Raw genomic sequence first — 144,179 nt, 5'->3', positions numbered from 1 at the left:
ACCAATTGAGGGCAAGAATACAAACATGATAGTACATCAATAAGTGGACATATTTATACAAGCACATACAATAGTTTAAAAGGAAGAACACCTTTTCAACAGCAAAAGTTTTGATAAAAAAAAAACTTTGGTTATCTTCCTTTGAAAAGTAACTTAGTCAAATTTTCATATAATAAGTAGCATTACATGTACAAAATGTATATTATGATAAACAAATAACATGATGTTATAATTAGAACCAAGCTATGGCTTTCGTTTTTGGTGGTGTCCATCAAATTTCCATTTTGTTAGTTCTTCGTCTTTGACTTTTCTACCTTCTTATTTTTGTGTCAGCTCACCATAAAACTTTATTTCAAAATCAAAATTCTCGTTGAGCTAAATCTGTTTTCTGTTAGTCCTTTTGACTGCAATTATCTAATCATTGCTTTTATTTCTCATTTCATATTCCTATATTCAAGCTGGTATAATTTTTGTCTGAATTTGAAAAAAAAATGAATATTTGACCTTATGATTCAAAAAGCATGCACAATGGAAATTTCTTACTTCTTAATCAGCTGTTACAGTAAAAATAAATCTGCAGATATTTTTTTCAATATCTCAGAGACTTCTACCCCCTTTAATTTGTTGTTCAAGTTTTAAGCGTGGTTAACTGTTATATTTCTATTTTGTAAGTATTCTACACACCCATTGGGTAAGGTAATCTTGGAACAGTTTATTCTTGGAAATTTCAAACTGCAGTTTTTAGCATATCATGGACAGTTCATAAATATCATAATCATTTATATTTTCATTATAAAATTTTTACATAAATTTAGATTTTCTGACATACCACTTAAAAGGTACATGGCACTAGGTACCACCATTGATGTACGTTCAGAACAATTACAAATACACCAATTATTCAATTATAATAATTACTTCCTCATTGTAATTGACCTTTAAAATGACAGGAATAAAGAAAAAAGAGAATATATGGAACAAAATAAATACGAAACAGACCAGGAAATGGTTAGTGAAACTTGTACACGCAAAATACATCCGAAATTCAAACCGACAGACACGCATAATATCATACCAGTACATGATATCTGTACCCCGATTTCGACAATTTTAAAAACCAGAAATACCGCGGTACCAACACACATATATATAGTTATGATGACACACATTGTTGTATAGATTTCTCATTTCTCTTTTTCTTTTAAATGAGGATGAAATCAATGTAAAACCTTTTATCCCACAAGTGGATGATACAATTCAAAGGCAACTTTATTTGAAAAACAGAAACTTAACGAGCATCTATCCTGCAATAAAAAAATGAATGGGTAGTAATATATTTTTTACATTCAACTCAAAACATTATAAAGCCACGTTCACGTCCACACATTTGCATATGAACGCAAATATACTCGCGTATACATATTGTCGAGGAGAGCTAATTTGCACGACAGAACCCCTTGATGCAAAAGTAAAATTGCACAAACTCAAATTTGCCGCGTTGTGTATTTTGTGCACATGAACGTAAATACAAAAATATAAAAAATACTATGTTGATTTTAAACACCAAGACATATTGTAAATGATGGATGCCAACAGTTTTTAAAGTGATTAAAAAGTTAATACCATGCATGCCTTATATGCATGAAAATTTTTAACATTCATTTATTTAAATATTAAGATAAATAATTCTTAAATCGCTTTTTTTTAAACATAGACTTTTGAAAGTCTCTCTGATAGTGCTGGCAACTCAAATAGATACAATGAATTGTGTTCAAGTAGCGTTTAAAGATGACCGTGGCTTTCGTCCTGAGTGTTCTGTATGAAAAAAACACATTCCTGAGTGTTCTGTATGCAAAAAACACATAGGGGTGGCTGGGTTGACAAACAAACTAAAAAAACTTATAACTTAACATGATCTCAGCGTGAATGTGATTTGAAATTAAATCAACATTTACTATACTACATATCGCCATTGCACACCCTTTTGGATTCTTTATATTTTATCATTATTTAGTGACGGCATGAGTTTTGAGAATCAATGACAGCCACCCTCTCCCTTATTTCAAGGGTTTCTGGTAAATATTTTTAGCTTTTATTTTATTTCTAACATCTATAATGTACTATTTTCAATAAGCTCTTAATCGTCATGAGTCTAATAAGGAATATTATTTTTTTATAGATCTGCCACAACACCAAATTCACAAAAAAAAAAAAGATATGACAAAGGCAACCTCTCATAAATTTACTGGCATGAGACAGACATGTGATTAAGTTGCGGTATTAAACTAGTATCATTTTTTTTAGATCTGAATCCTTCTCCTTTATATTCCGATCAGTTTACAAACATAAGGTACATAAAAGCGCATACAATAACAAACAATGCAAGAAATATATATAGATCTGAAATAGCGATTTTTTTTTAAATAGCTAACAAAAACAAGTACGAACAAAAAATAATGCTTAACATTGTATCGCATAGAAAAATGCTCATAGTTACTGAAAGCAATGTTGTTGATTGAATTCATGCCCTCCTAAACTCTATATTTGATAGAAGATTCCATAGATCAACGTCTAAAACAGCACAGGGGAGAGGGGGTGAAATGACAAGAAAAATCTGGACAAAATTTTAATGTATAAAACAAAAACAAACATTGTAGAATTGCTTAAAACTACAATTTATCGACTTATATTCCAAAATATTCGAGTCACATTGACTAAATGACAACGGTATGATTATAACCTTTTTCAATAAATATATTAAGCGAAAGAGAAAGATTGGAATGACAATTCCTGAACTTGTTAGCTTTGTGAATAGTACTAGTGAAAAGATGTATGTGAAATAACAATTTTTAATTATATTTCTTTGAAAGGAATCCTACATCCACAATAATTCTATTTTTTTTTCAATGGAATTTGTAAAAGTTTTGACCGATTTATGCTCATAAGAATCGAACGGAGACATCAACATCAAGAAAAGTAAATCAACAATAGGAAAGAGAAGTCTACCTGATTTTCAAAAATATGTGTATGACGATAATCATGAGAAGTGTTCCGTTTATCACAAATTTTTGTATAAAGATTACCATGAGAAAATGACAAAGGCAACCACTCATAAAGTTCTGGAATTTTTCGACTTATGAGATTGAATATCCGTTTTGGTATCTAGTAAAGATGGTGAGTTTTGTTTTCGTGTTATGAAATAAATTCAGGTGAAATTGGCAGGGTTGGCAAAAACCCGGGTTTTATGAGTATTGCCCAGCCCAGTGGGAAATACTGGGAAACCCGGGTTTTACTGGGTTTTACCGGGTAATACTGGCAATACTGGGTAATATGAAATACTGGCCAGAGTTTTAAAGAGGATTCAGTGATTTATCACAAATGCAATACATTAAAGATATTTATAAAAATAAAACATAGTATTTTAATTTATAAGTTCACTTGTTTGAAACTTTTTTTATATAAAGTGTATAAATATGAGAAAGTATTGTTCCAGAAACTCTAAGACAAGTGTACACGAAGACACATAAGACAAATGTGAAAAGCTTTTCTCAATAATCCTCCTAAAAATCTATATAATAATCTATATTAAGTCTAGATTGGTCAAGCTGTTAACATAATGTCCAAGAATTCAATTTGTTTTTTTTTTAAATATATATAACTAACATTAAGAATTAATAATTATATCACGTGACAAAGTGGACAGTTGTGTTTACGTCCAGAGAGAAAAAAATGATAGTTATAGTAGTTTTATAGTGATTAGTTACTGATTCAATCCATTTTCTACATTTGAAAATGCCTGTACCAAGTCAGGAATATGACATTTGTTGTCCATTCGTTTGATGTGTTTTGTCATTTGATTTTGCCATGTGATTAGGGACTTTCCGATTGAATTTTCCTCGGAGTTCAGTATTTTTGTGATTTTACTTTTTGAACTCTTCAATTTGGAGGTAAAACACGGTAGCGTCTAGATTCTACACACTTGGTAAAGCAGGAAACGAAAACATACGTCGACAGTCATGCATTTGTGCAAGAAACATACACAGGAACTTCTATTAGTTGATTAAAAACATTCAAATTGTCACTAAATATAGTCGTATGTTTAGGGATGTAAAGACTTGTTGCACAATAAGCACGTGGCAATTGTTTACATCCACTTTCTACATTTACACGTGATCATGTTATAGGCGCTTTTTGATTGGATGCAGCGAATTTTGACTGCAACCAATGAAAATCATTACCTTGTGTCTCCGAAATTCTATCTCAATCCGCCTAGGGTGGAGAGGAGGGAAGTGGATCGTAACCCTTGGCTTGCGAAGATGAATCTGTGTGTGAAGCCATATGCATGGTCTTTGTATAATCACTTTCTAGGTCCATAGCAGTCTGACTAGTTGATATAGTTTACAGTGCTATTATTCAATTTACCACCCACCGTCCCCTTCCTAACACCTTCAATAATGTTTCATGAAAAGGGAAACATTTTAGCAATTTTACTAGTGATATATATTATTTTTCTTTTCATATTATATTTCCTTGATTGAATTTTATCACTGGTCATTTCTAAAATTTCATTCATCCTCAAGCATTTCGGGGACAAATTTTATCAAATTTATTCCAGCGCCAGTTTGATAGACCACTACTACTCTACAGCACATGGGCTATCCCCTGATGCAGACCTTACACACCCCGGCTGCAGATGAGATGTCTAGTCTCATCCCCTCTGTGGAGACCCCTCGCGCCACTTCCCCGGCAGGCGCATTGTCGGGCAGGCAGGTTTCTTCCTCACACTGAAGGTTGCAAGCTGACTTGCTCAGACAGGAACTCAAAATTTTATGAGGCCATAACTCAAGGGCCAAAACTGATTTGATTGTTTATAATAACATTATTATTCTAACATATCTTCCTACTTTAAGCCAGTATGACTTGCAAAGATTATGTTTTGGTTAACACACAGATATCCCTTATGTTAAATTTGGTTTAGTTTTGTTTGGAGCTGGTAACTGGTGTACAATGCTCAATTATGTGGGTTGCTGTATTGACTTTAATTGAGATTTGCTTTATAAGGAGAGTTTACTTGAACTAAATTTTGGACTTCAGGACTTCTCATCAATACATACAGAAATAATGTACCTAAATTACAGCTATAAAATATAGGTTGATGTGATCATTAAACTTTAATTTCACCAATGGAAGGCTTACATTATGAAACTTTGGTCTTTTGGATAGGTAAATAAAATATAACTCAAAAGATTTCGTAAGCCTGCCGTTGTTGACCTAGAATGTTTTGCTCACTGACACTAGACATTTATAAAAGGAGTTTTTGCATAGAACTCGACAATAACAAAATAATAAACAACCACCTTCTTAAACTACAGGAATTATTTACACTTATGAGATTGCAGAAAAGATTTCATATAATATACAAGAGACTACAAGGAAATTACAATATGAGACAATTACAGACTGACTACATACACCAAGTTTGTATAAAAAATATTCAAAGTTTAAGTAAGTGTGTGAAAAATTATTATGCATATAAGGTTACACAGCTTCTTAATGTTCCAACAAGTTTTTTTTAGATCTTTTTTTGAATGAACTTGTACTTGAGGTCGATTTTTTCAGGGATATTGGTAAGTCATTCCATAAAACAGATCCTGAATATATAAAAGATTTCTTATACAGCTCTGTTTTGGCTTTTGGAACTTGCAATTGTTTGTAAGACGTATTCATCAAAGAATATTGGTTTATTTCTGGCATTTCTTTAAATTTTTCAGTTAAATATACAGGGGCTTCATTTTTAAGACATTTGTGCATCAAAACTGATTTATGTTATGAAATTCTGTTCTCTACTGTCATCCACCCAAGCTGTTTAAACAGTGGTGCTACTGCTGAAAGTGGATCAGCATTTAAAACTATTCTTGCAGCCATGAATATAAATATAAATATATAGAGAGCACGTGCAATTGGATTTTTCTAGGTCTGTTTGATTTCATGTTATAGGTTAAAAAAATATGTAAACCATCGTTTTTACCTGTATAAGAATGATTTTTGTGGATCGAATCAGTCAACCAAATGGTTCACCTTATTTCACCTTCAATGTTAATTACATTTTTTTCCTTTAAGTAGCTGCATGAACACGCCTATTACATGCGTAACCCATCTCCACCTAAGGGGTTAAATTGAAGGTCACATGAATACGGATTCATTTCAATTAGGTTAAATTATTGACTTGTAAGTCAATAATACATCAGCGATGTTTTTGAGCTTATTTTGACAAATTTTGGCCAAACTGACTGCTTATAACGAAATATTATTTCAAAATACAGCATTTATTGATACTTAAAACAAAAAGAATCGTATTTTAAAATGTTGTCTAAATCTTAGCTAATGCCCCTCTCATTATATTTCAGTGACAAGGCGACATTATCAAATCGCAACGAAAAACATGTATATTTGTAGTTTTTGTAATTTTACATGTTGGTATAAATGCAACCCAGAGTAAACCACTTTCGTCAATATCAACACAACACGGTAGAGTCAAGCCAATCTTAGTTGTGTCAATCATTTGTAAAAGTGCTCCATTTTTTCCAAGTATGTATATAAGATTGTTCCGTATGTCGGCTACAACCAAACTATCGACTTTCGTTTTCACAAAATCCGATGGAGTAAACGGATGTCTCTTTTCCACCTGTCCATCAAACTTCCATTTTAGTTGCCCGTCTTTTTTGGTAATTGCCACTATTCTACCCTCTAGGTTTTCTGGCAAAGCATCAACAAGATAAATGCTATCAGAATCGTCAGCTATACGCGTGACACACACAAAACATTCCTTGATATGTCCATTTTTATAATGCTTTATTTCTTTTCTATCCCTGCTGTCGAGGGTAACTATTTTACTATGTCTTGTATTCATCTCATATTCGTTTAAGCTAATATGAATTTCACCTTCCAAATTAACGAATATTGCTATTGGAAATAAAGGTGCAAACGACTTTAGTTTTCTTGTCCCGTCCTTAGTCGCTTTATACAAACATGTATCGTTAGAACAAGTAAACAGTAAGTCTCCTGATGGTGTAATTGACATGTCATATACTTTTTTTTCACTTATATCTTGTTCGAGTTTTAGATCTGGTAGAATGCAATATTTTTCAATTTTCTGAGCAGCATTACAAACTATCCATAGATATATAGTTTCGGTGTATTTGCTAATTTTCATTCGAGTAACACTGGGAAGACTCAAACTGAATGATTTATTGAATGATATGGACAATTCCGAGATTGAGTTTTGGAAACCAAAAATTTTGGAAACGACCTTTTTGTTCAAATTCATAGACTCAAAAATCGGAAGCATTGGCAAGTTTGTTTGCTCACTGGGACGCGACAACATTTCTGCAGATAACCATTTCATGATGTCTTTAGTCTCCCTCTGCAGATAATCGACATCGACGTCACCTGGTTCTTGCAATGTATTGTCAATAAACATTTTCGTTTGTCGCATTTTATCAATATTATTCGTAAAAGTATTCTTTTTCTGCAAAAGGATGTCTTTGATTTTAGTCTCTTCCAGATGCACTTTAGTTAGCAAAAACTCTTTGTGGAGCTTAATTTGTACACTCAATATTTCTTCTTGCCGCTTTATTGAACTAATGATGCTCTGGAATCGATAATGTTCTTCTGACTGGAGTTGACGAATTTTACTCAATGTATCCTTGCATATTGGTTTTACATCATTTTGAATTTGTTCTACAAAGGATTTAATCCGTGTAATAGATTTTATTACGATTCCCTCAACCTCTGTTAAACTATGTTGTGAATGGTTTCTGACAAACATGTTGGACAAACTAACTGGTCACAACTTTGACAAAATATACAATATAATTGATTTCGATGAATATGGCAATGATTGGGGTTAAGTCGTTCGTGAAAACTTGTAAGTGAAATTATTTTGTGTGTCTCCGCGAGTTTAAATTTTGTATGAATATTTTCTGTACACAACTGGCACATCGATAACTTACAATCTGTACATTTCCATTTTAAAAAACTGTTCCTTTCACAAACCTCGCAATATTTCATATTTTTATCAGCTGTGTCGGTCATTTTTGCAGTATAATTCTTCTGTGTTCACACAGTCTATTTCTGTTGAATGATTTAATTGACATATCAATTGACTTGTGGACCCAAAATTCAATTGTAAATTTCCGTGTTATAAGGAAGCAATCAATATGAATTTTCGAAAATAGACATTTTAGTCAAAATTTAGTTGAATATAAAAATATCCCTTTGAATTCCTACACCACTCAAGCTCTTCCTTCCTTCTATTCAAAAACAGGGAAAGGGAAAACTCGGCATTATACACACAAAAAAGACTGATAAACAGGAAGAAAATGACTGATGCAAAATTACAAAGTGAAGCTCAAACTTTAATAATTTGTCAATTATGCGAAAGTAACAGTACCGTTAGATGGAAATGCATTGCATGCGATTTATTAATGTGTGACACCTGTACAGATAAAATACATCCGAAATTTAAATTGGCGGAGACGCACAGCATCATACCATTGAAGGATATTGGTACAATGATTTTTCCTGTAATGAAACTCAAACGAATTCCATGTAGAATTCACGACAACCAGACCTACTGCATATTTTGTCAAAGTTGTGACCAACTAGTATGTCCAGTATGTTTGTCTCAGTCACACCAAAAACATCAATTCTTACAACTAGAAGAAATCCTCAAGAAAAAAATCGAAAAGATAAAAACATTTGACGCACAGATCGAATATTTCATATTACCGTTTTACCAGAAAGAATCGGAGAAAATAGAAAAATACTTTATGGAAGTTACAGAACATTTCAAGGATATAAAATTTAAAATTGCCACACAAGAAGAAAAACTTATCACAGAAATAAAAATCCAGAAGTTAGGAATGACTGAAGAACTGGAAGGAAGGATGGCATTAATTGATAATTTCATCACCGAGAAAAGAAATAACATTGCAAAAATCATCGAAAACTCGTCAGTAAAACGGGAATGTTTAAGTGATATATTAAAGAAAGCTCGAGATGTAGAGCTATTGCATGAAACGATGAAAGAAACTGAAAAATGGCTCTCAACTGTCAATGATGATACCCAAATAAGGATGGAGGATTTTCCCAGACTTCCTTCTTTTGAATTCGCTACCATCAAAAACGAAACAATCGCAAAGCTATTTGGGTTTCTGCAGTGTGGTGTACAAATATCTACAAAGATAAAAAAAACTTTGTCAATAGGCATCTCTCGTATTTCTAAACTAACTGTTAACAGTAGACGCGAAGATATCTGGCTCAGCAGCGGTTACTCATTCGAGACACGTAAATACGCCATACATACCGATTTAAAGCTTTTACAAAAAGTAGAGGATAAAAGGGAATATAACATTTACGACATGGCGCCGACTGTCAATGGGGATCTTCTTTTCACGATTATAGAACTTGACTGCTACACGTATATAGCAACAAAGGATGGAATTGAACAGTTTCGTTCCTTTTCGCCATTATTTCCAAGAGCTGTACATATTAGTACGAAAGGTGTTATCTATGTAAGTTTGCGAGATAATGGGCCTATCTTCAAAACGAACGACAAAGGTGCTCGTAAAATAGTCATTGTCAACTTTAATGACAAAATTGAAATTAAAAGATTTGGAGATAAAAAAATGTTGACAGATGTAACAAGAATAAAAAGTGACAAAAACGGTTGCGTTTACTTTATCGACCTTTCCTCGAAAAAATCAGACGGAAGAATTATTGCAATGTCCCCCGATGGTCTTACTAAGTGGATTTATGAAGGAAAGATTGACACGGATAACAGCTTTACTCCAACAGATTTAGTAGTCACCAAAGAGGGCAAGTTGATAGTGTCAGACATGCACAACTTCATGCTTCATATAATTGACAGTAAGGGGGAGTTTATTCAAAAGCTCTCTTTAAAAACAATTGGTATTTTAAACTCTCTCTGTATTGATATTGATAATAATGATGACTTGTACATTGGATGTGCGAGTGACAAGAAAAGCCCAGAAACATCAAAGCTGTATGTTATAAGTGTTACTATGTCTTAACAATCAAGAGGTTGCTTTAAACGAATATCAACATTTTTGCTACTTCTTTTTTATTTTGTGTTTGCCATTTGAAGGAGGAAGGTTTTATTTCAAAATGTTTTCCCCCAGAGAGGGACTATCGTTTAAGACCAAGGATTCTTATAGTACGTTTTACAATTAGACTGCTTAAAAAGAAAACGTCAAGAAATATTATTAAGAGTGTAAACAACTAGCTAGGTCATCCTGGGTTCCTGTCCATAGCATGGAATCAATTGATACTTACGAAATGGTTTTTCTTAAATGCTTTTCATTCTATTTGATTGTTTTTGTGGTATTACAGCCCTTGGAACTTTGAAAATTTTTTAAAAGTTGTACTCATCCCAATTTATTTGTAATGTCTGCAGATCTAGAGCAGATCTAATATACATCAATTAATAATGCACAAAAGAAATTAACTAAAAAATGATACCAGTTTTATTTCTGGAATAACTTTCATCTAGACCAAAAGTTTTAAGACAAGCACATGAAAGGGGTTAAGGATCATCAAAGATGATACAGGCCTAATCAGAACAGTCAAAACCATCCAAGATAAACTTTGCCTTATAGTATTGCAACCTTAGTGTTTGCACAATTATCTAGTTTAGAAAACTGAAAAATTATTTAGAAAGAACAGGGTTAACATGATAAAATGTCACTTCTACTTTGCTTTACTGATTATGATTGAATGTTATGTTAAAGGTTTAATAAAGATCAAGGTCTTAGTACAGGTATCGCATAAACTTGACATTACAAATGACCCAGGAAAATGAGATCAAAATCATGTACACTATACAATAAACACAAATAACACATTGCTTATAGCAGCAGAAAAACCGACCAAAAAATAAGGTCAAGTCAGATGAACCCTGTTAGACAAAAATAACCAAAATACATTAAGAAGGAAACATACAGCCTTCAACAATCTACAAGTGTCTATATAATATATCAAGGTCTACATCAGACGAGTCTATACAGGCTGATAGCCAGTTGAAATTAAACAAAAGAAATTACAATCTTGATCAGAAAAGGTAAAAATGGCACAGTTTGTATATTTCAATTGTTTACAACTGTTTCTTTGGGCTTTAAAAGTTGAATGTAGATGCAAAATTTCTGGACATTGTTCATCGGCCTTTATTTTTCATAAAAGATGCCTATTTGCAACATCATACGGATGTACGGAGTACTAAATGAAATACGATTGATTGATTGATTGATTGATTGATTGATTGATTGATTGATTGATTGATTGATTGATTGATTGATTGATTGATAACTGTTTGCTTAACGTTTTATGTATTCAGGAAGAGAAACATTCAAAAAACAATTAATGCAATAGTGATGAAGGGCGGATAATTTCGGACTGCCACTGAAATACAATGGATTCGGACAAATATTTCGCCCTGCAACAGGCCAAACAACCCCTTAAAGTGTTGTTGTAAGGGTTCCTGAATGTGGCACTCTCTTTACACGAAGCATCGGATTCAACGTCCGCATTCTAATCGGACATGGTTTCGAAGTTATAGATCCCTCATACCCGAAATGGTACTACGCAGATTAGCACTATTTATAGAGGTTACCTCTGTGCACCTTTCAGCGGAACCCGAACGGACACCCTACTTTGGCAAGGGATTTACTTTCGGTCGGAAGAACACCAAGGTGACAATTTTTCTGTAGCACTGTCACCAGTGGGGTGAAATAAAATAATATCAATGTCGCATATATATTCATAATGAGAAGTTCTTATGTATCTTATATTAAATTCAACGTACTAAGAACATGTAAAAATTAAAGAAGTCAAACGGATTATGGAATTAGTTGCTACCAGTCTTGACTATTCATCGACTATATTAGTATGGACTAAAGGAAATGTTGGATATACGTTTATGAGACAGAAATCCCGTAATAAAAAGCAGGTGGCCATCTAGGGGTCAATATGCGGTCTTTGGCAATCCTAGTATAAGGGTGCTTTACAATACGCCAAAATATAAATCGGTCAGAGTCCAACAAAATAAGTTTAACAATAACTATTAAAGATCTCAAGGAAGCGTTTTGATATTGATAAACTGGAGGATAGCAAGGTTAAAAGAGAATTTGCTATAAAGTTACAGAACAGATACCAGGTATTGGAAAACTCAGTAAGAGATGAAAATGAAACATTAGATGAGAAGTGGAATGAGATAGCAGATATATACACTAAATGTAGCGAGGAATGTATCGGCTATAAGCAAAAGACAAAGAAAAAAGATTGGATCACACCGGAAACATGGAACCAGATTAACATCAGAAGGCAGGCTAAAAAGAAAGTCAATGATACCAAATCACTAAGATTGAAAGACAAATACCAACAAGATTATAGTGACATACATCGCAATGTCAAAACCCAGGTTAGAGCTGATAAGAGAAGATTTATGGATAATTTAGCAGATCAGGCAGAAGAAGCGGCTAATAAAAGAGAGCAAGGCAACCTCTACAAAATTACCAAAATCATCTGTGGAAAAGGCAAGTCATCACCTAACATCCCAGTGAAAGACAAACAGGGTATTTACTAACATCTGAAAATGAACAAGAAAAAAGATGGGCAGAACACTTCAGTGAAATTTTGAACAGACCATCTCCAAAAGAACTACCTACTATTCCAGAGCCTAACATTGAACTGGAAATAAGTATTGAACCACCCACCATATCTGAAATTGTAACAGCAATCAAGACTCTAAAGAACGGAAAAGCTCCTGGTTCAGATAATCTAAATGCAGAACTGTTCAAAACTGATCCTATCTTAGCGGCCAATACCCTCCAACCAATTTTCCATTACATCTGGAAAGAAGTTAAAGTACCAACAGAATGGGATAAAGGTATCATCATCAGAATACCTAAAAAGGGTGCATTAAATGACTGCAATAACTGGCGTGGAATCACTCTTATATCTATTCCTAGCAAGATCATGGCCAAAATTATTATAAAAAGAATATCCGAATCAATCGACAGTTCATTAAGAAAGGAGCAAGCAGGATTCCGCAAGGGAAAAGGCTGCGTTGACCAGATTTTCATCCTGAGAAATATCATTGAACAATGCACAGAATGGCAGCGGCAACTCTACATCAATTTCATCGACTTCGAAAAAGCATTTGATAGTATTCATAAGGAAAGCCTTTGGAAAATCATACAACTTTATGGTATCCCACAACACCTGATCCATCTAATCAAGGCTTTTTATGAAAACTTCAAATGTACAGTCGGAAATGAACAACTTTATTTCCCAATTAAAACTGGAGTAAGACAAGGATGTGTAATGTCATCTACACTATTTATAATAGCCATCGACTGGGTGATGCGACAAACAACTGCAGATATCCCAAGAGGCATAAGATGGGGAACTTTCACCATTCTTGAAGATTTGGACTTTGCTGACGATATTGCTATGCTATCGCACACTCACCAACATATCCAGGAAAAGTCCAGTCGAATAGAAAAGTATGCAGGACAGATAGGTCTGAAAATAAACACAAAGAAAACTGAAGTAATGAGTTTAAACATTAACAACCCAGTACCAATTATAATAAACGGGAAACCATTACCACAGACCGATACCTTCACTTACCTAGGAAGTACTGTAAGATCAGACGGTGGAGCCAACACTGACATCAAACAAAGACTGTCAAAAGCTAGAGCTGCTTTTAATAACCTGCAGCCTGTATGGAAATCTGGTCAATACACCATCCGGACAAAGCTAAAACTATACAACAGTTGTATACTACCTATCCTGTTGTATGGTTCTGAATGTTGGCGAATGACAGAGGCAGACCAACAGAAGCTCTCTACATTCCATACCAAGAGTCTGAGGAGAATCCTGAGGATATTTTGGCCACAAAAAACCACCAACCAGGACCTCCTCAATAAATGCAAACAGGAAGAGATCAACTTACTCATTAGCAGGAGAAGATGGAAATGGATTGGCCATGTACTACGTAAGAGCCCTGAAGAACTTACAAAAGCAGCAATGTTCTGGACCCCAGAGGGAAAGAGGCGAAGAGGACGACCTAAGATAACATGGCGGCGCACAGTTGAGTCTGAGATGGCATACTTCCAACATACTTGGGGGAGCTTGAAGAAGATGGCACAAAACAGACAAATGTGGAGAAACTTCGTTGCTGCCCCACACGCCAATGAGCGTAATGGGCAGTAAGTAAGTAAGTATTAAAGATCTGCAATTAGTCCAAATGACAAAACATTAAGATATAAATAAAGAAATGCAGAAAAATACAAAAGGGCAGTCTGCGATTACATGGTTAATTTGATAGTTGAAATTCGACTTTGAACTAGCTTTGGAAACCGCGATTATACTCTTGGATCTGTTCCTATTGTCTTTTGTGTTTTTGTTATTTGTTTCTGTGCTGAGTGTCGACACCTTTAATTGTTCACGTCTTTATCCTTTAGAATTTGCTCGTTGTCTCGTTGATAACCATGTAACATCTTATTCTTAATAACAAGAAAAGTTATGTCTAGCTTTGAACTTTATATCATAATTTGACTGTTAAGATTTACAAATTTTTTTTCAAAATAAGTTTCAGACAACGGATGGTTTAGTTCCCCAAGAATGCAAAATAACCAAATCGTAATTAAGTTTCGAAAGCAACATTAATTCGATATTTTAAAATACAAACAAAATTCGATTTTTTTACTGGTTCTTGGGGGTAATCTGACACCCTATCAAGACCTACGGAGCCCTGTTGGTCTCACACAGATTATAAAGTGTCTTTTAAAGTCCTGCGCTGAAGATGTGTAAAGTCTAGCGCTGGAGATGTAAAGTCTAGCGCTAGAGATGTAAAGTCTAGCGCTGGAGATGTAAAGTCCAGCGCTGAAGATGTAAAGTCTAGCGCTGGAGATGTAAAGTCCAGCGCTGGAGATCTAAAGTCTAGCGCTGGAGATGTAAAGTCAAGCGCTGAAGATGTAAAGTCTAGCGCTGGGGATGTAAAGTCTAGCGCTGGAGATGTGTAAAATCTAGCGCTGGAGATATGCAAAGTCTAGCGCTGGAGATGTAAAGTCAAGCGCTGGAGATGTAAAATCAAGCGCTGGAGATGTAAAGTCTAGCGCTGAAGATGTAAAATCAAGCGCTGGAGATGTAAAGTCAAGCGCTGAAGATGTAAAGTCAAGCGCTGAAGATGTAAAGTCTAGCGCTGGAGATGTAAAGTCAAGCGCTGGAAATGTAAAGTCCAGCGCTGGAGATGTAAAGTCAAGCGCTGGAAATGTAAAGTACAGCGCTGGAGATGTAAAGTCAAGCGCTGGAGATGTAAAGTCTAGCGCTGGAGATGTAAAATCAATCGAATTATACGAATTCCAAACAAAAAGAAATTAGAAAATTCACCAAAGAGTCAGAAACTCACTAAAATAAGTAAGAAAATACCAAAACGAGAATAAAAAAATTTATAGACGGAAGAAGAAATGAAGCACACTATGACCAGCAAACAACCATTAGATAGCTGATAGTGGGGGCATAAAGAACCCTCAGATAGCTGATAGTGAGCATAAAGAACCCTCAGATAGCTGATAGTGGGCATAAAGAACCCTCAGATAGCTGATAGTGGGCATAAAGAACCCTCAGATAGCTGATAGTGGGAATAACGAACCCCTTGATAGCTAAAAGTGAGCATAACGAACCCTCACATAGCTGATAGTGGGCATAAGGAACCCTTAGCTAGCTGAAAATGGGCATAAAGAACCCTTAGATAGCTGAAAGTGGACATAAAAAACCCATAGATAGCTGATAGTGGGCATAACGAATCATTAGATAGCTGATAGTGAATAGAATAGAATAAAGGTTGGCGACGTTGGCGACGTTGGCGAACAGTATTGATTTCATAAAGGTTGGCGACGTTGGCGACGTTGGCGAACAGTAATGATTTCGTAAATGTTGGCGACGTTGGCGAATAGTAATGATTTCGTAAATGTTGGCGACGTTGGCGACGTTGGCGAACAGTAATGATTTTGTAAATGTTGGCGACGTTGGCGACGTTGGCGAACATTCACACAATCCTGTACCAGAATGCAGCTTTCTAAAGGTTCGTTATGCCAACTATCAGCTATCTAAGGGTTCGTTATGCCCACTATCAGCTATCTGAGGGTTCGCTTTGCCCACTACCAGCTATCTAAGGGTTCTTTATGCCCTCTATCAGCTATCTAAGGGTTCTTTATGCCCACTATCAGCTATCTGAGGGTTCGCTTTGCCCACTACCAGCTATCTAAGGGTTCTTTATGCCCACTATCAGCTATCTGAGGGTTCTTTATGCTCACTTTCAGCTATCTGAGGGTTCTTTATGCCCCCACTATCAGCTATCTAATGGTTGTTTGCTGGTCATAGTGTGCTTCATTTCTTCTTCCGTCTATAATTTTTTTTATTCTCGTTTTGGTATTTTCTTACTTATTTTAGTGAGTTTCTGACTCTTTGGTGAATTTTTAATTTCTTTTTGTTTGGAATTCGTATAATTCGATTGATTTTACATCTCCAGCGCTAGACTTTACATCTCCAGCGCTTGACTTTACATCTCCAGCGCTGGACTTTACATCTTCAGCGCTTGACTTTACATCTCCAGCGCTAGACTTTACATCTTCAGCGCTTGACTTTACATCTCCAGCGCCAGACTTTAGATCTCCAGCACTGGACTTTACATCTCCAGCGCTAGATTTTACATCTTCAGCGCTGGACTTTACATCTCCAGCGCTAGACTTTACATCTCTAGCGCTAGACTTTACATCTCCAGCGCTAGACTTTACACATCTTCAGCGCAGGACTTTAAAAGACACTTTATAATCTGTGTGAGACCAACAGGGCTCCGTAAAGACCATCTGGTGTGCATGAGTGTCGTGTTTGAAAATGATAGGTATACATATCTATTCAATCATCGATATTTATTTTGTGCAATAGTTACGATTAAGACCAACATACTCTGCATGGTACTGTCATACACATCGTTGAATGACCTTTGATGATGTGGTTCTTTTACTTTTTTGGTTTAATGACATGTTTTGGTGTTGTAATTGGCGGCTGTTATCGACAAACTGGTTAGTTTCATTTTTGAATATTCTTTTTACAACTATACATTTCGATGAATCGTTTATGGTCTTTATATGAGTTTATTGTTATGGAAAAGAAAGGTGTAAGTCGTTCGTGACACCAAACAAACCGTACACGCACTTGAAAAGCTTTTCACGTTTTGCTGTACCTGTAGAAAACTTATTTCAAACGGAATAGCACATCCTAAATTTTACGGTGATGCTGTTTACCGGTCCCGGAAATTAAGATACGATCCGGGTAAACTTATGAATCCTTTAAATTAACTTATTCTAAAAGGTTACTACCTATTCAACACTGTAATTAAATCTTTAAATATTGTTTTATTGGTATAAAAATTGATTTTGTTATCAGTAAATTAAAACCATACTAAATATTACACATATGTACTTTCACGGTACTACAATCTGTCGATACCTATATTTTGGCATTGCACAATGTCATGTTTTTCTCTGGCTGTTAATGACGTCTTTACACTAAATCCATTGGATGTCGGATGTGTACAGATTGATATTTTAGTCTTAGATACATGATTTATTTTATTAGTTTTTATTGGCTTTGAAACGGTTGCCTATAATTGCTTACATCCACTTTATTTGAACTTTGGAGGATAGTTGTCTCGTTGGCAATCATACCACATCTCCTTATTTTTAGTATTAAAGAAAAGGAATAGCAATTTTATTGCAGTAACTCATCTCAATGCCATAGTGAGGCCTTTAGTATGTAGAAAAATGCAATATGGCATAGGTTTGATCATCGTAATTATTTCATAAATATCCATAAGACTGAATCTGTGCAATTAGGAACAAAGCTCAGGAGTAATATCAACAAATTACAACAACGACGGGCGAAGACATCAACATATATTATTGTCCGATTATCTCATTTTAGAAAAAAAACTGCGGAAACATCACAAACATTTAGATAACAATGGGTGCAGCCAGATACTTTAGAAGACTTGACAGGAAATTAGGTATCGACAGGGCAACTATTACGAATGGACTTCCTAATAATTTTGTGAAATTTACATAACTAACAACCACGCTGAAGTACGTCCATTATTCATTTTTCATTATTCAAAATTCAATAATGAATAATGAAATAGTTCACTATTCACTATTCAACGTTAAGTGATGAATAATGAATAATGAAATAGTTTATGTTTCATTATTCAAGTTGAAGCGGTGAATAGTGAAATAAAAATTTAAAAATTGACTGTGACACTATAGCTATATCCCGTATTTATACATTAGTCTTTTTGGTGTTATCTAACAAATATTCAAATTGATATCAGAAAAAAAAAATAAAAACACTCTTTAAATTTTAATTTGATTTTTTTATCTGGTTCCTAGTTTCGGAAGATAAACTAGTGGGTTTTCCTAACTATTTTTAACAGAAATTCCTTGGTTCAATGTATGGACGACCTGAATACCAAAACATATATATATATATATCTATATATAAGTGCCTATAAATAGCAGCACATGACATACAAATCTATGGGAGTGTGGATTAATCAGTACAGAGATTAATTCAATTACACAAATAAAATTATAGATTGCCTAACAATGTAATTTTAACACACTATTTAGTATGTAAATATAAGAATGTTTAAAATATTTACAAAATGATGAAAATAAACGCAATATTTCGCTAGACTAACTAGCTTTATCAAGCGTGCATCTATCCAGGTGAAATCGGATGTAGATGATAAGAAACTTTTGCAGCTCAATGTATATGTTGCACTTGAATTTAGCTGCCTTGAAAATAATACATAATTTGGATGAAGTTCAAGATTTTTACAAAATTGGTAGTTGAAGTTAGCAACGTCCATTGGCCAATATTACAGGATAAAAAGGACGATGCTGTGTACTAAATTATTCTTTATCTTTCCTGTTTCTTTTCTCATCTTTTTCGTTAAGACCATCAGGTTCTAAAGTGTGGAGTTGGTGGATCCAAAAATTTTCTCTTCTCCTTCTCGCCGTGGTGTCCCACTCGGTGTTGACTTCTATGATTTGGAAGGTAACATTATCAAAAGAATGTTTCGTTGAACGAAGATGTCTTGTGAGAGGACAGTTTTTGTTGGTTTTGTACCATGAACGATGGTTATTGAGCCGAATATTAAATTTGTCCATTGTTTCTCCCACATACTGAATGCCACATGTGTCACATGTTAATATATAAATTGAGTTCTCCGTTTTACAGTTGGAATTTGAGTAGATGGTATAATTTTGTTTAGTAACGGAGCTGATGAAAGAACTGCTTGTATTGGCAGCTTTACAACACAAGCAGTTCCTTCGACCACATTGTTTGTAGCAACCGGGAGATGGAGTAGGCTGCTTTGCTAATACAGAAGTCACTAATTTGTCACGGATGTTTTTAGGTCTTCTGAAGGCCATGACTGGTGGTGAGGAAAATACTTTTTTAAGATTTGAATCATTTTCTATAATTTTCCAATGCTTCTGAACAAAAAAAGTGAAAAAGTATATTTTAACAAAACGCATTTGACTAACAGGTCGAACAACAAATGTTCTTAAACCCTGCTGACTGCCATTGGCGATTGTCAAATAAACGGATCACCGATGTAATAAATGGATCTTAATTAAAAATTTAATACTAAACAGAAAGTAATAAACTTGCGGAAAAGATGATATACCGCAAACAAAAGGTGCAAAGGTTTTAATTTTGTACACCATATCCGGATTTCGACAATTAATGTCTCTTCAGTAATGTTAGGAATCGAAACGGTATTTGGAAAGCCATACAATTTACCTCAATTTAGGATAGACTCTTGAATTTTGAGGAGTCAAAATAGGATGAACGGATCATATAAACCCGAAGGCAAATATAATACAAGCCCAAACGAAAAAATATAAACAAGTCTAAATTGAAAACAACGTTCAAACCTTTGATTGCGTTGGATAAAAACCGCAATTTTTATACGTGTGCATGCAAAACAAATTTCTTGTTAGAGGGGTCTAAATACAGCACAAACAACATTTTCCAAAAGACCAAAAAAGTGAAAAAGTATATTTTAACAAAACGCATTTGACTAACCTTTACCAGAAGCAGAAACTGTGTCTTCTTTCGATGCAGTCGGCAGTCGATAGGTCTAAGGGTCAATTAGCCCATATTTTATTTTGTGGTACATATATTGTACATGTCAACGAGTAAGCAATTTAATAAGTTGGCAAGTAAGCAAGTCTACAGGTCAATGAGTCAGCAAGTAGACAAGTAAACGGGTGGACAGGTCAACAAATTAATTAGCCAGTACTAGTATTTAACATTATGTCATGTTCTAGAGGTTAATTCGGCGAGTCAACAGGTCGACATATCAGTTCGTTTCATGTTTTACAAGTCTTCGGACAGACCGTCGACAGATCGACAGGTCAGCAGTTCAACAGGACACATATCAGTTAGTCTAGATGTCAAGTAGTTTTTGTACTAAGAGACTCCATTTCAACAGGTTGACGTGTCAGCATACCAACAGGTTAACAGGTCAGCTGGTTTTCACGACACAAATCAATTAGTCTGCATATCAGTTCATTTCGTGTTCTACTAGTCTTCAGGTTAGCAGGTCTACACGCCAACAAGTCGACAGGTCGACGGGTCAGCTAGACAGTAGGTTGACAGGTCAGCTGGTTTGCACGACACAAATCAATTAGTCTGCATATCAGTTCGTTTCGTGTTCTACAAGTCTTCAGGTAAGCAGGTTTACAGGCCACAGGTCGACAGGTCGACTGGTCAGCTAGACAGCAAGTTGACAGGTCAGCTGGTTTGCACGACACAAATCAATTAGTCTGCATATCAGTTCGTTTCGTGTTCTACAAGTCTTCAGGTTAGCAGGTCTGCAGGCCAACAAGTCGAAAGGTCGACGGGTCAGCTAGACAGCAAGTTGACAGGTCAGCTGTTTTGCACGACACAAACCAAATAGTCTGCATATCAGTTCGTTTCGTGTTCCACAAGTCTTCAGGTTAGCAGGTCTACAGGCCACCAAGTCGACAGGTCGACGGGTCAGCTAGACAGCAAGTTGACAGGTCAGCTGGTTTGCACGACACATATCAATTAGTCTGCATATCAGTTCGTTTCGTGTTCTACAAGTCTTCGGGTTAGAAGGTCTACAGGCCAACAAGTCGACAGGTCGACGGGTCAGCTAGACAGCAGGTTGACAGGTCAGCTGGTTTGCACGACACAAATCTATTAGTCTGCATATCAGTTCGTTTCGTGTTCTACAAGACTTCGGGTTAGCAGGTCTACAGGCCAGCTAGACAGCAGTTGACAGGTCAGCTGGTTGCAAGACACAAATAAATTATTATAGATATCAGTTTGTTTCATGTTCTGCAAGTTCCGGTTAGCAGGTCGACTGGCCAGATAGACAGCAGGTTGACAGGTCAGCTGGTTTGCATGACACAAAGAAATTAGACTTGATATCAGTTCTTCAAGATTTCGGTTCAACCGTACGATGGATCAGCAATTCGACAGGTTGACGGATTGACTGGTAAATTAAGACGACAGTAGTCAGTTACCGATGTTCAAATCTCGTAAATATTTTAAGAAGAGACAAATCAAGTTAACAAACGTGGCAGAAACCGATAGAATCGCATGAACTCCAAAAGAAGCGAGACCGGGTCTTTACAGAATTTTACTTTGATTCAAGACAAATGGAACAGAGTCGGATTTAGTGCCCCCTTATGGAGCTTCATATACGATAAATGCGTAGACTTTTTACAAGTATCACTCCAACCAGGGGCCCCTATTACAAAATCCTGGGTCCGAACCTGAGGAACTGTAATGAACAATAACAGATAATTGACTAAAAAAATGGTAGAAGTAGGGTTGGGGTGGACCTAAAGACAGAAAAACACCGAATACAATGCACCTCTTCCATTTTGAAACTTGAATATCGATGTCTTGCTCCCTCTCCTAACTTCTATATAAAACAATTTCGAATAGAAAGATGATTGTTTCGTTATCTTAGAGTCCAGTGATTTTCCTGTACTGGATTTTATCGCATGATATTTCATGCACGTTTTATAATGATCCATATTAAAAGGGGAAGGGTTGAGATCCAAAGAAAACTAGATTAATCCCGCCATATTTATATAGGCACTGGCTACAATTACCCTCAAAAAGTAACGATAAGAAATAATTATTGTTACTTCCGAGACTAATTGCCAAAATGTATTTCCGGACAGGGACCCGATTTCATACGGAAATTGCAGGTAACAATAATTTGTTACCTGCAGTTATTGTTACCCGCAAATTATATATGCAGACAGGCACTGATCTAAAAAATGTTTGATTTTCGAGCAATCTGTGAAATAAATTCAAACGTAAAATTGGTAACACGATTAAATTTCCAGGAGTTGGTTTCACAAAAAAACTTACGACTTAGATTGATCGTAAGTCATGAACAATTCAGTATACTTACGATCAGTCTTAGTTGCAAGTTTTTTCGTGAAACCGACTCCAGATGTATTAACCATTATCTTACCTCCTGTACATTTCTAGGAATATCATTGGTTAAAAGCGACCTCGTGGAGTCCGTGTATATTTCATATGGGGTTAGTATGGCGTGGTCTATTTTAATACACGGTTAGTAGTGGTATTACGTCCTTTTATAAAAAAAACAACACAGCGTTGAGGAAAAATCTGAACGTTTCACTCGGACAACAGATGAAACGTTTCACTCGGACAACAGATGAAGAAATTGGTGATGAACGATTGAAATGAATGAAGAAAACATATTAAAAGCTAACAAGTTGTTATTGTTGGCATTTGTTTTTGTATGGACCAATTGAAGCAGGATCTTTATATTGAAGACTTGATCATTTTGATAGTCCATTAGTCTAAATACCACATGTTAAGATAGTCGGTAAGATAAATGCGTAACACAGTGTGTTAGTGACCTAATACGATATATATGGGGTCAGTAAATTCCATATGGGGTGAGAGCTTTGCTTCCCTATGGGGTGAGAGCTTTGTTTCGCTCTCACCCCATATGGAATTTACTTACCCCATATATATCGTATTAGGTCACTAGCAAACTGTGTTACTGATAACATGACGTTCATTTTTGCCAGAGAGGTCGATTAAAACAACTCACTAAGTATGGATTCGAATAAACAAGATGTCCAATTTGTTGTCAGTGAAAAGTTATATACTTTCAAAATTTTAATGATAAACTTCAACGATTCCAAGATGCAATTTTTTTTTGCAGTTATATAGAAGAAGTTCTTGTAAAATAGGAGCACCGTCCAAAGCACAAAAAAAAGAAAGAGATCAGAATTAAAGATATAATTCATACTAAATTGAAATAAACATGCATTCATTAATTTGTTCAAATATGTGAAACAAGATATACGGGACAATGACACGAAGACAGTACAAGTTATCCCAATGCTACACACAAAAAAGAAATAATTTACAAATGTAAAATTTTGCGGGTAACAATAACTTCAGGTAACAATAAAAATTATATTATTGTTACCTGCAATTTCCGTATGAAATCGGGTCCCTGTCCAGAAATACAATTCGGCAATTAGTCTCGGAAGTAACAATAATTATTTCTTATTGTTACTTTTTGCAGGTAATCGTAGCCAGTGCCTATTTATATCTGTCTGTCCCAAGTCAGGAACCTCGTCAGTAGGTCATATCTTAATGTTTTTCGTTGTTTTGGATAATTGGTCGTTGATTGCACATCTCTGATTATTTCTGTTAAATCTGTTCAACTATTCACACATCTTTTATAGGCTTAGGACGATTCAGAGTTTGGCATAACGTATAAGCAACTGTCTATTTTTAAGGCTGTATGTTAACCTCTATGTCTTTTTGTTATTTTTGTCGTTGGGTTGCTTTGAAATTTACCTCACATTTCATTTATTCATTTGTATTTGTCACACTGTTATTTTAAAGATACACTAGACATGGTATTTCTGTACTTTATTGGTTAACCAAGCTTAGACTTCCTGAATACATTAAAGTGCTTTAATTTTAATAGTGAGGCAGTAAATTGCTAAATGACAAACATAACTAAAAGGCCAAATTCCTTTGGAATCGTACAGCAATATTTGGCGATTTATTCCATTTACTTTTAAAATATAATTAACTCTTTTTTTCCCCATGTGTTGACCGAAATTATATACATACATACTAAATTTCTGTTTTTATGAAGGTATACATTAGGATACATTTCCTAGCTGTTTTGTACATCAGTGCATGATCATGTTTTACAAACAGGTCATTGTAAACTTTAACCAAATGTTACCAGTACCAAACTTTATCTGAATGTTCTTGAGGGAATGTAGATTAAGAATTGTATCCGGGATCTTCAATCCATCATCAAATATGACCGCTGTTGTTAAAACCAAAATATAGGGGTAAACATAAAGTAGTTAGAGCAAGACTGACATGGGTAAAAATTATCAGCAGGTCAATGTTTACATCCCAGAAATTTTCAGAAAAATCAGACAATTCAATTTGGTGTTATTGCCCCTGAAATGTCTGTTTCAGCGAATTTTGCAGTTTTTGGCTTATATCTCAAGCAGGAAAGCTGTAAGAGCAAAACTGGTAGATTAAAGTAAGAAGCATTTCAAAGTCTATTTCAATGGAGTTTTCAAGCTACATGTTGTGAAAAAAATGACTTTTTGTATGGATTATACAGAGAAAAAAGGCATCATTATCATATGTGAATAGAAGGTAAATTCAATAAGAATTTTAAATAAATTATGAGGGATCTTAACAAATGCTTTCAGAATATCAAAAGAGAAAAATGATGTTTTTTCCTTCTATAACATAAAATAGAAACATTTTCTGTAGATTCTTTTATAAATTATACATTTTCCAAATTACCTACCCTTTATATGCTTTGTTAAACAAAATTAGAAAGCAATCAAAATATTTTTCTTTATAAAAAATATTAAAAGTATAATTGAAAATCACATATATTGATCAGTTCATTTAATAGAAAATTCTTATATTAACATTGAAATTTGGTGACTTGATTGAAAATGTAGACCTACATGTATTGTGTTCTGCTATTTTACAATCCAAGATGGCGAAGACTCCCATTCCACATTCAGGATGATTTTACAGATGTTTTGCATTTTTAGCAGAAACTAAAGCAGATTGAAAGAATTTTTTAGTAGTATAATAAATATTCAGAGGAAAATGTCAACTGACTCCTTATAAAGATATTACACTTGAAAGACAATTATTACCATTTTTTTTGTGTTTTTTGCAGGACTGTAGTGCTACCTTAAATAGAAATTGTTAATAGAAAAAATGTTTCCGTAAAATAAGAAGTACTAATAAGTCAACAATTATCAACTTACCCCTTATAGGAGCTATTGCCGATGATAGATGAATTTCATACATTTTTGCTTTTTTCCAAAATTATATTAGATACTAATTGTAAATAGCAAAAATATTCAGCAAAATAAGTTCTACAAATATGTTAACTTGGTCGAATTATCAATTGACCTCCTGTATTAGATAGATCTTTTTTTATTCAAAGTTTCTATCTATCTATAATCATAGTTTTCAAGATAGTAGGCAGGAAGGTGAAAAATTGGTTAAAAACATCATTGAAGGACAGTAACTCCAATAAGGAGTCGACTGGCGATTAAGGTCATATTGACTTACTTGTAGATCTTGTCTGTCTGATAAATTTTGCTTTTTAGTTTTTATCAATCTATTATATTTTTGAAGATAAGTCATATTGCAAACAATTGGTAAAAATCGTCACTAAAGGGCAATAACTACAATTAGGAGTGGACGGACTATTTCGGGATTGTCTTGCTGTTTTTTTTTGCTATCTAAAGTTTCTATTTATCTATCATAGTTTTCAAGCTCTAAGGCAAAAATGAAAAAGAAATGTTAAAATTTGTCATTGAAGGGCAATAACTCCTATAAGAAGTCATCTGACAGTTTTGATCAAAATCAACAGTGGTTGACCTAAACATTCCAAACATTATTGCCATGTTAGGTTTTTTTCTATCTAGTGATTTTCAAGATTATAGACAAAACTTGCAGTTTACTCATATGTTCTAATTTTAGCCATGTCTGTCATGTTAGTTGGCAGGATCATCGCACACATTCTATTCAACATGGTACCCCAGTGATGATTGTGGCCAAGTTTGATTCTTTTGGCCCAGTAGTTTCAGGAGAAGATTTTTGTAATAGTTAAAGGATGACAAAAACAAAGGATGGATGCCAAGTGATGGGAAAAGTTCGCACTAGCAATTTAAGCCAGAATAGCTAAAAATCATGTGATAAAAAACTAGTTTTAAAGCAGTCACTGGACCATAAAAATGAAGTCAAAGACAACACATATGAACAAAAGGAGATGTCAGGTTTATGCCTGTGAAAGAAAAAACCAATGAACAAAAATAACCAAAGGACATCTAGAGGGCAACATTCCTTCTTCAACAATAGACAGGTCTACATAACATAGCAAGCTCTAAATCAAATGAGACTATGTAAAAGTTATACATAAATAAAACAGAAAAAATATAAGATCTTAATTTATCATCAAATTCTTCAAATAATAAAAAACATTAAGATTTGACATAAAACAACTTCTGACAGGGTTCCTTGCTAAGGACAGAAAAAGGAAAATGTGGCTTGTAATTTGAGATCTCTTTCCTCCCCCATTTAAATCTCAATCAGAAGATAAACAAAAAAGGTATAAAAAAAAGAAACAAGCACACATATTCATAGGATACCATGCCCCGCTCGCACTATCTTATTTTGATGTTCAGCAAACCATGAAATTACTCAAAAACCTAATTTGGCTTATAAATTAAAGAGGTTATTTGATGATGAACTAAGATTCAAGTTGATGTGAAAACAAACTACCTTAAACCAAAAATTTTTGAATTACACATGTCGATGTTAAGTGAACAGGGATGGGCACGATTACTGACAAATGTAATAATCGATTACTTGAAGGATTTTTGTGTAATCGATTAATAATTGATTACTCTGATTTTTGTATGTAATCGATTGCAATCGATTACTTTAGCAAAAGTAATTACATTACTTTTCGATTACTGTCAATTACATGCTACAAAATTACAAATTAAATAAAGTAAGTTAAACACAAAGTCAATTATGTTGTTCAATGTATGTATAGTGGAAATTTTGAACTTTACAAAAATAGCATTTAAAGCAATGTTTCCAAATTTTATGTTGACAGTTGTTTTCTAGATGGAAGCTCTTACTGTCTAAGGATCCGAAATATTCAAAAATTCTAGAAATTTTGGTTTTCAATATGAATGATTGGTGATAAAGTTCTTGCAATGGCATCACATTGCATCAATCACTTCTTTATATTTTAGGTTATTACCTCCATATTTTTGCAAATTTTTGCTGTCATACTGACTAAAGTTAAGTTTTTTGTTTTTACTCATTATTAACAGCTATATTTGAATATAGTTCATTACAATGTTGAAAGTTTACTCTGAAAAAAAACTATAAAAAAGTAGAATAATTAATTAGTTCAGCTAATTTTAGAGATGAAAATTTATGATTTATAATTACATGCATGAATTAATCCTTTTGTTTTGACAACCTCCCTAATTACAGGCTATAATACTGCCAATGGAGTACAATTATAACCTGGGGCAATATAATGTAAATCTCCTCTTAATTAGACATAATTGAAATCAAAACAAAGTCTTCATCTTATTGATTAGAAGTCTTTGTTCATCTGATTCTGATTAGTAAAGACAAGAAGTTGTTGAGAATTTTGTATACTCATTTCAAAATTATAAACAATTTATATTTTTTGTGCAAAAATTGGATACATGTATCTCTATTTCTGAACAAGAATTTTAATGCATAGCCATTGGTTCATTGTCAAAAGGATTTCGTGTACTTTGTAATTTTTATGTCATAACATTATAATGAATCAAATGTTTATCTATTCTAAGCTAAAATTCCAACTATTATTGAAAATTATGCTTTAAGGAATTTTAATACAAATAAGCTTACTACTGCAATATAGTACAGATTTTAACTTAAGACTTATTTCTTATTTAAATCTATTTTCTTATTTTTATATAAAAGGTCTTAAATTATTGACCAGCAAGAAAAGTCATTTGTTTCAAAAGCTAGATATACAGTATAATTTGATAGATCTGGTTGAAGCAGCTGGAGCCAATAGATAGAAACAAGGCATTTGATAAACTCTTAAGTCATATCAATACATTTTATTTTTATCTGTACTATAAAGTGATGAATACATACATACTTTCAATTAAAATAGATTATATTTCATCAAGCTATTTTACCAAAGTAATCGAAATGTAATCGAAAATTAATCGATGATTACATCATAATTTTTGCTGTAATCGATTAAATTACGATTACATGTAATCGAAAATATTTTCGATTACAGATTACTGTCGATTACTGGAAAAAATGTAATCAATTACAATCGATTACGATTACCCCATCCCTGTAAGTGAATCATGAAATCTTGGTCAAAACCCTAATTTGGAAAATATATGAAATAGTTCACTTCATAATTAACATGTGTACTAAATTTCAAGTTGATGTGACAGCAAACACTTAACCAAAACTTTAACCTGATAAATGGACAGAAGTACAGATGCACAAATGGGAAAATATAATGCCCCACTCCTATCGTATATAGAGCATTAAAACAAATTACACTTAAAACTAACGAAAGCAAGCTCAAAGTTATTACTAGCCTGTCAACACTGAGGTTGTGAGTTCGAATCCAGCACTTGGTAGGTGCATTAGACTCCAATCTTAATTGAATAGGATTGTTAGTTTTCCTACCGAAGGTTGGTGGTTCTCTCTATGGACTCCGACTTCCTCCACCAATTAAAAATGACCGCCACAAAATCGCACAATAGTGTTGAAAGTGGTGTTAAACCTTAATCAATCAATCAATATTAAACTGCTGATTAAAAATTACAAAGCCCTGCACTGAATATGCAGCAACATCATACATTATAGAACAGTACAGTACATGCTTAATGTAAACTTCAGACCATATGGCAAACATGTCTACAAGATTTTGATTATCCAGCTCTTTTAGTCTGAAATGTAAAGCTTCATTCAAATAGTTGACATTCCTGTTTTGCATCTGGGATCAAAAATCCAAAATATGTTATTAACCGTAGAGCTTGACACCAAATGGTATCTTAAAAAGTGATAAATGGTAAAATTCAATAAATTCTAAATGCATTTACTAATTTTTAATGTATCTATTGTTATTATTCTACACATTATTAATGAAATATAACATCATAACTTCCTGTTATGATTTATCAGTAGAATTCAATCTCCTTCATTTATATCACATGCAATTTTACATTCAGTTAACAAAAAACATATAAATCATCCAACTAGTATCATATATAATTATCAAAATATGAGTCACATGCATACAAGTGATGCCAGCATTCCGTCTCCTTTTAGAACACTATCTCTACCACAAAGAAAAGATATTTAACACATGTATATCATTCATCCAATCTGTGATGGAACAAGAGGCCAGGCTGGGGGGATTTTACTGACTATCTGTTTCATTTGATTCTTTATCTTTATAAAGTGTCTTTTGAATTCTAATCCATCTCCCTGAAAGTATAAATTAAAATAAGTTTCAAACTGATTATAACGGTAAGAAGTGGAGTCAAATTATCAGATACAGACAAAAATATGCATGTAGCGACCACCTATGTATAGAAAACAATTCAATATGACCATAATTTTTTATTTTATTCAATGAAGCTTTACTGTCTCAATGGTTTCCAGTAGCATACTTGTGTGAGTGTGAGAGGTTGTGGGTTAAATTCCCAACCAGGTCAAATAAAATGTCATGATCCGGTAAACTTCAGCAACACACTCAAAAGTTAATTAGATTGTGATCAACAATCACTGAATGATATATTATTTGTTTTATAATACATTACAGATTCCTAATAAATGTAAAAAAACGTGCAAACAGGACTTAGTTTAGTATATATGGATGCACTGGTTCAATAATTTTGATAACATTATAATTACATAAAACTTGTTTCATATGACTTTAATTGACTGTGAATGTGTATTTTTCACTTTGGGCTCATAATTCTCCAATCATCTAAGCCATGCATTTGTCTGTGGTTAACATTGTAATAAATAGGAATTTCAGTCACAGTTGGTCTGGAATGCACCCTACGATCCTTAACTTGTATCAATTTTTCAATCGCGGATGAAGGAAAATTAACAAAAATTATAAATCAATTGTTTTAAAAACAATTGTTAAACGGTCTTTCCCCTACGAAAGATGATTAATTAATTTTTTGCTTGGTTGGTTGGTTGGTTGGTTGGTCGGTCGATTGATTGATTGATTGATTGATTGATTGATTGCTTGGCACTTTCTCTGTGCGACGCAGATAACTTAAATAACGCCTATATTCTGACCGAACGTGACTGCGTACTTATACATCTCGCACAGCCAAACGGACGCCTGAGATGTCCTCATAAAAATTGATCCTAGCATCATTCGTTTATAAATTTTCTCTAGTTTCTATGTAACCTCGGACTTCCATTTTTCATCCATTTGTTGTGTATGCATTTTGATTGAATTTGTAGGAAAACGGAGTAAATTTTATCTTGGAAGTTTTATTTTCCTTATTTGGATATGGAATGTTTTATTCTAAATTTAGGTCCGCGCGCGAGATGGTGTTGTGAAGTCACGTGACCCTCGAATATATATGTCTGGAGTTAGAATATTAATTTCTTTTCAGAGGAGACCGTTGAACAGAGCACATGTGTACTGATCAGACAAACATGATCACTATTGGTTTTATTATTTACAGGTCATTGATGACGGATCATGCATTCATCTTACGTACACATGTTTACGGGAGCACAGATTTGTATTTTAATGCATGATTAAAAAATTTGATTGTAGGATTTCAGCAATATTTACGAATTTGGGAGCAATTTTTTACGTCATTGAATTTTATTTCTCAATCAAGCGGACCGCGTCAAACAGGAACATGAATTGGAGCCGATTTTTGCAGGAATGAATTTCTATTTAAGAAGTTTGTACATCAGAAGAATTGCATTTTTACAGTAAAATGTACAGGACTGAACTTCAAGGCGAAATGGGATTCCTCAAAGTAGAAGAAAAAAAAATAAGAATAAAAAGGGAGGGGGGAGGGGGGGGATGGGGGAGGGGAGGGGAGGTGGAGGATGGTGGACCTTGGTTGATAAATTAAGATAAGATGCATGTATACATCATGATAGCTGCAAAGTTTGAGGCTATAATTAGTTCATTTTGTTCATTTTACTATTTCAGTGGCATGGAACCCCTAAAACAATGACGCGTACCATTTTGACAAAAACTTTCCAGTTATATCATGTCGCGACTAACATTTTGGTCAAATTTTTTTCATATCGCTTCGGTCAAAATAGGACAAATCATGCAAAGGATATAACGAGTAATTTTATAAAATAAATTTGTCGCTTTCTTTTACGGTTACGGAGGAGATGCAGTCACAAGGAAAACAGTGTTCGGGGAGATAACTCCTACAAACAAAATTGTTCGGCTAAGAATGGGTGAAAATAAAAAGCGTATAAAATGTATGATACTATATAAGAAATATCTAAGCGACATCTTGCGAAACAAAAATTTTACGCAAGAACAAAATTTGGCGGAAGAACATAATAATAATCAGAACAAATACAATAGGTCTTTCCACAGAAAAGTGGAAAGACCTAATAATAATCAGAACAAATACAATAGGTCTTTCCACAGAAAAGTGGAAAGACCTAATAAACAATCTTTGATGAGCGAGTTGGAAAGGAATATGATGTTTATAAAGTATCAAACATTAATTCATGGCCATTATAATATCTTTTTAATGAAGTGATACATTATTTTGTAGAATTGATTAATGTACTCAAGTTAAAAGTGTAGGAAGTGAAAAAATTACTTTGGATAAGTTGGCATAAACAGTTGTTCCTATGAAATATCATACGACCAGTCTACAAATTCAATGGGCTTAGTTCTTAATTCTATTTCACACAACTGGCACTTTAACGAGGAGTGTACTAACAGGCCATAATCGAATTTTGAAAATCGCTAAATCTCACCAGCTGACTGACTTCATGGCAAAGTCAAATCGCTATCAAAATCGGTAAAAGGGAGACAAGTCTCACAGGTAAAAAAAATGGCGGCTGACAAGGAAAATCAAGATTTTCGAAACGACCCAGGACTAATACTGTCAACGATCAAATTAAATAAATACAAAGGCGACTTTGAAAATCCTTGGATATAACTTTCAAAACTATTCAAACTGAAAACTGACCGTCTGTTTAAGTTATCATTTTACGATGATTTTCATCCGAGGATGTTGCGTAATCACTCAGCTGATTTGTTTTATTTTTATTAATTACACAAGTCGATTAATTTTACTATTCGGTAGGTAAAGGGTGGGAATTAACGGTAGATTTATTATATTGATTGACTAAAAATTGAAATATAAAAGGTAGAAAGACAGCTGATGGATAATGTGATTGCAAACGTACGACACTCGACCAGATTGTGATCAGCAGTGGAATTTTTCTCACGACCATTTCGTTGATATGAATGATATCTTTAAAAAATTCGTAAGGGTTCCGCGGAATCCAGTGTCTCGCCTACTTTTGCTGTTAATCGCAGGCTCAACAAAAATGAGGAAAAAAATAAATAAAAATATTCCTCTCTATACTATCTTTTGATTGTAAGTAGCTTCTGTCCAAGTTTGGTAAAAATCCAGGATAGTTTATGAATCTTATAAATGTTTTAAAAACTTAAACTGCAGACGGTATGTAATGTTAACTGGAAGAAAAACAAAGTCCATTTATAAGTAAAATCGAACAAAATTTTAACAAAGTTTCCTTCTAGATACTATGTTTTAATCATAAACAAGCTTCTGTCCAAGTTTGGTACAAATCCAGGATAGTTTAAGAAAGTTGTTAAAATTTTAAAAACTTTAACCACAGAGTGAATGTAATGTTAACTGGCAGAAAAACTAAGTCCATTTATAAGTAAAATACGGAAAAAATGGATTTTTTTTTACAAAATTTACTTCTGGATACTATCTTATGATCATAAACAAGCTTCTTTCCAAGTTTGGTAGAAATCCAGGATAGTTTAAGAAAGTAATTAAAATTTCAAAAACTATAACCACAGAGTGAATGTAATGTTTCTTGGCAGAAAAACTAAGTCCATTTATAAGTAAAATACAGAAAAAATGGATTTTTTTTTTACAAAATTTACTTTTGAATATTATCTTATGATCATAAACAAGCTTCTGTCCAAGTTTGGTCGAAATCCCGGATAGTTTAAGAAAGTTATTAAAATTTCAAAAACTTTAACCACAGAGTGAATATTTGTGGACGCCTCCGACAACAACGACGACGCCGACGGAATGTAGGATCGCTATGTCTCGCTTTTTCGACAAAAGTCAAAGGCTCGACAAAAATGATAGAAATTAGCTCTTTATCGGATAATTAATATGCGATTGAAAGATATTTTCATTTATAGGCTTACAATCTTTAACGATAATCTCAATTTACAACTAACATAATGTCCTGGACATTCAATAATGTTTTACAAAATAATGACAAGTGGTGATATATAAAATAAAATTCCCAGTCGTGTGAAATTCATCAGGTAAACAGGGAGTCATATTTTTTCTGGACTTTAAAAAATAAATTGAGGCAGATGCACATGAATTTAATGCATCATAATCTTGATAATATTACTAGGCTACTCCCTCATGTCCCAATCAACAAATTTTATTTAGAACACATTATGGTATCAATAAATAAATAACAACTATATATTGTCTAAACATTTTTATTAAGAACTTTCTATATATACGTTGTGTACAATAACATATGAAAAAACTGCAAGTATATCTTTTATTGCATATAAAACAATTTCCTTAGTGATAAGCATGCAAACCATTGCAAACCGAAACGGTAATGGAATCTCACTTCTCCAAGAAATTGACCACTTCTCCCTTCTCTCTCATGGAAGGAGTAGTCACTTCTCCCTCTTCAAAATCCTAGATTAGGCCCTGTACTAAAATAATCAAAGTTCAACTTGACGTTTTTAATTCATTTCAATATATATACCTTTGACAATCTGAAGTCCAGCAATAAGTTTTCTCCCATTTCCATCAGGCAAGCTTTAAACACCAAACTAACATTCCTTTTATCCATTGTAGAAACTGTAACCTGTTAAAATAAAACATTATCATCTTTATGTATTAGTGCCCAAATATTTTGTAGTCATGAATGTTTGCGTATTAAAATGAACCAGGGCTTGACAATAATGCTTGTCCTATTGTCCGGTACCAGAGGAAAAAAAAGTCGGACAAGTAAAAGCCATATCAAGCTTGTCCGACGGGACAAGTAAAATCATTCTGTAGAAAATAATTTAAATCAAACTATGATGATCAGAGTAATAAACAAAAAAACGAGAAAGATCAAGAAAAGAAGATAAAAACAAATATTAATTTGACAAGTTTACTTGCGATCGATAATTTAAAACTGGTTCTTCATGTTCTTTGTCAGATACTTTATTATAAAAGATAAAACGCAAACTATTCCCGGAATCCAGTCTTACTGATCGGAATCAGCATGTGCTTTGTAGATAAGGTGACAAGACAGTTCGGCACCGGCACGTTAACGAATCATGTGCCTCATGTGCAGAGTGAGACTTTGGCATTAATGAAAACTAGAACCTAAGTCCTGTGACATGACTAGATTCAGTTGTTCTCGACTCATATTTTTGAAAAGGATATCAAGAGATATAAATCAAATTCAAAAGGATATCAAGAGATATAAATCAAATTCTGTTCTATTGTTTTAGTTCATTTCGTTCATTGAATCAACTTAAAATGCAAAAAAGGTTAATATTAAGATTTTTTATGGACAAGTTACAAATCCATTCGGACAAGTAAGTTTTGGTATGTACTTGTCCTATTGGGCAAGTTGAAAAAAAAGTTAGTGTAGAGGCCTGTGAACACTAGGTGATTCAGTTAAAAACACTAATGGTGGTAATTTTGCAGAATAAATTGAGGTGTTTGTTTAACATCTCATTCTCTTTGTATTTTATATCTTTGTATAATAGTTATTATATGGGTATTATATATCAGGGTTGTTAAACATAATATTATTATCTTCAATCACCAGCAAACACCCATGTCCAACACCAGCATTGGTGATTTTTAATTATTACTCCTGTGTGTACTTGTGTACTGCAATTTGTATTAAATAAATTAAATCCTTAATTGATTTTTAAAATTTGTTTATGAACAAAAATGAACATTGCTAGTAAAAAATATAGAATATAATATAATTTTATCTTAAGCTCTGATTAATGTACATTTCAGAAAAATAAAACTACATGTCAGCAGTTCAAAACGTGATTGAAATTTCAGATTTGTTTTCAAAGTTTGGACAAGCGTAATAATGTTTCCCACCAAATTCAAATACAATATAATGCAATCAACAAATATGTGTCATCAGTTTCATTTAAAAAGGACAAAACATTTGTTTTTAACTTATTTGATGGGAGTTTTTATGCAATATTAAATTTTCAAATCTTTAGACCAGTAATTAGATTCCATAACCACTATGTCATCACAAAGAAAACAGTACATTGAAAATCATCGTGTTAAAATTTATCTCCCATGAAACTGTATCAACTCCCTTTAACAGGTTATTTCTAAGATATCAAAAGCTTTGTATTACCCATACCCTATAATATTAAATACAGAAACAAACAGAAGTCCAAAGTCATGTATCCATATACTGTAAACAAACTTATATTGGCGAGTGACTTATTTTCGTGGGAAGAAAAATAACACGAATATAAATAGCTGCAAATATGTCAATCTTAGATCTTCTCAATCAAAGCGAAATTGGCTGGAAAGGGCTAAACAAGAAAAAATGAACCTACGAAAATAAATAGGTTTACAGTATACATATCACACTTACCATTCCTGGTGAATTTTTCTTCCAGTTATAACCGAGCTGCTGTAGAACTTTATCTAATTCTTCATATGTCTCTTCTCTGTCAGTCTTCACAAAAAATCTTGTCATTCTTCTTACCAGTTTTTGCATTGGGGTCTACAAAAATTCAGATTCTGTATGTAATGCAAACTGACTTCAAAAGGGAATAGAACCTGAATAGTCATATTAGACTGACAGAGGACAAACCTCTCCTGTCCTGAAAATCATACTCTCCTTGGAATGAAATCCATGAATTCAATACTTGAATAAGTTAGAATAATATATAACCTTTTGCAAATCTATATTTCAAAACTAATTCTTTTCATAAGTGTTTATTGCTAATCATTTCTGAATTTTTTTAAAAGGTCTTCTTTTACTGATTGGAAATGTCAATTCAAAGTGATGTATGGAGTCTTGATATAAAAAATGTTGAAGGATTTCAAAACTTTTACATTTCATCGTATGATGCAAAAGTTTTTAATATACTCCTATACAAAAATAATATATGTTTAATCTACAGAAAAAACCTCTACCTGTGACGACCCAGGAGTACCCTGGAACTGTGATGATAACAACATATGATCTGGATGAACTGGCTGTGAGAAACTGAATATATGATTGGTATCATCTGTATTAGTAGGAGTTGTCTCCCCATGATAACCATGCTGGTTATATTCTGGCTGAGAACAGGATATCCGAGACAAGTCACTGTAAAAAGTAATATTGCAATAAAATAAAATCTACATTTTCTCCATTTAAACTTATTATTCTTGCTTTATTTCTTTTGAAAATTTCCTCATTTTTCTCTCCTCATTTCAAACACTATATACCCAACTTTGATGTGGAGGTATAAAAATTCATATGCAATCAGCTAGCGCTGTATCTTTCACATGTATGTTTTATTACACTTAACCAATCAAAAATCTTTCAGTAAATATATTCTAAAGGAGTCCTTAGTTCTTTTATACGTCATATGTGTTTATAGATGTGTACACTAGTCTTTTGTTGTTTTGTTATGTGTTGTTGGGTTGCTGTCTTATTGACAAATATAAATACACCACATTTTCTTTCTTTAATTTATTCATTATTCATTAACATAACCTCATACAGTAATTTGAGTAATAAGCAAGATTAATAAAATTAAAGGCTACACATTTAACAGCAATACCCATGTAACTCAACTCATTCAAAGAGTACATGTATCATCAATTTGTAAAAAAAGTACTATAAATTCAGACAATTATTGCAATGTTTTTATTAATGCAAAATGTGACAGTATCAGGTTTGCAATAATAAAAACTCTCATTCATAATTTCAGTAGTGATTTTCCTTCACAAATTTTTTTTTAATCGCATTACACAGATCACACAATTTTACTAGTAATCAGTGATTCGCAATAATAAATGCATGCATAAATTTCTGAATTTACAGTAATTAACATCAGCAAGTTAAGTACTTTGAGTTTGCTTTCAGTATTTGTGAGCACTCTTTGCTTTTCAGTACTGCTTCTCTTGCATGTTCTTTTATGTACGTTTTGCTAATCTATTGACTAAAAAGGGGAAGGGTTGAGATTTTAAATAACAAGTTAAACCCCACAACATTTTCATGTGCCTGTCCCAAGTCAGGAACATTGTCAGTCGTTGTTGTATGTCAAATGAGTTTTTCGAATTTGGAGAACATGTTTTAATGGCATATCTTTTATTGTTTCTGTTAAATTTCTTCTTTTACAACTTTTATAGACTTTGAGAGCCTGACATATTATATAGGCACCTGACTGTTGTTGAAAACTATATGTATTCCTTTAAATTATTTTTTTTGTTGGGTCAGGCCATAATCTTGCCGGCAAAATGACGATTTAAGTCGCCAAAGAATTTTGAAAATCGCTAAATCTCGCCGGCCGACTGACTTCATAGCGAAGTCAAATCGCTATCAAAATCGGTAAAAGGGAGACAACTTGTGATTGACAAGTCTCACAGGTAAAAAAAAATGGCGGCTGACAAGGAAAATTGAGATTTTCAAAACGACCCAGGACTAATACTGTAAACGATCAAATTAGATAAATACAACGGCGACTTTGAACATCCTCGGATATAACTTTCAAAACTGTTTAAACGGAATACTGACCGCCTGTTTAGTTATCGTTTAACGATGATTTTCATCTGAGGATGTTGCGTAATCACTCAGCTGATTTGTTTTATTTTTATTACCTACACGAGTCGATCAATTTTACTATTCGGTAGGTAAAGGGTGGGAACTAACGGTAGATTTATTATATTCATTGAATAAAATTGAAATATAAAAGGTAGAAAGACAGCTGATGGATAATGTGATTGCAAACGTACGACACTCGACCAGATTGTAATCGGCAGTGGATTTTTTCTCATGACCACTTCGTTGATATGGATGATATTTTTTAAAAAATGATAGAAATAAGCTCTTTATCGGATAATTATTTTGAGATTGAAAGATATTTTTATTTATAGACTTACAATCTTTAACGATAATCTTAATTTACAACTAACATAAATGTGCTGGACATTCAATAATGTTTTACAAAATAATGACAAGTGGTGATATAAATTAAATTCCCCGTCATGTGAAATTCATCAGGTAAACTGGGAGTCATATTTTTCTGGAGTTTTTAAAAATAAATTGAGGCAGATGCACATGAATTTAATGCATCATAATCTTGATAATATTACTAGGCTACTCCCTCGTGTCCCAATCAACAAATTTTATTTAGAACACATTATGGTATTAATAAATAAATAACAACTATATATTGTCTAAACCTTTTTATTAAGAACTTTCTATATATATATATACATTGTGTACAATAACATATGAAAAAACTGCAAGTATATCTTTTATTGAATATGAAACAATTTCCTTAGTGATACATGTGATAAGCATGAAAACACGATGCAACTGAAACGGTACTGGAATCTCACTTCTCTAAGAAGTTGACCACTTCTCCCTTCTCTCTCATGGAAGGAGAAGTCACTTCTCCCTCTTCAAAATCCTACATTAGGCCCTGTGGGTTGCTGTCTTATTGACATATATACTCCACATCTCCTTTTTACATATTGTTTACTATTTAATATGATCAGTAAAGTGGGGCCAACGATTTCATTCATGATAATAATTAAATGCTAGGACCAGAAAACCCAAGATCAAAGGTATTTTTAAATTAATAAGTATGCATAAATAAAGGGCAGAATTTTAAACAAAATGTTGAGAAACACATGAATTTGATTTGATTTGATTTTTGGTGTTTTAACGCCACTTTTAAGCATCGCTTTTTGGCTATTTCGTGGCGGCCAGTTTTTATTGGCGGAGGAAGCCGGAGTGCCTGGAGAAAACCACCTACCTTCCATAGGAAAACTGACAATCCTAGTCAATTAAGATTGGAGTCTAGTGCACCCGCATGAGCGGGGTTCGAACTCAAAACCTCAGTGTTGACTGGCTAGTGATTACAGTAGTAACTACTTAGACCACTCGGCCACCGAGGCCCCACACATGAATTTTAACATGATGTTGTGCAGAAGTTGATAAGGAACATTCGGAAATTTACATTGTAACGTCATTCTTTTATTCTTTTGCTTTTCTGCACCTCATTGTGGCTAACGTAATGCATGCATACATGTTACAACTTTTGTTTCCTTCAAAATGTTAATTTTACATGCCTTTTTTCTTAAGTTTGCATATTACCTATCAGTAGACTTAGGTGATAATTCATTCTTTGAGCAAACTTTCTTGAATGGCCCTGTACCACAAGGAGATCCTGATGGTGAACTTGAAGGCATTCTACTAAAGGGACCTGAAATACAATCATTTAACAGTATCTAAAGGCACTTACTATAGTACAACACACTTTATGACATTCACTTAGATCACAGTTACAACTCTCCCTTTATATTTCATACCTTTCTTGCATTTCCTAAGCAATACATTAAAACAAATTGCCTTACCATCCCATTACTTGTCATTATTCTTTAAGTTAACAGGTATGTAAATGGTCAATCTTGCAGATTTTTATGAAATTTTGCAGGAAACTAGAGTATGTGGAACTGCATATGAAAACCAGCAACAATATATAAATTACTTTAATACTTTTGGAGATATAGCATATATATTTAAGAGCATGTAAACGTCACCACAAATATATATTTATTTTACTTTAAATTGCCTTTTCTCAAAAATCTGTCATATATATCTTTTTTTTAAATCATATGTTATTGCCATCAAAATTTCCTTTTTATTGATATATAGGTGTCACCGATTTTGTTTTTGCTGTATAAACCATTGTAGTGTATATGTTATATATTAGTCAACTGATAGACTATAACTTACCATTTATACTCAAATTTTCCTTATTTGTAAACAGACCTTCCCCATAAGTTCACAGTATGTGTGAAACTTCTGTACTTTTGTAAAGATATTAATTGCATGAATCAGCCAAAATTTATGAAGAAGGGTGATACATCAAATGGTTGCATTTTTATGATGAAAGGACAAAAAACATATTTTTATTTCCTTAACATTGAATTTTATCATTTTCTAAAATATTCATACTTAGTGTCTTTTATATAAAACAAAATGTTGACACAGAGATATGTCTCACCCATGGTAGAAAATTCAGAAAAAAACAATCTGATGGACAGCAATATTTCTAATTAATTCAACTCAATGGACCATGACCTAGTGCTAGGGCCTCGAAATAGTCATCAAACTAATTTTTACTGGTAGTAATGCAACTTCATAGAATAGATCATTGATCTATCACAAGTAGTTCCTATCAAACTAACTTAAGCAGAAAACTTAACATTGAAAATTATTTATTAATTGAAAGTCGCTGGACCATGACCTCAATTTGTAGAAAAGTTTCAAATAAAAATAATAAATTAAATAACTCTGTTGAAATCATATATGTACTAAAAACATTACCAGTAACTTACTTTTGGCTTGTTTGTTGAAGTTTTTATTGAACCACTGATGAGATTTCACTTGTTGAATTGTATATCTTTTCTTAGGATTTTCTACCAGCAACTTTCTAAGTAATGCTGAAATTACATAAGTTCAAAAACTATTTTAAATGTAAGAAAAAACATTTTTTCCCACTTTAATGTGAGAGTTTAATTACAAATCAGTTTTCAGGCACATAGATACAGACGCTTACAACATTAATATAGTTTGTGCCAATATTTGGTTGACTGTTATGGAATATCTGTCACAGATGACCATGAATATGTCAAATTTTCAATTAATTCTATCAACTTTTCTGTGTTCACCATCAAACACAGACCAACCTCAATAAGTCACAGTCAAAGTCGAAAGGACCCGACAAAACAATAAGATTCATCTGCGGTTGCAAGTAACAGCATGGTGCTCAATTTCAAAATTGTACCCTGTATTGTTAATCTGGTATGTTAAGGTGGAAGACATATTATTTCTCCAATTCATTTGCATTGATAGCACATGTAGTATCAAAAAAACAAATTTAATTGTATCAAATATAGACAGAATAAACAGTTCATATCTGATTTTTTATATTCATAAAGATCGAAAAGGAAATATATACTTGTACACAACAACCTTAATAGTTCCACGGTAGCATGATAAACAATGTACAAAAGGTTATGGTTTTGATCCCCATCCATAGCAGGTCTCAATATATAACTTTGGGACAGAAGTCTTGCTAGGGTTTAACAAGATTGCACACGTTGAAATGTCTCACCTGCTTTACTGACCATTGATTTTATGTTGAAAGTCTTAAAGATTAAGGTTTTACTACACCTATCACATGAACTTAACATTTTTAGAGATCCATGAAAATGAGGTCAAGGTCAGATAAATCCTATCAAACAGACATGTACACCTTACATTTATTCCATACACCAAATATAGTTGACCTATTGCTCTATGGTAATTGAAAAACAGACCAAAACACAAAAACTTAACATTGACCAATAAACCATGATAATGAGGACGAGGTCAGATGATACCTGCCAGACACAAGTGTACACCTCACAATTATTCCATATACAAAGTTAAGTTGACCTATAGCTATAAGAATTTGGAAAACAGACCAAAACATAAAAACTTAACATTGACCAATGAAAAATGAAAATGAGGTCAAGGTCAGATGATACTAAGTAGACCGACATGCACATCTTACAATCATTCCATACACCAAATATAGTTGACCTATTGTTTATAGTACTTGGAAAAACAGACCATAACACAAAAACTTAACATTGACCAATAAACCATGAAAATGAGGTCAAGGTCAGATGAAACATTCCAGACTGACATGTACCCCTTACAATCATTCCATACACCACATATACTGCTTATTTTTTCTGAGAAAAGGACCTAATCACGTTACTTTAGCCTTGATCATTGATCCATGAAATGAGGTCGAGGTCAGGTGAACAATGTCTGAAGGACATGTAGATGTTGCAAGGACACCATATATCAAATATATTTATACTATTACTTATTATAAGTGAGAAATTCATAGGACAAAAACCTTTAATTTTTTTCAAGCAGTCACTGAACCATGAAAATGAGGTCAAGGACAATGGATTTTGACAAACAGAACATTGTAACATAAGATATCTGCGTATAAGGTATGAAGCATCCAGGTCTTCAACCCTGTGAAATATAAAACTTCATACAAATAGTTTACACCACTGCAGGATAGTAATCCCTATGTCTTGCATACTGCGACGAAAGTCGCAGGCGATACAAAAACCACCAGCATTAATATCTTGTTTTTTATAAATCCTGACCCATACATATAACTAATAGGATATTCATAACACATTTATATATTTCCAAGTTATCAGAAATACATTGTGTGTTAACTTATTTAGGTGAACCACATGGGACCCTTCATATTTTTAGATAAAAAAAATCAGTACAGTTTTTAAAGACTTATTAACAGGTGATTATTTACAAAATGTATGACCCATTAACATATAAATATTTATCCATTAGGTATATAACCTCTGTGAAATTTTTCACCCATTGATTTGACATTCCAAAAATGTTAACCCATACCAGCAGCACGTCTATATTGGAAGAGACCCCCCTCCTGTCCCTATCAGGCCATAATCTTGCCGGCGAAATGACGATTTAAGTCGCCAAAGAATTTTGAAAATCGCTAAATCTCGCTTGCCGACTGACTTCATAGCGAAGTCAAATCGCTATCAAAATCGGTAAAAGGGAGACAACTTGTGAATGACAAGTCTCACAGGTAAAAAAAATGGCGGCTGACAAGGAAAATCGAGATTTTCGAAACGACCCAGGACTAATACTGTCAACGATGAAATTAAATAAATACAACGGCGACTTTGAACATCCTCGGATATAACTTTCAAAACTGTTCTAACGGAAAACTGACCGTCTGTTTAAGTTATCATTTTACGATGATTTTCATCTGAGGATGTTGCGTAATCACTCAGCTGATTTGTTTTATTTCTATAACTTACACACGAGTCGATCAATTTTACTATTCGGTAGGTAAAAGGTGGGAATTGATGGTAGATTTATTATATTGATTGAATAAATATTGAAATATAAAAGGTAGAAAGACTGCTGATGGATAATGTGATTGCAAACGTATGACACTCGACCAGGTTTTGATCAGCAGTGGATTGTTTCTTGCGACCATTTCGTTGATATGGATGATATTTTTAAAAAATGATAGAAATTAGCTCGGATTGCGATTGAAAGATATTTTCATTTATAGACTTACAATCTTAAACGATAATCTCAATTTACAACTAACATAATGTCCTGGACATTCAATAATGTTTTACAAAATAATGACAAGTGGTGATATAAATTAAATTCCCAGTCATGTGAAATTCATCAGGTAAACTGGGGAGTTATATTTTTTCTGGACTTTTAAAAATAAATTGAGGCAGATGCACATGAATTTAATGCATCATAATCATGATAATATTACTAGCAGGCTACTCCCTCATGTCCCAATTAACAAATTTTATTTACTGGAACACCGTGAATGGTATCAATATGTCTCTGGTATCAATAAATAAATAACAACTATATATTGTCTAAACCTTTTTATTAAGAACTTTCTATATATACATTGTGTACAATAACATATGAAAAAACTGCAAGTATATCTTTTTATTGAATATAAAACAATTTCCTTAGTGATAAGCATGAAAACACGATGCAACCGAAACGGTAATGGAATCTCAATTCTCCAAGAAATTGACCACTTCTCCCTTCTCTCTCTTGGAAGGAGAAGTCACTTCTCCCTCTTCAAAATCCTAGATTAGGCCCTGGTCCCTATCATCATCAAACCAAAGATTTTAGAGTAATATTTGCTGCCTCTCTCACATGCATGAACAACAAGAATTAAGAGCAAAGACATGTCTGCTTGAATTCATAATTAAGAATTCAAGTGATCCCTTATAAGTATGTACTTTAAAAATATCATATTCAATTTTGTCTTATAAAAAAGCAAGGTATCTTCATATCACATAAAATAATACAATATTTGCTGCTGCATATCAAACAATGGATTACTTACATAAAGCTATTTAATTCATTACTTACATAAAGCTAAATTGTCCACTTTGTTCCAAGGAGACAAGGTTATTTTACAGTCTTTCCAATTACAGTATTCTTGACAGCCATAATTTGGTTCATCCCAGGGGAGTTCTATAATGAAGTATATTTTATTTCATGTATGTAATGTTTATGCATACATTTCAAAATGTTTTGACTTTAAAAAATAAACTGTTATCACAGAGATATGTCTCGCCTTATTGTAATTTTGATAATGCAAATGTTGAAATTAAAATAGCAATACTTTAACATGTAAGTTATGCAAATATTTAAAGTCGATGAACCATGACTGAAGGTACATGGCTAAACAATCTCCATAGAATGAGATGTGCCAATGCTAATACAACTGCATACCAAATACCATTGACTTATTATAAGTCGTTCCCTTTAAACAAACCTATTAACTTGTAAACTATGTAAAAGTTTCAAATTCAATGAACCATGATCAGGGGTGGGGCTATATAATCTCCATGGAAACAATACTTGCAAATGCCAATACATTTGCATACCAAATATCATTGACTTAACATTAGCAGTTCATCTTAAACTGATCTAATCACAAATTAATACATGTAAACTAAGCAAAAGTTTCAAAGTCAATAGACCATGACTGAGGGGACAGGGCCAAATATTCTCCATGGAAATGAGATGTGCTAATGCTAATACAACTGAACACCAATTAAGATTGGCCTACCACTAATGGTTCCCCTTGAACTGACCTAATCACAAACTAATACATGTTAACTTTTTCAAAGTCTACAGACCATGACTAAGGGTGCGGAATTAATTATCTCCATAGAAATGAGATATGCCAATGCTTATACAACTGCATACCAAATATCATTGACCTACCACTAGTGGTTCCCCATAAATTGACCTAATCACAAACTAATACATGTAAACTATGAAAAGTTTCAAAGTCAATAGACCTTGACTGAGGGGGCGGGGCCAAATAATCTCCATGTTAATGCGATGTGCCAATGCTAATACAACTGCATACCAAATATCATTGACCTACCACTAGTGGTTCACCATGAACTAGACCTAATCACAAACTAATACATTGTTGATGCCGCGGTCGCTGCCGCCGCAGGAAACATCATACCTATGTCTCGCTTTTTGACTCTGTCAAGGCGAGACAAAAACAGACATACAGTTGCCTATCTTTTATTTGAACTTTGGAGGATAGTTGTCTCATTGGCAATCATACCTCATCTCCTTATACATTTATGCAATGTTTATGCAAGTATATTTTCAGATTTGAATGCATTGTTTTCCAAAACAGATTTAGTATAAAGAAACTTTCAATTTGTTATCATACAACAAATTACACAATGGTATAAAATAGTATATAAAAGAACGCTCAAAAGCAAGGTTTCAAAATTCAAAGTATAAACATAATTATTGACATATTGGGAGCACAAATAGCCGAGATAGTTAAATTTTCAAAATTCCATGAACTTTCCCATTAGTAAACAAATTATGATTCAATAAATGAGTGGGTGAGTCTGTTTAGCTGCGAAAAAAGATGAAAGCTTTCATATTTACATCGTTGAAAAAAAATTATGAAGCCCTGCAATAGTCAGTATGTAATTATCTCATCAGCAACAGTAAACAAAATTTTTTACATATTTTTAAAATTATTTGTTTTTTTTATAAATATTCAAAATACTTCTGTATTATAAGTAGTAGTTATAACAATTACATCTGCCTTAAGAGGACAATTTTATTCTATATTTTTCTATGTTAAGCAGCACAATGAGAGAAAAACTCAAATACTATCAAAGATATCATGGTCTTCAAATTACTAGAAAACAAAAATATAGATTCAAAACCATAAATACCTCCAGCCAACATGGCTACCAGTATAATGGCACATGACCAAATATCAGCTGGTTCAGCATGATATGGTTGCCTTGACAGCACCTCCGGTGCAACATATGGAACTGTTCCACAACATTTCTCCAGCATTCTCTCCCTACCTTGGTATCGAAACACAGTGGCTAGACCAAAGTCAGATATCTTTAAATTGTCTAAAAATAAATTTTGCATATAATTAATGAGTAATGTTAAGAAAGAAATATATGGTCTACTTTTTCAATTTGTTTTTTTCCTCAAAAGGAAATGCACAATGCCATTTAGTCCTGAAGATACATGTATCTAGGATTTTTTAATCCATTCACCAGTTTATGAGTGGCACAGACGTCAAGTAAAAGTGCACGGCATCCATAAATTGCTGCATTGGGGCTTGAAATAAGACAGCATTTTGATACTAACAGACAAATGAGATTTTTTTCTTTGTCCATGAAATTCAACTTTAATGGCACCTATCACTTCTACCACCTTGTTTTATCAAAATAGATCTGCAGTGTCAGAATTAATGTTCATGTCTTTACATCAATACAAATCATTAATCATATGTTTTCATTCCTTCATCAATGATTTGTGCTACAACATGTACAAGTAGTAGTTTATCAACATTAATTTGTTGCTGACTTCACAATAGATTGCCTCCACTTTACATTTAATTCCAAAGAGTGCTATAACCTCTGCCTTTATTGTACATTTAATTCCAAAGAGTGCTATAACCTTTGCCTTTATTGTACATTTAATTCCAAAGAGTGCCATAACCTCTGCCTTTGTTGTACATTTAATTACAAAGAGTGCCATAACCTCTGCCTTTGTTGTACATTTAATTCCAAAGAGTGCCATAACATCTGCCTTTGTTGTACATTTAATTCCAAAGAGTGCCATAACCTCTGCCTTTGTTGTACATTTAATTCCAAAGAGTGCTATAACCTCTGCCTTTTTTTGTCAATTAAATTCTAAAGAGTGCTATAACCTCTGCCTTTTTTTGTCAATTTAATTCCAAAGAGTGCTATAACCTCTGCCTTTGTTGTACATTTAATTCCAAAGAGTGCTATAACCTCTACCTTTGTTGTACATTTAATTCCAGAGTGCTATAACCTCTACCTTTGTTGTACATTTAATTCCAAAGAGTGCTATAACCTCTGCCTTTGTTGTACATTTAATTCCAGAGTGCTGTAACCTCTGCCTTTGTTGTACATTTGATTCCAAAGAGTGCTATAACCTCTACCTTTGTTGTACATTTAATTCCAAAGAGTGCTATAACCTCTGCCTTTGTTGTACATTTAATTCCAGAGTGCTGTAACCTCTGCCTTTGTTGTACATTTAATTCCAAAGAGTGCTATAACCTCTTCTTTTTTTGTCAATTTAATTCCAAAGAGTGCTATAACCTCTACCTTTGTTGTACATTTAATTCCAAAGAGTGCTATAACCTCTACCTTTGTTGTACATTTAATTCCAAAGAGTGCTATAACCTCTGCCTTTGTTGTACATTTAATTCCAAAGAGTGCTATAACCTCTGCCTTTGTTGTACATTTAATTCCAAAGAGTGCTTTAAACTCTGCTTTTGTTGTACATTTAATTCCAGAGTGCTGTAACCTCTGCCTTTGTTGTACATTTAATTCCAAAGAGTGCTATAACCTCTGCCTTTGTTGTACATTTAATTCCAGAGTGCTGTAACCTCTGCCTTTGTTGTACATTTAATTCCAAAGAGTGCTTTAAACTCTGCCTTTGTTGTAAAGGTTATGCATGAATACCACAGAAATAAATTGCTACTTGCTTATATTTTTCTGTATTTAATTCATCATTTTGGTATTTCACAAGGTCATGCTTTTCTCTGACTTTATGACGTCTTTACACTAAAACCATTGGATGTTGGATGTGTGCTGATTGATTCTTTAGTCTTAGATAAATGATTGTTTTATTAGTTGTTATTGGCTTTGAACTAGCTGTCAGTCACTGCTATGACTCTCAGATCTGTACTTGGTGTCTTTTTTGTTGTACGGATGTAAAAATACTCTGCCACGTCTGGTCTGTGTTTTTGTTACTTGTTTTTCTGCTTTGTATAGATCTGATGAGTTAAGCCCTTTTCAACTGATTTTTATAGTTTGTTCAGATGTTGTACTGTTACACAACTGTCGCGGGTTAGGGGAGGGTTGGGCGCCAGCTAACATGTTTAACCCTGCCACATTCTGTATGTGCCTGTCCCAAGTCGGGATCCTGTTATTCAGTAGTTGTAGCTTGTTGCTTAATATCATATTTGTATTTCATTCATCATTTTTTTTTTCATAAATCAGGCCGTTAGTTTTCTTGTTTGAATTGTTTTACATTTGTCATTTCGGGGCCTTTTATAGCTGACTATGAGGTATCGGTTTTGCTCATTCCTGAAGGTCGTACAGTGACCTATAGTTGTTAACTTCTATGTCATTTGGTCTCTGATGGAGAGTTGTCTCATTGGCAATTATACCACATCTTCTTATCTTTATATAAAAGAAAACTGTAATTTTAATTCATACTCATTCATGCTTTTCTTGTTAACAGATGACTGAACTATGAAAGCTGCAATTTATAGGAACAAATATTTTGACGAACAGTTACCACAACTGAAGCAATTTTTAACTTTATGCATTTCTTTTTTAAAGACTATATATATGTATTCCTTTTTTAACATAAAAGCTGTTTTTGATAACTGAAAGGAAAAAATTTAAGCTTACCAAAGTCATCCAAAAGTAAATTTTCAGGCTTAAGGTCTCTGTGGGTCACCCCTTTCGTGTGCAAATACTCCTACAACATGAAAAAAGATAACATACTTTTTTAAACAATGTGGTTATTTTTGTTTTTGGGTATGTTATGAACAATGAAATTACCTATAGTCCTTTGGATTCTGAAAGGGCGAATTGTTTGACAGTGCTTTTACAAATACTAACAGAAACATCTAAAAAAGGTCTACAATTTAGTACATTCTCATTTCTGCAACATTTTGACATCTATAAACTATTTTTAATACATTTAGTAAGTAAATAATGAAGGATCAATATCACTTTCACAGCTAGAAACAAAGATGCTAGGCAATAAATGCATTGTGCACCAATTTAAGTGTCAGATAACAGTTATTTTTCCTGTTAATATAATGATGTAATTTTACTCCATTGAAGAAACTTGATTTTATTAATATAGTTTCTCTAAGTCAGTCAGTATACCTATACATTGACACTTTACATACAAACTTACAACTCCTGCTAACAACTGTTTAAAGAATTTGTTGGCTTCAATCTGTGGCATACCTGCATCTGGCTCTATATAAAAAATGGATAGAGATTTGTAATACATTAACTGTAAAAGATAGAATTAATGTAAATTATTGTACTCAATGACTAATTTCTTCATCAGTTCTTACATCTTCATACATTTATATATGTTGCTGTTTGTAAGTTAATATACATATGATTGATCTTTCTTCGTGTTTGTTTGTACAATGATGATTAATTTTGAAAAATAGATGTCACAATTCCTATTTTCAGTAAGAATGAGGGATTCTACATTTAATCTTCATATCTTGATCAGATCCATGATCTTCTTTTTGTTAACAAAACAAAAACAATGATATAATTTTTAATAACATTTTTAGTTTCAACCTTGTCGAAATACAATTGATAATTATGGGGAAGTGGAAGTTGTGTGTCCATGTTTGGAAATTCCATAAACATATATGAAACAAACAAACGAAACATATTATCCTGGGTGAAGGTAATATATATACTTAAGTTATGCAAGTCATTGTTGAAGGTCATATCATAACCTCTAGTTTATTTTAGGTTAAATTGTATTGGTTGGTTGCTGTCTCATTGATATTTATCCCATTTTCAATGTTTTTCACATCATAAATTATACCCTTTACAAATATCCTTCACTTACCGATTCTATCGAACAACTCTCCACCACTGGCATATTCAAGAAATAAATACTGGATCTTTTTATCTTTACGTGAACCATAATACTTGATAACTCTCTCATGGTTCAACATATTGTGGACACAAACCTAAAACAAATATTAATAGCAAATATAATTACTGCCTTAAATTACTTTAAACATAGGTTAGTGCTCATTTATAGTAAGCATCTGGTAAACTCAAGTGGCAGTTTTATTACTGGAAAAGCATTTCTAAACAAAAATTAGTGCAGTGAAAATTGGCGATTCAGAGACCTGATCTCAATGTAATGACCGAAATTATTTCTGTAAAAAAATAATTTTTGGATCTAAATACCAATTTGCCATTTCGGACATTGGCCTTTCAGTTTAGGTCGAAACTGGCAAATATGACTCTTTCTGGACCCTGGCCTTGAAATGGTAAAAAGCCAAACATGGGTAAAAGTAAATATCTCTGTAGTTTGAATATACAATTTTTTAAAATAAATATACATAAATGTATTTTTTTCTTACCTTTTCATTTTATTTTAGATATACATGTATATATAAAACTGAACACCAAAGAAAAAAGACAGTATTCGTAAAACTTTTAAACTTTGAACTATAAGATAAATGGACTGAAATTTTCTACTTTAATGATGGAGAAAGAAAATTGTCCTTGGGGTTAAAATCAGAGGGTTGATCAGATAACAGAAATGAAACTTTCTTCTTTTGATCTTAGTATATTATTCCCACTTCAAAGTCTTGGAGTTTAATTTATTATGACCTCTTTCCTGACATTTTCTGCTGCTGAGGCTGTTTTCTCTAGGTTTATTATTTTGACAGCTACAGCTTCCTGAGTATCTGTATTAACAGCAAGTTTCACTCTGTAATGACAAATAAAGATCATGTAGAAACAAAATTGCAATAATATCAAATGTGAAATGTTGTAAATTATCATATTCTTGTCTTGAACATGTTGAAGATATTCATACCTTTATAGAGTAGCCATTACATAAGGGGTGGGGTGATTTTTGTGCATTACAGAAGTTAAAGAGGCAACAAGTCAAAAAATTTATACTGCATAAGTCATAATTGATCAGTTTCCAATCATTCCATGTATGTTTTTCAATAAGCTAAATTAAAACAAGAGTGCACACGCTGAAATGTCTCGCCTTCTTTACTAATCATTGATATTATGTTGATAGTCCTAAATATAACGCTTTACTACAACTTTCACATAAACTTAACATGATCCAAGAAAATGAGATCAAGGCCATATAAACCTAACAAAAAGTACATGTACACCTTACAATCATTCAATACACTAAATATAGTTGACCTATTACTTATAGTTTCTAAGAAACAGATTTAACCAAGAAAACTAAACATTGACCAATGAACCATGAAAATAAGGTCAAGGTCAGATGAACCTTGCCAGGCAGACATGTACAGCTTATAATCCTTCCATACAACAAATATAGTTGACCTATTGCTTATAGTTTAAGAAAAACAGACCAAAACACAAAAACTTAACACTGAGCAATGAACCGTGAAAATGAGGCCAAGGTCAAATAAAACCTGCGAGACTGACATGTACATCATAAAATATTTCCATACACCAAATATAGTTGACCTATTGCATATAGTATTAGAAAAAAAGACCAAAACACAAAAACTTAACTTTGACCACTGAACCATGAAAATGAGGTCAAGTTCAGATGACACCTGCCAGCTAGACATGTACACCTTACAATCATTCCATACACCAAATATAGTAGACCTATTGCATACAGTATAAGAAAAACAGACCAAAACACAAAACTTAACTATAACCACTGAACCATGAAAATGAGGTCAAGGTCAGATGACACCTGCCAGTTGGACATGTACACCTTACAGACCTTCCATACACCGAATATACTAGACCTATTGCTTATAGTATCTGAGATATGGACTTGACCACCAAAACTTATCCTTGTTCACTGATCCATGAAATGAGGTCGAGGTCAAGTGAAAACTGTCTGACGGGCATGAGGATCTTGCAAGGTACGCACATACCAAATATAGTTATCCTAATACTCATAATAAGAGTGAAATTAACATAACAAAAAATCACAAATTTTTTTTTCAAGTAGTCACTGAACCATGAAAATGAGGTCAAGGACAATGGACATGTGACAGACGGAAACTTCGTAACATAAGGCATCTATATATAAAGTATAAAGCATCCAGGTTTTACACCTTCTAAAATATAAAGCTTTTAAGAAGTTAGCTAAAGCCGCCGCCGCCAGATCACTATCCCTATGTCAAGCTTTCTGCGACAAAAGTCGCAGGCTCGACAATAAAGTTAAAGATTGAAATGAATATGAACATGACAAATCATGTATTTTTCGTTTTAATTTCCAAATGAGTGGGAGACAGTTCTACATTAGTTATGGACTAAAAATAATTTAAACCTGAAAACTGAAACAGCATTTTCCTGTTATCTATATACTGTGGATTCATTTATTTTCATGAGTACTAATTTTCTTGGAATCAGAAAATTGTATTTTCACAGATTTCTTGGTTTTGCCAAAGTCTGCATACAACCCTAAATGTGTATTTTGTTGAATATTTAAATTTGTAGTTCACCTTTACCTACGAATAATAATGAATCCACAGTAGTTTATATTATCATACCCACTTCCTTATTGCCACTAACTTAGATCATTGTTCACCTATGCTGTAACAGATATTGTTTGCAAGTCTCCATTCGCAAAAGTTACAATACAGCATACATGGATAGAGAGTGACCAAATCTGTGAGAATTACATGGCAAATAGAGCTAAACACAGGAAAAAAAACCAACACCAAAATTGTGCTTCAAAATTCCCAAAATAGGAATCCTAAATGTATCCATGAGGATGTAGCATTCCAACAATAGTGGTATACATGCATGACATGATGATTGATGGAGGTAAACTTTTGTGTGAATTGTACTGTGGTTTAACTTTATTAAATTGACAAAAAACAATATTATTGCATGGCTGCAACTGTCTGTATGTTCTATAACAATATTGTTCTGTACATACTCTCCATAGGCTCCCTCTCCAAGTGTCTGGACAAAGTCCCAGCCTTCTACAAATGCTGTTATTCCTGTCATTGGATCATGACATTACAGGTATCTGTCTACAAAGTAAAAATATAACTTGTTTTGTTAAAGATGATAAACAGTTATCACTTGCAACCACCATCACTATCAATTACATTGTCAGGCACTGACAAAGTGAACTCACTAGTCACAACAGTGTTCTCGAAAACTGGTGGTCCTGTCCATATTGACCACCAAAACAAGGGTAGGTCTGCACAATTGGGGTGTAGTGGTGTTCCTAATGTTCAGCTAAAAGTTGTTGGTGGTTTTACCCTTTTTTCTTAGGTCATCTATTATTTAGGAATAGCTCCTAAATACAATCTATATCAATATTTGATGTGAAACCATAAAGTTGTTGTCTTTATCTTATTTATACCAACATGTAAGGAAATCATAATAATCAAAAACTAGATATGCAGTGCATTCATTAAGACCCGGTACCCGGTACTTTTACCCGCCTACGGAGGCGTCTGGTACCGGCAGAAAAAATAAAAATACAAAAAAAAAATGTGTAAAATTCTTTTGAAGATCGTTCAAATCTAATTTCTTTCATTCCTTGATAATCTCCGTTCTACGCCATTCATGTGTATGTTTAAAGGTGTCTTCGTCGAGGTCCGCGTTAAAGTATAGATCTATCTTCTGCCAATTTAGGCACACCTCCAAAGTAGGAGAAGTGATAATTATAAACCATGTGTCTGTATCTGTATCGTAAGAGCGCTTTAAAATGCGACGATTTAGCAGTATATTTTCAAGCGGCAAATTGTTGATGAATTTAAACAACAACAGCAATATTATGTCTAATAAAAGGAAAGCAGCTTGTATCACAGATTATTTTATGAATAAAAGGTTTAATAAAGGTGAACATTCTATGAAATTCAGAAAATCGTTAATCGTATCAAATCAGTTCGTTTCCCGTTGGACGTTGTCACTGATCTCCGTCTTCTCGATATGTGTTCTATGTTGTGATTGAATTTTTTAGTGTAAGACTTCGTGAAACAATCTGAACTAACATAACTGTTACGTTTACAAAATATAATATCTGACAAGATTTAAGACTTCTAAAATTGAAAAAAAAGACAGCTCTGAAGAAGTGAAAAAAAAAAACATTTTTACTTACTATAGTCAAGAATCCTATGATTAATTTGCCCCCCCCCCCCCCCCTTTTTCACAATCACCCCTTTTTATAAATATTAAAGTTAAGTGAAAGTTGAATACATGTTTTTTTTTCTGACAAGAACAACCATCACAACACTTAGCATATATCAAAAACGTTTGTTTGCTGTTTTGCATGAGAGCATGTTTATTGTTCATGTTGTTTAATTGTTTGCATGAGCATGACACTGTTAAATTACTTACACAAACAATTGACACAATTATGATTATAGCAAAGCAATAAAAAAAGTTACAACAAGTTTTATCATCATTTTTTTTAATAACAAGAGTGCACACGCTGAAATGTCTCGCCTTCTTTACTAATCATTGATATTATGTTGATAGTCCTAAATATAAAGCTTTATTACAACTGTCACATAAACTTAACATTAACCAAGTAAACTAAACATTGACCAATGAACCATGAAAATGAGGTCAAGGTCAGATGAACCATGCTAGGCAGGCATGTACAGCTAACAATTCTTCCATACAACAAATATAGTTGACCTATTGCTTATAGTTTAAGAAAAACAGACGAAAACACAAAAACTTAACACTGAGCAATGAACCTTGAAAATGAGGTCAAGGTCAAATAAAACCTGCGTGACTGACATATAGATCATAAAATATTTCCATACACCAAATATAGTTGAACTATTGCATATAGTATTAGAAAAAAAGACCAAAACTCAAAAACTTAACTTTGACCACTGAACCATGAAAATGAGGTCAAGGTAAGATGACACCTGCCAGCTAGACAAGTACACCTTACAATCATTCCATACACCAAATATAGCTGACCTATTGCATGCAGTATTAGAAAAAAAGACCAAAACTCAAAAACTTAACTTTGACCAATGAACCATGAAAATGAGGTTAAGGTCAGATGACACCTGCCAGCTAGACATGTACACCTTACAATCATTCCATACACCAAATATAGTAGACCTATTGCATACAGTATAAGAAAAACAGACCAAAACACAAAAACTTAACTATAACCACTGAACCATGAAAATGAGGTCAAGGTCAGATGACACCTGCCAGTTGGACATGTACACCTTACAGTCCTTCCATACACCGAATATACTAGACCTATTGCTTATAGTATCTGAGATATGGACTTGACCACGAAAACTTAACCTTGTTCACTGATCCATGAAATGAGGTCGAGGTCAAGTGAAAACTGTCTGACGGGCATGAGGACCTTGCAAGGTACGCACATACCAAATATAGTTATCCTACTACTTATAATAAGAGAGAATTTAACATTACAAAAAATCTGAACTTTTTTTTCAAGTAGTCACTGAACCATGAAAATGAGGTCAAGGACATTGGACATGTGACTGACGGAAACTTCGTAACATGAGGCATCCATATACAAAGTATGAAGCATCCAGGTCTTCCATCTTCTAAAATATAAAGCTTTTAAGAAGTTAGCTAACGCCGCCGCCGCCGCCGTAGCCGCCGCCGGATCGCTATCCCTATGTCGAGCTTTCTGCGACAAAAGTCGCAGGCTCGACAATAATAATATACTATGTAACTTATGAAATTTCATTCACAAAATTGAACAAATGCAAAACATTTAATAAAAGTATAAAATCAAACAAAACATTTATTGCGAACCCAATGAAAATTTTCCACAGTGCCATCTCTATCTTGACCAGGTATTTAAACTTTTGCAAGTTCACCTGTCCTATTGAATAAATACAATAGCTATTGTTCTCTGTGTAGTTTATTCTCTGGGACCTTTAAATTTCTTCTAAGAGAAATCTATCATTCATTGATAAAATTACCTTGAGTAAAAAAAAATTCTTATATATAGACAAAAATACTTTTTTTATACTCATTAACTGTGTGTGATGATGTAGTTATTCAATATTAATAATATATTTTCATTCAGTTTAATATAAACATTGATTCAATCATAAAAAGTTGATTTCTAACAAAAGTTTTATCAATGTTCCTATTGAAATTTGATTTTTTTTTGTTTAGTTATAGAATACGTTTAAGAAGATCTTAATTTGAAACATCATTATGTTCAAGTTCTTATTCATGTCAAACAAATTTTTTTTTAAAAGGAACAATGTTGAAAGTTTTGTCAGAAATCAACTTTTTATGATTGAATCAATGTTTATATTAAACTGAATGAAAATATATTATTAATATTGAATAACTACATCATCACACACAGTTAATGAGTATAAAAACAGTATTTTTGTCTATATATAAGAAATTTTTTTTACTCAGGTAATTTAATCAATGAATGATAGATTTCTCTTAGAAGAAATTTAAAGGTCCCAGAGAATAAACTACACAGAGAACAATAGCTATTGTATTTATTCAATAGGACAGGTGAACTTTCAAAAGTTTAAATACCTGGTCAAGATAGAGATGGCACTGTGGAAAACATTCATTGGGTTCGCAATAAACAACATTTCACATGAAACCCCTGCATTATAGGTCATACCATGGAAGTATTATATTGACAATAATATAATACTTCCATGGTCATACATATTTTATAACTGATTACAAAATAATTATAAGCAATGTATTTTCAGATGATTACTCTAGCATGTCTAGAAAAAAACCAATTCAATGTTAACTTACCCAAAATTGAAGCAAATATTACAGACTTTACCCTATTTTTTTTTAAGTAAAAAATTAAGGCTGAAATCCCTAAACATGCTAAAATCCATGAACTTCCGGGTGGCTTCGCCTTAAGCGGCCCCCAGACCCCTCGCCATTTAGGTTTGGTTCCCCCTATAATCTCAAAGGTACCTCCAGTCTAAAAAAATAATGAAACCCCTGGATATGGACAATGCCTCCCCCCGTTTCTGCTCTGCCATATGCATGCTTATAGTTCCACATATTTTAGATTTGACAAACAGTGATGTTGGCATACAACTTGAAATTATTACGCTGTTTGTAAGACACAAATGATGCCCCCACCTGACCAAAGGAAATTATAAATTTAACACTGTATGATATTGTAACTGTAGGAGGAGATAGCTGGACAAACCATGACATGATCTCTTTATGCAGCTACATGTAGTACCAAAAAAATGACTGTAGGATGAGATAGCCAGACAAACCATGATCTCTTTATGCAGCTAGTACCGAAAAAATGCATAAGGGTTCCGCAGAACCAAGTGTCTCGCCTAGTTTTGCTGTTATTCGCAGGCTAAACAAAAATGGGGAAAAAATTATTAAAAATTTTCCTCTAGACACTATCTTTTGATTGTAAGAAGCTTCAGTCCAAGTTTGGTAAAAATCCAGGATGGTTTATGAATTTAATAAATGTTTTAAAAACTTCAACTGCAGACTCACTCAGTTTGTAATGTTAACTGGAAGAAAAACTAAGTCCATTTATAAGTAATATATATGGAAAAACAGGAAAGAAATTTTTACAAAATTTTCTTCCAGATACTAGCTTTTGATCATAAACAAGCTTCTGTCCAAGTTTGGTACAAATCCAGGATAGTTTAAGAAAGTTATTGAAATTTTTAAAACTTTAACCACAGAGTGAATGTAATGTTAACTGGCAGAAAAACTAAGTCCATTTATAAGTAAAATACGGATAAACAGGATTTTTTTTTACAAAATTTACATCTGGATACTATCTTATGATCATAAACAAGCTTCTGTCCAAGTTTGGTAGAAATCCAGGATAGTTGAAGAAAGTTATTTAAATTTCAAAAACTTTAACCACAGAGTGAATATTTGTGGATGCTGACGACCACGACAACAGAATGTAGGATCGCTATGTCTCACTTTTGCGACAAAAGTCACAGGCTTGACAAAAAAGACTAAGTTTAACTACCTGTCATTTTCAGAATATTTGAAAAAGATCAAAATCCTGTGGCCATGCACACCTTCATTATGTGTATGAAAATCCTACAAAATATTGAAGTTGTACCTCCAAAACTGTAGGAGGAGATAGCCGGACAAACAATGTATCCTAATCCGGACAGACAGGGGTAAATTAATATGCCTCTCAACATTTTGTTGCGGGGCATAAAAATTCTCAAAGACAAGACCACCATATTTTCACTGGTACCACCAGGCTAAAAATATTTATAAGAAATAACATGGATAAAGGAATGTGTCATCATGAAATCACTAATTATAGCCAGAGAAGTACCATTGACTAATATGCAAATCCTTTCGGTTTATATTACGGATTCATCTATTAGATTTCTTTTTAAAAGCTCAAGATTTTACTGGCTATTGCAGTGAAACACTAAGAGTTAGTTATTTAGTATAATAATTAATAGTCTCAGGAATATCAACCAACATAAAAATGTATCTGGGGGCACTCCTGCCAATGATAAGGTAATAAATACTAAGGTAATTCACTGTACGATTGTACTCATTAACAAAATCAGGAAAGATTCTACATTACCATAAGTAAAACATAAGGTGCCAGATGTATTAGAATTACTTATAAACAGAGTAGACAGCCAAATTCTCATGTCACATTTTTCTGTTTTTGTTTTTACCGCCGATATGAATTCTAATTTTAGAGTCGTTTTTAGATTTTTATTCTTTTCCGGTAAAAGGAGGGTAATCTGAAAACCGAAATTACAAAATAGTGAAGAGTGCAAGAAAGAGCTATAATGATGACGGCTGTTAAGACAAAACGAGGTATTTGTTCAGGATAAAGATAGAAACCTGATTGATTTTGAAAATTGAAGCCACAAAAAACATAAAATGTCTTTTACACAATGTCCTTTTCAGCCTTGTATGTTATATTTCTGTATAATTTGACACAAAAAAAAAGTATTTTGTATTTATACTTGAGTTCATTGTAAGACCGCTGAACTTCGAAACAATTTGCAAAAAAACTGATGTAAAGTTACTAAAACTCTTTTAGAAAAGATAATTTGTAACTTGTGTCTTTCAGAAGTAGAAGAGGAATTTCATTTCACCCATAAATGTACAAAACTTAAATAAACTAGAGAACAATTACTTCAGTCTAAAATTATTGAAATAGTTTCCTCTTTTATAAATATTACCAATGAAGCTAGATTTAAATTTATGTATACTTGTGCTGAGAACTGACAGATAATTCAATAGTAGAAATCATGGTTGTAAAATTCATTAGTGATCTGTATACTTGGGACTATATCCAAAGATTTTTCTGATAATAAAATGAAATATATTGTAAATCCAACTACTAGTCAGCAAGTGAAAGCCTATGTAACTGAGGACAGGGGCCTCTTGGGGTCATTTGTTGTGTTGTGTGTTTAATATTTTGTTTTATTTTTATGTAAATGTCATCATTATATTGTTGTTTATATAAGTAATTGTTATTATGCCTTTGAACATCTTATGGATGTAATTTGTGCTTAATAAAGTATACTAATTATACTAATATAGTCCCAGGTATACTAACATTTCTTTATTGCATAATACTTGCATAACCACAAGTTACCGGGTCGATCGAGAACGTCTGTCGTAAAACTGTCACAAAATTTACGTATGATAAGAGGGTCGTAATGGGGATACCTTCATGACGAATCACGGTAAAAAAATCTTGCCAAATGACGTTAACGATAAATTTTGGAGCATGACGATAAAATGTACACGTTCTTTATGACGATAAAACAATCGACTGATTTAGACGAATCACGTTAATTTTTTTCCAAAAAATAAAGGTCACGGATAATTATATGAGACCTTTGACGAATCACGATAAGGATATTTTGACGAATCACGATAAAATTTTAACCAATTTGATGCTAACGGTAGCAAAAAATGACCGTTTGACGCCTGACGGTAAAGGGCATTCCTATCCTCATATAATAAAACCTGCATGCATGGTAAGTAAATTATTATCCTCTGCGACAAACAAACACAGCTGGTCTGCAAGGTATACCAATCCATCTTCTTGCCACTTTTAACCATTTAAGCAATATGTGCCATTGACATCCAAGACCACCAACAATAGTTGATGAAGTTCTTTATGATGCATACTTTTTCAACGTTAGCGATACAGGCTCATGTGAGCCTCAAGTTTTATTACAATGACGAGGAAGAATACATTATACAATTTATTATACGACCGCAATCATACGTGATTAAAGGAAATGATCGATATCATAGCCAATTGAAGCACTGTACATATCGATTTTAGGGTTACTATATCCATGGAAGTATTATATATAATAATTCCATGCTATATCAAAGGTCAGTATAATACTTCCATTGTTAAATTAAGCCAGTGAGAAGGGTCAAGATCTCAATGACTACAGACGTGCAAATAAAATTCGATTTTTTTTAATTATTTATCTTCTAGTAGAATATAATCTGCTTTGCCAGTCAAATTATTGGGGTGTCGGACCAATGGGATGTCCACCTATAGCTTGGTTATAAAAATAAGAAGATGAAGTCTCCACCAGAGACCAAATGACATAGAAGTTCACAACTACATGTCACCGTATGGCCTTCATCAATGAGCAAAACCCATACACATAGTAAGCTATAAAAGGCCCCGAAATGACAAATGTAAAACAATTCCAAAGAGAAAACGTACTAACGGCCTGACCTACGTACAAAACAATATACGAAAAAAAAACATGATATTCAGCAACAAACGACAACCACTGAATTACAGGCTCTTGACTTAGGACAGAAACATACTGAATGTGTCAGGGTTAAACATGTTTGATGGCGCCTAACCCTCCCCTAACCTGGGACAGCGGTATAACAGCACGATATAAGAACAAACTATCAAAATCAGTTAAAAAGGGCTTAACTCATAAAATCGAAGCACATAAAAACTCTAACATAACACAAAAGACACAAAGTACAGATCTGAGAGTACTTGAAAGCTAGTTCAAAGCCAATAACAACTAATAAAAAAATCATTTGTCTCAGATACCAATATCAATCAGTACACATCCAACATCCAATGGATATAGTTTATAGACGTCATTAACATTCAGAGAAAAACATGACCTTTGTGCAATGCCTAAATATAGGTATCGATGGATTGTAGAACCGTCAATGTACATATACATATATGTATAACAATAAAATTTATTTTGGTTTTAATTTACTGATAACAAAATCAATATTTATACCGATAAAAACAATATTAAAAAATCAAATACAGTGATAGTCGGAATAACTGCAAGTGTTAATGCCAAGGTGAAATATGGTACATGATTTTCTGCTATTACTCAGCTAAAAATGCAAGCATATGCCGATCCCCCTTTTTTTCTCATGCAATAGAGTGTGTACTGTCTCTACAATTTTAACTAAATCATAAAAAAATCAATGGTAGTTTTTTTAAACGCATTTGTCATTCACAAGAAATCGTCGATGGGTTTTAAAGATAATGTTATACATGAATACATAATTTCACATCAGTTCTATCGCATTTCACCATTAAAATTGTAACTTGAACAAAGCAAATAAACCGAGGAAAGTTAAACATATAAAAAAAAAGATTGAAAATACTACTCTTCGTTTAAAATGTGAAATACGAAAGTGTGCCGGAGCCATCAAAATCGCAGGCCAAGTAAAACAGACAATACCAAGGCCAAGTAAAACAGACAATACCTATTCCAGCATTAAATCATACATCATACCAAGGCCAAGGAGAAATACGACGAAAGGACAAACAGAAGTCCCAAGTCACAGAAACACGCCGTAACCCCACCAACAACCGGGGGTCAACTCAGGTTGTATGAAAGGTAGTCTGAGAATGCTCTGACGTCAGATGGCCTTAATAATAAATATATGACCTGTGGAGGCCTATACGAAAGGGTAAGCAGCTCCTACCACACAAGTCGAAGCAATGCATTATAAAGTGAGTGTACTTTAATGATAAACTTCTTTAGGATGCGCAAAGTGATACTAGTAAGTAATATTTCAGTATACTTTTTCCATTCGGAACTTATGTTATGAAGGAACTTCTATTTCGTGACACTACATGTAATGATTTTTTTTTAATTATGAGGTTATACAACTTACAATCTTAGCAAAAATACTTACCGGGGATATAACTATTATATTCTGGTATAGAAATCAAAAACTTTTATTTTTGTATTTGAATTAAGTCAGGTAATCATGGGCCCGTGGCTTTCCTACTAAATGATGTATATACCTCAATAGCCATTCGTTGGAAAGAAGAGCTTGTTTGAGATTTATTGGTAAGTTATGAGATAAACTTTGCGCTGTTCCTTTGCTATTTGCGTGTTGTTGTTTTTTTGTTTTTTTTTGCTGCATGTGCATGTACTGATTTTGTTTCATGGATGGAAACCCCATATCATTTGTCTTTCTATTTCTTATAAATTTCTGATTTATCTGATTTAAATAATTTAGCTGACATTTGGTCTTCTTCTTCTTCTTCTTCTTCTTCTTCTTCTTCTTCTTCTTCTTCTTCTTCTTCTTCTTCTTCTTCTTCGACTTCGACTTCTTCGACTTCGACTTCGACATTGCGGCCCCCTCGTTTCCTTTTTTATTTTTTTACAGATTTCTGCTCATATCTATACGACCTTACAATGGCATTGGTTGAATGACCACATATTCTTATAGATGGACATGCAATAGTAAACTTCACTACTGCCATTAACGGTAGAGCGAGGACACATTAAAAAGTAATGGCAGAAAATAAGATAAAATATTTAAGAAAATAAAAAAAATACTAAGCTAAAAGAAATATTAAAAGCAGAAATAAAAAAAAGAAGGAATGCTCCTAGCGACTACAGGGACATTAATAGTACCAAATATGTCTCTGGCGTCGGTGATGATATGAACTTAACCGTGATTCATGCCGAATGCTACTATGCTGGGACATAATATATTGTAAGTATAGTGTAAAATTCAAACAATTGGATTGCTACTAAATATATGAAATAACTCAAATAAACAATACAAATATGTAACATTTACATTTTTTTTTTAAATCTTAGAGAGAAATTATTATCAGACAAAATGACCAGAAATACATGATCAACAAGGCCACCCTTAACAAATTCTTTGCTTGCTGTTGCCTACCCATGCCTTACAGGGTTGGGTAGGTAGCGGTATGGATTTTTTTTTAAGGAGGGCCGCCGGGGTGGGCAACACCATAAGTTACAAGAAAACGACGTAAGAGCATGAAAAAAACTTTTACAAAAATTTGAAACGATTTTTGTCATAAAATTTTTTCGGGTAGGCTGCTTTTTAACTGGGTAGGTAGGCAACATCAAACAATCCGCCGTTTTAGAATCTCATGTATTCTGGTAAATAATCTCAATATGAATGGCTTACAAAGTTCAATCAACGACGTGACGTTATTTTCATTTTGGTGTACGAACAATGAGATTACCCAAAGTCCTTTAGATTCTAAAACGGCGAATTCTTATTTTTTTTGGTCCCAAAAGGTTCATTATACTATCCCAGAGACATATGTGTATATATTCCAATCAAGAGGGAAAGAAGATTGCGGTATATACCACTGATATAACAACTCTTTGAAACACTCTTGAAACTATACAACTTCCAGGATCTGTATTTTACAGTACTGATGTATCAATATTATTTGCTTATATAGTAGTATTGACTTTCTTTAAATAACTCCCGTAGGTGTTAGCATAATTTAGTTTATAGGTTTTCAGACATACCGGAAGTAAAAAATTCCGTGTTGTCCGATTTGAGTTCAAATTTAGAATGTACATTGTTATGACGACAGGCGCCAAACTAAACACATTTCTACACTGCCAACGTGAGCAATAGATTGCTGTTGATTCTTCAGTCATTTTTACAAGAAAAACATGGCAGTTCCATTTTCAAACACAAAACTTCGCGTTCCGAAAGGATTTCAAAATGTTTTAGAAGGTCTTGCACGTGAAGTTTTGAGAAATCAACCAGACAACATATATGAATTTGGTGCAAAATACTTCGAACAGATGCTGGCTGTTCGTGATGGTAAGATTTCTTGATGAAAACATTTATCCATTTTATAAAGTTGCAAAAGCATATACTATCAGCTGCTTTGAATGTCATATATTACTTACATTGTAGGTAGCCAATTAAGTATAATTTATATAGTATTAGTACTATTACAACTTTAGTACCCTGAAAATGATTGATATTACCCAAAAAGTCTATTTTATATGATTTATACAGCTTATATTGATAATAAAACTACATTTTAAGATATATACATGTATCACTTATATTTGTACAGTTTCACTTCAGGAATATGATTTATGTCTCATGTGTAGCCGGAGAGCATCATTCTTCTTACAAATTTTTTTGCGCAATTGGATACACCTTAAGAGCACCCTTTGCGCGGCGCAGAGGACTAGACTTTTAGGGCACTCTTTACATTGATATAAGGGTACTGTAATGGATAGGGATTTAATCGAATATACCATTGTTTCATATTTATTGGTAAGAAATAAAGATATGTGTATTAGGTTGTTAATTTAATTCCTTTTTGTAATGAAATTATCACTTCTAGACTAGGCTAATAGAATCTTGACCATGTTCATTGTGCAACCGTCTCATTTCAATCAATAACTCCAGTTATAAACTTTAATACTGGATCACTGAAACTAATTGTCTAAGGATTTGTTGTGAATGTGGACTTTGCATGACCAAGAGCATATGGCATGCAATGCATTGCTTTTTAGATGCACTAAACTTGTCAAAAGAAGTGCCAAATACCTTTTGGATCTCACATGTTTATATCAAGCAAAGCTATCTTGGCTCATAACTGTACAAATAGTTTTAGAATATTCAAGACTTGCTATACATATTCTTCTGCTTTTCATTTTTTTCCATCTGTGTTTTTTTTTTATTTATTGAAACGTTGTTGATTTTTGTAACTATTCAAAACTATATCAGCTATATTCTTAACTTTAATTTCATTTAGGTAACAACAGTATGAAAGCCGTTGTAAATTCACACCCAATCCAACGTCAAAACTGTGCAAACATTACGAAATTCATTAAAATGTCTGCCATTAAAATTTTGACTTTCGTTCCAAGGGAAATATCTCGAAATAGTCTTGCAAAAAGATGAATTACCGACCCGATATTAAATTACGGTGGAGTGTTCTAAAATACGATGGAAAAGGGGCAAGGCGCCAAAAATTTTTCCTAAAAAGGGCAGGGCGTCAAGGTGTAATACCACCATTGATTTTCCCCTATTAGTCTTTGTTAAATTTGCACTTACTTACTTAAAACTATATATTTATTAAAGTATTTCTTAGGAAAAATTTTCTGGTATAGCAGAATATAAGAAATAAGGAGAAAAAGCTCCCCAAAACTCTAAGTATGACTTGTTCTGTCAACTAATATTCATGGTAAAGTCCTATTTCAAGGAAATTTTCTCATAAAATGTGTTTTGGAGACTCAATCCACTCAGAATATTTCATTATTTGTAATATTTCACATAAATAGCAAGAAATTTTAACACATGAGAGTACTCTCCAGGTCAAAGGTGCATGTACAGCTTCCAATATTAGGTGTAATACCACCATTGATTTCCCCTATTAGTCTTTGTTAAATTTGCACTTTTCAAAAAATTGTGCAGAATTTATCTTTGTTTCAAATAAAGAAATACTTGGCATGAGTAAAGTTTTATCCTGTCCAGTACTATAGAAAAAAATTCACATAACATTTCATTGCATATAAGAAAATAACCATCACTGGAAGTTAACCAATCAAATTTTCCCCCTTTTTTAATCTGTGTACAAACTGAATGTGACTTTTTTCCTTTGTTATACTGGTTATTTCAAGCATTCCTGTCAAGTTTTGTCATAATCAGTTCATTAGTTTGAGAAAAATCTACTATAATGTAAGACGACATCTACAGCCATGACAGTGATTCGAGCAAAATTATCTACAGCCATGACAGCGATTCGAGCAAAATTTCTTCAAAAATCCTAAACCAAGCCGCATCATGATAGAATATAGTGTGGACCAAAAAATGATCAAATATTTATCTTATCTGCCTACAAACAGTTGAATATGATACAAAAGATGACTTAAGGATGATAAATACTACTAATGGACCTCTTTGTCTTCCTTATAAGGTCTCTTTTGGTCCATTTATACCTCTCATTTTCTCAAAATTTCTACTTTTTAGGCCAATAAATAAAAAAATTGGGGTAACTTTCACTCATTTATGATAGAAATGTTATAATAAATGATTAATTGAAGTATTCAAGCTGAATGAACTATCCGTATAAAAGTTTACTGTCTCCAAGGAGGTTTCAATAAGTCCTTACGTAAAACTTAAATTTACGCCACGTTCCAGAGAGGGACATACAAAGCTTCTCTTTTGGTGAATAATTTGTTGTTACTGTTTAAAAAATAATTTCATTTACTTAAAACTATATATTTATTAAAGTATTTCTTAGGAAAAATTTTCTGGTATAGCAGAATATAAGAAATAAGGAGAAAAAGCTCCCCAAAACTCTAAGTATGACTTGTTCTGTCAACTAATATTCATGGTAAAGTCCTATTTCAAGGAAATTTTCTCATAAAATGTGTTTTGGAGACTCAATCCACTCAGAATATTTCATTATTTGTAATATTTCACATAAATAGCAAGAAATTTTAACACATGAGAGTACTCTCCAGGTCAAAGGTGCATGTACAGCTTCCAATATTAGGTGTAATACCACCATTGATTTCCCCTATTAGTCTTTGTTAAATTTGCACTTTTCAAAAAATTGTGCAGAATTTATCTTTGTTTCAAATAAAGAAATACTTGGCATGAGTAAAGTTTTATCCTGTCCAGTACTATAGAAAAAAATTCACATAACATTTCATTGCATATAAGAAAATAACCATCACTGGAAGTTAACCAATCAAATTTTCCCCCCTTTTTTAATCTGTGTACAAGCTTTAGTAACCATGTAACCTCAAGTTTCCAAAATATTCTATAGAAACCCCAAATAAAAAAATAATGGTGCTTTGAAATACCGGAGATATATGTTTATGACCCAGAAATGTTTTACTGCAATGAAATGTAGGATCAATTACCTACAACTGTCAAATTCAAGGGAATATTTTTTTTCGACCTATTTCGTATGCAACCGGATGTGACGTACTATGATTTGGTGGTATTACACCTCAAGAAAACAAGGCAGGGCGCCATACCACGCAAAAACATCCTGCAGGAAACACTAACTTATGGCTGACTAAGTATCTATTGCATGTACTAAGAGAAGCAATCCTGTCGCACTTTAGTTGGGCGCCAAATGTAACCAGAGAGCATGATTTTAATCACAAAATCGCCTTGTCTCCTGCATGACTTGAACCCAGGACCTCTGTGTTACAAGGCAGTGCTTTAACTGACTGAGCTGAAGAAGTACTTCCTTAGCTGAACCGCTTACGGCTGACTAAGTATTTACTACAAGTACCAAGTAGCAATTCCATCACACTTCCCCTACCTGAAGAGTCATCATACCATTATGACTCAAACAACACATACCCTAGCTAGAAATCCTCTCTAACCACATTGGGTTTTTGTCGAGCCTGCGACTTTTGTCGCAGAAAGCTCGACATAGGGATAGTGATCCGGCAGCGCCTACGGCGGCGGCGGCGTTAGCTAACTTCTTAAAAGCTTTATATTTTAGAAGGTGAAAGATCTGGATGCTTCATACTTTGTATATGGATGCCTCATGTTACGAAGTTTCCGTCAGTCACATGTTCAATGTCCTTGACCTCATTTTCATGGTTCAGTGACTACTTGAAAAAAAAGTTAACTTTTTTTGTAATGTTAAATTCTCTCTTATTATAAGTAATAGAGTAACTATATTTGGTATGTGCGTACCTTGCAAGGTCCTCATGTCCATCAGATAGTTTTCACTTGACCTCGACCTCATTTCATGGATCAGTGAACAAGGTTAAGTTTTGGTGGTCAAGTCCATATCTCAGATACTATAAGCATTAGGTCTAGTATATTCAGTGTATGGAAGGTCTGTAAGGTGTACATGTCCAACTGGCAGGTGTCATCTGACCTTGACCTCATTTTCATGGTTCAGTGGTTATAGTTAAGTTTTTGTGTTTTGGTCTGTTTTTCTTATACTGTATGCAATAGGTCTACTATATTTGGTGTATGGAATGATTGTAAGGTGTACATGTCTAGCTGACAGATGTCATCTGACCTTGACCTCATTTTCATGGTTCAGTGGTCAAAGTTAATTTTTTTAGTTTTTGTCTTTTTTTCTAATACTATACATGCAATAGTTCAACTATATTTGGTGTATGGAAATATTTTATGATCTGTATGTCAGTCACACAGGTTTTATTTGACCTTGACCTCATTTTCAAGGTTCATTGCTCAGTGTTAAGTTTTTGTGTTTTGGTCTGTTTTTCTTAAACTATAAGCAATAGGTCAATTATATTTGTTGTATGGAAGAATTGTCAGCTGTACATGCCTGCCTAGCATGGTTCATCTGACCTTGACCTCATTTTCATGGTTCATTGGTCAATGTTTGGTTTACTTGGTTAATGTTAAGTTTATGTGACAGTTGTAATACATTTGTAAAGCTTTATATTTTAGGACTATCAACATAACATCAATGATTAGTAAAGAAGGCGACACATTTCAGCGTGTGCACTCTTGTTCAATTAGGCGCCAAATGTAACCGGAGAGCATTATTTTCATTACAAAATCACCTTCTCATCCACTTACGGCTGACTAAGTATTTTCTACAAGTACTAAGGAGAGCAATTCCGTCGCAGTTGTATGCAAGTTTCCTTGAATAGAAATATGATGGATGTAATTATTCAAAAGATGGATAGCTTTGTCTAAATAATTACATTTGCCATATCATTCTACAAGGAACTTGCATAACATAAGGAATATAAGTTCCTTCACAATATAATTTCTAAGAGGAAGAAATATTCTGTAATATTATTTCCACTGGCACAAATATAACAGTGTTTGTTCCTTACAGAATAAAGGGTATAGAATATGTGTTCCAACAGGAACAGATATAATATATGGCATTGTTTATAATAAAGTTTCCAGAACTTCTGTTAGGAGGAACAAATATACATGTACGTTGACATAGACACAGAGATTCAGAAGGTCTGTCAGACATTGACAAATAGTTATATTGGGACTGGTCCAGTAGTTTTCTGTTGCATCTTGGACCAGGTGTTCAATATAAATTGTTTAAATTAAATTATTTGAAATTCATCTGTAAGCAGTCTTTTTTTTTGTTGTATCATTAATTGGGTAGTGTACAAATTGTCCGACAGATGAGAACCCCCAAAAATACAGATATCATTCATCATGTCCCCTTACATGCCTTAGGGGGTGGTTAAACAATTTATCAATAGGTGATTATCCGGATCCTAACACCTTAAAAGCTGAATGATTGATTTCAGATGAAAGCCACGGTTGAAAATTGATTATTGTAAACATTGATATGAATAACGGAAAGACATGTAGGTAAACAATGCTTGGTCTGAAATTCCCGGAAACAGTAATAAAAGATTAAAAAATAGAAACTGAAAAGGAAAAAGATAAAAAAAAAAAAAAAACAGAAACCCTATGAGGAAAAATGCATAAATATTGTGAAAGATAGTTGAGGGAAATAGGATTTTTGAATTTAGTAGTGAATTAATATTATAAGCAAAAGTTGTTTTATTTATTTTGTTTATATGGTCCAGTTATATCTAAAATGTCCAGTAAATGTCATCAGACTTTGGTAACCACTGGACACTTTAATTGAGTAAAAGTGACATATATCTCAAATCTAAAGTCTTTATTATCAATATAAGCCATATTAAACTGTATAAAATATAGTTTCTGGTAATATCAATCAGTTTTCGGGTTTTTAACAAGTATTCAGTGTACCCTTATTAATAAGGCTTTCTTCACTACATATTTTTCAGAAAATCACATTGTAAAGTTCTAAGTAATCATGAAGAATATAGGTTGCTTTTCTCTAAATATAGACAAGGCAATTCCCCAATAGGAACTCCTTTTATGGTTTAAGCTGTCACTTTTACTTTGAAGTTTGGTAAAACATAATATCCTGGAATGGAAAGTTCATATACACTACTACATGTATTTATTGCAAAGGTCAAAGCATAGGGTTGTGTGGCATATTTTCAACATTATATGCCTTGAACATGTTGAACTTCTGAAAGTTTAAACTTGTACTAAAATTCTGTACTACCCTATCACTTTGAGTCTTCCTGAGAATTTAATTTGTACGCTATCCAAGAGTATTGATACTGGTAAAATTACCAAGTTTTGTCTCTATGAGATTAAACATATAGAGATTATATTTAGGAAACAGTAGGTAGACACAACACAATATCTATAAATATTAAATATCTCCCAAAAAGAGGCAGGGTTTGAAAATCAGCTGTATTTACAAAGTGCAACCTTTATCTATACCCATATCCTTATATTTTAGTATAATCTTATCAATAAAGCTATACCAGTATGGACATGTATATATATAAATATTAAAACAACAATAAAACTGAGCCTTCAGCCAAAAGAAATGGAACTCCTAGAAACTCTTATCTGTATAGAACAGCTTGGAGTATGAACACCACACATTATAAACATAACTTTAAAACCAACGATTCTGGATGTTTGTAACGGTTTCATTTAATGTAGACATACATTGTACATATATAATTTATTTAGAGTACCTAGACTGGAGTTTATTAGTACGCGACAGCTACTGGCACTCATCACTCTGCCTAAGTTAATGCATGTAGTTTGCGTAGTTTATAGACTTTAAAAAAAATTAAAAAGTAGGAACAGGTGCTTTTTGCATTTAATTCCGCTGTGAAATTTGTCTACTAAACACAGCATTCACACATCATGCACATAAAACCATTTAAAAATGTTTAGGCATTTTCAGGTTAAAAAAAATTTTCATTTAATGCAAAATTTTCTACAAATTGTATTTCATGTTTCAAAGTTGCATCCAAACAAAGATCCAACTATGGATAAACATGTTCGGTTTACGGTGATGCAGCCTATAATGCAGGACTCCAGCTACTTGGAAACTAGGGCAAATGAGTTGATTTTGTGGCCGCTATAAAAGCTATATCATGTCCTTTGGGTGTTCAAGCTGTCGCTCATGTCATTGGTAATTTCCATTTTGATCAAGAGTAAGAGCAATTTTCAAGTAAAAAGAGAAAAATATGCATTCAACTTACATCCTTTATATTTTATTAGATTCCCTTAGTTACAAATAAATACAATGTATATTTATGCAAATTTATTGTTTCAATTTATTGATTTACATGTAAGTAACTTAAATTGTAAAGATTATGCATTCTTTAATGAGAATCAATGAATATATTAAACACTATAGATTTCCTTATAGAATTTCAATTAATAAATGATTATTTCTTTTTCTTATTGAATTATTTTCTTTAAAGCTGCAACAGTCTTAGATACTTGATGATAGTACTGCATGACTAATGGAAAATATAATTGTGTAAAGTATAAAAAAACAATTTAAGACATGAACTGACACATTGATTTATGAGACAACTGAAATAGTATAGTCTCAGACATAAAATAAAACATTTGTTCAATGAAAAAAGAAATAAGTATAGATAGGATGCAAATGGCAAGATATCATTGTAAAAATCAAAACATTATTGCACTGCAAGGGAACAAGCACTTCAATTTTAAGTCTTACCAATTTACCTATCCACTTCAAAAAGAGAAGTCACTTCTCCCTATGATTCTTAAATAGTGTAACCTCTGGTATGCTCCTTGTTAATTGTAATACACCCTGAGAACAAATAAATTGACAATAATAAATGCAGTTTTAGCGAATCAGTTGTTACAATATATTTTAAATTACAGAACTGAACCAACTCTTTGAAAAAAAGTTTGATAATTTGAACTTTATTTTACCTGTCTATAAGCCAAATTTTAATAGAAATTCCCTCCCCCCTTTTTTTCATTGTAACACAAAAGCTTGAAAAATGGCATACATTTTTTTTCATGAAAAGGACATTTTATATGCAATATTGACCGACTCAATAAAATGATCATCTCTGACAAATCATATATTTGCAAAAAAATGAGTGTGTAAAGCTTTTTGGTTGTCTGATAGAACTTATTTTAATGAATGGTCATATTAGGGGAAATAACTCACATAGATTTTCCCAAGATTATTCTTCTTAGACTTTTCTAAGTTATATATGTTATGCAATTCATATCAAATAGCTGGAAAGTTTTAAAATATGATTTATAAAACAAAATTAAAGCCAGAACAGCATGGTAATCTCTACATATACTCTTACAAGGTCAATGAGCGGGCAAGGATTACCAGTCCCTTTGATTATGCAATCACCATTTAATTATTACACAATTATGTTAATCAAAACCTCAGCATTTATAGCATACAAATTAAAACCAGTTAGTCTGGAATAAACAAAAGAATTTGTGGTAATGGTTGAATCCATTTGACATGGTTGACAGTTTAAAAATTGTGTATAGTCAAATGATAGTACACGAAAAAGACACAATTAATGACCCTCTGACATTGCCAAGAAACAGGGCATGTCAACACAACATACAATGTTGCTTTAGTTGGAAGTTAAGAACACTATTAGATTTTCCGATATTGGCACTATTTAACAGATATTTGGGTGTTGACTTGAATCCTGATACAAGGCTCTGTTGAAATTTATTGATCCTGTCTGTCTGTCTTAAACATTTTGAGACACATTGTGGTATAATTATACAAATAATCATTCAAATGAAACCCTATTGTGCTCTTTATTTTGTACAAAATTAATAAGATGTCAATACTTACATTCACAAATTAAAAAAAATAGGTATGACTGCCATAGGCAGGCAAAGGTGATTCCAAATGTTTTAAAATGGATCCCCAAGCCCATGGCAAATAATTGGGAAATTTATCATACTTACACCATAAGACTTTCTGTTTTGAAAATACTTCAGTCATAATCTCAAGACTGTATTTGGTTTTGAAAAATAAATATTTGACGAAAACTTTTAATTGGTATCAGTTATGTACCGAGTCAATGACCAGAGATCTAAAGGAACATGTACAATTATACAGAAATAGAAAATACTTTTTAAGTCAATCAGGTGCATTAGGTTTGTTATGGTTTTCACAATTGTGTTTAAGGTTTTTGTAGATTTTGTCTGAATCACACATTTTATATTTTTCTTTGAAAAGAATCTATTGTCATGACTATTACATGTAAGACAGGTTGGGCTTCAATTAATACAACATCATGAAGATAACTAAAAAATCTAAGTTGATCCTTGTAATTTGGACTGGTCATGAAGATAACTATCTAAGCTGATCCTTGTAATTTGGACTGGTCATGAAGATAACTAGCTTAGTTGATCCTTGTAATTAGACCGTGTGGTCTTGAAGATAACTAGCATAGTTGATCCTTGTAATTTAGACTTTTCTTGAAGATAACTGGCTAATGAGTTGATCCATGTAATTTGGACTGGTCATGAAGATGACTAGTAAAGTTGATCCTTGTAGTTTGGACTGGTCATGAAGAGATCTAACTAAGTTGATCATTGTAATTTGGACTTGTCATGAAGAGATCTAGCTAAGTTGATCTTTGTAATTTGAACTGGTCATGAAGAGATCTAGCTAAGTTGATCCTTTTAAATTTGGACTTGTCATGAAAATAACTAGCTCACATGTGAGTTGATCCTTATAATTTTATAATTTGGACTAATCATGAATATATATTAATAGTCTGCACCAAGCCTGATAGTCCCTAATTTAATCATATTGTTTTCTTTTGCCTTAGCAAATTGTTTCTCATTGTCATTTGGTCTGGTCATGAACATATGTTTGTAACTAGCTATATTGTGTAAGTTTATATATTATCCTTGTATTTTGGTCTACTTTCAATTTTATTGTTGAATAAAAACTCGTGCTCCATATGTCAGAGATAATGATTGGTCAGATCCAAATCTCTGTTCACCGTCAGAGATAATGATTGGTCAGATCCAAATCTGTGTTCACCGTCATTTAAATTTTTGTATTATTAAATTTCGTTTGATTTGAATTTACATAACAATTGTCTAATTGCTGTTTTTTGAGGCAGGAACAGATTGAAGTAGTTGTTTATGATTGCTCCATTTTTCCTGTTTTATAGATCTCTGACATGTGATTGCTACGGATGATGAAACTCGCTATAGTTATCAATATAATTATTAATTCAGCAATTGAATTTGAATCTTTATTGATGTTATTGATTTTTATACATAATTGACATCGTTTATTCTGCCATTATTCCTTTCCATGTTTGTATAGACAAGCAACTCCCAAGAGAATCAAAGTGGTTCATGACTTACGATACTCTTGCTTCAAAATTTCTTTTAATATAGCTATTGGATACAGAAAGATGGAAAATGCTAAACTTGTATAAAAGCATTTTCTAAATTGTTTTTCACACTTTAAAGTTGTAGTGAATTACATTTGGACCATGATAAATGTGTGATATTATCAATATTTAATGAAGAGCAATAAATTTCTGTTTACTGGGCTGTATCTGAAAACAAAAAAAAGTTTTATTGATCAATAATTGTGTATATTGGCAAACCATAATGGGAGGTAAATTTTCGAGGTTGAAGAATTTTGTGGAATCAAAAAAAAGGAATTTAACAAGTGATGAGGATGATATAGCACATAAAAATGGAGGTATTTCTAATAAGAATTAATTATCTTTTTTTTTAATTATAGTTTAGAAATTGATTAGAAATCAAATTTACACAATTTTAAGTTCTTATAAAAATACATGAGTAAACAATTCTTTTTGTTTATAGATACTTTTTCTCCTTTAATATTTAAATTTTGTAATACTTAGGTAGATTAAAAAAAAGTGGGTAAGCCTACTTTCGTTCTTTGACTTTGGCTTCAAATGTGTCTGTATATTAATATTTTGCAATCAACTTCATGATGTCATATTGATAAATATAATGAGTTTCAACTTCCATAGCAATTACAGGTCAGTATTAAGGCTGGCTATTCACCTTGAATTCATCCTTTAAAAACCTGTGTAGAGTGTTTCCATAGTTTGTTTTTACCCTACTTGATAAAGTCTCCACATTCATCTACCACATTTCTTTTCAATTTTCATCATGTATAACAGTTCTTTTACTCTACATGAATGTTTATGTCGGAAAATGTGTTTTGAAGTGATGGATGATACTTAGTGAAAACCACCTCAGGCATTAATCAAAAGAAATAATGGTTACATTTGTACGAGTATTGATTATTGCATTTTCTGTGATGAAATTACGGGATCAGTTCCATTTAATATTATACAGAGGAACCTTGCATGTCAAATAATAGTTATAAGATTTTATCCTAGGGGTTAGTGATTAAGTTATTGTGTAACAGAGTACATTAAAAAGCCAGAAAACTGGTCAAAGCATTTTATTTGTCTGTGTTCAGGGAACTAATCAAATTTGGATGTTTATTGGTAAATTTTTTCTAGTCTGTTTGATGTTGTTTATTGATAAAAGTATATGTTTTAATCAAGCATTTTGTCTAGAGACGTAGTGTAGTCTGTCGTCCATCTTTTCTTGACGTAAGTTGATGCAATGAGACCATGAAAGGCGTTATTGAACAATTATCACTGTAAGAAAACTCAATTATCACATTCTTCATCCTCTGTTAGTATCCTTTTTTAAAACCACACATTGGATTTTTTATCTGTAGCAAAAGATGCATAAAAGTAAGAAGTTAATTTAAATTCTTAATAATAATTGGAATTCCAATAAGGTACTGTAAATTCAGAAATTATTGCGATGTTTTTATTATTGCGAAAAATGCGACAGGGTTATAATTGCAATAATTTAAACTCGCATTTTGAATTTTTTTATATGAATTAAACAGGATTTTTTCTCAATATCGCAAAAATTTAAATCGCATTTTAGTCTAAAATGAGAAAATCGCAATAATAAATGCACGCAATAATTTCTGAATTTACAGTAGTATTTATAAAAAGATAAATTTAACTTGCATGATTTGATCATTTGACAGTCATTAGTATCATTCAGTAAAAAACTGCCATTATGAAACATTTTTAGATTTGAATATTTTATTTTTGATGGATGGGAAAAATATTCCAGGAAGAGGAAAATGAAGCTCCAGCAAATTATGATATCTCAACCATTAGTATGTAACATGATCATTGATATAAATATGATTTCTCAAGGGTATAAGTTCCATTAATGAATGCTTTACTCGGTCTTGCTTTATATTGGAACTGCATAAATGTACTAAACTAATAAAAAGTATTGTTTTTCAGAAACTGGACATGACCCAGCTGTACATGGTGCTAGACTAGAAGATAGATTCTATAACAATGACTCGTTTAAGGTAAGATATAGTCTTAGAAATCAATTAAATGAAATCATAGATAAGTGTGATATCCCACTGGACCTTGTAATACCAGAAAATGAATTACCCAAGTCACATCTAATGATTTTAGATACCAATTATATTGATTTAATGGGAAGACTGAAGATAAATCTTTTTTCTAATTTCTCTTTGGTCAATAACATTGCTTGGAGGTTAAAACACTTTCATAAAGAAAACCAGTATTGTCATTATATCTAAAGTAGTTAATTTCCCAATTAGAAATGGCGATTGAATCATTTTTTTCCCCTTAGGACTGTTGTAGGGTGGTAGCTCCATATTTCCTTCTGAGAAAATGTTCTTTCTTGAAAATGTATACCCTTTACCAAATAGAAATATTGATATTCATCGGATATCTTTTCTTTTGTGGATTTGTGGGTAGGGTTAAACTACAAGTTTAAATACTCAAAGAAATACAATTTTTTTTTTGTGGATTTGTGGGTAGGGTTAAACTACAAGTTTAAATACTAAAAGACATGCAAATCTTAATTACAATTGATACTGTGGATTTTATTTTCGTGGGTACCAATTTTCGTTGATTGGGGAAATCTTGCATTTTCGTGGATATTTGATTTCGTGGTTCTGCCAAAGTCTGCATACATTCTTACTGAAAATTTGGAATTTGATTTTGTTGTACATTAAAATTTATGGTTCCCGGGTTGCCATGAAATCCATGAAAATTGGTATCCAATGAATGATAATGAATCCACAGTATGAGAAAATGATAAAAATAACAAGTATTATTACCATTATATGCAGTTAGATGACTTACAGTTTTGTTATTATCAGGATGCATTTGTTTTCCTTTTTAAATGGGCTCATCTGCGTCTTAAGGATGTTCGCTACTCTGTTTCAATATAACAGGCTTTTTAAAAGACTTTTATAAATTGATAGTATATAAATAAAGGAACTAAAAAAGCAGAAAAAAATTAAGGGTCCGTGTGCTTGTTTTCGAGATATAGGCCATTGAAAATTTGGCGGGAAATAATTCTCTCTAGACTTTTCATACATTTAACATTGGCATCCTTTTTCTTTAAAAAGATATGAAAAAATAACAAGGATTTTATAGCATTTTCAAATATGGCTATTTAAACCATATGTAATAAAATTATAAAAAGAAAAATAGGGGTTAGCAGGCAAATTTTTTATTGGCACTAACATGGATAAAACTAGAGGATTCCGAATATCTGACAAAAAGTCAGAAACAAGAGTAGCAAACATCCTTAACTATAAATAGATTTGTTGAGAGCTGTATTATCTTTTCTATTATTAGAGTCCTGTGGTTGATTCAGGTGATCCACAACAACAAGATGCTGCTCTAAAAATTCAAACAGAATTCCGTCGTCATGACGCCGTCAAAAAGGTTGAAACCATGCAGGAAGAAGAAGCTGCCTTAACAATACAATCAAGTTTCCGTGGTCACCAGGATAGAGAAAAAGTCAAACAAATGATGTAAATTTTATACTTTATTTCCAGAGTTTTGGGGCAAAATCTATTTTTTATTTGCACTGTAACTGGTATCTTATATTTTTGACATTTTTTATGTCTTTACGCTTTTACAGGAGATAAATTTTTAGAAAACAAGACAAACCAGGAAAATATGCAAAAATTAAATCTGTTAACAATAAAAAAAATAGAAAACAGAGATTATAGATGAAAAGATTCATCGGTTCTCCATAGATTGATCCTAACACTGAGAGAAAAAAGAATTAAGAATTTCTAATGAAGGAGGTGTAATTCGCATTATTTAGAATGATAGAACCTATATGTTTATTTCTGTTCGAAAATATTAATTCTTTCTGAATAGAATTGTTCCTTTAACTACTCCAATAACTGGTGTGTCAAAGTTCTACATGTTTGTCTCATACTGAAAATGGTCATACAGGAAAATAATCCAGAGAAAGTTAGACTCATTATTGATTCATTTGTTGCCATATAATGAAATAAGTTCAATTTTTTATGTACTTTTGCATTGTAAATGTAGTCTGTATGGCCAATTTAGACAGAGTATAATATATTTTACACAGTGTAGAAAAAGACCCAACACAACCAAAAGGAGAGGAGGAAGAAGTAGATATAGATTTAACAGATCCTGATGTAGAACAAGCAGCCATCAAAATACAGGCAGGATTTAAAGGCTTTAAAGCAAGAAAAGAAGTCCAAACAAAGGTAACATAGAAACTCGTGCAGTGCTGTTTGGGGGCAAAAGTGTGCAAATATTCTGTAATTGTTTGAAATGTGTTAAAATAGAATTGTTGTTCTATGTTTTTTCTGTACTAATACACCTATTGTTGAAGTGTGAATACTCTTACTACGGTATTAAAAGGCAGTGAAAAGTTTGAAAAAATGTTGGATGTAAATCTAATTATCTCTAAAAGTGAATCTTTTATGAAAAGGAAAGGTTAAAAAAGTCAAAGATGCACAAACCTTCAAAATATTCAAACGATAGCTTGTACTTGTTCTGTGACACCATCATGCAATCATATGTGCTGACATCTTTATTTCCCATAAAAACATAAAAATTCACATGATGAAGAAAAAATTGTCTGAAAATAATTGCAGAAAATTTTATGCTATTATAGTTGATATACTAAGCATTAAAGACATGTTCGAAATTAAAGTTGATATTTCTTGTTTGTTTGTAAGTAAGGAAATTTTCACAAAAAAATGAATTCCTGGAGATCTGAACATGCAGTAGCCTTTTTCCTTATATATATGATATCATATGGTTTAATTATTAGCTATTTTATGCTGACTGTTTCAAAGGTTTTATCAAATTTACCCCTATTAAATACTAGGACGGATCATCGACAGATATAGATTATCCTCATGATGAAAATGAGACACTTGTTTCTAATGTAAAAACTGAGGTAGGAGCCATAGGGGGAGCCACTGCAGAGGCCCCTAAGGTGGAGGAAGAGGAGGAGGTTGATATTGACTTAAATGACCCTGATGTTCAAAAAGCTACTGAACAAATTCAAGCAGGGTTTAAAAATTTCATGAAGAAAAAGAAATAAGTGATTCAACAATATGAGGGAAGTTCTCAAAACATGATCTTATTGTTTATTTTAAAATTGGTAAAAAGTAATGATTGCAGTATTGGATCACAAGAAAAAGGCCAGGCCATATGGATTTAACTCATTGTTTGTTTGAAATGTCACAATTTTGAGAACTAGAGATTATTTAACTGAAACAGGATCTGATCAATAAAATCATGTTTATAAACCTTGTTGATCTTTCTTGTTGGATTTTAAATTATTTGAAGTTTTGAATTGTTATATTGATATTTATTAAACATTTGACTATGTGATATGATTACACAAAAAATTAAAAAAATCTCAGATTATGATTAAGTTGCATATATTTTTTACACCCAGCCACATAGATACTTTTTAAAAGTTACAGAGTTCTGTAAGCTTTTTTGTGTGGTCAGTAGTTTGACAAAAGTGATTTACATGGAAGGTTTTCTGTAAGCTTATTTGTGTGGTCAGTAGTTAAGTGATTTACATGGAAGGTTTTCTGTAAGTTTGATTTTATGTGTTAAAGGCAAAATCAAAGGAACCAGAGGTTAAAGAACAAACTGAACTTGACAAAGCAGCAACCAAAATACAAGCAGGCTTCCGAGGCCATCAGGCCAGACAACATCACAAAAAACCAAAGGTTCATCTCGCACAATCTGTAGTCAGACCTTTAATCAAATTCTTTCATATTTATACTGTGTATTTTTTATACATTAACAATCTTTTGTACAATATGTAGTAAATGTATAATCCTATCACTAACAATATGACTTGATGTCATTATGTAGCTTTATATTTAGAGTTAACTAAGATACTCCCTTAATGCTATTAAAGAATACTAATCTGGTCATTAATGGTTGGTGTTGTGGAAAAATTTCTTTTTTCTTCCTTGAAGAAATCAATACAGTTTGCCCTCTTGATCAATGATATGGCCATATCAACTGTTTAAATGAGGAGTTTATGCACTGACTGTTTTATTGAGAGATAACTCATTATTTTAAAGTGTTTATAGCACAACAAAAGAGTTATCTTAAACTAACCAAAACTTTAAAAAAAAATCAGTAATCTCCCATATTTGCCTGTAAGGTAGTGGTGTATTGATGAAACTTTTAGTGTACAAAATTATTACCCTATATTTCACAGCTGAGATGATGTATTGATTTCAGATTAACACTTAGAAATGTATTTTTACGCATGCAATTGTATATTACTCAATCAGCTGTATTTGATCTCAAATTGTTAAGAAATCAACCACAACACTACCTACAACACCATAGATAACTCTCCCAACTAGGGTATATATAAATATAGCTTTAGTCAGAGGATGCTTTACTTATCTACTTTATCTATGGAGCTAACAAAGTACATGATGTAGAGTAGCATGAAGATGGTATATCTGTGCAGTTCATCTTTATTTCAAAATATTTTATATTGCAAATATGACAATGTTTTTTGTCATACAGTCACACTATTTTTTTTTAAAACCCTATTTATTTACGACAACTCTACAAGCTTTTACTTTGAAATATATTATTTTTTTTATTTCATCTTGAATTCAGCCCATCAATATTAGAAATAAATTTTTGCCCATTTAGCACTTTTATATTTGTAAGGGGAAAATGAAATTTAGCTAACTTGTACCTTTTTTTTTGTATCCCTCAAATCCAAAGAAATGAACATTTTATTGATTCTATCTGATTAAAGCATAGACCCTGTGTCCTTGCTTTCACTGCAATGATCTGACAATACCTGTTCTTGGTTTTGAAGACCTTTAAGTATCACAGGTTTTGTTGTAATGATACACTACTTCACAAAAATTTGGTATACGAACTTTCATTGGTTGACCTTATTATGACCAAAACAGAAAGTAGAATGGAGATTTGTAAGATCCTTGTAAATGAAGTGTGGACACAGGATTTGTATTTCATTAGTTGACCTTATAATGACCAGAACAGAAAGTAGAATGGAGAGTTGTTAGATCCTTGTAAATGAAGAGTGGACACAAATCTGTACCCTCAAGGAACTACTTCTAATTTTTAGTATCTCCGACAGAATTTTAAGGAAATTTTGAGTTACTGTTAAATTTTATTCTTACCATAGTTTAGACAAGAACATCAAGCTGTTTAGTATATAGCCCTCTTTTATGCTTTATTGGTAGAATTCTTCAGATTGTTTTATATCTGATGTGTAGATTAAATGGCTTTCTTTGTCCATTGTAGGATGTAAAATTTGTTATGTGGTATATTATATTAATATTATGCTAGACCCATTAGTAAAAAATAAATTTCATGGAAATTGCATATTTTCTAAAACTGAAAATCCTCATAACAAAATATATACAATAAGATTTTTAAGTCTTTGGTGCATCATTTTTCTTGGCCTCATTTCACTAATTATGCATATCTTGCATTTCTACTTGTGTTAGCTATAAATAGTTATCTCAAACTTTCATTGCATGTTTTTTTTAAATTTATTCATAACCTTATAAATATCATTATTAACACTTAACCTAATAGAAAAACAAAGGATATGGGGTATCCATAGTATGTTTCAGAATTTTCTATAGATTTCCTTTCACATATAAGTCATTTATATTAATTTGAGAAATATGTGAGTTAAATTTGTTTGCTTTAGGCCATATATTATGTTTCATAATTTTCATTTCACTGTTTTGGCCTTATTGATCATGTGACCTTTCACACTCCCACTTAGCATCCATTTGATTTTTATATCCATGGTAATTCTGTTCACATATTCCATAAACTGCCTTAAAAAAAAAGAGCCAAAGCTGGCAGGCACGTTTTTTGTTTACCACTTTCATTTAATTATAATTAGCTTTATGACCTAAAACCCAAAATTGTTTTTATCTTCAAAGTTCTGAACATTGATAGGTTACTTGAAAATTAAATGAATATGGCACTCAGTTTCTCCTTTGGTAAAGTACATGTATGATTCTAAATGTAATTACTACTAACCTAACCATTCAGTAAAGCTATCTTCTGCAAACTAAGGTAAATACATTGACATTTTTTTTTTTAAATACAGCCCAATCAATTTTAAACCAACCTCATTCCAAAATTTGGGGACATGTGGGATCTGATTAAAAAAAGACAGTTGTCTAATTTTGTTGCAGTGGTACTGACCTGCTAAGGAATGATTGATTTAAGGTGAGGAAGACTCAAAGTCTTTCAGGACAAATCTACTTGTTCCTTGGTCACCCTAGTAAAAATCATATAGTGTCAAGACTATGGCAAATACTTTGTTTCAATGAATACTATTTCTTAGCAAATACATAAAAACAGAATTATTGAAGCATGTGTAAAAATTTGTGAAATAGCTTGTTTATTTTTTATGGTTTGTTTGTTCTAGACAGTCAATGAAAGTTATTTTTAACTTGATTTTATATGTTTATTATGTCACTTGCTCTTTGTATTAGTTTGATTAGAAACCTGTATCTTTACACTTTACCAGAATGATTCTAATGATGAAATTGTAACTGTTATTGTTCCAATTAGAATTTCTAATAATTAAATAGAATTAGAAGTTAATAGATCATACGTTCAATGTCACAATTAGTCAATAGGCCATTTAAATAAAGGTTTAGAAAACTTTTCATAATTTGCTTTGCTAGAATAGGGGATTTAACTCTAAATGCATTTGTTTGAATGTCTCAATTTTTGTGTGTATGTGTGTTTTGTTAATAATTGCTAACTTTTGAGTTTTGTTTGTCTTTGTGTAACTCAAGTTTGATGTGTGATAACATTCCAGGAAAAACAGCCAGAAAGCAAGGAAGAAGAAGTAGATATTGACCTTAATGATCCAGAAGTGGAAAAAGCTGCCACAAAAATACAAGCAGGGTTCAGAGGTCACAAAACACGAAAAGAAATGCAAAGCAAAACTGATGTACAGGTGTGTGGATCAATTTGACCTTGAGTCCCACCTTAAGTGTTGTCACTTTCAGTATTTCCCAGAATTCATAATCCCATGATTTTTTGTTGGCCTTTTGAAAAACCTTGACCCTACCTTTTGTTGTAATGACTGTACTTATTTCCCAGAATTGAATAACCTTTGATAGTTTGCTTTAGATTGGCTACTTATGCTTTTGATTGAGCTATTTATAGTTTCTGGAATTAGAAAAAAAAATAATCCTTAAATCTTTGTTCTTGTTCTGTTCAACAAAGAAATGTCAAATTTTGTATGCACTTTTGTAATTCGTAACAGTTTCATACTTTCCTGACCTACTTTTTATATTTCATCACAAGTCATCTGCTTGGTTTAAATTAGTCAAAATTAAATATGATTTCAAAATTCATATCTTACTCTTCAGTTTGCTATTGTGATAGCATGAACAAATGCAACCATATCTGATGATGTCGCAAAGAACAGTTTATTTTTTTATCAAAAAGAATTTTAAACATGCAGAAATATTGTTTTCAAGGTCAAACAGAATAATGTAAATTTTCATTAGATACAACATATTTTCACTCTTGAAAAACGGCTCTGAATTTTGTCTTGCATGTAAAAAAGTTGAATCAAATTCTTTGGAGCAATGGAACCTTTTAATAAAGGTGAAAAAACTTCAGTGCATATAAGACTTAATATTTCTCCGTTAAATGAAGGCTTGAATGAGATTGTACTATGCTATATTCATATTTTCCACTGTAAAACAATTTGAAGCATTTAAAAGGAATAACACCCAATATTTGTATATAGTAATGTTTCAATTAATTTCACAAGTTACTTTGTTATCTCCCTTTTCATTTTGTGGACTGAAATAATCAAAATCAGATTTTACCATATTACAATGAAACCTGTCCAGTGCAGACTATACCCAGCATGAATTTTATATTTTATTTTCGTTTGCATTGTAATTTAATAACTGTTTTATAAAATATCGGTTCTTGTGAAGTGTATCCATTCCTTTTTGTGAAGCGTATCCATTCCTTTTTTATAAGTTATATATTCAATTGTTAGTAAAATAGTTTATTCTCTGCTATAAGATCAAGAACTGTCATCCAGTTGAAAAAAAAACTCATGTGTTTTCTCATATCATTGTGTGACAAATTAATATGCCTAATTTTTAGTGATGCTAAATTCTGTTTCTGATTATTTTTAATGAGCTTTTAAATATGTATATTATGGATTATTTTGATAACTGAAGGGGTAAAAAAAATATTCTATATTTTATAACACTAACCATTGGATTTTCCGATAAAATCGAAATAAATTCTATTTATTTGGGGGTTTAAACTTCAAAAAGTCCATAAAATACTGAATATTTTGATGAGTGTAATGGTTTGTGTGAGCAATATTAAATTCACAGTGTTCACATTAATTTTACATTGTGTCTTTTGATAGTTAATTAAACATTTAATTCCACACAAGTGTTTAATAGCAATATCAACTTTTTGCACTTCACAGTCTGAAACAAAAGTAGACCAAACTAAACAGTCTGAAACTGAGGAAATTGATATTGACCTCAATGACCCAGAAGTAGAAAAAGCAGCTACAAAAATACAGGCAGGGTTCAGAGGTCACAAAACACGAAAAGAAATGTCAAGCAAAACTGACGTACAAACAAACCAGGTTGGTAAATTGAACCAGGTATCTTTCTTCATTATATTCTACATCCTCAAATTTATATATTCAATTTTACAAGCTGTATTGTTAAGAATGAAAATTGTCACATCTCAAAGAAGTTTGCGAATTATTAATGATTCATTTGAACCATACACAAACTCCATTCATACACTTAGGTTGATATTATATACATGTGAGATTACATGTAGCTTTATCCTTTGTGGTGATAATTTGTGACGTCTTGTTTTCCTTGCTCTTTGCTTAGACAAATGCTAGACACCTTAAAATTTTAGAAACAATTAGTTCGACTTGATTTTTGTGCATTTTAAGATCTGAAAAGCTCTAGCACATGTATCTAAGTGTTTCGTTATTCCCTTCCTCTAGCTTCTCTTAGCATTTTTTATAATTGATTGAAACAGATGTAAATTTACCAAGAAAAAAGAAATAAACGAAAGAATTGATGCTATTTATTATAGTTTTGATTATTCCTCTTTCTTCACAAGTATTGCTTATATGCTCAAAGTAAGAGACTAGAGATATAAATATAATTTGCAAATTTTTTTAAATAAACCAATAAATTTATTGCATTTACAAAAAAAACCTTTCAAGGAGACACTTTTCTGACTAACATGTAGAGAGCAATTGGAGACTTTAAAAAATATTGTGTCATTTGATAGCTACGGTAATACCAGTAGATTCATTCATCGCAATAATATGTTTGATGTGATTATTTGTACCTAATTTAGTAAAATACAGTTGAGCAACTCCATTTTGATATAGGTCACAGTATTGCAATCATAACATTTGAACATTTGGCTAATTCCTTTGTTTAGTTTTATTAACTGTTTATCAAGTCAAGTTTTTATGGTATCATATCTCAGTCATTTTGTAGTATTGTGAATTATGTGTCATTATTATATAATTATAATATAACATAATCAGTAAGAATGAAGCATGACTTCATAAATGGTAATTGTGAAAAATTATGATTAAGTATGCATGAAGTATATTGTTAGTTTCAGATATCTTAAACCAGATTAGAATAAAAATTGTCAAAGAGGATAATTGGGATTCCTGCAGAAACTATTGATTCCGCAAATTTTATTGAATACTTGATATGTTTCTACACACATTTTTTTTCTCTCTCTGTAATTCTTGGTTGCATTTTAAATACAATTTGATAAAAAATACAAAATAAGTTTACAAGGTTTGAGGAAATGCTGCATATGAATTAATTCTTATTATAGTCAGAACATCTATGGAATGCCTGAGATATGAATAAAAAAAACTGTCTTACAAATGTGTTAAAGCAATAATTAATTGATTACTGTGGATTCATTTATGTTTGTGGATACCAATTTTTCAGGGATTGGGGAAAAATTGAATTTTCTTGAATATTTGATTTTTTGGTTCTGCCAAAGTCTGCATACAAACCTATGAATGGTTTTACACTAGTCATTTTTGGGCCCTTTATAGCTTGCTGTTCGGTGTGAGCCAAGACTCCATGTTGAAGGCCGTACTTTGACCTATAATGGTTTACTTTTACAAATTGTGACTTGGATGGAGAGTTGTCTCATTGGCACTCATACCACATCTTCTTATATCTGTAGTGAATTTGTCCTCCTTTGAACATTTAAAATTCATTGTTTACCTTTACTGATGAAATTTATGAAAATTGGTATTCCACGAATAATAATGAATCTACAGTATGCACTATTTGTGACCATCCTGCTACACTACTTAGCTTGCTACTTACATGTCTCATCGTTTGTTGTTTCACCCTCATTTACATACAGGAAACAGAACCACAGAAAGAGGAAGAAGTAGATATAGATTTAAATGACCCAGAAGTTGAAAAAGCTGCCATTAAAATTCAGGCAGGCTTTAAGGGTTTCCAAACTCGAAAAGAAATGCAAAGCAAGGTTTGATCCATATTCTATTTTTCATCATTACATAGTAGTTTTTAGTTAAGCATAATCCATGTCCACAAGTTTATAGCAAAGGAGTTATTCTTCGTGCGTGTTTATCACATTAGTTTTTAAATCATTTTCTTCATAATTTAGACATGTGTTCATACAAATTTATCACTACTCTGTGGATATTAAGGTTTGCACAATTATTTAGTTCATACAAATATCTCATTACTCTGAGATGATGGAGCACAAGTATTGTTTTTGGTTGAAAACAACACAAAAACAGAAATGGAATAGCTTTAAAATGTGTCATTTTATTTGTAGATTTTACAGATTCATGTATACGTCATAAATGGCCGTATGAATAATATAAAATTGATTTTACCAGGCTTATAGCAACTTAAAATGATTTTTCCAAACTTACAGGAACTTCTTCTGCTTAAATGGAATCTTACACTTTTATTGTTACTAAAATTAAGCATTATCTACTTTAAACAAATATAGTCTGAGGAGAAAGTACCAGAGAAAAAGGAAGAGGAGGAGGAAGAAGTAGATATTGATTTAAATGATCCTGATGTTGAAAAAGCTGCCATTAAAATTCAGGCAGGCTTTAAAGGTTTCCAAACTCGCAAAGAAATGCAATCGAAGGTTTGAGAATTTTTTTCCGTTTTATATCCATGCCTGCCTTGTCTATTTCAGTTTCTCTGTTTTATAATATTTTCGTAATACATATTTATCCTTGTAGTCTTATAGTTCCTTCATTAAACATACTAATAATTGTAGATATAATCCATAGCTTGAAAAACATAAAATGTAATTTCTTAATTTCAGCTGCAATTTTTCTATATATGTGTTTTTAACCTATTTTCCCTTTCGTTTGTCTGTATATATATATGCCTTTTTACTCCATATTTGTAAAACCTGAGTTGGTATATTATTCTTATATATGTATCACTGCCATATATATACATTTGTTCTAATAATCTATATTGATTAAAACATTTTTAACCCATTTTTATGCTTGTGCAACTTCAATAAAGTTGGGATTTATTAATAAGAAATATTATATGTTGCTGAAAGAACAATATTACTAGATAAATATACCAATCTCTTCAAAATGAATTTGGTTTTAGTGATAAATGAATAGGATTATATAATCTGCACAGTTTAATGAATTTAGGACAGAAATGTCAGTTGTGATGTCACTGTGATATCATAAACATCCTGAAATTGCAATATAATTCCTAAAAGTGGCCTTTCAAATATTGTTTTTGACAAAATATTATATGAGCTAAGGCTCCACACAAAAGATATATGTTATAAACATCTTTCTATAAGATATCTTTATAATTAGGCTTTTTCTCATAACTAAATATAAACACCAAGCCCTCAAAATGGGACTTTTTTTGACAGTTTTTGATAAACATAAGCAAGAAGAGTGATGCTCTAAAACAGAAAAATTCAAAATATAAATACATATATAATTTTTACAATTTAATTGAAATTTATACAGATTCTATGTCAATGCTTTGCTAACAATGATCTGACATGGCTCTATTCTACTTTCTGTTTTAAAGACCTATAGGGATCTTCTTGTTCTGTCATAATTATATAATGATACTCGTTTTCGAAATTTTGAATGTTGAAATTTCATTGGATGATGTAATATATGCCAAATCAGAGAGTAGAACAGAGTGTCACATCCCTGTTAGCAAAGTGTGGATACAGGATCAGTATTTTATTCAGATTGTAATATTTCAAGGATAACCTATCAGTTTTCTTTCGGAAAGAATTTGATAAAAAAATATAGAAAAAAATTTTCCTGTGATTTCTTATTTCTGTAATTATGTCTAAAAAACATTGGAATCGAAGAAATAACCTGTTAAAGTTGAACATGGGAGACTAGTGACATTAAAATTGTATGAAATAAGGAAAAGAGATTAATATAAAATAATTTGATCAGGTTATTTGTTGAAAACTAGGCATTTCTTTTTCCTACTTGCATTCAATTTTTATAACATATATAAAATCTATTCTTTATTTTCTTGGCCATCTTAGATTGAGAATGCTTTTATAATACATGTATGCATATTCAAGTTGAAATTTTGAATAATTTTTCAAGTACTTATTACCATTTAATTACTAACAAACTCATATTAGATTGTTTTTATCTTATTGTTTATAAAATGTTATAGATATTCTAGTTATGAAAGTCAAGATGTAGACAACTATCATTCTCCTTATTGAATCATTCAGTTTTCATGTGAAAATAGTCTGTTCTTCATTGATAAAGTTAAAGTATATATTTATATCTGAGTAAAGTTTTACTTATTTAATGAGGCATCCATAGTAGAGGAATACCAAACATTTTTCATTTGATCGATAGGATGATAAATCTGACTTTAATTATGGGTTGCCTTATAATTATCCACATTATACACTGACAAATAATCTTTAGATAAGGACATATGAGATTACTCTTTATTTTTGGTGTATACCATAATTGTGCAGTTGTTCATTTTGAAGTATGTTCATTTCTTTACATTTCAGTGTATAAGTACATGTATGTAGAATGTTTGCAGTTTTGTTTAAAGTTATTTTTATGTTCCTATAAAGATCCAGATAATTATACATTAGATACAACATACTATTACAGAATGCTTTATACTTGTGGGGGATTTGTTTGTCTTAAGGAGTAGTTATTCTGCTGTCATTTTGATGAGACAATTTTTGCTGGAGTTATGGGACTTTGACCTTTATTTTTACATTGTAACACAATGATATCTTGTGAAAGCAACTCTTCTGAGAGTGTTTCCAAGAAAGTTTTCATACTTGGTAGGATTGTTTGTTGTAATGCATAGCTGAGCATTCTGTACCGTCATTTTGATTTAACAATTTCTGCATGAGAAATGGACCTTTGACCTTTTCTTTTCAATTGTAATGCAATGACACATTGAGAATGGACTCTACTTGGACTGTTTGCCAGAAATCTTTCATACATGGTAGGGTTATGTGTCATTTTGTTTAGGTGTCAAGCTTTACCATCATTTGGATAAGACAATTCTTGCATGTGTCGTTTGACTTTGAATGTTTTTTTTATCTATTGTAACAATGAAACTTTGTGAACACAACTCTTCTGAGACTTTTGTCCACTATTTTACTGATTTGGCAATTCTTGCTGGAGTTGATGGACATTGACCATTTTTGGGGCAATATTTTAACACAATGACATCTTGTTGATGGAATTCCTCATACATCATATGCCAGAAAGCTTTCATACTTGTGTAGTTGACCAAACTGTATATTATCTTTTGACATTATCTGATAGTGTTATTGGACTTTGATTATCTTGGACTATTTCAGCATGCCTTGTGACTCTATTTGACACTACACGGTGGCAAGGGACATTTTTACAGCTTATCAATCATGTTTGAATAAGAGGCATTTGCTGTACAAAGTTTAATTTATTGAAGTATATTTATTATTATATGTATTCATGCAAGTGTTTCGTTTAGACTGGTGTTTGTTTTCTCAAGGATATGGTTAAAGCAGACATTACTGTACATAACAATAGATAAATAATGTAAAAAATAATTACAAAAGTCATGAATCAAATGTAAAATTTGATCATTTCTTTGCATTATACTCTGTTATGTTTAATTCATCAAAGATTTATTGTCAGGAGAGTTTTGAGTTACAATATACTTTAAACATTCTGTATATATTAGCACTGAGGTTTTCAGTCAACAGAAGAATGCATATTTTTTTATCAGTGTTTGAGTTTGATATTAATTAGATTTCATAAATGGTTCATGCTTATTTGTGTTTAAACTATCATTCATATTTGCTTGTTGAAATCTTTGCTTTGCCTCTAGTTGATAATCAGTTCATGGATATATTCAGCAAAGTTTATTTATTATATCTTATTTAATAGTCTTCAGATTTTGATTTACTTGATTGTCTTCGGGACTTTAATTTTTCATCTTGGGTTAAAGTCTGAGAAAATAATTGAATCATTCTTTTTCAGAAATCTGAAACTGAAGTAAAGACAGAAGAAAAGAAAGAAGAGAAACAAGAGGAAGAAGTTGATATTGATTTAAATGATCCAGAGACTGCTAATGCAGCACTTAAAATTCAAGCTGGATTTAGAGGCTATAAAACACGAAAAGAATTACAAGGACAAGTAGAGGAGGGTAAAACGAAAGAATCAGAATCAAATACTGAATCTAAGGAGGAAACAAAAACTGATTCCAAAGAGGAAGGAACAAAAACTGATTCCAAAGAGGAAGGAACAAAAACTGATTCCAAAGAGGAAGAAACAAAAACTGATTCAAAAGAAGAGGAAGTTGATATTGACTTAAATGATCCAGAAGTGGAAAAAGCGGCAACGAAAATTCAAGCAGGATTCAAAGGATATAAAACACGAAAAGAAATGCAGGAAAAAAAGAGTGATACATCTGTTGAAAAGAAAGAGGAAGAAAAAACAGAGGAAGGAGAAAAGAAGACTGAAGGTGAGAAATCGGGTCAAGGTCAAGAGGAAGAAATAGATATTGATTTGAAAGACCCTGATGTTGAGAAAGCAGCTGTAAAAATACAGGCAACTTTTAAAGGTCTTAAAGCAAGAAAAAATCGTAAAAAAGATGAAAAAGAATAGATTAATTAATATCAATGAATTTCCAATGATCTATTCATTAATCGAAAGCCACATCCTTTAAAAAATTACCTCCCATTTGATGTTTGATTTATCTCAGTCATTCCCAAGGTCGCTGGACAGTGGGCAAGGTCCAGTAAAAATTGGTTTTGTCCAGTTAAGTGATATGCATTACTGGACCAAATGACCAGTAAAATTTTTAATTTTGTCCAAATCATATGTGTAAATGTCCTGTAAAAAAGGGTCTGGTCCAGTAACTCAATTAAGAAGAATGGTTAACTGGACAAAATGTCCAAATGTCCAGTTTAATTCTCAAAGCCTTGGGAACCACTGTTATCGTAGCCATTAGGAAATTTCTGTGAAATTAGGATGTTATTTCTGTATTTAAATCAGACTAAATGCATATTTTTATGCTCCCCCAAAAAAAAAGTTTCAACAGCTTATAGAAATCTCTTTGTCTGTCTGTCCTTTTTTACTCCTTTGTATGAAACAAATTGTTTCTGGATGATAACGAGTACCCCTTGCTGGATTGGAAACAAACTTATACAGATAAAAGAAATAAGAAATGGGGAGGAGCCTATTGATTTGGGGTCAAAGGTCAAGGTCACTAAAAAAAAAAAGTGGGGGGACTTGTTTCCAGGTGGTAACTTGAGTTTCCATTGCTTGATTGGAATGGTCAAGGTCACTATTATTAAAAAAAATTGGGGGGGGATTGATCCCAAATGGAAACTTGAGTTTCCTATGATTGAATGAAACTTGTATACAGATGAAAGATAATCGAAAGGGGAAGAAGCCTATGGATTTTAGGGTCAATAGATCAAGGTCAATGTAATCAAAATAGAAAAAAAATGAAAAAATTGTTGCTACAGAGTTACTTGAGTAATCTTTGTTTGCTTGTAATGAAATTTATACAGAAAGAAGATATAGTAAAGAGGAAGAAGCCTATTGATTTTTGCATCAATGGGTCAAATGTCAAGGTCTCTGTTACAAAAACTTAAGTTTCCAGATGGTAATTTGAGTTTCCCTTGCTTATTTGAAACGTTCAAGGTCACTAAAAAAATATAAGAAAATTGAAAAAAATGGTTTTTGTGGAGCCTGCGACAGCTAGACATAGGGATAGTGATCCGGCGGCGGCGGCGTTAGCTAACTTCTTAAAAGCTTTATATTTTAGAAGGTGGAAGATCTGGATGCTTCATACTTTGTATATGGATGCCTCATGTTCCAAAGTTTCCGTCAGTCACATGTCCAATGTCCTTGACCTCATTTTCTTGGTTCAGTGACTACTTGAAAAAAAAGTTAACATTTTTTGTAATGTTAAATTCTCTCTTAATATAAGTAATAGGATAACTATATTTGGTATGTGCGTACCTTGCAAGGTCCTCATGTCCGTCAGACAGTTTTCACTTGACCTCAACCTCATTTCATGGATCAGTGAACAAGGTTAAGTTTTGGTGGTCAAGTCCATATCTCAGATACTATAAGCAATAGGTCTAGTGTATTTGGTGTATGGAAGGACTGTAAGGTGTACATGTCCAACTGGCAGTTGTCATCTGACCTTGACCTCATTTTCATGGTTCAGTGGTTATAGTTAAGTTTTTGTTTTTTGGTCTGCTTTTCTTATACTGCATGCAATAGGTCTACTATATTTGGTGTATGGAATGATTGTAAGGTGTACATGTCTAGCTGGCAGGTGTCATCTGACCTTGACCTCATTTTAATGGTTCAGTGGTCAAAGTTAAGTTTTTGAGTTTTGGTCTTATTTTCTAATACTATATGCAATAGTTCAACTATATTTGGTGTATGGAAATATGATGTACATGTCAGTCACGCAGGTTTTATTTGACCTTGACCTCATTTTCAAGGTTCATTGCTCAGTGTTAAGTTTTTGTGTTTTGGTCTGTTTTTCTCAAACTATAAGCAATAGGTCAACTATATTTGTTGTATGGAAGAATTGTTAGCTGTACATGCCTGCCTAGCATGGTTCATCTGACCTTGACCTCATTTTCATGGTTCATTGTTCAATGTTTAGTTTACTTGGTTAATGTTAAGTTTATGTGACAGTTGTAATAAAGCTTTATATTTAGGACTATCAACATAATATCAATGATTAGTAATGAAGGCGAGACATTTCAGCGTGTGCACTCTTGTTGGATGGTAGCTTTAATGATTTTACCTTGCTATTGTCAATTGAAAGTTTCAAGTACTCTGTTTATATATTCAGTCCTATGGTTGTAATATTTATTCATTCATCAAGAAATCCTTATTCATCCATAATATAAATTGTTAAAGGAGATTTGTCGTTCACTCATTTTTCAGTAATGATCATGATCAGTATCTATAAATAACTATATCTATCTTTTGCAGACTGAAATTTCTGAGATTATTATCAAACTTGACAATAAATATACAAAGGTACAGGGCAATTTAATGCTTTTTTATGGAAGTGGCAGCTAATGTGATTGAAAGTGAAATAAAGCAAACATATATCAGGCATTCATATGAATTTTAAAATGATTTAAACTATTGGAAGCTATACTAGGAACTTGAAATACATATCCAAAATATTATTTTATTTTTGGATGTTGAAATCTTTATAAAGTCTCATCTACTTTCAAACTCAGTGATAATGCAAGTTAAAAAAATGCTGTTTTTTCCCTCATTACAGTGTGTGAAACCTCTGCTTGCCAACTCGAGTCAGAAACGTATATGGCAAGCTCTTGTACTTGGGAACTGACCAATTTTATATATTTTTTTTTTTAAAACTTGGAAATGAAAGTTTTTAGGGCTAAATAATTTAGAAACGAAAGGAACTAAAAAGGAAAGGAAAACCACAAACTGAGCAAAAAAATGCTTTATGATCCAATCCTTGTACATACAGTGTAATTCTTCATGTTTATAATTTTTAAACATGTTATAATTTCAGTAGAAACTGCTCAACAACTCAAGCTTCTGTATATCCATCAATTTATATTATAGAAATAATGAAGTCTGTTCATAACATAAATAAAAAATTTTCAGTTTTTACTTGTGGAAAAAATCTATTTGATATCCCCACCTCAGGTAATCAAAAGATAAAATTAATTGTTCCAAATAAATAGTAATTGTCAAGTTACCAGTTATGGAATTAACCACATAAGATAAATTAGAAAACTTATATATGAAATAATATACATAGATTTTGTTGGTAAACTTAGAATGATATCTATGTGTTGCATACAATATTCATGTACATGTATGAAAAGAGGGAAAGTCCCATTAATAAGTCACTTGCCAAGAGCTAGTGAAATTGAATTTGGCAAGTTGAAATGAAAAACTGCTTGACAACATGGTGAGTAAGAGAAAAAAAGTTTTCACACACTGCTTCAAATTTATCAATTGTTTCCTTCAAGTAAAATACCATGAAATATTCTAAAAATTTTGACACTTTTTTTTAATATTTAAATTTTTTGTAAAGTTTTCATTATTGCATAAAACATTAACTAATTAAAACTTGATTTAGATTATGAGTGAAATATCTGTGTTCAGCATTTCAGAAAAACACTTTGTAAAAATTATCAACAATCAAAACAATTAAGGTTTGCAATAATTTCTGAGTTTAAAGTAGTTCATCTCATAAAAAATATGTTTTGGAACAATTCTGCCCTGCTATCTGTTTGCTTCATTGGTGGTTTTGCTACAGTTTGCTAGATCTTCTAAAAATATACTAACTCCTGTTCTTTCACTCTTACTTATATATGTATATATATGAAACAAAACATAATATGCACAGTTGGTTTGTGTTGCTTTTTCAGCATTTTTTTTTATACTAATATGCCTACAATAGATATTGATTGTTTCATACATTTAATGAAGAATTGCAATTGATAAAACAGTCAGTATTTTATGTGTAATTTAATTTAGAAGTGGATTGTCATACCACATTTCTCTCTGTGTGCATTCCTGTATAGTTTGTTACATAACTGAATAAGGACCTAGGGAGGTTAAGGGAGATAAATCTGAAAATCATTAATGTGTTTGTAATAGTCCCTTGCATCAATATTGCTTTTTAAGCATATATTCTGACACAGAAGTAAAATAATCTGTGTTATTTAAAAACTTTGAATAATTTGTATTAAAATGGTTGAAACAAACATATCAGTGATTTTAAGAGTTATGTCCTTTACCTTAGGTCTAGATACTTAAATATACATGTTAAGGACTCCATACTATAATCAGTTGATAATTCACCACAAGGATGTTCGCTACTCTTGTATCTGACTTTTTGTCTAGTTTTATCCATGTTTTGCCAATAAAAATTTCACCCCCAAACCTCTACTTTTCTTGTCATAATTTTATTACATATAGTTTAAAATTTCATTTTTTTCCTAGTTTTTGAAAGAAAAAAGGGCCAATGTTATATGCATGAAAAATCTAGAGACAATCATTTCCCGCCAAATTTTCAATTGACACTGACCTTAAATTTTTTTTCTGCTTTTCAAGTTCCTTTATTTATATTTATTATAAATGTATAACAATATTTTAAAAAGCTTGTTATTTTGAATCAGAGGTGTGAACATCCTTAAAATATTTCTCAAAAATATTTTGAAACACCACATGAGAGATATTTTGTAATGTTACCATCAATATAGTACGGATACCTTAACATATCTTAAAACTGTCATGACAGATGAACTTGGTTACTATATAATATTGTGATTAGTAACCATACAGAAAAAACCAACACTTTCAATCTTTACATGTACAAATACTTGTGGTTAGGAATACGCTGCTTTAGGACACTACAAAAAATAGCAATAAAACATCACTTATATCTTCGAAAACTTTACACATGCTATTGTGAAAGTCTGCTTGTCAACAAAATTTGTTCAAATCTTTTCATATAGTTAGTGAAATTAAAGTAAAGCATGCAAGACATTTATAAAACTATTGTAAAATTACCTCATTTTGGCTGTTTTCCTAAACAATTGTGTTTGCAACAAGAATGTGTACTTTATTTATATCTCTCACAGCAAAATTATCAAAAAAACTGACTGGTTCTAAGAAAATACATCTAAGATCCAATAAATTTACCATTGAAAGTGTTGGTATATGTTCATCAAGTATGATGTCCTGTTTTTAGCTAGCTAGCAACTCTTCTTTGCTTTCTATTGAACATTTACATTCGTCATCCTATGATACTCTTACAAGTTGTCCTTGCTTTTATTTTTTGCCCTTAGTTATATTGAAAAATGTATAATTTAAGATGCAGAATAAAAGGGATCAATAGGACCCAAATCCCCTCCTTGTGGCTTAAATTTGTGAAAGTCCTGAATCTTACTTATCATTGTAAATACCATTAGATAGAAGATCAGATGCTATTCATTCACCTCTCATATGGAAATTTTTAAAAACATATTGGATTAAACATACACCTGATGCAGATTTATACGTAATCAATATTTATAAAAATGTTTTTGTTATGAAAAACATATCTAAATTTACAAATTTTTGTATTAAAACTGTTTCAGAATATATGCATTGAAACTTGACAATCTTAACGTATATGGTCATGTGGTGATGCATGTATCTATTTTATAAAAAGATAACTTTATCCAATAGCAATTATAATTTACATGGACTGTTTAGTTCAAAGGAATGCCTTTAAAAAATTACACAAAGTGTATAATTTATTGTCACCATAGATATTGTCCTGGCTTATTGGGTGCTATTATATTTTGCTAATTTTTTGGTCAACTCGTGTAACCTTAAGGATATGACAGTTTACATTAAAAGTGACATAAGTTGAGACTTACAGAAATAAAATATTCAGCATTTTTGTCAACTCTGAGTTTACTTCGAAAAAAAGATACTTAGTTCTTCTTAAAAAAATGGTTTTGCTGAAATATATTAATAAAAAGTCCTCTGAAGATGCAATTTTTTATGTCTTTAATTGTGTGACCTGCCCAAAAAGTAAGCTTCCCTTCCCTTTGAATGGGAAGTAACTCATTTCTAAAAATAAAAAGGCATGTAAGATCCTGTTTCTTACTTTTACTAATGAAATTTTTTGTTGATGTGTGTAGCACAGAGTTATATATATATTTTGTTTCTAGTGTTTGATAAAGATATCTTTAGTATAGCATTTTTAGATAGGTACACATGATTGAGATCTGAGCTTTCCACACATCTTATTTTAAATACATTTTGGATACATGTAGTTTAAATATGGTTTTGATACATTAGGATTGGCAATAAAATTTACCAATTAATAATTTTTTTAAATTTATTGTAAAAGTTTAAAAAAAGATATGCTTTTTATTTAGAAATAAATGTATCCAATTTTGTCTTCTTTTTCGAAAGAAATGAAAAGTTCAATAGTCAATTTTATAACACAGTGTTAATTCTGTCCATGGTTCACTTATTTTTATTTTATAATTTTTTGTAGAAGCAGCAGCAGAGAACAGCTAAGATGACCGTAGATTATATTGTTAAATATTTTATTTATATGCAGAACAATATTTTTACCTATGTTATTTTGATAAGTATTCAATGTTTGTTAAAAGCAGATTGTGATATTAAATCAACATTGTATAAGGAAAGTTCAGACAAATTATATACACATGTTTTTCTGGCCATAAAACACTAGAAGGGAATAATTGGTTTAGCCACCCGAATAGGTATTAACACTGATGGAAATAGTTTATGTAATATATAATAAATTGAAAAAATTAATTTGACTGATATTTTAGCTTATCGAATGAAATTATATTTGTTGGAAGTTTTTTCAGATAGCTTAAACATGAATTTTTACTCTGTATAATTGACTGTAAAAGAAGAAATTTGTTAAGATTTAACAATTTTGTTCATATAGATTGATTGAGATTGAAATATCCTCAGTTCATTCTAAGCTTAATTCGTGTTATTTTAAACTATTTCAATTAGTGTTTGTACCTAATTGACCAGGCAGACCTCTCTTTGGTCTACTAGGGAGCTTTATGTGTGCAGTTTTATAATTGGGTAACAATTGTTTTCTATCAACATAGTGGAAGTTTTTAAAGTCTTAACACAAATTAAGCTAATGTTTAGCTATCTTTCACTCTATAATTTGGAAGTTTTACCTTTTTGACTTTTGGAATTAAACCATTATAAATATCAAGTTACCAAGCTCCTATGCTGAATTGTCATCTGTCGAGCAGAGCAATAGTTTTGTAGAATTGGAAAATTCCAATATCAAATATAGGGGAATTTTTACAGATCTGAAAAGGCAAAAATTTCTCATAATACTTATTACTGGCATCAACCAATTTTAATGAGAAAAAGCATAAAGGCAGGTGATAAAACTTTTCAGTGAAAAACTTCTACAAAATTATTGAAATTAAATGATTAATGTCTATTTAGCAGTAAACAGTAGATTTAATATGTGTCATCTAACTTGATAACAATTGGAATATATTAACTGCACACTAATTTATACTTGCTTGTCTGTACTTTCTTTGTAGATGATAGATCTGTTCACTTTTATAAGAAAATAAAATTTTTAAATATGATTTCTCTTTCTTTGTACATGGAAAACACATTAGCTACACTGCAAGGTTATAAATTTTGAAGGCCATTAAATGGAATTGTACATATATGTACTGTGGTGTGAACTTAGCTCTAGAAAATTCTATGTCTAATGGTTGTAAAAAATTCACAATAAATGGTAACTGCTGGGATTGTTAATGCAGAGAACAACTTTAATAGTACTAACATATGAGGAACTTATTTCCTTGGTTTAATGGTTGCTTGTTGAAGTAATTAAGTTCAAGTTACAGTAAATTGGTCATGTCACAGATTTTTATAAGATTTTGCATACAACTGTGGTAGGTTAAACTTGAACTAAGAATGGAAAAAAGAATGTATTTATCACTTTCATTTAATGAAATACTATAACACAAATTCTTTCCAAATAGATGAACATTTGTATAGAATGCAAATAAAATTGGTAAAAAATGCTCTTAATCTCATCTTTAAATCATCAGAACTAGACAAAAACAAAATTAAATCCTAAAAATTTATGGTTGAATGCCATCTGAATTTATGTTTGATTTATTTCATATAATCATGATGTTAACAACTTATTTTTGATGTATAAATCAATTTGTAACCATATTTTTAGTGGTATTTATCGTCTAGAACACAATTTTCCCTACATATCCAAAAAACTAAATCAGTGACCCTAGAATGATTTACATCATTAAAATGGAAACTTATCTTGCAACAACATATCAGCTTGGTTCTGACATGATTCATAACAAAGCTTTCTTGAATTGTCCATTTATAAATTTATAGATTATTAAGAAACTAAGGTTTCAACTTACTCTGAAAAAGTTGACCTCCGATGGATTTGGCTATTATATTAAGGTCCTTTTTGGTCATATGGCTCAGAAAAGGGCTTTAAAATGTATAAAGTGTTGTTTTCATTTTTTAAAGAAAAATCGATGTACTGGGTGGAGAGAAAGGAGTTTTTAAAGATAAGTTTGGCAAAGTTTTTGATAGATTTTTTATAAATACTTTGCAAAGGCTGACATATTTCAAGGACTCCCATTTAATAAAGTTTCATTAAGTATATTCAGTTAAATATTTTTTTTCTTCCAATTTTCAGTTTAAGTTGAAAAAGTGCAAAAGTTGTATGCCTAATTTTCCGAAAATCTGTTACGCAAACCATTTACTGTGCCTTGATTTTAATGGTACAAAGTCTGCAAAAAATATGATTCTTAAAGTATAACTGACTGTGTTTGGTTATTTGAATATAGAAAATTAGCTCCAAACATACAGAAACGAACAAGAAAACAAATGTAACCTGATACAGATACATTTGTGTAGTAATAATTATAGAAACTAGACGGTATACCCTCAATAGTATTATGTGTGAAATGTATTAAAGAGCGTGTAAATGATGAATTAATTCACTGCTATCAACAGTTAGGGGAAAAATATGGTTTTGAATCTTAAACTTGACCTAGTCACTTTAGCCTAAAATGATGGTCTGGTGATTCGAATACAGTTGGATAGTATTTCAATATATAATTGAAAAGTTAATGTGGATATCATCAAATACACCCCAGTTTATTTCTGAGGCATAAAGCCAAAATTTAGTCATTAGAGCCATAATTCAGTCCTTATCATTGGTACAACATACTTAACACAAAACTTAACTAAAAAAGAAGTATGATGTCCAGCCTCTTATAGTTTGCTATATATGCGGTATGGGTTTTGATTTTTGTTGAAGGATGTACAGTGACCTAAATGTCATTTGGTCTCTGGTGGATAGTTGTCTCATTGGCAATCAGACCACATCACTCTATTTAATGTACTTGTACATGTATTTTCTAACCAAATTCATAGTGGAGCATACACATTCACTAATGCACGAAGCATGTCTTTACAATATAGCAACCTAATTGAGCTCACATATAATACCGACACTTCTGCTGTTTGGATATAAGCAGTAATGTTATTGACGACGCACACCAAAGGGAGATGATCTATTTAATACTGCTTTTGACAAGTAATTAAATTTGCAATATATGTATTTTGTACTCTTTGGGATTATTATTACGCCTTGGAAGTTTTAGACTGCACTTGCAAGTACACAAAGTATATTAGGTATATTTATAGTACTTGAGTTATTAATAGCCTTATTGACCAGCATTAGCCTTAATTGTAGATCTAATGAACCTGTCAGTGATATTTTAAACTGTTCATAAAAGGGCATTAGCTGTCATTCATGTTCACCGATCTGACTCAAATTCTCATATTTGATTTAACGTACTAAAACGTATATCCAAATCATAAAAAGTCTAAAATAAACAATTTACGATACATGTATTCGATAATATGTATCAGCATTTCGTGTGTATTTTAGTCTAGACGTCATTAAATTAACCATTGAGTTGACCTCCGGACTTGCAAATGAATAATTCATCAGCAATGTTTCTTAGCTTATTTTGACAAAATTGAACCAAACTGGCTGCTAAAAGCGAATTATTATTTCACTTTTTCACTTTCATTATTGATTGAACAAAAAAAAAATCGTATTTTAATTAATTATTATTTTTATATCTCATAGCTAATGCCCCTTTTAAGGCTTAGCCTACAAAATTTGAACAATTTGACAGTGGTGATAATGACACCTTCTTTACCTAAATTTGTTTTATTTATCTGGATAATTTCATGGTTGAGTTATCTCTGATTTTATTGTCTCACCTTGACGGAGTCAAAAAGTGAGACATAGCCATGCTGTTTCCGGCGTCGGCAACGACGGCGGCGGCGGCGTCAACAATGTATTAGTTTGTGATTAGTTCTAGTTTATGGTGAACCACTAATGGCAGGTCAATGATATTTGGTATGCAGTTGTATTAGCATTGGCACATCTCATTACCATGCAGATTATTTGGCCCTGCCCCCTCAGTCATGGTCTACTGACTTTTAAACTTTGCTTAGCTTAGTTTATGGGGAATCACTAGTGGTAGGTCAATGATATTTGGTATGCAGCTGTATAAGCATTGGCATATCTCATTTCCATGGAGATTATTTGGCCCCGCCCCCTCAGTCATAGTTTATTGACTTTGAAACTTTTGCTTAGTTTTCATGTATTAGTTTGTGATTAGGTCAGTTTAAGGGGGACCGTTAGTGGTAGGCCAATGTTAATTGGTATGCAGTTGTATAAGCTTTAGCACATCTTATTTCCATGGAGAATATTTGGCGGCCTGCCCCCTCAGTCATGGTCTATTGACTTTGAAACTTTTGCTTAGTTTACATATGTATTAGTTTGTGTGATTAGGTCCGTTTAAGATGAACCACTAATGTTAAGTCAATGATATTTTGTATGCAAATGTATTGGCATTTGCAAGTTTCATTTCCATGGAGATTATATAACCCCACCCCCTCATTATGGTTCATATCTCTGTGATAACAGTTTATGTCTAATGTTTTCCTTTTATTGTAGCATATATCTTTTTTTGTTGGTTTTTGTTCAATTTCGTAATTTCGTCAAATCAGAGTAATGATAAGTGACATCATGCATGCCGTTACCATATTTCAGCATTTTAGGTCACACACCAAAATAATAACTGACTGCGTCAGTATAAACTAATAGTAGATAAACAAAAAATGGAAACAGTCTTGATGATTAGTAATACAAAATTTACAAGAAAACGAATAAATAAATGAAAATTTCAATTTTGTAGGAGTTTTTGCCCTTCAATAATGATTTTTGACAAATATTACAGATTTTTGCTTAGTTTGGTAATTGGAAAATGAAAATAATTAGGCCATCACAGGACACATCAAGATATTTTTTAAATAGCTTTGACAGAAATAATATGTAAATAGGGCTAATAATTTTGGTAAGCTGTATACTTGTCACAACTTTGACAAACATAAAGACTGAAAGAAAAAAAGAAATAGTACACACGTTATTTTGAAGACAAGTATGCACCTGTCTTAAGTCATGAGCCTGTTGTTCAGTGGTTGTCGTTTGTTGGTGTGGTTCCCAAGTGTTTCTCGTTTTTTATATAAATTAGACCGTTAGTTTTCCTGTTTGAATTGATTTACACTAGTCTTTTTTGGGGCCCTTGCTGTTCGGTGTGAGCCAAGGCTCCGTGTTGAAGGCCGTACTTTGACCTATAATTGTTTACTTTTTACACATTTTGACTTGGATGGATAGTTGTCTCATTGGCACTCGTACCACATCTTCTTATTCATACATAAATAAAAATATGAGATCATACACCTTAAACATGGGGATAACTTTCTACAGTCTCCAAATTATATTTGCATTAAAAATGTCGCTTATATAATGTTTGTAGAAGCATCTGAATCAGGGTTTAAGATAGGATTCTGAGGGCTGATAAATAATCATGAAAGTGGTGATTTCCCCTCAGCAGTATGTATGTAACTAATTCATTGATAGTTGAACAGATTCTAATGAAGTCGTAGAATATTTACTTTTAATGTGACTTTAGCTTGGCCTTTGACTTGAGCAATAAAAGTCTACCTAGTTTTAAAGGACATTCCAAAATGATTGTTTTATTGCGCCTATTAAAAACGAATGTCTTATAATGCGAAAAAGGGATGCTTATTTGGCGGCCTTTGTGGCAATGATAGTGTAAGCTTTTTGCATATAAAAGCTGTATATATTTCAGAAGGGAGAAGACCTGTATACATATGCCTTATATTCTGAAGTTTCTGCTTTTTAAAATGTCTTTTGTCGTTGACCTCGGATTACTTTTCCAAGATAAAAGCTGTTGGTCAATCTATATTTGGTGAATGGGATGATTGTAAGGTGTGCATGTCCATTCGACAGGTTTCATCTGACCTTGACCTCATTGGTCAATGTTAATTTTTCGTTATACGGTCTGTTCGCCAGATACTATAAACAACGTGTCAATTATGTTTGGTGTATGGAATGATTGTTTTGTCCGTCAGACGGGTCATTTGAACGTGACCTCATTGATCAACGTTAAGCTTTTCGTTATTAGCTTTCAAATACTGCAAGTAAAAGGTCAACTATATTTGGTGTATTGCATGATTTTAAGGCGAACATGTACGTCTGGCAGGCTTAATCTGACCTGCATGAATTATTGATCAAGCAAAGTTTTTGTAAGACCTTGATATTCAACATGTTTAAGACCCTCAACATAAAATTCAATTATAATCAGTAATGCAGGGAATACATTTCAGTGTGTGCACTCTTGCTACATTTTGAGTGTTGTAAGAAGTGCAAACAAGATCAGATCATGCATAAGATTCATGTTAAAAAAATGAAAATAACACTGAATAAATTCTGCAGAAACTGCACGATTATAATTATGTATAAATATACATTGTGCCATTGTTTCCAGCACTTCGGTGTTGACATGAATATCAATTATATGGTCATTTTTATAAATTTCCTGTTACAAAACTTTGAATATTTCGAAAAACTAAGGATTTTCTTATCCCAGGAATAGATTACCTTAGCCGTATTTGGCACGTTTTGGAATTTTGGGTCCTCAACGATCTTCAACTTTGTACTTGTTTGGCTTTATAACTTTTTTGATCTGAGCGTCACTGATGAGTCTTATGTAGACGAAACGCGCGTCTGGCGTATTAAATTATAATCCTGGTACCTTTGATAACTATTTACACCACTGGGTCGATGCCACTGCTGGTGGACGTTTCGTCCCCGAGGGTATCACCAGCCCAGTAGTCAGCACTTCGGTGTTGACATGAATATCAATTATATGGTCATTTTTATAAATTTCCTGTTTCAAAACTTTGAATATTTAAAAAAACTAAGGATTTTCTTATCCCAGGAATAGATTACCTTAGCCGTATTTGGCACAACGTTTTGGAATTTTGGGTCCTCAATGCTCTTCAACTTTGTACTTGTTTGGCTTTATAACTATTTTGATCTGAGCGTCACTGGTGAGTCTTATGTAGACGAAACGCGCGTATGGCGTATTAAATTATAATCGTGGTACCTTTGATATCTATTTCCAAATTTCGATATTTGCAATAATGGCAGAATTATTGTCAAAAACAATTTTCAAAACAATTTTCATGACAACCAGTTAACCATTGAAATCTAAACTACTTTAGATAGAAGGTCGCATTATATATGCAAATATCATTAACTGTGGCAATGTTATTGCACCAGATGCGCATTTCGTCAATTAATGTATCTTCGGTGATGCTTGAAGTCAAAACCTAATACAAACGTTAAAGAGCTAACAAACCAAAAACACAAAAAGTAAAGCCAAACTCGAACGAGGATTCTGATCTATGCATGGGGGAGATCCATTCCTTAATTTAAAATGATTTCGAAATTTTATAAAATCAAACTTAAATAGTACAATATCCGTATTATGCCAGTACCGGGGTTGGATATACCATCAGGGACTAACAATCCACCAGCAGAGATATCGACCAAGGTGAAGTTATAACAATTACTGTACCTATTGTATTACACCAGATGCACATTTCGACCATTAATGTCTCTTCAGTGATGACTGAGGCCAAAATATTTTAAGTTAAAAAAAACTAATACCCGGACAATGAATCAGAACAATGCGTTATAGGGAGCCACATTCTAAAGTTGACCAATAGTGTCAGAATTTTCATGTGACTCTAGGACATGATCCTCTGGGGAAAACCTAAAAATCGATTGTCCTAGATCTTCCAACTACACTTTTTGAGATAGGATCACGCAAATTGGTATGTAATCAACACAATAACAGTTGTCTGTGGCGAGGTTTAGGAACTTTGATATTTGTGAAGAGCCAGATTGTGGGTCAAAATATATTCCGAGTTATCGAGTTACTGGTAAAATTTTGTGAAGTATTAAGTATGTGATGCTTAAGCCATAGCATATATTTTATATGAGGGTTTGAAATGGGGTTTACCTAATGCAGAAAAATGGTCCAAAATACATAAAGAAAAATGCAGCTATAAAAATAATAAATTTGATAGGGTGCTGAATTATAAATAATAAGGAATAAAAGACCATAATCTTAAAATTCAGAATAATAGGAATTTGAAAGATGGGTTTGTCATTTTTGTATGGCCCCATGGGGCATGGTCTATAAGAGTTAGAAAAACCGAAGACATGGTTTCAATAGAAGTCCTGGCATACAATTAAAGATAGAAACTTGATAATTATTTCATCATCAACACTGACAGTGGATTTTGGTATTTAAAGAGCAGAAATAGGTCGAAATATGTTTCGAGTTATCCAGTATGCAGTAAAATGTTCTGAAGAAGTAAAGATTGCAATATAATTGGATACTGAATAGATGGTGTCAAAATTAAAATTGAAAAAAATATTGTTTCCAAACACTGGTTAGGATAGAAATTTGATAATGTGTGTGTTAATTACACTTAGTGTTTTTGCGACCACAGTTTCAGAATTTTTGCCATTGGGACAGAAAAAGGCAAAACAACTCTAAATAACCCGAAATTTAAGAAGTATTTTCAGGTTATTTGGGCAGAAAGCTTCCTCTGTTAACGACTACTGCGAAAATGAAAGTAAGATGTTGATTTTTGAAAAGACATCAGGTACGCTCGAGGGAGACATTTTATTATCCAATAACGTTTAAGAGAATCAAAGCTGACAAAAAGTAAGAGCTTTGTATAGAGCTTTTCATACATTTTCTATGAATGAAAATAACACTTTATTAATTTCGTGCTTTCAAAGCACCTTTTCTGGATTTACTTTTACCAGGAAAGCTCAAACCAAAACATTTGAAAGCCAAGGACGTATAAAATCTGATCAAAGATACAAGGCTTATAATTTAGTGCATCAAACGCGCGTTTCGTCTTCATAAAATTCACCAGTGGCGCTCAAAACAGAACTGTTGGAAGGCCAAAACCAGAGATGAAGTTGAAGATCATTTAAAACCAAACATTCCTAATAAATGCCAAATACTGCCAAATGTATACCTTGGTGTTGAACAACCATAGTGTTTTGAATAATTCAACATTTTATAAACAGTAAATTTACAAAAAAGGATACATCAATGATATTTCATGTCAACACAAAAGTGTTGAGTACTGGGCTAATGATACCCTCGGATGCGAAACGTCCAGAAGTTGCATCAACTTAGTGGTTGTTACAACTCATTGATGATCAGATACCAGGTTATAAGACACGTGAAGAGCTATATGATCAAAAGGACCTAAACAAATAGCCAAATGCATTTAATGAGGGAGTTGAAACTTCTGAAATTAGCGGAGAATTTAAGAAAGGTTTGTTAAGTCATGTCAGTACAAAAGAACTGATTACTAAGTTGACGATACCCTCGGGTACAATATATACCATGATTAAAATTGTTTTCGCCAGACGCGCGTTTTGTCTAAAAAGGACGCATCAGTGACGCGCGAATAAAAAAAAGAAAAGTTGAAGAGCGATGAGGACGCAAAATCCCGAAAGGTTTTGCCAAATACAGCTAGGATAATTTAGTAAATGAGAACGAAAAACACTTTATTTCACTCGTACGTCAAAAGCGCTAAATATCTGGATTTATCTTCAGCAGGAACGCGTAAAACAAATTATTTTAAAGCCAACTATGTACATGACCAAACCAAAAATAGCCAAATTCATCTCATCAATTTTGCCTGATGGAGTAGGAACCTTAGTCTTTTAATATTATCTGAATTTATCAACGGAGCATTACTTAGTATAGAAAAGTTTGTACAAAATCATGTCAATACCGAATCACTGACTACTGAGTTGATGATACCCTCGGGGACTTAATTATAGTCCACTAGCAGTGGTATCGACCCAGTGCTAGTAATTGACAATAACACTTTATTAATTTCGTACGTGAGAAAAGCTCTTCCGGATTTACCTTCATTAGAAGTTCAACTTTGCCTTAGTTTCTTTATAATTTCTGGAAATTTATCAACGGAGTTTTAAGTTTGTTAAAAACTATGCCAGTACCGAAGCACTAACTACTCAGTTGCTGATATCCTCGGGGACTAACAGTCTGCTAGCAATGGTATCGACCCAGTGCTAGTAAATAAAAATAACATTTTTATGAATTTCATGTGTCTGATGCGCTTTTCTGGATTTTCCCTTCATCAGAAACGTTCAAGCCAAAACATTTGAAAGCCAAAGATTTATGAAACCTTAACACGTGAAGATCTATATGATTATGGGTGACCTTAAACATAGCCAAATTCATTTAAGGTCAACAACTTAGATTAACTAATATTAACAGTGAAATCGAAATCATTCATTGAATATTTGAAAAATGTCAGCAACTATTCTTTATTTGGCCATGATGATCAACAATGGAGTCACAATGGGATGGTGACAGGGACAAGAAGAGGAGTAGTAGGGACGCACATATACGATACTATTTAGGTTAATGAAAATCATCTTTTCATTCTCACTGGTGCAGCTACTGACGATGCTACGTATTATTGCATGAATCATGTATTCTAGGGTGTTCATACCAAAGACATTAATTAAAATCACTTAATTGACGAATCCTCTTTTACAGCATAGAAAGCAAATTTCAGAAGACAGAGACCTGGAGCGTTGTGGGAAATACATGACAAATCTTTAAATCAATATGAAATGACTTAATTGATACAAACGATTCTTCGTTCATAACAAGTCTTGGATCTATTAAGAGATTGTCAGTTCAGTGAAGCAGGCTTGTGAGACCACAATGTTTATCCTGTTAATAATTGAATGGCATTTTGAAACAAAATCCTTTCGTTAATGTTTTCTTGGTTCTTCTATCAAAGATGTATTTTAAATAGCTAGATTAGATATGAAGAAAATTGATGGAGAAAAGGACAATATTTAAATCGAATATTTTAAAAACTAAGCATTTAGTAAATTACAAACTTAACTGTAGAGTGAACATAAGTCTAGGACACAATAGGCCATACAGAACAATAGGAAACAGAAGTTCCAAATAACACGTATGATCACTTATCGAATTGAAACGGAATATGCCACGTCTAATTGAAACTTAAAAAGTTATTCTATTTCTTTAATCAAATGTACATCAAATTTTAACTTTAAGTAGCTCTAATACAGACATCACCAACGACAAAAACGTTGACCAAGGAAAAACTGATATCAGTATTTTCATAAATCCCTTCTTTACTAAAAACTAATATTTCGACAGTAAATCAAGCTGCTAGACGACTCTGTTAACAATATCCCATGGGATTTTTTTTTAAAACCAAGAATTATTGTGAAAGTCTAAAGAGGACGTCAAGTGCGTACATGATAACTTTTGTTAATAAAAGTGCACTTAACATAAAAAAAACATAGACATAAAAACAAAAACAAAAAACGAAACTTGTATATAACGTTTTCCAAACATTGTAGTGATGAAAATTATGGGGAAAAAAAACAGTTATAAATTTCATAAGTCCGAAGTGCTTTTCTGGATTTACCTTCATAAGTAACGCTCAATGCCGAATATTTGAAATCAAAGGATGTATAAGAACAGAAGCAGTTGAAGACCTATATGACCAAAAAGGTCCTACAAATAATAGCCAAATTCATCTACGTTCCCATAAAAAAAAGTACATGCAAAGAATTTTTAATAGATTTTTGGGTTTTGTTAATCAATGACATCACCTTTAATGTAATGAGACAAACATATTTTGGAATCATTTATACACGCGCAAAAACAGTAGTTTCAAATAGAATTTTTTGTTGTTGATGTTTTACAATATAAGTTTTAAATTGGAACCACATGAATGTGACCTCAATGTATTCATACGATTCTAAAATCATTATAACAGGTATGTTTTGAAGAATCTTTTTAATTATTTTTGTAGAGCTACGAATAACTCTTAATCCAAACCAAGCATCTAAAATGCTCGAAGTGTTGTCGGCCTTTCCAAGTTTCAAGACACCAAAAGACTTACCAGGTTTGTATATTTTAAAATGGATGTATAGGTGTAGATGGTGCATATGCCAATCTCATACAAATTGGAAAAATAATATAGGAAACAGAGAAGCAATGATTTCCAGTGTACAGCTAAATTGTGTGTGTGTTTATATATATGATATATATATGAGAAATTAACCATTTTTATTGTCGAGCCTGCAACTTTTGTCGCAGAAAGCTCGACATAGGGATAGTGATTCGGCGGCGGCGGCGGCGTTAGCTAACTTCTTAAAAGCTTTATATTTTAGAAGCTAGAAGACTTGGATTCTGCATACTTTGTATATATATGCCTTATGTTACGAAGTTTCCGTCTGTCATATGTCCATTGTCCTTGACCTCATTTTCATGGTTCAGTGACTACTTGAAAAAAAAGTCAACATTTTTTGTAATGTTAATTTCTTTCTTATAATGAGTAATAGGATAACTATATTTGGTATGTGCGTTCCTTGCAAGGTCCTCATGGCCGTCAGACAATTTTCATTTGACCTCGACCTCATTTCATGGATCCGTGAACAAGGTTAAGTTTTCGTGGTCAAGTCTATATATCAGATACTATAAGCAGTAGGTCTACTATATTTGGTATATGGATTGATTGTAAGGTGTACATGTCCAACTGGTAGGTGTCATCTGACCTTGACCTCATTTTCATGGTTCAGTGGTCAAAGTTAAGTTTTTGAGTTTTGGTCTTTTTTTTCTAATACTATATGCAATAGGTCAACTATATTTGGTGTATGGAAATATTTTATGATGTACATGTCAGTCTCACAGGTTTTATTTGACCTTGACCTCATTTTCACGCTTCATTTCTCAGTGTTAAGTTTTTGTGTTTTGGTCTGTTTTTCAACTATAAGCAATAGATCAACTATATTTGTTGTATGGAAGGATTGCAAGGTGTATATGTCTGTCTGGCAGGTATCATCTGACCTTGACCTCGTTTTGATGGTTCATTGGTCAGTGTTCAGTTTTCATGGTTAAGTTTGTTTCTTATGTACTACATTGTATAAGCAATATGTCAACTATATTTAATGCATAAATTGATTGTAAGGTGTACATGTCTGTCTGGCATGGTTCATCTGACCTTGACCTCATTTTCATGGTTCATTGGTCAATGTTAAATTTTCTCAGTTAAGACTGTTTCTTAGAAACTATAAGCAATAGGTCAACTATGTTTGGTTTATTGAATGATTGTAAGGTGTACATGGAATTCTCGTTTGGTTTATCTGACCTTGACCTCATTTTCTTGGATCATGTTAAGTTCATGTGTTACTTGTAGTAAAGCTTTATATTTAGGACTATCAACATAAAATCAACGGTTAGTAAAGAAGGCGAGACATTTCATCGTGTGCACTCTTGTTTGTTGAAATAGTTGCTGCGTACTTAAGATATACTTGTGATTCTTGAAGCAATGTACACGCTTTTAAATGAGGTGTGAAAGTGTGAAGAAATACTAGCCATAATTTTGACATACTGCAAAATATACTCTGATTTTCAGACTGTAGTAATAATAAGATATTAAAAAGTGACCATTGTGGCTACACCAGATGCGCTTTTTGACAATTAATATTTTTTCAGTTATGGTCGAGGCCAAAACATTAGAAAATCCAAATTCTTAGGACACACACAATCATGTGTTTTGCAGTTAAACTAGTGTTGCCAGTACAAAACCGCTTCTCTTTTTTTTCAAATCAAAGAGGGAAACAATAAGTTGCAAAAGAAGTGCACAAAAATCACTTAAAAACATCTTTTCCAGTATTCTCTGTATTTCAGACGACTAATGTAAAACTTAATAAAGCAATGCAAAATAAATCTGAAACACCCAGTCAAATAAAAGCAACAGTAGTATACCGCTGTTTATAGTCATAAATCGATTTAACTGAAACAAATCCGGGTCACAAACAAAAACCTAGGGAAACACATCAACTATAAGAGGAAAACAACGGAACAACATAAACACTGAACTGCTACAAAAGCAAACGCCAACATACATAAATACGGGCTATTTGATAACAACTGCCATATTCCTGACTTGGTACAGGACATTTTAAGAAAAAATGGTGGGTTGAACCTGGTTTTATGGCTAGCCAAACCCCCTGCTTATATGGTAGTGTTAAAAATACCGCTAAAATGACAACATTACGTGACAGGAATACATTACAACTAAACGCAAGAACACTCAGGACAGAGACATACATAAAGAATAATATAATAGTACATTACAACATATAAACTACAGAATTACAACGGACACCTCCCATTCACACCACAATAGAATTATGAACTCTGCGTCACACGAATGTATCACAAAAAGTGACGTCACAGGTAAATTTCTAAAAATAGAATATAAGATTGGGATTAAGTTTGTAATGGTGTTATTTTATGTATTTTCTAACCATTACAAGAATATTAATATAGAATTGTGTTAGTAATGGTGTAATTGTATTTATTTTCTAACCATGTCGGTTTTTCTTCTAAATCAAAACTGTAAAAACAAATAAATCCTGTGCATAGAGTAGCTTTAAACTAAAACTCATATAAATGATCTAGCTGATTAATTATCTTAACTTTTACATACATGTAGAAAATAAAAATAGAATTCATACCACAAACGATAAGACATAACACAATATCCAACAGAATTGCAAACGAAACATCATAACTAAATACATGAATGTTGGATGTATAAATACCGAGACACGTCTTATAGCAATGCGAATTCACACTCGGGAAAACAGTCATATTCGGGAATAGGTCACGTTCGGTACTTAGCAGACCAGACGACGTAGATGGTAAACCACAATCTAAGACGTGGTTAAATTGTCGTTAGTTAGTTTAGAAACGGACACATCGTATAGATCAATCAATTCGTGATGGTGTCCTAAAAATTTACGGAGTGTCATGTTTAATCTTTCCTCCTTATAACTCTGTTTGAGCAGTTTCTGCGTAAGGAGCACACTCCTGTATATGAAGTCCTTATAGTGTGAACATGCACGAGCATAACGTATCAACGGAGACATGTAAATACCATACGATGGGGCAGAGGGTATGTTATTGGAAATTGGAAATTGATAGTTGGGAAGTTGAAATCGTTCCGTTTGTCATAGATTTTAGTGTGAAGTCGTCGATCTGTGTTAATATTGAGTAAAAGATCAAGGTATGAAGCAGTCCTTCTAGTATCAGTAGTATCCTTAATTTAAGTTCACTGTGATATATGAGATGTAAGTACTGACTGAAATATGGGTTATTCAGTGATAGGATATCATCAATATATCTGAAAGTAAAATTAAAGAATTTCGCAAGGTGCTTTTCTTTTTGTCTTTTTGAAAGTTTTGAATGAATTCTGCTTCATACGAGTACAAAAACAAATCGGCCAGTAGGGGTGCACAATTAGTACCTATTGAAATACCGACTGTCTGTCGAAATATCAATCCTCCAAACTCAACAAATATATATTGTCGATCAAAAAGTCCAGCATTTTGATAATATCATATTCAGTATATTTTCTGATAGAATCAGTGTGGTTCTTCACAATATAAGAATTATTATAACCCAAAACAAGAAATGTATATCTACGATTTCCATTTTTTATAGAAAAAGCTCTGTTTGATGAGATGATGAAGTCGATCTTTCAATTGAGCGTGAGGAATAGTAGTGTAAAGCGTAGAAAAATCAAAAGTTTTAATCTTGCTGCAAAATTGCAGAGATTGTGATCTAAGATTTAGTAGTAGATCTTTAGAATTTTTAAGAATCCACATCTGATTGACACCACTGGTTGAATATATTTCATCACAATATTTTTGAAGGCCATCTTTTACTGTAGAAAGAATAGTAGTCAGCACTTTAGAAAGATGTTTAGTTGAACATCTTGATGATCCAGCTATGTATCGTTCTTTATAAGGAGTTTTGTTAAGTTTTGGTATCCAGTATAATGACGGTAGATTTTCTTCGTTTTCTTTGATGTTGATACCAAAAGAAAGGACAGATTTGTGACTTTGTAAAATTTCATCCTTTGTAAATGAAGTTAAAGAATATGTAGGATTACCAGTTTTGCTGTTTATTCCAAGCTCTTTTGTGAGACATTCCAAGTAATGGTTTTTACATATGAAGACAATATTATTGGAGGCTTTATCTGCTGGAACAACAACATATTTGTTATGCAAAGAGGATAAAGCATCCACAACCTCCGGGTTCTTGAATGGGTTAGAAACCCTTATGCTCATAGTACATCGTAGTTTCTGAATGCGTTTCTGTATGCATGATCGAATAGCTTTGATAAAGTGTAACAATCTGGAATAGGACACAGTCGGTAAAATTACAGATAAGACGACTATTTTGGTTTTTAAAAAAAGAGACAGAGAAGATATCAAGGGGCATTCGAAAATCATAAGTTCAATAAAAACAGATAAGACCATGGCAAAAAAATACGGTGAAAGGACAAACAACAATAACAAAACATTACATAGAAAACCATAGGCTGAGCAACACGAGCTTCACCAAATACCAGGGGTGAATTCATGTGCTCTGGAAGGATAAGCAAATCCTTCTTTATATGTGGCACCTTAAGAAAGTACAAATCCGATAATAAGTCGCTCTCGGTAATATAACAAATTAGAAAAAGAAGATTGAGATCTAAGACGTCGAAACATTTCTTTGAGTTTGGTCAAAGACATGCAGATCGTTTCGGTGAACCAATTTGTGATGGTGAGCATAAAAGTTGTGTTGTGTCGATTTCAGTCGTGTTTCCCATTAACTCGATTTGAACACATTTGGTAAATGAATTGATGCTTCCTTTTATCAACAGTTTACGATTATATTTGGTTTCAGATCATTTAAGACTGTCAAAGTATCATTTAAAAAGGCTGAAGAAGTGGCGAAAACTGGCACTAGAAAACAAAGAAAAAGTAAGTTAAATTTGTTACGTCTAAAACTGATCAGTATAGCATGGTGTTAATAAATGAAAATAAAGTGAATGAAAGTTTAATTGTTTTACTACATGCTTGCAGGTTTTAATTCTAAAAGCACTATACACTTTAGTTCGTATAGCTAAATGTTTATGTAGGCTACAATTCTGATTAAAGATAAAAGACGACAAATTATATTTTAAAAACTGATTCCTATGTTTAGAAATAATCAGATTCCTGCAAAAAAATAGGTGATGTGGTCTGATTGAATGTATGTCGACTTATTATGGAGAATAAAAGATGGTGATGAAATTTTCATTGAAGTAATAATTAAAATTTCAGTGATGTTTAGCTTGCCGATGAAATAATGTTTCAATCTAAGTTATAATCACCAGAAGATGAAGTAATCTTCCATGTTCATGGATCTTTCACCAGCAGATGATTAATGTTCCACTCGCAGTGACTAGCCGATGAAGTAATATTTTATGCTCTGTCATCTTTCACCAGAAGTTGAAGTAACGTTTCAATCGCAGTGACTAGCCGATGAAGTAATGTTTCATTCTCAGTCATCTTTCACCAGAAGATGAAGTAATGTATGTATGTACGTAGATCCCTCCGATTTCGGAACACCCCTCGAGAGCTGCGAGGGTACAGTGGAATCCGTGTACACTCCCTATCGGGATTAATGGAGATGTGTCCCTAATGTTTTTACAATATTTACAAGGACATTCCCCACCTTAACACAAATGGAGTGCTAGGACACCGGGCAGAGTCTGTTATTACGGTGGAGGAAGCTGAAGTACTCGGAGAGAACCACCGGGCTGCTCGGGTGGAACAGACAAACCGAAGAGATATCAGCAGATTGATCTCCAGGTCAAAGTCGGGGGCAACTTTGACAAACCGAGGCCCCCAAAGTACCCATTCTAGTTTAAACTCCTGTCTAGATACCAGAGATGTGTGTGAGAGGATGAAAAGCATCCTTCTGATGTACTGAATTTCCAGCGACCCGAGTCAGAATCGAACTCGTGATCTTCAGCACTGTAGCCATCGGTCTTAATCACTAGACCACGAACCCACATGTTTTATGTTCTGTCTTCTTTCACCAGAAGACGACGTAACGTTTCAATCGCAGTGACTAGCCGATGAAGTAATGTCTCATTCTTAGTCATCTTTCACCAGACCCTGAAGTAAAAATTCTTTATAAGTGATTTTTTACTAGACTATGAAGTAATGCTTCATTCCTATTGATCTTTCACCAGAATACAAAACACTGACTCATTATCCGTGATCATTCACTATTCAATGAAGTAATGTTTGTGTATCAGAGGATGGAGTAATATTTGATTTTCAGTTATCTTTCACTAATTCTTAAAGTAAGGTTTCATTCTCTGTCGTCTTTAATCAGTTGATGAACTTTCTGTGATATATTTAGCTTTTTAAGGTACAGAAAAATCTCAGCAAAATGAAGAAATCTGATTAGACAAAATTATACCAATTATAAGCTCTAAAATGTACAATGTTCTATACTCTGAAACCAAATGACATGTAATATTTACTATGCAGTGACTGAAGAACTTATGTCCAAACACATGTGAATGAATTCATATAAAATAAACAATTGAGTCAATTGTGTTACGATATATTTTTTTATTCAAGTTTGTTGTAATATTCCATACAATTATATATGTAAAAAAAACCCAGACGATGAAAATGCACTAAAATTGTATTCATATAAATCAATACATCACAAATAGTCACTTTCACAATGTTTCTCCAACCGGTTTCACTCTTACGAAATAATCATACATATAATGCTTTATAACAGCCAACATTTGCTGGGTCGACAAAATTAACAGCAGGAGCCTTCAGATTATTCCAAGACAATCAAGTGCTTAGTACCGACAAGGAAAGCGACGACATAAAAGAAGAAGAGGATGAAGAAGACAGTTTATTCGGTGACCTTTCTGATGAAGATGAAGATGAAGATCAAAATACTTTAGGGGATTTGGGTTCTGGTTTCAAACAACTAAGTAAGGGTATGGGAAACGTATTTGGCAATATGTTAGGACCAATAGGAACGACAGCTTCAGAACCAGAAAAAGGTAAAATTTCGTAACAACTTAAAACATCTAATCTTTATTCTATTATTGTTTTTACATTATGTTGTTATTGTTGTTGTTATAAGGAATCCTGAATATCAATTTTATTGAAAAATTGTTTGTCTTGTTCCGCAGTTTTAATTATAAGAGAACAATATTTTTTCATCTACTGCTTGCGTGAAAATTTGGTTGCTTTCTTACTATATAGTTAAGCTTCCAACAATTGCTTACTCCATGTAATGAGCTAATTCAGTTGCTGTACGGTTTTTGGTTGGGTACATGTTGCTCAGTCTTTAGTTTTTACCTGCGTCGTTAAAGGAGAAAGTAGGTCTAGAAAAGAAAGACCTTGGGTAGTAAACTTTCATCAAAGTTTTCATAGCTTCTATGAAAGGGAATAATTAAATGTTTGGTCTGCAGCTTGATAATGTTGAGGTTTAGCGAGTAACTTGCGGCATTTTTTTTTATTCGCCGTGCAGTTTCTTCCTGTTTGTCGATATTTTTTCTTGACTGCTATAGAAGAAAATGATTTGATATTTGGTCGAAAGTTGGAAATTTTACAACACTCATTGTACAATGAAAATTTGTGTCGACTTTTTCTTGGCTTCAATGTACATGTCACCGCAATCAATCTTGAAAGTTGTTGGTCAACCACGATTCAATGTCGTTTTGGTAAACACGTGAGCTGCTTACAGGCATGGGGCGAATTACATTGCAATGTAATGCGTTACATTACAATTACTTTGACAAAACCATGCATTAAATTACAATTACAATTACATGCATTTATCAAAGTAATGCATTAAATTACAATTACTTTTGCAAAGTAATGCATTGAATTACACATTACATTAAATTTTGTAAATTTTATTATCAAGTGAAAAGAAAAATCATGCATTTTGAAAAACAACATGAAATCACAAAGATTCTAGCATATCCTTGGCTTTAGTATGAATAAGTTTAGACAAGAGATGTTTTCTGCTTGGAATGTTAAATTTTGGGTCAAGTTTTTAACAACGTTCTTGAAGTTTTGGCTATCAATTGTAGCAAATAGAAGTAAATCACCAGCAATATACTGAATTAATGCATCTGTAGCCTCCTTTTGCTTAGGATAATCCCAGTGATATTTCGGACTACCTGACTGTTTCACAAAACTTATCAAAGTTGGTTGCTCTTCTATCTTTGATTTTAAAGTTTCAATACATAATACATCTCTGTGTTTCTCTAAAAAGAAGTGACAGAGATGAAGTTTAATCTTCATTTTAACTTAATGTTAACTTTTCTTTTATAAATATACATTTGTTTTTGTTTTTTTTTTTAATTTCAATCAAAATATTTACTGAGAAATTCTTTCCTAATTATAGAATAAACACAGAACTTAATTTATGACCAAATGTTGTTGATTGTAAAACAAACTAATTAGTGTTTTATGACAATGTTCAATTATCTGTTATTTAATTATGACAAGGTACTCTCTGATCTTTTGACAACAATGGAACACTTTTACAGTAATGCTTTTCAAATATCAATATTTTTATGCAGGAAAATATATGAAATAAAATGAAATAAACTAAGTAAGAGAATGATAATCCCATTCTTTATGATAAAGTACAAGTTGGTAAATTGTGAAAATTAAATAGAAAATCAATATTCAAATGATAAGTTTTTAGTTATTCAAGAAATCTTATATTCTGCTTTTGTTAAATATCAAACAAACTGTTAAAAGATATATATATAGTGTCAGAAAAAAAGTAATGCCATGTAATGCAATGTAATGCATGAAATTACACAACTTTTTGCTAAAGTAATGCATTAAATTACAATTACATGTAATGCTAAAATTGCTGAATTACACATTACATGCAATTACTTGGAAAAATGTAATGCATTACTATGCATTACAATTTCAAATTTCCATTACCCCATGCCTGGCTGCTTACGCCTGCGCTTTTATTATGTCATATGAATATGGGTGGGTTTTTACAGGAGTTTTTTTGTCGGACCAATAATAATTCCATTTCTTGATAAAAAAAAATTTCGTGAAAAGAACATTAAGATTGGCACCAAAATACATGTCATTCATATCTTAAATCCAGAAAAGCGCTTCGGACGCATTAAATTAATAACGTGTTGTTTTCATTTTTTACAGCACTGGGTCGATACCTCTGCTGGTGGACTATTAGTCCCCGAGGGTATCCTCAGCCCAGTAGTCAGTACTTCGGTACTGGCATGATTTATAACAAATTTTCTAAAATTGTCCGTTTATAAATTTTAAATTTTAGAGAAACTGAGGTTTCAACTCCCTCAGGCAAAGTTGACCTTAGATGAATTTGGCTATTTTTTAGGTACTTTTGGTCATATAGCTCTTCAACTGTTTCTGTTCGTATTTTAAAATGGTGTATGGATTAGTAACTTGAGTTGCCCTTGCGTGATAAGAATGAAACTTTAACAATGGAAGAAAATGGGAAGTGAAAGAAAGCCTATTGGTTGTGGGTCAATAGGCTCAAGGTCACTGTGAAGTGTTACTAAAAGTAGAATTATTAATGAAAAAAAAAACGGTTTCCAGATAATAGCTTGAGTTTGCAATTCTTGAGTTAACTGAAACTTATATAGATATATGATATATGATAGGGAAAGAAGCCTAATGTTTATGGGGTCAATAGATCACTTTACTAAACATACCGGTATATTTTTTACATGCTGTATTGATGACAACTTGAGTTACCCTTGCATGATTGGAATGTAAAGTTAACAAATTGAAGAACAATGGATGGCGAAGAAGCCTATAAGTTGTGAGTCAATAGGGTCAAGGTCACTGTGTAGTGTTATTTTGAAGAATACGGTTCTAATAGTAGATTTTTGTCTCGCCTTGACGGAGTCAAAAAGCGAGACATAGGTATGCTGTTTCCGGCATCGGCGTCAACAATTAATGTATTAGTTTGTGATTAGGTCTAGTTCATGGTGAACCACTAGTGGTAGATCAATGATATTTGGTATGCAGTTGTATTGGCATTGGCACATCTCATTACCATGGAGATCATTTGGCCCCGCCCTCTCAGTCAAGGTCTATTGACTTTGAAACTTTTCATAGTTTACATGTATTACTTTGTGATTAGGTCAATTTATGAGGAACCACTAGTGGTAGGTCAATGATATTTGGTATGCAGTTGTATAAGCATTGGCATATCTCATTTCCATGAAGATTATTTGGCTCCGCCCCCTTAGTCATGGTCTATAGACTGAAAATTTTGCTAAGTTAACATGTATTAGTTTGTGATTAGGTCAGTTCAAGGGGAACCATTAGTGGTAGGCCAATGTTAATTGGTGTTCAGTTGTATAAGCATTAATTATCACATCTCATTTCCATGGAGAATATTTGGCCCCGCCACCTCAGTCATGGTCTATTTACTTTGAAACTTTTGCTTAGTTTACATGTATTAGTTTGTGATTAGATCAGTTTAAGATGAACTGCTAATGTTAAGTCAATGATATTTGGTATGCAAATTTATTGGCATTTGCAAGTATCGTTTCCTTGGAGATTATATAGCCCCACCCCTGATCATGGTTCATTGACTTTGAAACTTTTACATAGTTTACAAGTTAATGTTTGTGTTTAGGTGTGTTTTAAGGGAACGACTTATAATAAGTCAATGGTATTTGGTATGCAATTGTATTAGCATTGGCACATCTCATTCCATGGAGATTGTTTAGCCATGTACCTTCAGTCATGGTTCATTGACTTTGAATATTTGCATAACTTACATGTTAAAGTATTGCTATTTTAATTTCAACATTTGCATTATCAAAATTACAAAAAGGCGAGACATATCTCTGTGATAACAGTTTATTGTCATAGCCTCTGCCTTGTCCACGCGTGAACACTAATTGTCGAGCTTAAGGTGTCTTTTCTGTTGAAATTATGATGTGTTTTTTCTCATTGAAGTATGCCAAATATCTCTTTTATTCAAATGTCATTAAGATACTAGTTTATAGAAAACTACCATCGGATATCACATAAATGATTTAATGTTTCAGATGGTGAAAATAGACCTCAAGGTTTGGTTCCTTTGATGACGGGAATGACGGGCATGATAAACAAGAACTTGATGTATGAACCTTACAAAGCTTCGCGCGATGCGGTAAGATATTATAGCTTTTCTTCTGCGCAAAAATGTCCGAAAGAAAAAAACTGTCAAATAATCTAAAGTCAAACCTATTTTCTATAATCGAAAATAAAAAATTCCAGACGAAACAGGAAAATACTAAGTATATCAATTTCTAAAATAATTGCCAAATGATTGTTTTATTAATTACCTGTTATAAAGACACAGTTCATCGGAATTTGGTAGGTTAAGCCTGGTTTTCATAGCACCTAGTTTGTCTTTCATTTCAATATGAACAACTCAGTTATAACAGTCAAGCATAAAGTTATATTGTTAGGAATCTAACTTCCAAAATGCCAACGACATACTTTGATTCCGCTGTTTTAATCCACTAAGTATTTTTATTGAATAAATGTCACAATTGTGAATTAACATTTGTGTCCGCATAAGGCTATGACTCGGAAATTCAAATTTTATTGTGGAAAAATATAATAGTAGCTGGCTAAATGGAAACTTTGAGTACTATTAAAACATATATTAGAATCTAAGAAGTTGTGTTTGGGGGTTTACAGTAACTGTTGAGTTCGTTTTGGCAACAATTGTAGCCCTACGTGCGGGTGTGGATGGGGGTTAACATCATAAAGAATAATGGGCAAAAAATGTAAAGAATAGAGAAAAATGGACCCAAAAAAATAAAGAATAGAGAATAATGAGGTGCTTAAATATAAAGAATAGAGAATAATGGGCATAAAGTAGAAAGAATAGAGAAAAATGGCCTAAAACATGAAAGAATAGAGAAAAATGGCCTAAAACATGAAAGAATACAGAAATGGAGGACCCCCCATCCAGACCCTTCTCCATCGTTTGCGATGTTAACAAATGTATTAGCAACAGATTTATTCTCAGGATTCGGGAATTCATCCTGACGATTTAGTGATATAGTATTTATTTTAGTAAGGGTCATTAACATTGATTTGAAAACTAAATGCATTCGAAGACGACAAATTCTTCTTAAAGAGACTTTGCCTTCAATATTGGTGCATCAGGAGTGGAGCATATAGACAATTATCTGTACTTTTACTGGGATCGATATCTTTGATTTTCTTTCGAAATATCAACGGTGGTACATAACATTAAGAAAATGATGTTTGATTGTGGCTTGCAAGACCTATTCTCTTCGCGGTATACTAAATAAACTCATCATAGATACCAGGATTGAAATTTGTATTTGTGCCAGACGCGCGTTTCGTCTACAAAAGACTCATCAGTGACGCTCGAATAAAAAAAAGTTAAAAAGTACGAAGTAGAAGAGCATTGAAGACCAAAAATTCCTAAACGTTTTGCCAAATACAGCTAAGGTAATCAATTCATGAGGTAGAAAAGCCTTAGTATTTCAAAAATTCAAAGTTTTGTAAACAGTTAATTTATAAGTATGACCATATCAATGATAATTCATGTCAACACAGAAGTGCTGACTCCTGGGCTGGTGATAATGGAACTTCGTTTTAAAAGGCATATTGACGCAGAAACAATTAACTTGTCTTGATTAGTAGTATAAATAATATGCCTTAACTAAGCATTTCAAAAAAAAGCAAATACACTTAAAAGTTGAATAGAAATCAGTTATATATACAATGGAAATTAGTCATGGCAAAATTAGCAGTGAAGCATTTGAGTAAGAAATGTGTGTCTAAACTTTTGGTCTGTTTTTGGTTTTATCAGATATTCAATGTGTTTATTCAAAGAGAGGCGAAAGATACAAAAGGGACATTGAAACTCATGAGTCGAAAATAATTTGACAACGCCATTGCGAAAAAAATAAAAACACCAAAACACAAACAACAGTCTACAAAACACAACATAGAAAACTAAAGAAGGAGCAACACGAACCCTATCAAAAACCGGGGGTGATCCATCGTGTTGCTCAAGTAAGTACAAACCTGGTGATAAGTTTAATTCGGTAAATTTTGGATTTTCGAATATTTTTTGTTAGAGCATCACTGAAGAGGCATTAATTGTCAAAATTGTTTTGCATCTGGTGCAATAAAATTTGACCCGTAAGTTATAATCGCAGTTTCATCGTAATACTATGACTGTGCAAAAGTCGTGAAAGACGAACAAGTTGAGTTTCGCCGTAAATGCCTGTTTAAGTTGCAAAAATAGTAGCTAATTTCAAAGACACCATTTGAAACAATGTATGTAACAATTCATGGCTAAATTGGGTCTCAAAGTTGAGAGCAAAATTCCCTCTCAAAATCCAACCAAAAAAAATGGCTTCAGCGTTATGACGTCGCAGGAAGGCGTCAAAGCAAAAAATAAAATAGCCTTCCAAGACGTCATAATTATTTTGACTAACTAGAGGCCAGTCAGGAACGAACCCACTATGTTAAAAAAACACTACAGAACCGAAATAAAGCAAACAGAAAAGTAAAGCAAAATCAGCACCTTAGGACCATGCAAGACTTAATGTCCGCTTTTTATTTATTTTTTAGCTCGACGAATGGATTCAAGAAAACAGGGGAGCAATTGAAAATAAGGATATTAAGACAAGAGAAAAACAGTTAGAAATAATTACACAAATAGTAGCAATGTACGAAGAAGAAAAAGAAGATGAAGATCCTGAAATAACAAAAACTAGAAACATGAAAATAATGGAACTAGTAACAGAGAGCGAGAAGTTAGGTGAATTGCCACAAGAAGTCCAAGCTAAATCCGTAAGTTATTTTAATGCTGGAAACTAGATTTGCAAAAGCGCTATATATTTCATCGATGCAAGATCATGTCAGACAAATTTTAATCTGCCTTGTCAAGAATGAAGAAAAGTACATAAATTAAAGCACGTTATATTTTTTTTTAATTTCTGTATTGTGTAAACGGTGAGCGATACTAAAGTGATCTTCAAACTCATTAGTCGAAAAACTGACAATGTCATGACAAAAAACGAAAAAACGACCAAAGACAAACAACAGTATAAAAACACAACAAAACTGATCAACAGGAACCCCACCAAAATAACAGGGGTGATCTTGGGTGGTCCGGAAGGGTGAGCAGATCCTGCTTGACATGGCACCCATCGTGTTGCTCGTATAAGTACAAACTTGGTAATTAGTCTAAATCGTAAGGTCACATTTGAGAAAATGAGGACGGGATTGTGGTTACGACAATTGAGACATAGTCGCCGTCATCTTTGAAACAGATATTCCATAAAGGTGAAACTTGTGATGGCGTGCTTAAAAATTTTTCAACTTCACTACTTGGAACTGTAAATTTCCATAGCTTGCTTGTAAGTAGCAACCTTCTGTCAAAGCAACATGATAGGAAATGCGAGCTCTGGGATATCGTATTAACTGGGAGAGCTATACTCAATATGCAGGCGTAACCCCGTTGCTGAAATGTTGCTACATAAAAATTGAAAGTTCATGATTGGGCAGCTGAATTCATCTTTTTTGTTGTAAAGTTTTGATCTCAACCGACCCTCATTGTCAATTCATAGATGTTAGTCAAGATATGAGGCTGCCTTAAATGTATATGTTGTTTTAAAGTTTGATGGGATAGATGCGTTCAACATAGTCACCATTTTTGAATTATTTAGTGGGATGACATCATCTATCTAGCGATAAGAAAAGTTAAAGGATAATGCTACCTTCTTTACATTCTTCCAAAGAAGCTCATGTATGGAGTCTGTCTCGTGTGAATAAAGGAACAAGTCAGCAAGGAGGGGGTACAGTTGGTTGCCATTGTTTGTTAAAGTACACGTCTTCCAAACGTACAAAAAATGTGTTGTATATGAAGAAATCAAACATCTTCACAATGTTCGTTTTAGAGAATTTTTGTTTGAATCAGAGTGGTTTTTAACAGCGTAGGTAGTTTCACAATGACTTTGAAGCCCGACTTTGATTGCTAATAAAATTGATGTTAATAATTAAGAAAGTAGTTTCGTGGACGATACAGCCATTTAAGTTCTTTTTAAGGACACTTAAGTGATTAAATATCTAAAATAATGAAGGAAGATCCAGTTCTTTATCGTTTGTTGAAATTCCAAAGGACCACAGAACTGACCTATGATTATTCAAGGATTTCCTCCTTGGTAAGTGCCGTGGGGGTATATGTTGAGTTTCCATGTGAACTTTTGCAACTGTTCAAAATGTCTTTTAAAAAGACACTTATTATCTTCATAATTTGAACAGTAAATTAACACTGATTATAGTGACTGGCCACAATTTGACAAAAGGGATTTTTGTTGAATTTTTTTTTCATTTAAAGTATTCCCAATTTATTCTGTAGGCCGAATTTTACCAGGAAGGTGACCACACCCATATGCTCGAGGGGATGACTGAAGCACTAACAAGTACGATGGAGTCAATGTTTACAGGCTTGGGGGAAGCAATGACAGGAGGAAAAGATGGAGACGGAGACGCATGCACAATTTTATGATCAAAACTGTTTATAATAGACAGTATTTTTTTTTTATATTGAAATAGAATAAATTATCTCTGTTTTAAGGAGATAACACCATTAGAAATAATATTTTTTTAAAGTGTTAAATTTTTGTAGTACTTAAAATCATGTAATAACAAAATAAAATCAAATTAAGTTAAACATGTGAAGACGTAACAAAATACAAAAATAAAGAATTAGTCAACAGATACAACCACTACATATAAAAAGGTAAAACACCACAACGTTAACTTAAAAATACACAAAAAGGTAAAACACCACAAGGTTAACTTAAAAATACACAAAAAGGTAAAACACCACAACGCACGGTTAACTTAAAAATACACAAAAAGGTAAAACACCACAACGTTAACATAAAAATACACAAAAAGGTAAAACACCACAACGTTAACATAAAAATACACAAAAAGGTAAAACACCACAACGTTAACATAAAAATACGATCACCACTTAAAGTTAACCAGCGAGAAAACACGAAAAGGAGCCAAAGACAGAAAATAGCGGTCAAATTTGTCTACCTGAAAATATTATTTTAGTTGATTGTGTATAGATATGACCATTTTTGTCAAACAACCTCAGAAATCGGCACATGAATAATGAGGTCATGCTTGAGATACCAGATTGGATGTCATAAAGCTTAATTTTCTATATATTTTTTTATTGCATTGATACGATTCATGTTTGCTTGATACTGCATTAATATGTTTTATGTATATGTATTAATTTATGATTTTGTCAAAAACATATTGACTTGTATATATGACAACAGAGATTATATGTCTCTGGTGACAATAAAGATTATTTTTATAACCATTTTTCGTTTATTTTTTGTCATAAATCTACACTTCGTTTTTTTCGTTTAAATTTCACATTTTGTCAGGTCGGGGCCTTGTAAAGCTGACTATACAGTAATTGTTTAACTCATTGTTGAAGGCCGTACGGTGACCTGTAGTTGCTTCATTCCACGACATTTGGACTATGTTGGAGTATCGGACCCGTTCGCCCTGGGTCTGTTCGTCCTGAGTCCGTTCGCCTATAGAGTTTGTTTGTCCTGGGTTCGTTGCCCTAATTTAAAAAAAAATGATATAGTGGTATTAAGGTTTAATAAACTTTTTCAGATATTTATATGATCAATATTAAAAAATATATAAATTCTCGAATCGAAATTCATGAAAAAACATGGAAATATTTAAAAATAAATGGCTTGTTTTGGAGCATTAATTGGTTTCATTCTTAAATTTGTTTTATTTAGAATTAAATTTTAATAACTGTTGTTTGGATTGTAAATTAGAATGCTGATTAGATTATTATTGACTTTATTTCCTCTTTTACAGAGATTATGTCGTAACATATAGACACATTAGGAACAAAACACATTAAAAACACACATTTAGACAGTTCAAAGTATCAAAGGAACATCAAATTAAGCAATTGTGATTGTCGCTAATGACCAGCAATTTATGGCGTTGTCAGTTTGTTTTCGATCTATGAGTTTGACTGTCCCTCTGGTATCTTTCGTCCCTCTTTTATCGATTAAAGAGTTTACATGACTTTTTGTGTTGTATACATGCTGGACACAAAGTTTTGAGAATATAATACTCTCGTCGTCATCTAGCTGGTATTTAGTGTCATAGTATAGAAGTGTGGCTGTGAATTCTAGAAATGATAGGCTGTCCATATAGACACTAAACTGGATTTGGTTTATGTTTATAATGTCGCTCCACATTTCATTTCTATATTCAAGAACAAAATCACATGAGCATAGTATATGTTCTAAAACGTTTGTAAAACAGTTTCCCGCATTTTTCACATAGGAGTTGTTCAACTTCAATACGAACAATAGCACACAGGTCAATAATGTACTTTGAAGCAACCCTTAAATCTGGATATCTCTTCGCAATTATCCATGCTTTATGTAACTTAATGACTGGATGGATAAGTTTGAAAAAGTTAAAGTCGCTGTCATTTGAAATCCTTTCTTACCACTTCAATTGTTCAGTCTTGTGAATGTTTTGCGACACTACACTGTTTCAGACAATTTTTGAATGAAAAGATCCTAGTTCAATAAGATTAACAATATATTGCAAGAGATTGTACTTAATAAATAGTCTATAAATATCAGGGATGAAACCAAGCTGATTGTCCACACATTTGTATTTAAACTCTAGCAGTCTGACCATCATTATCTGCTTTGGTAGGTGAGCTGAATTCAGTCTACATAATCTGCCGAAAAATAAAAGTTTGCATTTGTCAATATAACACTCAATGCAGGGCCATCAAAGAAGGCTGGTACACTTGTCTGATATGGACCTTTTAGGTAAGCCTTGTACTGCTTTACATACGAATCTGTGAGCTCGTTCAAGCAATAATAATTCAGATTTGGTAAGATTGTTCCACAGTTCGCAACCATATAATGCCTTCGTATAAGCTAATTGGTTTACAATTTTCAAACATGTAGATGTATTCAAATCAAATCAAATCAAATCAAATAATTTTATTGGTGTAGATTCCAATACAGGAATGATACCAGCTGACATTTACAAAATACAAATACAAAAACAGACAAAAATAAACAAAAAAAAAAACAAATATACAGAGATATGTTTTCTCAATGATAAGAGACACATATTTTATATCTACATTGCGTGGAGGTGTTATTCATACTATATTATCACTTCAAGTTATTACAATAAGCTTTAATACTACAACAGTTCTTAACAACATTATGTTTGCTTTAAATGAATGTTCGAATCATACATATCGCTTATTCCAGCTACACATACAGTACAAATGTCAGTATCATTACTTTTCAAAATGAAACTAAATTTATCTTGTTCAGACATATGAACAAAAGATGGAACTATATAACTTAAATTACAAAAGAGTATATTTCTATTAAATTCTAACGCTTTACATTTAATGAGGAAATGGAATTCATCTTCAATTCCATCCTTGCAAAGTGGACAAATTCTCTGTTCTAAAGGTGTTCTAGTATATCTACCAACTTCTATTAGTAATTTGCTATTACTAATTCTAATTTTTACCATTTTAGAAATAACATTTTTGTTAAGGTCCAGTAGGAGATATTTATCTAATTCGTAATTATTTTTAACTTTGCGATACGATCTTAGTTTATTACCATGACTATCTTCATTAGAGTCACAAAAAAGAGCTTGTTTCCAGGATTTTATGAATTCCTCCTCTAATTTCTTCTGAACTGAAGATAGCCGGATGAACACCAGAGTTCATAATGGAAATAGTAGTACATAACATCTGACACGCATTCATCGTTTTTTCCATAGAATTAAAGCTACTCTCTAAGAGAATACCGACAAGTTTAGATGATTTGACGATTAGTATTTCTGAACCATATAGAAAGAATCTATCAATAGCGTTACTTTGGCACTTTCCATACAGTAATACATGACTCTTTCTGGGCGAAAACTTAAAGGCCCAACGCTCACTAAACGACTGGCAAATGTTTATAAGGGTTTGCATTCCTTGGGTTGTAGGAGACATCAGGGCTATATCACCCGCTTGTACAGAACATGCGACGCTTATGTCATAGATAATGGTACCGTATCTCGTTTTGTTCAATTCAATAAGCAAGTCGTTGATAAAAGCTAAGTAAAGAACGGCTGATAACACATCTCCTTGACGCACTCCTCCGTTGTAGTTGAAACCATCTCGACAGTTTATTATTGAATAAGATCGAGCTTTTCATGCCACGATACATTTTGTCAATCAAAAGCCAACATTTTCCACAAACACTATATTCTTTTAATTTTAGTAGGAGAGCGTCATGCCACATTGAATCAAATGCTCTCATTCTTATATAAATTCTCGAAATTCATGAAAAAAAACATGGAAATATTTAAAAATGAATGGATTGTTTTGGAGCATTAATTGGTGGATTAATCATGAAAGTAACATTTTTATATATATAAAAATGGTCAATGTAAGGACATAACTGGTGTGTGATGCGAAGTTCGAATTGGATCTTTTTATAACTGTTTATGATTATTTTGAAATTGTTAAAATGTATCAATAAAGAAAAGTACATGCAGATAACATGGTCTTCAGTTGTTTTATATTAAATACCTTGCATTCCAGCTAATCTAAGGTGTGGATTAAAGGTAAATGATTATTTGGTAGCAGCAATACAAGAGGGTCTGGATGGGGGTCCTTCATTTCTGTATTCTTTAATTTGATAGGTCATTTTTCTATTCTTTATACTTTTTGTCCATTATTTTCTATTCCTCATATTTGAGCACCTCATTATTCTCCATTCTTTATATTATAGCACCTTATTATTTTCTATTCTTTATTTTTTGGGTCCATATTTCTAGATTTATTATATTTTTTGCCCATTATTCTCCTCTCTGTAATCCCCCATCCACAACATAAATATTCGACTATATTTTCAACAAACTTTAACATACTGTTTTCAAATAATAAACATCATACAACAAGACAACAAAATAAAAATAAATATCAGAGCGAACGGACACAGGGCGAACAGGTACTAGGGGGGACGTGAATCAGGGCGAACGGACCCGGATTCCTATGTTAGATAGTTGTCTCATTGGCAATCATACCCCATCAGAATCTCCTTATTTTATATTAACCACTTTTTGGATCATTCGTTCAGATCAGCCAAGTTGTGTTTTATCACAGATTGTATATGAATGCATTATGACTTGCATAGCTGAACGAGCTGTCATCTGCAAACAGAATGCGCAGATAATTTGTTTTTTTTCTGCAACGACATACTGAATGAATATTTAAAAAAGCAAGAGTCCGATGACAGACCTTGGAAATCCAGCACAGTAAAACATCGCAAAGTTTCGAAGAAGAATGTTTAGTAACCACGTTTAGTCCATCAAGTAGCTTTATACCATCCAAATGCATTACCAGTGATACTATAAACCTTCATTTTATGTAATAATCCATCATGCCAAATTTTTTCAAAGGGTTTGGAAAAATCGCAGAAAAACAAAGAAATGTCTTTCTTTTCCAGCGAGTTCAAAATGCAATTATATAATTCTCATAGTTGAATACCACTGAACATTTAGATAGAAAAAAAAATAAAATACCAAAAATACCAAAACCAGATTGATAATCATAAAATGAGTTTAGTTCTTTTGTAAGTGGTTAAAAAGTGGTAATATTTAACAAGTTCTAGGATTTTACATCTGCAACTAATACGTGATATATTGGTCTGTACTTTAGAGGTAATGAATGATCAACTTTTTTAAATAAAGGCATTATATTTGCATTTTTAAGCTATTACAGTCAATGCATTGTATATGCCAAAAAAAATCGATTACTGACATTAGAAAATGCTTGTACCATTTGTTTTTGTGTATATGAAACAAAATACAAAACATGACAATAAGCATGCAGTAACGGCATAATTTCATATAATACAAAAATGGGGAGATGTGGTATAATTGCCAACAAGACTATCCACTATCCACCAGAGTTAAAATGAAGTAGTAGCAAGGTTTTTTAGTTTCCTTTCAGTAATTGCTAGCATTCTTTTAAGTATTGTTTTGCCACAGTTTGTACATTAATTTTGATTATAGACGTGAAATATTTGCCACTGGACGTTAAGCGAACAACACTCAATCACTTGATTATAGAGTTGACCACTTTTTACATCGGATGACCGTGAGGGCATTCCGGTGTATTGTTGCCACAGACATTTCTACCCACATGACTTTCGTTTTTGACTGATAACCTTATCGCTTGTTATATATCAATTTCATCAATAAATATTCATGAAAATAATTTTTAAGAACATAGATAAATGATATGAAAATGTTTTGTCGTGAGAAATATATATATATCAACTGGGACTATTATACTATATTAGTATAATAGTCCCAGATATCAATAACAAATCAAGAATACCGAAAAATTGTGTTAACGCATGCGGAAGAATATCTCAAGAACGTGCTGCGGTAAAATATGAATGCCTACTCAAATCCAATCTATTAGAAAAATCGAATTATTACAGAAGAGTGTCCACCATGCACTTGCACTGCACTATTATTAGAATAGTAGAATAGAATGATATACAAATGGATGAAAATTATATATACATGTAACTGTTATATACAAATATTAATATAATATATAACAACAAACCACAGTATACTGATTTGAAGCACTACAATATAATAGTTATTACGGTGAGGTTGAATTCCCTGTCATTTATTCATCATCCACGCACGAAATTGTCTCAGAAAAAAATATATCTATGTACCTTAACCTCACTTTCAGGTATAGAGATGTGATTTTTTTTCTGAGACAAGTGCTTGTGACCATACACAAGAACTTGCGGTCATCCGATGTTCAGTACTACAGTACTTTGATTTGTTGTTCTTTTATGTATTTTCTATTAATCCACTTATCTGGATAAAAAGGGGAAGATCGGGAACTTTGAAGAAAACGATACTAGATTAACTACCCTCATACACACACATACACACACGAACTTACATGGTAATGTGCTGGTACAATATCAGAAACATTCTAGTATGACCACCATCATTCACACATAAAACCAAATGCAAATGTGCCTGTCCAATGTCAGAAGCATACTCGTTTAACCATAATATATAAGATATCTCATAAAATAAAATATTATATACTTAATAAGATATTTTCTAAAGTTTGTAAGATACCATTTAAAGTTTATAAGATATATTATAAAGTATATAAGATATCATATAAAGTTTATAAGATATCTTATAGATAATTTTTATATAAGATATCTTATATACTTTATAAGATATTTCATATATCTTATAAGATATCTTATATAATAGTTTATAAGATATCTCATATAGTTTTTACCATAACATTTTTTTATCCACCTTCTATATTTACATTTATGACAGGTTTATGCAGAAGTTGTGTAGAAAGACACAAGAAAACATACCTTACAGTTGTAGATGTACAAAATGATATTGGAAGGTTTATAATATATACATTTACTACCTGTTTTCATCTTTTAGATAGCAAATAAGGGAAGATTTATAAGAATATCATGTGACTTTGATTCTTTAGGCCATACTACATGTACAATGTACCTATATACATAATCATCATGATAATTTCTTGTAAATGGATATTAATTTGCTTGTATAAATTTACAGAATACCGTAAAGGTTGCTCAATATTTCCGGGCTTGATAATTTCCTTTTAATCAAATGTAAATCAGAGAACTACAGTTTAGTTTAAACATATTTTATTTGCTAAATATCAGCAAAATGGATGAGACACAAGTAAATCATACTTATGAAGTCTTCTCCATATTACAATACAAGTATATATACAATAATAACATTATGAGCATGCATGTAAAGCTAACAAATTCATTAAATATTATACGAACTATAAATAAAAAGAAAAAAAGAACAAGAAGAATGGAAAAGGAGGGGAAAAAAAAGAAGCAAATTATATTTTCTGTGATGTTGACTTAGGTTTGATGGTGATGATCATCCGTGCCGGTAGCAATAATATTTTATGAAGGTACTCGAAATCTGTTAGACCTTTTAATAAAATCTTGAACATGTTTGAAAATTAGGAGATTTTGTTCATTCGAAAGTTCAAGATCTCCGCAAGTTAATAGTTTAGTATCAATAATAAAGTTTTCAGTAAGCCAATTAAGATTGTTAAGTAAAATTTCTCTACATGTAGTGTATTTTGGGCAAACTAAAAGAAAATGATAAACATCCTCAATATCAGACCCACACTGACACGAAGGATCCAGTATAATGTTAGCTTTGAAAAGGTCAGAGTTCAAAAATGAAGCGGAACATCGCAATTGAGTTAAAATAATATTCAGTTTCCTCGGACCGTACATATAATACGGCGCAACTCTACTCTGAACACTTTCATTTTTCAATTCTCTCTTAAATTTAGATATAGAGTCGGTGTTTCGAATTTTTAAGTCAAGCTTATTCCATTCTCGTATTGTGGATGGAATAAAAGATTCAGTGGTAAGGGAAAGTCTACAAAATGGAACAATGATATTTTGACCGTTTCGCAACGGATAGTTGGTTGTACTTTGTATACATAGGGGGACAAGATTACACAGGTACTGAGGTGCATGTTTTTTATTTATATTATAAAACATCTGTAATTTTCTTCTTCTTCGTCTTTCATATAAAGATTCCCAGCCAACCTCAGAGTACAGAGTATCAGTTTTAGTGAAGATTGGTAGACCTGTTACAATTCTTGCGGCTTCCAATTGCAAATTTTCTAATTTATTTGAATAACATATCCCACAATTATCCCACACTTCCGTGGCATATTCAAAAATGGGTCTAATAAAAACTAGATACTAGAACTACAGTTAACGGAGGTATATACCAGAACAGAACAAAACATCGAAATATCTAAGCTGGTTTCACTCCCCCATATCAATATTCCATGATAAAAACATTGCCATTAATCCAAAAAAAGTGAAGTACATGTATAAATCCTGGCAAATTCAGGAGGTGTGAGGTTTGCAAAAAACTAAGACCTGGTAGGCTTAACATGTATGCTATTATGCAACAGTAATATAACTGTACTAATTATAATGTTAATATAGGTGCAAATATTTACACTATTAAATACACACTGTATGTACTTCTTTAGGTATAAAAAAGGAGATGTGGTATGATTGCCAATAAGACTACCAAAATTCACATGAAGTGGATGCAACCATACAGCCTTCAACAATGATACAATCTAATACAGTACCGTATGGTTAGCTCTAAAAGTCCAAGACTTGAAAAATAGGAAACAATTCAACTGAGAAAACTAATGGCCTTATTTATAACAAAACATTTACAAAAAAAAATATGACAGATATGAACCAAGCACAACATAAGTCTGTGGTTTGAAGAGTTTATTTAAGTTCTTTTTTTATTAATCAGATTATCCATATATATGCATGTATGCATATTGAATTATTTGCATTTTAGAATGGAGTAATTTTAGCAAATATCTACCGATTGCGAAATTCTCGACATTAACTTCAAGTACAGTATACAATTTTAACTTCTATTTCTATTTTTATTTAAGTGGAGTTCCATAAAGTTGCAATGAATTTTCATGAACAGAATATTAATAGAAGCAAGTGAACAGATGGTACCTTGCAGTCCATGTTTTTCACCAGCCACATATCCATCAGAAGATTACGGTAAACACAAAAATTGGTTTATACATACATTTGCTTATACATTATGTAGTTACATTAGATGTATGTGTCATTATAATATGTTATTCTGATTGGTTAACTGCAATCTCACGTTATTCCTTAATCAACTTCATTTCAAAATGAATTGTAACATTCATGTTGACAGGTGCTTCTACAATAAAGTGCCCAGGTAAATAAAAGAAAAAACTTGATAGTAATCATGGTAATTGTGTTTTCATGATCATAGCAAAAAAATGTAATTACAAGTATTGAATGCTTCTTTTGGTATTTTCATAGGGTTGTAAAAGCTTTGACCATGTACACATTTAAATAATAAAGCGCTTCATACAAAATGTACTTCGGTCAACGCTTTTACACCCCAATGAATTTACAAAAAGAAGCGTTCAATTCTTAAATGATGAATATGATCTTATTAAGTTGGTCATGTTGGATGTTCAATTTAATTTCAAGTTTTATGAACTTTTATCGTGAAACATTGACTGACATGACAACAATACAAATGAACTTTAGATTTACCCTTTTCCATCAGTCAGTCATGTTAGTATTTAATATATATATATGGTAATATATCAATGATATGTACTCACTACAGTCATCTTGTATAGTACAACACTGTTCAGCATAACTTGAGTCACAATGACCTACATTTCACACTTCACTGACTTTTGTTAAGTATTCAGTTCATATTCATTTATCAAAACACTCCTATAGTAATGTATCATCCTTTTGATCATGGATATATTAAAACTACATTATTGTAGAGAACTACACAATACATCAACAATTGCATCACTGTGACCTACATTTAATGCTGAAACTAACTGATTAATGGGATGCTCATTATTTATAGATTATTTTTAAAATCATAGTAATGATTATAATATGAATTCTCTCTTTCAGTTGATGAAATGAATCCTGATGCTGCTGACATTAATTCAAGTCTGCAGATTTATAGTTCTGGTAAGTTTGATAAATAATACAGTATAAATCTTCATTTCCATGTAGAGACCTATTGTAAATGTCAATCTTTAAAAAAATCTTCCCTGAAACTGCTGATTGGATTGTGTTTAATCTTAGCCTGGATCATAATGTATTATCAAATTTTTGTCAATTATGTAGGCCAACCAACAAACATTGATGCTGTTGCTAAAAATAGAAACAAATTATAGTGTGATTTTCATCAAACTTAAAGCTATCCTTATTATAAATTTATCTTTCAGAATGCCAGGTTGTTTTGTATTTTGGTGTATTGCTGTCAAATTTAAGGACTTAGGCCGTGTTCACATTGACCTAAACTCGGTGTTGTGTTAGTGTAACTCACACGTAAACTAAACACAATTACGTTCCCATTGATAAAACTCAATGTTTACATGTAGTTTAAATCATGTTTTGTCTACACGCAGTTGATAGTCAATGTAGGCCTTGTGTAGGTTAAGTGTACACAAAACTAGGCATTTAGAACATTAATTTTACCATGTATATTTAAGGAAGAAACGATTTTTGAATAAAATTGATATTTATAACAATTATAAAGTTCTTTACAGAAATATTTGTCTAAACTTGATATATTCATTTGTTATAAAAAAAAAACTTTGCGTAGCTTTATTAACCGGTACCCTTATCAAGACTCAAAGCAGCATCATTGCTGAACACATAATTCATTTGAAAAGGTCTTTCCAAAACCGACTCAACGTACACAGAAATATTTATTAAGTAAAGTCAAGACCATAATCGAGTACAGTTAAGAACTGCTGAGATAATATTGAGCACAACATATGGTCTTTTTTTAGACTCTCAGCAGTTTGTAGTGTATAGAGATTGAAAAAATGATACCTAAGTCAAGGTCTTGTTCAACTTTCTTATTAAACATCTTTTATAATTTTGCAGAGATATCAAGTACACAGTCATCACAGTCAAGTACACAGTCATCACAATTAACTAGCACAGACTCATGGAAACCTCCAACATATACTCGTGATAAACTGAACAGAAGCATGGATATACTGTCTAATGGGAATTTTAAACCACTGCGGTACTCCTTGACTCGACCATTAAGCAACACTCATCAATCAACGAGTGATTACATCACACAGAAAGCTAATGAGTGTGTTCAGTATTTATTTGAATGTATTGCACCAAACCAGACAGACGAATTAATGAAATTAGTTTTCAAAAAATATTATTCAAGTAAAACAGAAAACAAAGTAGAAGCAGATGCATTGACCCAGGCTGTAGTAAAAGCCTATACAAAAGCAGATGGTCATCAGAGTCAGATACAAATTCTATCTTTGATTGTGAACAATTTTAAAAAGACTGATCTCTGTAAGCTAATTCCAGGATTGACAAAGTATAAGATTGATACTGCAAGAAAATATGCTGCGACTCATGGTCCTGGGCAAATCATAAACCCACCAAAGATTCATCAAGTTAGAATGTCCAAGTTTCAGATACAACACTTTATTCAGTTTCTTTTTAGTCCATCTTTTTCTCAAGCAGTAGGGTATGGTTCTAAAACCCTTCACTTATCATCTGGACTGCAGATAAAGATACCTAAAATGATAAGAACTATGATTGCCTCAAGGATTATCAATGCATATGAAACCTATTGTGAAGACCAAGAAATCGCTGTACCATCCAAAGCAACATTATACAAAATAGTCAAAGTGTGTGCTGCATCACAAAAAAAATCTTTAAAGGGGCTTGATAGTTATACTGCAGATGGCATGACGGCCATTGAAACACTTGAAAAAATTGTCTACCGCTTGGAAGAACATTTCTCTGTTTGATTTACGGGTAAAAGAATACAACTTCAGTGAAGTACAGAGTGGAAAAGACTTGTGTGATTCTAGAACTGGAACTTGTAGGATGCATGTGCTAAAATTTGCTAATGAAGGAAATAATATTGAAAATCCAGCAGATTTGAAGAGAGCACTAGAGAGTAACAAAGGTGTTAGAAATACCTTTGTAACACTAGTTGACATTTCAGTTGAGAACCCACCTGTTTTGATAGGGACAATTAAACACTTCAAGATCAGCAAGATGTCAAACTTTGTTTTTGAGGATCAAGGAATCAGAGTCTATCAAGCATTTGGTATAGGAAGTGGATATCTCATCACAAATACTATACAAGAAAAGATCTCCAGAAACCTCAGTTATGATGAGAGTAGGATAAAGGTAGGTTTGTGTATGTAAATAGGTTTTGTGTCTTTGACTCAACAAGAACAGCAAATCAAACAAGACATACAGATAACCTTGACAACATTAACACTAGATAAGTACTTGTATAACATTTTTAGCTCACCGGGCTAATGAAAATTTTACCAATATTTTACTTTTTTTTACTACTGCATGTATCTTGAAAACTATAAAAGATAGATAGACACTTTAAATAGCAAAAAGGATCAAAAAGTCAATATTTACAAACTTTGCCGTAATTGTTGGTTTACTCCTGGTTCATGTTATAGTCATAAGTTAGTGATTACCTTTATTGATATATTTCTTACTATTTTTTGCATTTCAGAGTGAGACAAAAACGAAAAAAAATAGAGAAAAACGGTAAACAGAAAAAAATTAGCAGCAAAACAAGATATACCAAAAAAAAAGATTTTTTTCATGAATTCTATTAAAGTCCACAATGTAAGAAAGTATCTAATGTCATGAATGTTGAAGTTACTCATAGACCTAGGTTAGAAATACAGACTCTTTACAGCCTGTATATATTGACAGACTGTTTGGTCACTTTCTTATTATTACAAAAAAAAAAAACATGTAGATATACCATTTGTATATATGAAAAAGTTTTAACAAATTAATTTTTTAAAGTATGTTAATAGAAGATATCAGATTTATAAACATGATATAAAGATATGGCTTTTAATCAGTAATGTCAAATATTTCCCATTTTTTTATTTTCAGATTATAGAAGAGCCCTGTGAACATGGTGAAGAAATTAAAGACCAACAAAACTCAAGTTGAATAATTCAGTAGAGCATGGAGATTTAAGTTGCACAATTCCTGGGTGTGTCAAGTCGTTTAGAAAACCTTCCACTCTAGAACAACATCTTGCCATTGGACAACATATTTACCATGAAAATGACAAAATGACTGATGTTGCCATGGAAGTTTGGGCAGAGAAGTGCACCCATGGTACCAATATAAACTATAATGAACAACAAGATGAGGATAATATTGTTATTGGAGCAGATTTTATGGATATGCCATCAAACTTTAAGTCTGGGTGGGCCTTAAAATCAGAAAGGAAATTTGTGCGTTTCAAGGCTTCAGTTAAGGATTATATCAAACAAATTTTTGATGAAGGTGAGAGGACTGGCAAAAAGGCAAATCCCCTTACTGTAGCAAATAAAATTCGAAATGAAAAAAAACGACGAAGGGGGAAGATTATTTGCTCCTGATGATTGGGTCACAGCACAACAGGTTAGAGGTGTATTTGCAAGCTTACAATTAAAACTACAGAAACAGAACCCAGAACGTCCAGGATTAGAATTGAACTTAAAAACAGAAGTTGATGATGACTTGAATGAAGTTCTAACAGAGTTAGATGCTATTGAGACTTTGAACATTGTTGACTCTGTAACTGAACAAATATCTTAGGACCAATGTGTTCATTACGTCTTTAAGGATTATGTTTACTTTTGTTGTTCCAATGCTAAACATATTGAAATTTAATAGAAAATCTACAGCCTTCCTCTTGTACTGTTATGTCTGACAATTCTTTGCTTGATACTATAAAAGCTGAAATTTTTGTGGCGGATTTAATTTCCTTTATTTCGAGGAAAGAATATATCCATGATATTAAATCCCCCACTAACAAGATCTCTGTATTAAAGTCTGGATTTTCTGCAAAAATTAATAACTAATATTGCATTAAACAATGTTTCCCTTTGGTCATGTTGGTATATGTATAAAATGGCACATCTCTATTAACATGATTAATTATTATTTTTGCTGTTATAAAATTATTGCACTTTGAAAATTTATTCAGACACCTACTGACAAAGCTATGGAAGGGGTCATAAACCTAACCACTTTAAATTCTTAGGGCCAATGTGTTCATTATGTCTTTAATCACTAAAGTTTGTAGTTAACATTCTTGTCTGTCTATCTTTCTGTCCATCTTTCAGTCCAATAAGCTAAGGGCTAGCATCTCTCATCCGCAACTCCTCCTAAACAACTGAATGGCTTTTTCACCTTGACCTCATTCTAGTAACACTTTATTTTTGTATAGGAATAGCAAATTTCTAACCCTTCATAGTGGGGACAATGTTTGGTACAAACATGTATAATTTGTTCTAAAAAGTAATTTCCATTCTGTTATTAAGCACTCTTTTAAATTTAATTGATATATACACAAGCTTTAAATCAAAGATATCTCCAGCAACTCTTTTTATATACAAAGGTACCACTTGAAGTTTAGCATCTTTATGACTTGGGCATTTCCAGTGATGTATAAAAAAGTTAAAGAACATGAACATTTATATGATTTATGTAATGGGTATTTACTTCACATTACTAGTCATGCTGGATCTCTGATACTGTCTGCAATTAACTTTATAGTATTGAAGACTTATTTAATCACTTTAAAAAAATTGTTCTAACATGTGCTTGATAATCATGATAATGTTGCTTGAAATTGATGTACATGTATTTAAAAGTTTTGTTCTGTTTCTTGTACTTGTATTTCATTTATTTTTATTTGTTATTATTCATTAAATCATAAAAACTTTCAAAATGTAGTTTTAGATATGCAAAATCAGATTATATGTATAAAAAAGACTTATCGACTGTTCATAAGTTTTATTAAATTCTATCCTTTCGTGGTTGAAACATGTATAAGTTCCCCACCCACCCCCTTGTTTTCCCAAATCATACTATTACATTTTTGATAAAGGTCATCCAAATTAGATAAAGAGAGAAAGTGTGGGTAGCAAATAATATACATGCAAACTTGCACTAGTGACTAAGTGTATCCAACAGGCTATTTGAATGACTTAATAATGACGTTGGTTTTTTAATGAAAAAAGGGGGGTATTCAATCATTTTTTAAAAATTTTGGATCCAATCCATTATTGATTTATTTAAATATTAATGCTTTTTAAAACAGTTTTGTATGTTTTATTCATTAGTTAATACAAAATTTAAATTTAAAACTCTGATAATACGATAGATCCAAATTCAGAAGAAAATATGTCCAATATTTCATAAAAAAATCACTATTTTGAAATTCAAGACTACTAGCTGAAAATAAATTTGAACCCGAGTAAAATCTTTTAGTTAATTTTAATATAGGTGATAAATGTTCTTTAACAAACAATTTCATAAAATTTTAAGCGTCCGTAAAATTTTTTTGCAATTTTAAAATGTGATGTTTTTTTGGTTTTTTCAATTTTTTGAGGTAATGGGTTATCTCCCTTGAACAAAATATTTTTTTGAAAAACAAATAAGATATCTAAAAGAATGGAAATGTCAAATTAACTATACAATAACTTGTTTAAACTATGAAAACAATCAGATGTTGTGCAATAGGCAGACAAATAGTGGATTAAAAAATTGTCATTTGTAAAGCAAAATTGCGCCAAAATTAGGCTGAAAACATTAAGCCCCCTAAAAGACCCCCCAAATCAAAAAAAAAAAAAAAACAAAAAAAATACAGTTCATATCTTCAATATATATGCAATGCATACAATAAATTTCATGAAATTCTGAGAACCCTCTGGAATTAACATCTGCCTGGCTCTATCATAGAATGGCAGTTATAAGATATTTCATATAATTTATAAGATATCTTATAAACTATATAAGATATCTTATAAACTATATGAGATATCTTATAAACTATATGAGATATCTTATAAACTATATGAGATATCTTATAAAGTTTATAAGATATCATGAAGTTAGAATAAATAGTAAAACGACTTGCCATACCCCTCATATAAACACGTACACATCATGCACATGGTGATGCCCCTGTGAGTGTCCAAGGTCAGAAACATTCTACTTAAACCACTGTCATACAAAATAACACAAACACATATGGTAATGTGCCTGTCCTATGTCAGAAGCATACTTGATTAACCACCATCATACAAACACACACACATGTTAATGTCCCTGTACGATGTATGCAACATACTAATTTAACAGCCCTCATACACACACACTCACACATGGTAATGTGCCTGTCCAATGAAATAAACATACTAGTTAAACCGCCCTCATACAAAAACACACAAACACACATGGTAATATGCCTGTCTGATGTCAGAAACATACTATTTTAACCGTCCTCATATACACACACACATGGTGATATGCTTGTTCAATGCTAGAAACATACTAGTTTAACAACCCTTATACACACACATATATGGTAATGTGGCTGTCCAATGTCAGAAAAATACTAGTTTAACCGCACTCATACACAAACACACATGGGAATGATAATATGCCTGTCTAATGTAAGAAACATACTAGTTTAACCGTCCTCATACACACATACATATGGTGATATGCCTGTTCAATGTCAGAAACATACTAGTTTAACAATCCTCACACACACATATATATATGGTAATGTGGCTGTCCAATGTCAGAAACATACTACTTTAACCGCACTCATACACAAACACACATGGGAATGTGCCTGTCCAATTTATGAAACATACTAGTTTAACCGCCCTCATACACACACAAATATGGTGATGTGCCTGTCGAACGCCAGAAACATACTAGTTGAACCGCCCTCATACACAAACACACATGGAAATGCGCCTGTCCAATGTAAGAAACATACTAGTTTAACTACCCTCATATACACACACACACACACATAGTAATGTGCCTGTCCAATGTCAGAAACGACCTAGTTTAACCGCCCGCATACACAAACATGCACATGGTCGGGTTGTTGTCTCTTTGACACATTCCCCATTTCCATTCTCATTTTTATTTACACATAAAAATGTGCCCGTCTATTGTAAGAAACATCTTCAATAGTTATCCTTTTTTGATAGGGAACTTGGTGTTGATGGTGGATCTTTGATAGTCATTGTAAAATTTATTAACAAAAGCTCTGGACGTACTTCAGCGTGGTTTTTTGCATCTTGCCCTTCAATTTGCATACTTATATATAGCTGCTTTTTGGTATGCTATTGCATAGATATAAGAAGATGTGGTGTGAGTGCCAATGAGACAACTCTCCATCCAAGTCACAATTTGTAAAAGTAAACCATTATAGGTCAAAGTACGGCCTTCAACACGGAACCTTGGCTCACACCGAACAGCAAGCTATAATATATATCTTAATGCGTGACGTTTATGCTTTTTAGTTTGATACTATTTGTATGATATTTTAGTGATCGCTGTAACGTTACGCACGCTGTTCCTACAACCCATAGGATTTAAAAAAGAATCTTCGACATTTCCTCCGCAAAACAAAACAAAAAATGTTAGCAAACACTAACCACTATAAAAATAAATTCAGTATATGTTTTCAATAATGTTCTTATAGCTCTTGGTCATATGCTTAGTAATATCTAG

At 32.4% G+C, this 144,179-nt stretch overlaps 4 protein-coding genes across 17 annotated transcripts; 3 read left to right on the top strand and 1 right to left on the bottom strand.

Moving 5' to 3' along the window:
- Positions 1 to 8,331: 8,331 nt before the first annotated feature.
- LOC127701223 (uncharacterized) lies at positions 8,332 to 10,878 on the top strand. The gene has a single exon (XM_052205041.1). It carries the CDS (start codon positions 8,382 to 8,384, stop codon positions 10,092 to 10,094), a length of 1,713 nt encoding a protein of 570 aa, XP_052061001.1. The 5' UTR covers positions 8,332 to 8,381; the 3' UTR covers positions 10,095 to 10,878.
- An 18,408-nt stretch (positions 10,879 to 29,286) lies between these two features.
- Positions 29,287 to 59,406, bottom strand: LOC127701224 (serine/threonine-protein kinase Chk1-like). Of its 2 annotated transcripts, none has more exons than XM_052205043.1 (14): positions 59,326 to 59,406; positions 53,668 to 53,764; positions 51,381 to 51,480; positions 50,602 to 50,725; positions 49,918 to 49,982; positions 49,401 to 49,470; positions 46,665 to 46,853; positions 44,809 to 44,913; positions 41,172 to 41,276; positions 39,925 to 40,033; positions 36,747 to 36,921; positions 36,199 to 36,330; positions 34,330 to 34,431; positions 29,287 to 29,790 (listed from the first exon to the last, which is right to left on the bottom strand). In XM_052205043.1, exons 2-14 carry the CDS (start codon positions 53,736 to 53,738, stop codon positions 29,680 to 29,682), a joined length of 1,458 nt encoding a protein of 485 aa, XP_052061003.1. In that variant the 5' UTR covers positions 53,739 to 53,764; positions 59,326 to 59,406; the 3' UTR covers positions 29,287 to 29,679. The 2 variants fall into 2 exon arrangements, with proteins under 2 accessions (XP_052061003.1, XP_052061002.1); XM_052205042.1 differs by having other exon boundaries at positions 29,288 to 29,790; positions 59,287 to 59,406.
- A 5,132-nt stretch (positions 59,407 to 64,538) lies between these two features.
- On the top strand, positions 64,539 to 127,213 carry LOC127701221 (abnormal spindle-like microcephaly-associated protein homolog). Of its 13 annotated transcripts, none has more exons than XR_007981890.1 (17): positions 64,539 to 64,802; positions 77,150 to 77,220; positions 78,533 to 78,711; positions 79,287 to 79,428; positions 80,806 to 80,919; positions 84,048 to 84,188; positions 85,701 to 85,865; positions 87,656 to 87,781; positions 88,277 to 88,420; positions 91,800 to 92,283; positions 110,733 to 110,825; positions 115,667 to 115,743; positions 117,569 to 117,845; positions 121,875 to 121,978; positions 124,435 to 124,656; positions 126,227 to 126,649; positions 126,811 to 127,213. XR_007981890.1 is itself a non-coding variant. In XM_052205032.1 (16 exons), the coding sequence occupies exons 1-16, from the start codon at positions 64,649 to 64,651 to the stop codon at positions 126,374 to 126,376; spliced, it is 2,643 nt and encodes an 880-aa protein (XP_052060992.1). In that variant the 5' UTR covers positions 64,539 to 64,648; the 3' UTR covers positions 126,377 to 127,213. The 13 variants fall into 13 exon arrangements, 7 of the variants coding, with proteins under 7 accessions (XP_052060992.1, XP_052060993.1, XP_052060994.1 ...); XR_007981888.1 differs by having other exon boundaries at positions 126,772 to 127,213; XR_007981886.1 differs by having other exon boundaries at positions 126,733 to 127,213.
- Positions 127,214 to 135,545: 8,332 nt separating this feature from the next.
- LOC127701885 (uncharacterized) lies at positions 135,546 to 141,369 on the top strand. Its single transcript, XM_052205858.1, has 4 exons — positions 135,546 to 135,602; positions 136,521 to 136,580; positions 137,508 to 138,794; positions 139,536 to 141,369. Exons 1-3 carry the CDS (start codon positions 135,548 to 135,550, stop codon positions 138,404 to 138,406), a joined length of 1,014 nt encoding a protein of 337 aa, XP_052061818.1. The 5' UTR covers positions 135,546 to 135,547; the 3' UTR covers positions 138,407 to 138,794; positions 139,536 to 141,369.
- Positions 141,370 to 144,179: the final 2,810 nt, after the last annotated feature.

Source organism: Mytilus californianus, unplaced genomic scaffold (genome assembly GCF_021869535.1).
Source record: "Mytilus californianus isolate M0D057914Y unplaced genomic scaffold, xbMytCali1.0.p SCAF_5, whole genome shotgun sequence".
Lineage (NCBI taxonomy): Eukaryota > Metazoa > Mollusca > Bivalvia > Mytilida > Mytilidae > Mytilus > Mytilus californianus.
Note: the sequence above shows the minus strand (reverse complement) of the source record. Positions and strands in the feature narration are given on the sequence as shown.

Bases quoted from the DNA above. Each gene is read 5' to 3' on its own strand.
- LOC127701223 (XM_052205041.1), top strand. From the start codon at position 8,382: ATGACTGATGCAAAATTACAAAGTGAAGCTCAAACTTTAATAATTTGT.
- LOC127701224 (XM_052205043.1), bottom strand. From the start codon at position 53,738: ATGACAGGAATAACAGCATTTGTAGAAGGCTGGGACTTTGTCCAGACA. The intron at 44,914-46,664 runs GTATTTATGGTT...ACTTCATTATAG, and splicing joins GGTAGCCATGTTGGCTGGAG to AACTCCCCTGGGATGAACCA. The intron at 36,922-39,924 runs GTAATATGCAAA...TACTTTTTACAG, and splicing joins TCACCTAAGTCTACTGATAG to TGACTTGTCTCGGATATCCT.
- LOC127701221 (XM_052205032.1), top strand. From the start codon at position 64,649: ATGGCAGTTCCATTTTCAAACACAAAACTTCGCGTTCCGAAAGGATTT. The intron at 85,866-87,655 runs GTTGGTAAATTG...ATTTACATACAG, and splicing joins CTGACGTACAAACAAACCAG to GAAACAGAACCACAGAAAGA. The intron at 115,744-117,568 runs GTAAGTTAAATT...GCTTTATAACAG, and splicing joins CACTAGAAAACAAAGAAAAA to CCAACATTTGCTGGGTCGAC.
- LOC127701885 (XM_052205858.1), top strand. From the start codon at position 135,548: ATGGTACCTTGCAGTCCATGTTTTTCACCAGCCACATATCCATCAGAA. The intron at 135,603-136,520 runs GTAAACACAAAA...TCTCTCTTTCAG, and splicing joins ATATCCATCAGAAGATTACG to TTGATGAAATGAATCCTGAT. The intron at 136,581-137,507 runs GTAAGTTTGATA...ATAATTTTGCAG, and splicing joins TCTGCAGATTTATAGTTCTG to AGATATCAAGTACACAGTCA.